Source organism: Ammospiza caudacuta, chromosome 6 (genome assembly GCF_027887145.1).
Source record: "Ammospiza caudacuta isolate bAmmCau1 chromosome 6, bAmmCau1.pri, whole genome shotgun sequence".
Taxonomy (NCBI): Eukaryota; Metazoa; Chordata; class Aves; order Passeriformes; family Passerellidae; genus Ammospiza; species Ammospiza caudacuta.
In genome coordinates this window covers 51,775,892-51,900,953 of record NC_080598.1, presented here as the reverse complement: position 1 = coordinate 51,900,953, position 125,062 = coordinate 51,775,892, and the positions used below count along the sequence as shown (strand labels likewise).

Below are 125,062 nucleotides of genomic sequence, written 5' to 3'. Positions count from 1 at the left end.
GGTGCTTTGGATGGCTGTCCACACTGAAAATCAGCATGTGAAACAGCCAGCAGCAAGATTAAAGAGTTAATCATTCTTCAGTATGCTGCAATATATACCATCTACTGCATAATTCCAAACAATGAGCATTTGAAACACATAAAGCACGTTCGTTCTCTAGATATTTGGTAAGGAAAAAAGTGGCTGTATTTTTCAAACAAAAATGCTTGTCTAGAAATGGTTCACCACTTCTAATCAAACCCATCTATCTTCATATAACTCAGTGTCAGACAGTAATTACAGTCAGTTATGTTAGCAGACACTAAAAACAAATTTGCTGAAAGGGAAATTTAGAGTATTTATTGTAGTGCATATGTGGAGGGAGGAAGAGCTAATGCCCTAGAATATTGCAAATGGTAAATTGATTGGTTTTAGACATGATGAATTAGAAAATATTTGTCTTACAGAGCACTGTAGCTTCTCCCCATTTTCCTGTAGAAGTAGAAATGGATTATTGAATACTAAAAGGTATTTTAGTCCTAGTTTCATATGTATACAAAAATAAATAAATTATTCATAGCAAAATAATGCAAATAACACTGACAAGACAAATGGCAGAAAGTAAACAAATACAAGAGCCTCCACTGTCTGCCCTACCTTTATTTACCTTCTCGTTCTGTGAGACAATCTCTGTTCACATGACTAAATAATTTTATTTATTTTTTATTTATACACATCTATTTCCTGCTGTCACTCTCAGGGCCTAGGCTGACAAGAAGAGGCAAGTCCTCAAGTTTTCTGCCTCTTGCTGTTCATCCTTTAGCTTCTTTCAACAAGGAAACACAGGTGTAAACCCAGGATCAGATGCATTGTAGCCCATTTGCCTTCCCCCACACTCCTGCTCTCACAGTCAGGTTATGAGACATTTAACTTTCCCTTCCATGACACACACATTTTTTTTCCAAACATTGAACTGTCTTGCTGTCCTTGCAATGAGTTTAGCACTAATATTCATTACTCTAATTTGGGCTAATAGCATCACAGCTGTTCAGTCTTTCTCCTCATACCTTGGGAGAATGTTCACAGAACTGTATGTGTCTCAATTCAGAGAACTGAGTGATTCTTGCTGTCTTGTCTACTCCTGAAAGGTGTACAGAAAACATCACTTCATACAGCAACAGCCTTGGACAAACAAAGGAATTTCCCTATTAGCATGTGTGAAAAAAAATATTTTGGATATCTAGTAAGATACTGCTGCTGATTCCTAAAAGGAGGATGGCTTGGCTAGTCCATCACATGTGTCTCATGCTGTTGGCTCCTGTCTCCCAGTTCTCTGCCCTCAGAGTAGTCCCTTACTCTGTCTCTGAGTTGCAGGGGCTTCCCTGCTCTGGGCCAGCCTGTTCTGGATACAATTAGTTCATGGAGAGAGGCTGTGGGGCCCTGCTGGAGGACATCATCTGCCATTATCTACTGCCATTATCTACTGCCATTATTATCTACCATTATCTACTGATTTCCACTGGTAACCAGGGACTCCAGACAAGCCTCCCACAACACAAGTGGATATGATACTGCCCAGCGCATCAGAAAACATATTGAACTGAAAAGGGAAGTGTTTCACTAAAATCAGAACACAGGATAATTCCACTAATATTAGTCTGAGTAGTTAGAATTTGACAAAAAAGCAGTCAAATAATCCCGTGCCTGAAGGAGTTGTATCAGTATTCCAAAAGTCTGGGATTGTATCCCAAAATAACTCTTCCAGACCCTTCACACCTCCTCTGGATAAACAGGATGGGTTGTGTAGAATGCCTGGAAGTGAAGCAGAGCAGGGGCAGGAAGAACAATGCATATCTAACATCACACATCTAATTTTATTCTGTTGAAGCTGTGCCCTTACTTTACATGTTTTCTCCATGGACTACTCCTTTTGATGTGATCCACCAGTGGTGTTTTGTGCAGTTTCTCAGGGACACCACATGCTATTTAGAGGACTTCTTTTGCTTTGGACAACATGCTTTGTATTTGTAGTATGTTTGATTTTTGGCAGAGGATGAAATATGGAATATGAAAAATGCTAACAAAGTTAATTTTATTCCTGCTGGTCCAAGTAAATTATCTCATAGTAAAACATATGAATATTTCTTTTATAGATAATATTTTATTAGCAAATACAAACCTATACCTTTACCTAGAACACAGGTAGGAACACAACAGTGATGCAGCCACCTCTGAGGATGCAACAACCAGCAAGACAGGTATTGTGGGACAATTCTGGGCAAATGTTCTGCATTTGAAGTAAGTGCCATATACTCACAGACAATTGGTGGAATACCTTTTATTGTCTTGATGAAGCACTTGGTAATCTCTGCTGTTACAGTATCTGATATCTGACAATGCCCTCAGGCACATGGTGTCATTCTTGGGCTGTCCTGCACAAGTCAGGGCTGGACTCCATGGTCCTGATGGGTCCCTTCCAACTCAGCCCATTGTATGGTTCTATGATCATATACCTATTTTATTTGGACGTGCCACAAGAGATCAAGACATCTGTGAACTTTGGAAGCCTCATTATATTGGTGGTTACCTGACACATGTTGGTGGCAGTGATCCTGCTATGTGTAGGGCAGATCACAGCAGCCTCAAACAGAAGAGCCCTTTCGGCTACACTGTTTGGTCTAAGGCTCATCTCTGGGGTGATTACTGGCACATTTAGGAGCAAACCAGGTGTGCACACAGAGCTTAAAGCAGCCTGCAAGGTGGTAATTAGAGCCCCATGTGGTGATTTAAAAAATGGCTACAGAACAGGGGAGAGCTGAAACTCTCTCTCAGAAGCCACTCTTGTGCCTTAGCCACTGGAATACTTTTGACCACAATCCTGCTACTGAAAGCCAACCCTCAAGGGCAGGGTTGGCTTTCAGTAATTATTTTGGTAATACAGCTGCTGCAGAAAGCCAAAGGGCTGAGTAGGTATAGCTGGCACCAGAGCTGGTGCACTGTGGTTTCAGGGAACTTAGATACTGGATGTACAATTGGAAGTTAGACCACGTCTTTCCTCCTTGGGCTACCAAGTGCGTGTATTGGCCTAAGATAGATAACAAGTCTTGGTTTGAACAGGGCAACAGGGCCATGTGTGAAGGAAAATGTCTTTAATGCATCACTGAGCACGTGAATGTTGCTCTTGATCCGCAGTGACAATTTACCAAGGAATTGCCTTGAAGTTCAGGATGTGTGAAGTCTCAGTAGTCTGCACACCTGGGAGTTCTTTTTGAAAAGTAACACTTTTTCTTTTCTGGAACTGGCTTCTGTTAAGTATTTTCCCATTAGCTTGAATTTGTTTCCCTTCCTCCTTCATGATCATGAAGACAACACCAGGGCTGGCTGTAGGGATTCTAATACCATTGAGAAATGGAATGTTCCTCATGTTCCATATACCTGCAAGTCAGTTTGCTGCATTCATGTTCTGCTATCATTAGCTCCCTGTTCTCTTAAATGGGCAATGACAACATTTCCATGATATCCTGACAGTGATGGTTTATCAGAGCATTTCTTTTCTCCCACACCATGGGAAGAAGAAAGTTTGCTGACAATTTTTGAACAGCTTTAAACTGTATTTAGCTGACTCAATGGTGCTTTGCAGCCCTTCACATCCAAAAGTCTGAGGCAAGGGAGGAGACAAACTGCCTCCTTTTGTAAGAAGGTGCCATAACACCTTCTTACAAAAATTTTTGGTTATTTTAGTAGATTACTATTTATCTGCAATAAATGTCTGCCTTAGAAGGATATCTAGAGTGTTAGAGTGTTAAGCCCCATCAGATGTACCATCATCCATTCTCTGACAACCACTTGCCACGTCAGAGACAGTCAATGTTCTGGCTGTGGGTGATTTGCCTTCTGAATTACTGGCATCCATGCTGGGGAGCTGGCATGCAACCAGCAGATAAGAGTTGAGCAATGCTGGCAGGAGGCCTTGCTCAGGAGCTCAGTGCTTCCTCTGATTCATGAGAGGCTGACTAAAGTTTTGCAGAACAGGCAGCCTCACCTTTACATTTTCTTGCATTTCTCATTTCTTGAAAATGTCTTAGCTGCTTTTTAATTTGTTAAATATAGTCTCTTACCTTTTTTAGTCTCTTACCTTTTTTATTTTTAAATTTGCTTATCTTTTCCAAATCTAAGCTTACCAAGTGTCTGACTTTATCATTGGAGGCTGAATTTTCTCATCATGAGATTCTCCTCATCACCCCCAATACCTTCTACAGTGTAGTCCAGCAATTTTATCACATGAAAAATATTTTTATTAGAAGCTTAATAGCTAAAGAGCATAGCAGAAAAAAATAGACAGACTATTGTTTATTATGCTAACTATAAGATGATGTAATTTCTTTGTCTCACAAAATTATGGTAACTTCATTATGATATAATGATCAACACTCAGGGTCACTATCTCAAGTTAAGAATAGCCCTTTGTCTGCTACAAATATGTACAGCTTTCTTCTACTGTGATGCACATTAAGTGAGGTTTTGGCCTCTAACCTGTTATTCACAGCACAGTTCAGTCACTCAGGTAAGGAATGCTTGGAGCATTAATTATTTCTACTTATCCTCCTTCCAGTGATGAAGAGCATTTCTTACTCCATGATACTTCAGAGCATACATACATTTATCCATACACCAAAAATGGGACAATTTAAAACGTTTTTTCAGGATTTGGACCTTGCAGTTTGTCTGTTGAGTTAGTCTTGTGTGATGGATGTGAGATTTATTCCAGCTCTTCCTGTGGGAAATGGTGGTGGCTGGTTTCATTTCTAGTGCGTGCCTGGAGATTTTCTCTGCAGGAGCTGAAAGCCAAATGTGAACTTTTCTATGTGTGAATTACTTCCCAGAGGAGAACATCTTTTCCAGCTGTAGCTGTATATTGGAGCAATAATGGAAAATAAGCCTCATTCCTGAAAGAAAATATCATTATCAGAGAGTGATGATTTCGTTGGAACAAACCTGAAGTGCACAATATTAAGATTGCAGCAGAGAGTTTTCTAGAGCAGTTGCTTCGTGTTTTCTTCCTAATGTTTGTCCTGTAGAATGCACTGCAACCAGCCACACATATGCATAAAACTAGGAAGTTTTGAAATCATGGGTTCCTCATTCTGTGTCATGTAATTTAATAACTCTCCAAGAACAGTGCTGGATATCATAAGGGACTCATTGAGTTGGTGGTAACAGCATGGCCAAAGTAGTTTGTGTGGACAAAGTTCTTCTGCCAGAAGTTGAGGAGCACTGCTAAAGCAGGCTTCCTCCTTCTTACTATTCACACAAGGTAGTGTGTTGTAGTTTTGGTTCCAGCAGACAGCTAGACACTCTACTGACAGTGTGAGGGGGAGGAGAATCAGAAAAGATAAAATTCATGGGTTGAGATAATAGCGGTGATAATTGAAGCAAAGTAAAATATAATAATACAAATGATAATAGTAAAAAACAATAATAACAGTATTGAAAAGGTGAGAGAGAGAGAGAAATAAACCCCAAGAAAAACAAGTTATGCACAATAAGTTGCTCACAAGTCATTCACCAGTCTGTCCCCTGGCTGCAGTCAATTTGACCTCAATACTATTTTTAAAGCTAAACACAATGCTGTGCCTGCTGCTAAGAAGAAAACTAACTCTATCCCAGCCAAAGTCAGGACAGATGCATTGCTGCCCATGGATTGAGCCTGAGAGGGAGATGGATTTGTTCAAGCCATGCTTACTAACCAAGCTGAAACTCAAGAATGGGCCTTGCTAACATTTTCTCTCACTCACCGTGATGGGTATTTGTGGTCCATTGCCCTCTGGAAAATTCAGATAGGACATGGCAATAGTGACCAAATGGGTCCATGGCCATTCTCCACCAGGGATAAACATACTATTTGCATAGCTTCCTGTGGTTTGGGGCTGAGAAAAGAGGGGGCAGGTTCTTCATCTAGCTCAGTAGGCTGGGAAAGATACCCAGGATTTTACTCTGAGTCATGTGTGAGATAGAAGTCTTGGCAATAAACAGCAGCTACTGAAAACTTGAAGGAAAAAACAGCTAGAACACTTAAATAAACTGTCTAAATCAGACGGATTTCTTTTGCATGAGAGTTTCAAATTCCCTTCTGAAAAAGAAAAAACAAACCCAAGCCAAACTGCTCTTGCATGGTTCAGTCCCAGGATGTGTATTCCCATCTGTTCTTTTTCTTTTCATTTGTCTTCCTGACAGACCCAAAGTCCCACCCTGCTCTTCTGTGATGAAGATGTTTTGACAAATCCTTTCCAGTGACCAAAAAGAGTGTCTACTCTTTGTCAGGGGTCCTACTGTGCTACCTGGAAAGGGGATGTTTCTTCCTGCATTTTCGCTGATGACAATATTCTTCCTATCTTCTCTTATTTCACAATGTCTTCTAATCTTTTCAGTTGTGATCAAACATGATTATTAGACTAATTTCCTTCTAGGAAACCTTACTGAAATAAATTTTTCAGTTTAATTATATGTTGTCTCAAAGGTTTCTCAGTGTAAAATTCAAGGCAGCATGTGTGTTATCAATACCATTGATTTTATTTAATATGCAGGATGGATGATTTAATTTCTTGAGGATATTGTTTGATTTATGTAAGTGTCTTCCTCTCCTACATAAGGCAGGGTGACACAAGGCTAAATCAGAAGTGGATAAGTTGCAATGTTGGAAATTCAAAGCTTAGTCATAAGACCATAAGACCATATTATAACTCATACCCTGAAGGAGACCACACTGAAATTCCAGGGACAGTCTAAGGTCAAATATTTCCTGGCCCTTGGATGTTCAATTTGCTAAACTCAAATTTCTTTAACTTCTTTTAGTGTTTCCAATCCTGACAGGGTTTTTTAAAGGGAATACAATATTCCAAGTCCCATCCTGAGATATCTACTTCTTCTTCCCTTTTTTCACAATTTGCTCTGACCTCCTCAGCACCAGGTCCCAACTCTGTGCCAGTTCATTGTCAAAGTCATTTCCCTTTCACATGCACATTGCTGTCCCCTGGTCCAGCCAGTCCCTGTCTCCTGCTCCCTCAATGTTCTCTTTGGTCACTGTGACCTCCCTGCTCGTCCCCACACTCTGGCATTGGGAAGATGCTGAGAGAGGTTTCTTGACTCCCAGTCTCCAATCAGATATTTCTCTGTTCTCCATTAAACTCCACCCATTTCCCCAGTATGATTTTGGTCCTGCCACGTTGGTGCAGCTTTTGTCCCTTGTTCCTGTGCACCAGAGCTCACTGGGACAATGAACAGTTTCTCTGGCACCCTCCACCCTTGACCCATGGGCGGTGAAGGGGGTCCTGTTGCTCTGTGACCAGGTCTCCTGTGAAACCCTGTCACAGGCAGCTGCAGAGGGGTAAGCATCTCTGAGGATTTCACTGCTGAAAGCTGCAGTACATCTGACCTGTGAGCAAAGTGCTTTTTTCCATCCAAGATTCAACATTTTTACTTGATGTGGTATGATTTGACAGGGGTGACAAACAGCTTTCTTCCCAGGAAGATGATTCCTGGCAGGTTAGAAATCCATGTGCCTGTAGATCTCTGAAAATGCTAATGTCTTCACTTTAAGTGATCAATGTATTTTCTTCAATTTTCAGTTTTATAAATCAATCAGCTGGGTTTCATGGTATTTTTGTTATTGTTGTTAAAGGTGAAGGTTCTCTGATATGAGAACTATCTGTATTTACAGGTAGAGCTTTTGATATTGAAATGGCTTATCCAAATGTTTTGATGTTACATTTGTAAGCCCAGGCTGTATTATTCCTTGAAATGTGTTTCACTGAATCTTAAATGCCACTTCATTACACTAGTGCTAGGAGCCCTGTATGATAAACTAAGACTGGGCATTAAGCAAAGCTTGAACAGATAATGCAAAGATAGTGCTTGTCCTAGAGAAATTAATAGTAAAACATAAATTCAATAGAGACAGATGAGAACAAGTTAAATTATACTTGCAAGCTCTTAAGGTGCAGCAGAGAAGCTTTTTAGTGATTCATATTTGACAATGTTTATCAGGAGTGTGAGAAGTTACATGAGAGAAGGTAAAAATGATGCTTATTCCAAAGCACAAGCCATGGGCAGTGGAGTCTGGCAGTATTAGTGCTACAGAGCTGACATTTCAGTACTGGCTGAGAGGTGATCAGTGAAGAACCCTGAAAGGGCAAACAAGGAAATTTTATTTATTCACCACAAGAGAAGGAATCATTGGAGGGATACACACTCCCTTGTGCTGGGGCAGAACCAATTATGTTGACATTTTCCCCAAAAATTGCTGTCTAAACTGGGCTCCAAGGGTCCTGTTGCTGCTGGGCTGGGTTCTCTCCTGGGCAGCCTGTCACTGGCTTCACCAGGAGCTTTTTATTAATGCTTATCCTGAGATTTCCTTGCTGCAATTCAAGTTCATTCTCTATTTTCATGTACACCTGCAAGGCAGAAACAACCCAGCACTCCTGGGACAGGTTTGTTCAGATTTAACCCCAGCCAGCTGCCAAGCCCAATGCAGCCACTTGCCCATTCCCCCACCAAGGGATCTGGGAAAGAATCAAAAGGGTCAAAGCTGGAAAACTGATGTGTTGAGAGAAAGACAGTTTAACAGGGAAAACAAAAGCCACACAAATTAACAAAGCAAAATCAGCAATAAATTCACTGCTTCCCATGGGCAGGCAGGTGTTCAGCCACCTCCAGGAGAGCAGAGCCCCATCACAAATAACAGATACTTGGAAAGACAAATGGCATCACTACAGATGTCCCCTCCTTCCTCCTCCTTTTGTTTCCTTCTTCCTCCCATTTTATATACTGACCATAATGTCATGTGGTCTGGAATATCCCTTTGGTCGGTTTGGGTCACCTATCCTGGCTGTGTCTCCTTCCAGTTTCCAGCCTTCTCTCCAGTGTGGCAGCCTGGAATGAAGAAAAGACCTTGTCTCTGTGTAAACCCTGCTCAGCAATAACAAAAACATCTCTATATTATTAACCCTGTGTTCAGCACAAATCCAAAACACAGCTCCATACTGGCCACCATGAAGAAAATTAATTCTACCCCAGCCCAAACCAGCACATTCCATCACTTATTCCATACCACTTTCATCATGCCCAGGTCCCACTATTTGAAGCAACTTTATTAACCAGCACCACCCTTCTTCCCATCCTTGGACAAAATACACAGATGTAATTTCTTTAGTCAATGGACCACCCCTAGAAAATACTCATAAAATGTGCACAAATGTTTACAAAACATTCTTTGAGTTCATTTGGTCCATGACTTCAGGCTCCATCTGCTCTGGTGGTGACTCAGTATAGGAATGGTGTTGTGTTTCTTGGAGTTACCGAGCACCCAAGCCAGCTCAGGTCTGGTCACTGATGCACTTAAACTTCTTCTTGTAAGGCCTCTCCTCCACTGATATGGGTTTCTGCTGTACTAATTCCTGCAACATGCATCTCAAATCATGGCTTACAGCAATATCAAGGCACATCCATTACAATCTCCACCCTAGGCCCTTTTTGGGCCAAGTTATCTAGTTTAACATTGCAAGAAACTCCTCCTCTTGTCCCTAGCCTGGCTGCAACAAGGGTTGCATCATTAATATAGTCTGGGTGGATGAGACACCCTGGTCAGAGAGTGAGAAAACCAGATAAGTTTCCCCAGAACTGGCCTGAGAGACTTTAGGGAGTTGAAGATAAACAATGATAGCTTATTATTATAAACAACTTGCAGGTGTTTTCCTACTCTCTGCTTTCTTGTTTTTCTCAGAGATTGTTCACAAGAAGGCTGTGTTGTTAATTAGCCAACCAGGTGAAATGTATTAACTAAATGACCAATCAAGTCCCCCTGGATTGGAACAACTTATTAAAAGGACCAGTCCAAAATAAATGGTGCATTATGCCAATCTGATTTCTGGTGAGTCTGTGCCATTTCTTACTCAATAGTGACAAGTTTACATCATCATCCTCCTCCATGGGCTGCAGGACACACTGCTTCACCATGGGCTGGAAGAGAATCTCTGCTTTCCCTGCTCCAGCAGAGGTTCCCACCCACATGAGACAGTTCTCTTTGAACCTCTCCATGGTGGGCCCTACTCAAGGGCTGCAGTTTTTCATGAGCTGCTGCAGTGTGGGTCCCCCATGAGGTCTCAGGTCCTGCCACAAAACCTACTCCAGCAGAGGAGCCCAAGGGTCACGCCAAATTATCCTTCAGGCGTCCAGCCCTGAGTCCTCCAAGGGCTGCAGGTCAATCTCTGCTCCCTGAAGGGCTCATCCACATCCCTCCAACTCAAGGTCACAGTGCTCCCAGCCTGTCCAGTACAGCAGCACAGGAACAGCAGCAGTGCCCTGGCCACTGCCAGCCCAGAGCATCACTGGGGCTGTCACCAGAGCCCTCCTGGGCACAGCTCAGCGAGGTGAGTGCAGCACAGCACCTCAGCAAAAAGTGGCCACTAACAAACACCAGACCCTAACACTCAGGCAGAAATGCACACGTTTACAGGCATTCATGCTGGAGAGCAAATCCATTGATTGGCAAGACTCTGTTAAGTGGTTTAAGGCAGTGTTTAAACTACAGATGTTTTTCCTGACAGTTGCGCATGTGTAAAAGAAGCTTTCATGAAAGCCCTTGTCACTTGCTCATGGATGGAAACAGGAGGTTTTCCATTAAATTCAGATTTCATACTCATTTTCAATCTATTGTGTCATAGCCCAAATATGCCACCACACTCAAGAAGTGTTTTTCCCTTTATTTGTACATTGACTAACATGGACAAGTGTTAGTCAGATGAGACAAGATACTTTCCCTTTAAAGGTCCTCATCTGTAGTGAGAAAATGGAGCTTCTTTTTCTGCATCTTTTTCATTATTTCAGCCTTCCCCTCCTTTCCCTTCCCTTTCCCCAGAAAATATCTCTGCTTGGAAGTTTTTTGAATTAAAGATTCAGCTGGGGATGTATTAAATAGATGCAGCATTCAACAGTTTACAATAGATGGGAATTAGGAATTTGACTTCAGATGAGTCAGGGGACTTCGCATGCTGTTGTTATTACTGGTGTTTAAGCCTGATATTTATTTTAAAAACATCTGTCACAGAAGCAGTGGAAGTAGTAAACCTATGACAGATTCTTCCTCCCTGATCCCTTAATCCACCCTTAATTCTTAAACCATCATTGCAGGAAGACAGACTTGCAAGTCCTCAAAAAGCTTCCACTGTTCAGATTCAAAAAGTTTGAAAGAACAATTAAAAATTAACACTAACATATTGCAATGATGTTGAATAGACAGATTTCTATAATCAAATAAGAGGTTAATTACATATTCAAAATGGAATTACACATTAAAAATTACATATTCAAAATGGAAACACTAAAAAGAACGCTAGGAAATGAGGTGCTGTTGCACTGAGTACAGGACTGAATAGGCTTTACAGTGAGGAGTTAAATGAATTATTATACAAATTATGTGTCTGGATGCTCCCTTCTGCACCAAGATCCTCTGGCTGAACAGGCTGCATGTCTTTTTCCATGTCTGTACTCATAATTTGATCTCAGTTGCTTTACATCTACTCTGCCACTGTGGCTGTGATGGAAAAAAATTTTTCTTTTACTACAAGAGTTTGTGTTCTGGTAGCAACAAGGATTTTTAATCACAGAACTATATATTTGCTCTTCCCCAAAGGAATAGGGGGAAAGAGACAAAACATAAAAATAAATATAAGATAGAACAAGACTGTGAAGCAAAAAAGATGTTATGTAGTTTATTAATTCTGATTCATAAAACCATAAATATGTATTTAAGGATTTGCCTCAAAATAACACAGTATCAATGGTCATCATAGATACATTCACATATAAAAAATAAAAATAATCTTTACAGTACTTTATGAGCAATTTTGTAACACTTTACTGGATCACCAAAAATCAGGCTTTGAGGAGGCTACTGCGTTACCTTGCTTTTTTTACAATTTATGTACACTTTCTTTGTGTTACTTCCTCTTGTACAATAGTCATGCATTGCACATAATTAAAGTGCAAAAAAATTATTAAAATTCTCTATATCTTACTGTAAAAATGCAAATTAGTGAATTTTTTTTTCAAAATAACCAAAGTTATCCCATACCTGCTTAAATGCATTCATCAGCCAAAGATTAAGCTCATATTTGCTCTGTAATAGCTGTTGTAATTTATGAATAGTGTTATAGGTGGTATAGCAGCTGTCATCACAGATACAATGCAGCAAAAAATTCAGCTGGCTTATGGCTTTCTGCAAAGAAACCAGGTTTCTGGTATTTTGTCAAAGAGTTTTTCTTTTAAGCCACTGTTAATAGGTAAGACAGGTTAGACAATTTGGTAAAAAATTCTGGCTTCACACATTTTGCATTTGGATGGATGACACAGAACTAGAAAAGCAAGCCTGAGGAAAAAATAAGCAATCAATCAAGTGATTTACTTTAATAGGTGATTAGCTTGGTCTGTGAAGGCCAGATCAGAATGTTTCATATTAATTTTTAATGCCATTTGCAGTGGCATAAAATAAGTTATAATATTAAAATGAAGAGGAACTGAGAACCATTATGTTAAACTACTCTTGATTGGAAACATGTTGAAATTTGAAGACATTTCTTTGAAAGATACCCATCTCGAAGGAAATCCACAGGGAATAAACTGTGAAAAAACTTCTAAAGCCTTTTGCCTGAAGTATTTCCCAACAAAGACATAAATCACAGGGTTAATGCAGCTGTTGGTGATAGCCAGCATATAAGAAAACTGCTCCCCAAAGTTGATCAGTTCCTCCCAGAAGCAGCCTTTGATCACTTCTGTATGGTATAATATATCAAGGAATACAAAAAAATGGTGAGGAGTCCAGCAGAAAAGAAACATCAGTACCACAGTGAGGATCAGCCTGGTTGCCTTCGTGCCTCTGTGCCTCTTGCAACCCTTTGCTCTGATTGCTTTTCGCTCTTTTGCTGTTTTTTGTAGGGACCTAATGGTGGAGAAATTGAGGAAGATGATTGCTGTGGATGGCAGCAGAAACCCCACCACATTGCCCACCAGGCTTTCAGCCAATTGCCACGGCGGGCTGGGGAAGTCCAAGGTGCAGGCTGAAATATTCCACTGGGGAAAGTCTTTCACCGTCCGGAACATGAAAGCTGGGATGCTGAGAAGGATGCAAAAGAACCAGATGAGCAAGCAGATCCCTTTGGTCATGGATTTGCTCCATATCTCCCTGTGGTTCAAGGTGTGGACAAAGGTCAGGTAGCGATCCACGCTGACGGCCACGAGCAGGTAGATGCTGGTGTACATGTTCAGGGTGATGGAGGCGCTGATGCTGCGGCACAGGAAGCTGCCAAAGGGCCAGTTGAACTCATTTTTGATGTTCTCTGCCCAGAAAGGGAGGCACATGAGGAAGACAAGGTCAGCAACAGCAAGGTTCATCAGGTAGATTTCAGCTATCTTCAGGGGGCCCTTGTGCAGTGAATAGGTGAAGAGAACAAACACATTTCCAAGCATCCCAACGACGCAGACAGTGTTGATGTACTTGGGCCCTACATAGTACACAATGTCCCACCACTCATCCAAGTCTGGGCAAACAGTTGAGTTGCTCTGATGTTCACTCTGGTTTGAGGAGGTAATATTCACTAGAGGAGTTTCAGTCATTTTTAAAAAAATTCCAAAGTGAACAGGAGACGTCTTCGAAATGAGAGAAAATAACTGCAAAAAAGAAGAATAAAAGAGCAAAAGTTGCCTCTCATGAGTGATGTAACAAACATTCAACTGCTGCAAATTCTTTGTTAGTCCTTACTGATTATTACAGGCTAGATCAATTCATATTTGATAAGTGCAGCTGTGGGAATGTTCTCAGTGTTAGCAAGGATAGAACTTCCTCTACATCCCATGAAGTTTCCTCTCCTTGCTCCCATTGTTTGAAGTGGCACAGAGGAAGGAAAGTGACAAATTAGTGTAAATATTTCTGTACATCTCCTCCAGACTGATGACAGACACAGATATGGGAGAATTCCATCTCCCTGAGAGTAGTGGAGTCATGCTGGTGACACAAAACCAGATTTCCATCCTTCCCTGCCCTTTCTCTTACTCTTATTTACCATGTTACTGTTATTGTTACTGTATTATATACTATATTATAGACATATGAATATATTATTATATTCTGCTATCCTGCTGAAGAAGGATCATGCCTGTTTCCCTGAATTGGGAAAGCTGCTCACTCTCTGTATGTGCCACTTGCTGCCTGAACTTTGCATTCCTTTGGTCCTTCTTAGTTCCTCCCACCCTGAAGTTTGGGTTCAAAACTGCTGTTAGACTAGGCATCTTATTGCCTTCAAATGTCAGTGGTTGGAATAATAAAACAGAGACTTCTCCAAAATATTACACTGAAAATTATGCCTGGAGGAAAGACTTCTGCAGCTCTGAATTTACAGCCCTCTTCTCCAGGCAAAAATTTCATTTTAGTTTGGCTGTGCCAGGCTCCAAAGTATTTAGCTCATCATAGCATTGGCAACACCTTTTTTTTTTCTGGTAGCTGCATGTGAGATTGTGCAGGAGTAAGAACACGGGTAAAACCTTATCCTCCCATGAAAATCCACTGGACTTTCTGTCAGAGATCCACTGTCAGAGCTGCTCCCTGCTCCATTCTTCTGGTGCTGCCATGCTTGATGCCTGGATCCTGGTTTTTACAGGCATTTGGTCTCAGAACATTATGGTAGGCAAGTTATTGTTGAGCCTTTTCTGCCATCTGACATTTCAGTATTTCGTATGCAAGTGGAGCATATCAATCACAGAAAAGAATGTATTTGAAAAAATTAATATTTTGCAATCAGTCATTCTAAATGTTGACTTTCTGCTGTAGCTGTTTAACTCTGCCCTTTCAGCTTCTGTATTTTACACCTAGTAAACACCTAATGATGGCATTCCTGAAGACAGAATTTAGGACCATCTTTCATCTCTTTCACATACATGTACAGCCTCAGTGATTTCTGAATACGAGCACCTTGCCGTGCTTATTTTGGGATGCCTCTAGGAATAAGTATTAATATTCCACATCAGGCTACCTGGTAGTAATGCACAGAACATTTTTCTTTGCTGCAGAATTCGGTGAGCAGCAAACTTGTGTCTGAGTTCATAAACTCACTCAAGCTGGCAGCCTTGATGGGGAACTGAGGTACAACTCAAGTGAGCACAGCTCCCTGGATTTCCCTCACAACAGTCTGAATGTTACCTAGTTCACAGACCTCTCACACAAACATAGATAACTTGAGAGGATCTAAAACTACAGGTAAAACACATATAGCAAATAAATGGCTGATTAGCATCAGAGAGGCTCTTTGTGAGACAGCAGAAATTGAATGTTGTTATAGCAGGAGGCTGGCTAAGGCATGAGAGAGCAATGGCAGAAAGTCTGCAAACTTTATATTTCAAAAATAATGTAGATGAAAGATAACAGTCAAATCTAAACAGAATTATTTATTATACTAAATATAGAATAAAAAGAAATGCTTATTGTCCTTGTTTGCCCTTTTTCTGAGGACTTCTTTCTATCAGCTTATGCCAGCTACTCTGCACGCTTCAGACACAATCTCTTGGCTGGAGCCACAGATTCGTTCATGATGGGCTCAGCTAAAAACACCTGGAAGTTTTATCTTTCATTTCACAGCTAAATCCAAATTCTTGTTCAGCTAGCAATAATACCTGAGAATTCTGTTGAGATTTTCATTGCAAAAATTTCTTCAGAGTCTACTAATCAGTGTCTGAGCACTACCACAAGCCACAAGCCTTTTATAAATTTAGAGTTCCTAATGTTCTCTTGACAGAAAATGTGCTTAATTTTCCGTAATTTCTGTAAGTATTTAGAAGTAGTTAGCACTAATGGAAAATTAACCACATGAATGGTTTTCAGTTTCTGTCCTTAACCTATTCCAGTCATCTTTTATACAAATAATGACATATTTTTCTTACTTTGAACTGATTTCTGATGAATTTCCATGCACAGCTCATCTATCACCCTTTTTACAATTAGTACTCATTAGCCAGTTAGAGCAATTAGGTAAAGTGGATCATGGCTTTACACATAAACTAATACTGACCTTCAGAATTACTTTTGTGGTGAAAAAGAAAGGGAGAGCCTTACTAGACTGCACAGACCAGAAGCGAGAGCACAAAAGATCATTTTTTAATATAAAATATAGAAATTATTTAAATAAAGATAATACATTTAAAAAGATAGGCATACATACTCTTTGTCCTTCCTGACAATCCAGGCAAAGTTTCAAATTCGGACACAGTTGATAAACAGCAGTACAGAGGTTACTGAGAGAATACAAAGATGCATCCTGAAGCACAACTGAGTGACTGAGGGCTGTCCTGAGTGTTTTGCTGGCCATACACCATGTGTATGATGTTACATTTTGGAAGAAAGCCCCAGGATTTTTTTTTTATCTTTCCCAAACGTCAGCTGAAGAAATTTTCAAGACATGTGAAATATTTCATTCTCATTGTGAAATAATACAAGCCCTGCGTCGTGGCTCTTGTCATCCTTTGACCGCTAATTAAAGCTCTCAAATTGTCCTTGGCAGTTAAAAGTTCCATTGTGTGAATATCTGTAAAAATAAGAACTTAATTAACATCTCTGAATTACAGCCTTCTCTGTACCAATGCACACAGGGAGAAATCAGGATCAGGATTTTGTTGTGTTGGGAGCTCCTTTCCCTGCTAGACATGAGGGCAGCCATGCCAAGGAGCTGGGGGTGAAGCAGCACAGAGAGGTGGGAATGAAACATGAACCTTGCTAAACCCCACTTCCACTCTTTTTGAAAAGCACTGGTTTTTGCACCCCACTATAGGTGTCCAGGGCATGAATCTCTGTGAGTGTTACTTCTCAGTAATATTCATGATGACTGCTGCATTTTCTCAGGCTTGTACCCAAATAAGCTTCTTATTTTCCTGATTACTTTCTGGGACCAAGTAGCCTGAGAGTGGTGGTTTATAAATTATTCTTATCTTTTTCATTCTGATTGTCCACTGATTAGAGCAATATTTTAAAAAGATAATATCTTGCATTTCAGATTTTACATGCAAATCAGTCTTAAGCATAGACATGTAAACAATGTAGGTTTTCAATTAAAAACAACCTAAACAACAAAAAATGAGAAATTATCAAGGGACTGGAATGCTATTTACTTATAGGAAAATATTCTTCTCATTGGCTACTTAACCAACACATGCACCATATATCTCAATTCTTATTCAATTGTGTCCATTTTTGTTTGATAAGTAAGTTAAAATGAAAAGGCAGGGGAGGCTGAATGGTGATACCTTATTATGAACTTCCCTATAATGAAAAATGCTTTTATTCCAAATTTTTATTCACTAAAGCATAGTAAGATAGTTATGCAAGCAGTGCTAAAATTGATAAACAAAACATGCTCCAGTTAACACCATCACAATGGAGAAAACTCTAAGTGGCTCAAGATTTAATGTTGGTCTGTTTTTTACCATCTTGTAAAATTTTAATTTTGGCAAAGACTTGAAAACAACATGTAATTTGTGAATTACACATTATGTAAGGAATCCTAACAAATAACAGGAGGAAAATCTTGAAACAGCCCATCTCACACTGACTCATAAAGGTAAGTGCAATATGACAAGAGATCTTCGTCACAGACTTTCCAAAGTCTCCACTTTGCTTACACTACTGCATTTCCGTATTTAAGTTATTTTTTCCATAATGAAGAACATTTGAGCAATAACAAGAAGTTTGTAATTTTTCATTGCTTGGACATGAATCTCTAGGATCTGCCAAGTTCCACATTTACTCACAGACTGAATAAAAAACTGCATCTGCGTCTAAAATTTATATGAGAAATAACAAGTCTTACAAAACTTGTCACATCAAAATGAGATCAAAATACTGGTTTTGCAAATCCAACTCCTCTTTGCAAATCAAGTTTCTTGTTTTCTGTTGTTTTTCATTGCCATATTTGGAACATTTTTCAGTAATGGAGAGAGATTCAAAATTAGAAGTCTATGCATTTACTAGAAAAAGTGAATAGGCAATGCAGTAGCTCCAGCATTTAAAGATCTTAGAACAAGTCTACAGAAGAAGCTGTAACTTCAACTAGAAAGGGGATTTAATTTATTATGTCTTTACAACTTCATTCCTCATTTCAAGCTATAGAAAGTATATAAAGATCTGGTAACATTTCACAGTTTGCACAGATGTAATGGACCATGAATTGAAGGAATTTGAAGGGTTAGTTTAAAAATATCTATAAGAGTCAGTAGTTAAGGTTTTTTTTTACTGTAAAAAGTATATCTGTTTATTGGCACCTTCAGCTCAGGATGCTCACAGCAGTTTGGTTTATGTTTTAAGTTAGAATGATCTTCAGTCACACCATCTAGGCAGACTTTCCTGTAGAAAGTAAACATTTTTGGAGCTGTGTAAGAGTTTACAAATGCTAACTGAGCCTCTCTGAGCAGAATGACTAAACAAACATGTTGAATTTAGAGGTAAGACTCTCTGCTTAATTACCTCACACATTACAAGGCAGACAAATGTCTAAAATCCCAAAGGCGTCCAGAGTTCTGGTTCTTGGTCCAACAGTTCAGCCATTAAAAATCTTCATTTTAAGAGGGATGGAGCCTTTAATGATTGGGACAAAATATATATTTGGATCAGTATGTTTTAATGATTTCATTTTCTTTATTGAAATGTTTGGCAAATCAGCCTAATTATCTGCTATAACTGTTCATCTGTTCTGTAACAACAGAGAAAGTTTTTGACATGACCTTTTGAGGTAAAATTCTTTGTTCAGCTTTGTTGGATTTCTTCACATATACTATAAAGATGGCTTAGGAGAGCTTAAACTCTGGTGCAGCTATTTACAGAATATGCTATTTACAGAAAAGAATGATGCTGGACCACCACAGTGTGGTAATAACCAAGCCCTACTAACTGCAGTTCACAGAGCTTGAAACAGCCAAATATGAAGGAGCCAATATAGGTTGAATGGAATGGAAAGATGATTCAATGGCTAAAGACTGCTTAGGGATTTGGGAGATCTGAACCAGGATCCCAACTCCTCCACAGAAACCCTGTCTAAAAAAGAGCAACTTCCTCCTGTCTGCAGCGAGCACCTGCGGTTTCTGTAACAGCTCTTAAACTCTTAATTTTTCAAGTGAAGACAATAATCCACGTGAAAAATGAGACAGTGGAGAAATTAGAATAATTCCTGCCTGCAAATGCTGAAGGCCAGAAATATCATCTGGCTGTTGATATCCTTGCCATTTCTCTGGCCATGGTCCCCACCTCTGTCAGACTGAAAGGGAGTCAGCTCTCTGCATGCCAAAGTCTTGATAACAGCTGTGGCAGCCTCAGTAAAGAGAAGATAGGAGCAGAGGTAAGAGTGGGACAGGATAAAGAAGGATTAAAAGATATGACTACTGTTTGCCATCTTCAGCTCTGAAATTCTCTGGACAGAGTCTGACCTCATATTACAAAAATCCTTCTCATATTTTGTCATGTTTCTGTAAGAACAGAACCGGGCCAAGTGTGACTGGAAAATATCAGTAGGTCAGATGCAGCTTGGATGTTACACTTATTTCTTGGGTTTTTTCTTGCGTGTATAAATGGTGCATGTGAATACCACAAACGTGTCATCACACTGAAGAGTCAGGAAAATGGGAATGGAACAGTTGGTGAGCTGACACTGCCTGTGCTGTGATGTGCAGAAGCTGCTGCAGGGGCTTTCCATTGTTGCTCGTGGACCTTGAGCTATCAATAGGCAGAGAAAAGCTACCAGAAATATTTCACGACCCTTAGATGCCTTAATTCTGATTTAAACTTCCAAAGGGACTGAGGGTGGTCAACAGCACTCAGAAATGGGCCCTGAAAAGAAAGATCTCCAAGCAGCTAAAATTCTGTTGTTTCAGCTCACTTTCCTTTGGTGTACTGGGAAGCCAAGTAAGCATCTGGAACATTTGAACTTCTGACAAATCATTCCTTAGTGACAGGATACAGGCTATAGAAGAGAATGCCAGGAAATCTCATTTCTCAAAGTATTTTATTTTCTTTTGTACATGCTTACTGCATAGCAAAAAAAATGGTGTTTATATATTTACATTATTTAAATTAATGTGATATTAACATAATAACATTTTTATATTTTTATGTTATTATTAACATAATAGTATTTTATATTTTACTTCTCAGTACCAAATACTCAAAAATAACTTCTGTTGTCTCAATAACCTCTGTGTAGAGTTCATTTTGTCTAAGGGTTGCATGAACAGCATGCTCATGGATGAGACAGTATGATAACACTGGATATAACAGAAAGCCTTGTAGTGTTTCATCATAGTTGTCCCCATTGCTTCAGACAAAGAAAGGATGAGCAATAGAAGTATTTATGACATAGGATTATACTGGTTTATCAAAGAAAAACCATGGAAATTGCCTATAAATCATATACAGTGATCTAAATCCCTTAGTCTTTAAATCACATTTGCACACACATTTTGTGGTTTAGTTATTTGAAGGTTTAATACAAATTTTCCATTTTAAATGAACTTTTTTACTCCATTCAAGCTCACACAGATAAAGACCATGTAGCTGCCATCTGAGTTTACTCATGTCACCAAACTCCATTTCCCTTGGTAGCTTTAGAAGCTGTAACCTTAAGTGCTTTGAAAAGAATGAAGACTGTTAGTTTCAGCATATCTTAGATCATCTTCCACTCAGTTTTGATCAAGGTTCCTAGAGGTTAAAGTGCATACAGACAATTCAGTACACTGTGAGTCCCTTTATATGTATAATCAACTTAGCTCAAAAATACAGTCCAACTGGGGAAAAGCCATCTTGTATTAAAATCTCACAGATTAACTCTACAAAAAAAAATGTAGGTATTAATAGAATCTGAATACTTGAATACTCTGAGCTTTCAAGACCACTGTTATCTTCAGTTAGATTTCTAATGTAGTTAGATTATGCTCTTCTTCATATTCTCAGTTTCTTCTGTTTGTGAGATTATACCAGTTGTGCTGAGATTTTATAGATCCATTGAATTACATTAATTATGCTTTGTGAATACTAAGAACCCGAGTCTCTGAGCTGAAGTGTAAGCATGAATATAAATAGCATTCACTCACTCAAAATGAGTAGATGAATGCTTTCACTCCAAGGTAGAAAGGGTAAAGAATCTTCTTCTACGAAGAAAACTCAGCTAACTTCATGCAGGTGGACGCAGGTTCCCTTCCAATGCTGCTTTACCTTTTTTCAGCTACTTTTCATGCTTATTTGCTTGTGTAAATCTGTAACTAACTGAAGCAGCTGCAAAAAGGTACTTCTTGTCAATGAAAAAATCAGATTGTTTCAGATGACTGAAGAGAGAAGTTAAAAGCCCAAAAGATGGACACATCTAAAAATGCATCCTACAGGATTCACTTAACAGAACTTACTCAAATGCAAGCCTCTCCCAGACCAAAACCCTTATCTAACACACTATTATGGGTACCATACATAGCTGGAGAATCCTGACAATTGCTTCTGTACTGGGGCTCTGTTTGGAGAATTGTATGTACACCTTAGAAAACATTCCAAGTGATGTATGTGCCAAGTATCATTCAGCCATGAAAATGTAAGAAAGCTACAAAATAGGATTCAATAATGAAAAACATCCAGTAGCATTAGAAGCAGGTCTCTTTATGGAATTTCCACTAAGATCAAACAACCCTTTTCTCTCATGTAATGAACACTACCACATGTTTATTCTGTGAGCCCATAGCAGATGGATATTAGTGGAGACTGACATGCTAGAAGGCTTTCTTCCTTTAAGGATTTCCTAAAATTATGCTATTGGGGTAATGACAAAACAGACTTTTTCCTTGGGTATTCGCTTGAGATGGAAGTTCTTAAAGTGTCCAGGGAGTTTTCCATCTGCACAGACTGTGATTTTCTGCACCTCTTTGTGAACAAGTCCTTGTAGAATTCCGCAGCCTTCTTCTGGAAGTTTTTCCCAACAATCACATACAAGACTGGGTTCAGGCAGCTGTTGCTGTAGGAGCAGTATGTGGCTATCTGGGTCAGAATGTCATTGATGTCCTCCAGGCACTTGAGGGTGGGTGAGAAGTAACGGATTGTGTCGATGAATGTGCTGATCTGGAACGGAAGCCAGCAAATGATGAACAGCAGGAGCACAGCAAAGACCAGCATGGTGGCTCTCCTCTCTGTCTGGACTACCTTCATTTTTTGTAGCTCACTGCTTCGTAAGGCCTTGATGATTTGCGCAGTGCAATAGGTAATTACACAGAATGGGATCACAAACCCCACAATATTCAGCAAGCTGTTGTTTGTGGGCTCCCAGAAGCTAGCTGGGTAGAGAAGAACACAGGCTGTGATGTTGTACTCTTTAAAATAATGCAAATTTCGAAACGCCATTGTAGGTGAACACATGAGCAGTGCACATGTCCAAATTACAAAACAATTCCATTTGGCACAGACGGTTCGTCTCATCCGTCCAAGGGACATGGTTTTCACCAGGGCCAGGTAGCGGTCAATGCTCACTAGTGTCAGGAAATAGATGCTAGAATATAGGTTCATGTAACTCATAATGTTGATGGCTTTACAGAAAAACTGGCCAAAAGGCCAATGAAAATTATTAGAAATATTAATGGCCCAGAAAGGTAAAGTACAGACCAACATGAGGTCAGCAAATGCCATGTTTGCTAGGTAAATTTCAGCCACTGTGCAGCTACTCTTGTGGAAACACAGGACGGTGAGCACAAAGGAATTTTCTATTGATCCCAGAATAAATATAAACCAGAGAAATCCAGGCTGAAAATCCTGTAGCCATTTCCACACATCTGCACTAACACATTCATATTGATCTATCTGATGCACTCCTGAATTATTGTGGGAATACTCTGGACTGACTGTGAGCTCCTGGGTAGTCATGTTGTACAGCTGCTTAACATTTTCAGCTGTGATGGAAACCATTTCTGTGAAGAGAAAAATAGATGACATTAGATTGCTGGATCTAGCTCATTGCTGCAAAAAGACACAATAAGAAAAGCTGTCTTTTGCTTTTCCTAATGTCCTCAAGCACAGCTTTTGAACAGGCTTGCAGTTCCCTGGGCTGCTTCTCATAGACACTGGGTGTGTCTGTAGAATGCTTTACAGACTGCAGTGCTATGGACTGCCTGGACCAATGTTCGGGAAGTAAAACAGAGGGGATATAGCAACAATAGGTATTGTTATGAATGGGTTAACTGAAGAGAATATTTAGAAGATTTTATTCACTAGAACGGAGCTGCAGCAAGTCTTTGTTAATTCTTTGAGGATGTTCATCATTATTTTGTCTTCTTATATTTTTATTGCACTAGCCATGGTCTCCTGAAGGACAGGTGTGCCTTGTGTCTCAGGTTGCTATTTCTGTGTCACATCCTGCAACATTTGACACCCTCCCCTGCAAAGCAAGAATTGACTGGAATTCAGTGGTGTTTCCTCCCCAAAGAACACCATCTATTTTCCCAAATGTCATGACTGTACAATAAAGAGACATTTAGTTTGCAGCTCTAGCTTGCATTGAGAACACTGAGGGATCAGTGTTTGCCAGCAGTGTGCCTTTCTCAGCTTCTCACTGAAATTGTCTGTGTATTTCTGTCTCTGTGTTGCAGACTCTTTCTGCAGCCAAGTCTCTGTAGAGATAAATGGTACAGCCTTCCTGGGGGAGCTGTTTTAAGAGGTGTGCAGTGGGTGGGCTGGCAGTCTGGTAGAGACAGTGGCAATCCTGTCAGCCAGGACCTGTCTGCAGTCAGCCAGCTTGGGTGCAAGAGTACAGTCTGAAAGCAGAATACTGTAAACATTCTACAGATCAGAACAGGGAGCTATTGGCAGGCAGAAATGTCAGATGTGTACCTTAATGTTACTAGAACCAAACAGAATTTGAGTGTGCAGCATCACTCACTACTGATAAAATGCTAACTGTGTTTTCCTGTTGTTGTGTTCTTGGATAACAAATGCTGAGATATTATTCAAATGCAAGATTGGCTTCCCAGATTTGTACATACAATTCTCTGGACTGAGTCACAGAAATACTGTTTGTCTTTTTAAGGTCTTTATAATAACCACTTTATATTATCATTTGACTGGAAGCTTTTAAAATGTACTTTTAATTAAGACATTTGTCCTATTCAACCAGTAACTTGGCAGTGAAAAGGGATGGATTTGCAATTCCTGAAAGGATGAGGATTCTCACTTGTTTTCTGGTTGTTGGAATTGTTGGCTGGTATTAGTGCTTAATATGCACACAGAAGTTTGGCTATTGGTTACAGAATTGATGAAAAATTATGGTCATATTTAGTGTACTTTGTGTTAAAAAAACACTGTAGCACTTAAACATCTCAAAGCCCAGCTTGTGTGATGTGAGGGCTGTCACCAACAAATTGCAAACAGAAGTTTCAAGTCTCCCTTTCTTTCTGCGCTGGCACTTCTCACTGTAAAAACACATAGGAAGTGAAATACTAATGGATGGGCAACAAGAGGTCATCTGTGAATAGAGAAGTTCTGTTGCCTGATGCAATTTTAACAGAAACTGTTTCTTCTGCTGGTAATAGGCTGTGAACCAGCAGAAAAAAATTCAAGTGCATTGTTTTACACTTTGAGGTTAGACGTATGCACAATAAGATGAACATTAGTAATTCAGAGAGTGGTCATAAAGGTCATGTTGGCTTTTTCTGGGATTTTCCCTCATTACATTAATTTACAGAATTTAATTTACAGCAGATAGCAGCTCCAAAACTGCACATTGATTTATCTGTAGTTTCTCTGCAATTAATCTCTTTAAGAATTTGATTTAAAAGGGGAAGACCTAGAATACTTTAAAATAAGTTACTTATACCATATTACTGTGGTCTAGGAACAGTGTGCAGGGACTAGTTAGGATGTCACCAAGTCCATGACATGGGGCTTCTGGCAGCCTGCCTCCTTGGTCCTTAGCTCAAGTCCTTCCATAATGCATTGCTAGAAATAGGGGAGTGAACAAGGTAAAATGTGCTCATTATCAGTTTACAAACCTTAATGTTTAGGGTCAAAATTATGTGCTTGATACTATTCTCTATTGCACAGGAGGATCATTTAAAGTATGTGATTGATGAATAAATTATGTTTGACAAAGTCACAACTTACAGAAGGCAGTGATTTGCTGTTTTCTGGTCATATTTTGGTGAAAATAAATGTGATCCTTTCACACATTCTCTACAAATACATTTTGTGCAATGCAAGACAAACCTAATACCTCAGCAGGGGCTTTCAATAAGATTTCATGTGGCAGTCTTGGCTGAAATACTGCCCAGCCGAACTAAGCTATCATTACTGATTCTGAGGGACCCCTGCGGGGGCTAAATTTGAACCTGATGGAGTTCCCATCCTGTTGTGAGTTACCTCCTCCTTGGCAGTCTATAAAACCCACTGTCAGTCATGTTGTTCTGGAGTATCTTTTTTAATAGCATTGGGAACAAATGACAAGGTTTTGATGGAGGGTGGGAGGCAGTCATGGCCTGGAAGTGGTGACCAGCTCTGTGCCTCTGGCAGACACTGTCCCCACCAAGGCAGGAGGGCTTTGGAGTTGGCTTTGGGGCTTTGGGGTTGGCTCATGGGTGTTCTTTGGGTGTTCTTGGCAAGATCCTGCCAATGCTGCAAACCAGGAACCCTTGCAGAGGGACGGGGAAGGAGGGGTTGATCAGCTGTTGGATTGTCATTACAGGCAGGTGGAGAAGGACTCCGAAAAGGTGGTGGTGACCAGTGCCACAGCCTGAAACTGTGAGGGCTGGGCAGTGACCAGGGCACCTTGGTGTCTCCTGCCAAACTCCTGGGATGTCCTGCTGTTCAAGGACTGACCCACACATGCAGCACTGGAGGGAGACACCAGAAGACAGGCATGAGTTAATCAGCAAGCCAAGGAGAACAGCAGAGTGGTTAATCCTAGAATGTGGAGGGAAAATGTTACAGCAATACATGTTGGGGCTATGGGAGTTCCTGAAAGAAAAGGAGGGGAATATGTTGAATTGGAACAAAAAGTCCTCTAAAGATCAAGAGATATGAGCTAAGGAATGGAAGGATAGGGGAAAAAAGGTCAGAGCTCAGTTAATGCTGCTGCTGGGTTAATGCAAGCTCTGGCACAGCTTTACTCCCCAAATGGGATATGCTGCTTCAGGTGAATGTTTTTCACCAGCTCTTTTGGGTCTGGATGAAGCCCTACAGCTCCTGAACTCATGACTCTGTTAGTATTGCCACTGGTGCTAATCTTTCCTTGTGTTATGCTAAACATTTCCATACAGTGAATGACTAATGTCTCATGATGGTCTTAGTCGTGTCTTATACAAGGACAAGTTCTGAAATGTGTAATGAGTTCAGGTTATTCCAATGTCACCTGCACTAATTACTCTGGGGGAGTAACAGAGAGACTTTGTAACATATTTTACAGCTGTTGTGGCTTTGCTGATTCCATGTTTTGTAGAAACAAGGTGTGAAATTTGTAATTAGTATATTCTGAGATTGTCATAATATTAACCTTGCTAATTTAGTTCTCAAAGAGAAGAGGTGGAGCCTGAAACAGATAAATGTTGTTATGATGTTAACTGCTATAATGTTGTTTGCTGGAACAAAAGAGAGAATATTAAAAAGCATAGGTACACAGTCCTGATGTTTTCCTACACAATCTAATTTGCAAGGACAAAGGATAAAGTGAGCTCAAGGCCTCATTAGTCTTTTCTGAATGAGGAATTTCTGTGATGGATGATCATCCATGACGAAAGTTGCCTAGAAAGCAGCCTTATTTTCATTTTATTTCAGGGATTTCTTAGCAAGGCCATGTGAAGGTTAGTATGACACCCAGACTGTAGCATCCCTAGCACACTTTTACAATTACCTGGCTTGCTTTCAGTGCTGTCAGTGGCCAGAAGTGTTTTCAGAGACATTCAGCTGGCTTGCCACACATATAGCTCCATGTACAGCTGAGGGCCAATGGCACAGAGGAGAGGAAAAGCTGGGAGCAAAAATACGGGTTTGAGTGGATGCAAACTGCAAACTGAGAGGCACTGGCTGACTTCTGACATGGTGATATTTTAGAAGATATATTAGCTGCGGAAAGAAGTAGCAAGGGCTGCCCCAACCTCTCCTCTGACTCTGTTTCTCTGCAGAGCCCAGCCTGCTTTGACATTTTCTATTTTTTGTGTGAGTTTGTCCTCCTGAACATCTCTGAGCCCAGCTTGGGCAGCCAAGTGTCCCTGGTGGTGCCTATTTGCCAGGCTGCCTTGCTTATTCATGGTAATATAAAAGCTACAGTCAATGTTAACACAGAAGCTGCTGGAGCCATGAGAGGAAAAAGGGCCTAACAGATCTGCTGCCACTGAAATGGGAAATAGCAGGAGCTCAAAAGCTGCTGTAGGTAAGGGAGGTTTTCTGCAAGGAAGCCTGGTAATTGTAAAATTGGTACCAGCACTGGTACCCGCACTGGTACCCCATGCAGGTACCAGTGCTGCCCTCAGGAGCCTGGATGTAAACCTGACAGACTCAGCACCTTGTTACAGGCTGGAGTGATGTCCCCAACCTGCCTCATTTGGGACCAGCAGACAGGAATTTGCTGGCCAAGGAGAGAGAAGTTTAGTTTTAACAGCTTTGGAGGATTTGGTTCCTGGACAATGTCTATTTGTGAGGAAAAGGAGGTTTTTGTTTAGTAATGGATTATAACAAAACAATCTCTGTGCATAATTTCCCCTCCAGCCATACTGACAGGTCTGGCAGGCCTGGAGCATGTGTGATGGGATGGCATAAGCACAGGCAGTGCTCAGCAAGAACCCAAAGGTGTGCTGGGAAATTGAGCTTCAGTAGTGGATTCTTACATTCAGAATTTAGTATCAACAAAAATACAGGAAACCCACCCTGTTTATAAATTCTATGCCTTCTCCATAAGGTTTATTTTGAAAGCTTCTATTTCAACCTGATCTTCTTGCAACCTTTACTCCTGGAAAAAATCTCCTTTGTCATCTATTCCCAGTTCACAGAGACTCTTGTTTCCACTTAATCCAAGCCCAGTGGGACTGCTCGTACCCCTCTTTGCCCTCAGAATGGGTTGGGTTTGTATCTTTACCTGGAAGGTAAAATTAAATCACTCTTGTAGCATCTCTGAAACATGTTCTGAAATATTCCCTGAATATCCTTTTAATTCTGTCTTTCTGTGGAGGCATTAGTTATTTTGGAGAGGTAGAGGAAGTGTGGGAAACATTCCTAAAATGCTCTGCTTTTACAGATCCCGCAATATTAATTTTTAATTTCCAATCTTTGTATAATGAATCTCTAATGGGCTTTACTACATTTGGGGTTGTAGATCAGGGGACACTTTCTGTGGTAGTGTTAACTTAAGGTTTACTGCTTTTCATTTACTCTTCACTGGCTCTTTTACCTTATGGCTGCCCTTGCAGATCATGAAGCTTCATGTTGAACCAGATTCAGGAACTTGCCTGGGACAAAAATAACCTTGTAAAAGCAAAAATTCTTTTTAACACAAATCAGCTCCATAGTTTGCCAGAAAAAGGCAGTAAAGAAAATATGCAGAGGACATACCTCTCACAAGTGTAATTTTTAGATATTTGTTGTGTAAGCCTGAAGCACACCATGGAAAGAAACTATTGCTCTGCAGTTACCATTAAAGGTATCTACAACAGCTATGTTGGGAAAAATGGGGGGAAAAAGTTGTTCTGTAAAAGTAGTTATTTCAATAATAATGAAACTAAGGTGAGAAGAGGCTACTAATTTTCCTCCCTGTGTGGGAGATGAAGTCACTCAATTCCAACAAAAGAAAGGTGTGGAAAGATCAGAAGTCTAATCAAGTGCAATGCATAAGATATTTTTTATATATAACTTTTATGCAAAGCACTTTGCTTAATATATTTTTTCCCAGTGGAAATCTTGAATATTCTTACTTTAAATTTTCCAGAGTTACAATTCCCTAAAAAAAGAATCCTGTACTTTTTAGCTTTAGAAATCTGGTATGTTATTTTTCGATGCTCTTTATACAACCCGGTCAATAACTCTGATTACTCTGACAAAAGATATTATCTCTGTGCAAAGTAGCTATAACTGAAATGGAGAAGAACAGCATGGCTGGACTGTGGTGAGAATTGGAAGGAGAAGAAAAATATGAACCAGTTCAGAGAGAAGTAGTGTCCTGATCTCAGGACCTTTGTATAAGGGAAAGGGCCCATCTCATTATAAAGTTTTGATTTAGTTCAGATTTGGTGATGATGTTTGAGTTAGTCCATGTTTGACCTCTGACTTGCTGCCATTAATATTTTAGAAATGTTTCAATTACTATGACCTCCAAAACATTGCAAATATCCCCAATGCTGGATTTTGCTGTTATTCTGAAAGAGCAGATTTATTACAAGAATTCTATTTAATCTGAAGTTAGGAATAATGCTTTCATCATTAGAGGCTGTTTCAGGTCAAAACACAGAATCTGCAAGTATCTCCAGCCACTAAATCATTAAATTTCACCCTTGTAATCCTCAGAAGTTTCAAAGACCCAACTGGAAAAGCCCAGAGTAGCATAGTTTGATTTTGTAACTGAGCCAGATTTGAGGAAGAGGTTGACCTTCCGACCCACATTATCCTAAATTCCTTGTGCTAATAAATGAAAATTCCAGTTGGATTAAGGTCAACAACAACAAAAAAATCATAGAATCGTAGAATGTCTTGGGTTGTAAGGGACCTTAAAGATCATCCAATTCCAAACCCCCTGCCATGGGCAGCTCTGATAACCTGTCATTCCCATTGCAATATTTATAAACGCCACGTGTTATTGTAATAAGTTAGCAGCAATTTTACTAAGATTACTTTATAAAAGTGAGTGGATTCAGTGTCTCCTGTGAAAATTTCTCAGCTGGCTTGTTACAAGGCTACATGAGCACACCAGTCAGTGGTGAGCCTAAGGACTACATGGAGCACTCTTGCCATAAAGGTTTAGTTGCACTTTTGTTGCAGGTGTTAACTCACTGGGCTGTTCCTTGGAGCTATGTAACTCCTCTGGTTTGGAAATCTTTCATGGATCCCAGCCTGTAGAAATACCCAGGAAAACATTGCTGTTGGTGATACACTGAGTGAGGACATTGCTTTTGCAGAGAAAGGCATCATTAAATTTAAAAGGGAAGGTTATAAGCAAATAAGTAATAGGAAATGCCAAATCCACCAAGCAGTGCTCTAGAGTTGTTGTGAAACGTATCATAGCAAGGCACAGCTTGGATGAAGGAATCAGATGTGAAGATAGACAATAAACCTGCTGCTAATATTAGAGAGAGTTTATCAATAAAATAAAGGAGCTCTGCAACTGTGGGGCCATCAGGAACTGAAAATGTGACACATACAAAACATGTTCATGGTGATGTGCTCACATTAATTCCATTAAGTTAAAGTTAGACCTGAATATCTGGTTTAGCATTTAGTTTTCCCTTTTGTACATGATGGATTAGTAAACACAATAGAACTGCTCTGAAATAGAACTTCTTATGCTTCTCAGCCACTTTTATAATTGTAGCTCATCAGCAGAGAAAGAAGTATAATTCCAAAACTGTCTTTCACATCCTCCCAGTGCACATTTCAATTCTGCTGTTCAAACAGCTTAGAAAGTTTAAGCTGTTCTGATTTACAGAGTTATTTTCTCCTCATCTCTAGCTTTCTCAAGACTGCATATGTCTATGAAGAAATGAAGAATATGAAGGTCTTAAATCTGAGTGTTAAACAAATATAAGCCAGTTTGTTCCTCTCTTTGTAGTCTTTGGGCAGATGAAAGATCTACTTCGAAATCTCTATTCTGTTTAGCTTGGAATGAAAGCTGGAAATTGGGTGATTTACATGCCTGTGTACCAGGAGGCCACAAGCCTACTGAATAATGTTGGTTAAGATGTTTATCTTCATTAACCTATTTTCAGTTAGTATAGATACTTAAATAAATATTGAATCAGAATCTTCCATCTTTGGAAATATCATCAGTTTTGAGGTTTACAGTATCAATCTCACAACTCCTTCTCCCCCTCCTTGTGAATACTTGCTGCTCTTCTCTTTAGTTCTTTGGGATTTGATCTTGGACCTGCCTTAGACTTACTGCAGCTCCACAGCCTGGTGTCCCTGAACCAAGAAAACTTTCTGACTCTAACAGCAAAGCACATAAATCTTACACAGCACAAGTCACAGCTGGATCTACACCTTTTCTGTGTGTATTGCAGTGTGTTTGCTCAAAATGTTTTGACAACTGATAAGGAAAATATTCAAGCAGGAAAAAACTGACCACAGGCTCACTCTGCAAGGTGGAAGGTTATTTTGGTTTGTTTCTTTTGGCACTTCCCATATGAGAACAGGTAAGGTTAACCATGAGTGCTCATTGTCCAGAACTCAGCCAACAACTAGCATTTAGGTTAGCTTCAGGAGAGTGAGAAATCTAGGAGCTGCAGGAGGAGTGGGACTGCAAAAGCACTGCAGGAATGAAGAACAGTCATCCACATGAATTCATCCTTGAGAACATTTTCAAGGCAACCAGCATGGGGTAAGGTTCAGCCCATGTTCAGCTTAGGGCTAGGGGAGTGACAGGCTTTGTCTGCTCTTTCAGAGATAGGGTGAGCCCTGTCAGGCCCGTGCATGTGTTTATCACCCTTCTGACACTGAGTCTTATCAGTTCTCTGTATTTTCCCATGTATGTGATATTGGGTCAGCCTACTTTTGCATACTGCTGCCTTGAAATTTGTAGTTAGCATTTGCTTTCAGAAAGCTCTGAGCATAACACTGAGCTTAAGGTCTTCAGCCATGTCTGACTTGTGATCTTTTGGTTCTTGTTTACTTGATTTTCATATTTGGTCAAAATGATGTTTTGTATTTTCCATTGTTAGCTGGAAGGCCTCCTGCAAACAGGAGCTGTGATCAGATTGTGGTTTGCTTACATTTTTGAGATTTGCCGAGTTTATGTTTGACATTGGTTCTGTTGCTGAGAAGATGATGTGTGTATTAACATAATTTATTCTTGTTCCTTGCTGGTTCACTGCCTAGCTTGATAATATCTCCCCCAGCTGAACTTGTAAGCCAAACTGTGCATTTGTACAGTGAGAGAAGCAGCCAAAGCAGTGCTTGGAGTGAAAGCAACATGCCTTGGCCCTAGGAACCTCACAGGGCTCCCTGCAGGGTGTCAGAAACTGCTGGGAAACCCTGTCTTGTCCTAACACCCCTGCACTCATGGTGTCTGACAAAGCTTGCACAAATTAGGTACAGTACGAAGAAAAATGAAGGACTATAAACTTCCTGAGTTTTATATGTCATGTAGATTTAGCAAGTCGGAAAATGCCAAAGGGGATGTATCTACTCTCCTGAGCTCTGCAGGCACCCCTGCTGCAGACAACGGATTGCTGTGCCCCATCACCACTACAAAATTAAGTGCTTAACACACTGGCATTGTGAGACCAAGTTAATATCCATTGCAGGACTCTGATACCATGTGAAAGGGCAGGTCTGACAGTATCAAACAGTACAATGTGCCTCTCAAATGGCAGACAATGCCCTGAGCCCAGTGAATAGCTAAGGTATCCAGGAATAAAGAAATGAAATGCTAGAGATCATATCAAGAGTAGGTTGTGCACTTAGATTATATTTCTTTCTTAAAGTGAAAATTTCCTGCTTTAGAAAGCAGTCTTTCCTGAAAACCAGATAGCTCAAACCTATTGCAAGAACCAGGCTAAAACCAGCTAAACTGGAAAAGAAAAAGGAGAATTTTCACCTGACTGACAGCTCCTGGGACATGGGCTGGAGGAGCTGAGCTGTTCCTAGTGTGGGGTCTCAAAACTGGTCTTGGGGTTCATCTAGTGTAGTTACAGTCTTGATCTCAGTTTGAAAGACAGGAGAGCACTGATGAACCATGCCAGTGACATAAACTTCTTGATATATTCACTACAGACAACAATAGGAATATCCTACAGAGAGAAGTGGACGATATTAATAAAGTCTCAGAGGTGGAATGGTAAGAGGAAAAGGCTGTAAGTCCTGAAGCATATCAGTTCCCCAAGAATATTAGTTAGTGATGCTCTTCTATTTGCCTTGCTGTAGTGGAGGCACAGAAGAGCTGTTCAGCAGTGCACAAACCTCCACCCAAGGCTCCCCCCATGATGTGCACGTGGATGTCCTTTAAGGCTTTTGCTCTTTGATGTATTACTCCCACCAGACCTCTTCAGCTCAGTTTAGCCACACCTTTTCCTTAGCAGTTGAAATACTGCTCTTTTCCCTGGGTGACAGCATTAGGTTCTCATGACCATGTAAAATGTGAGGGTCTAATGGCCTAATAGTATTTTTCAGTATTGGTTCCTCTGAGCATTAAATATTTAATGGAGAGATTTGCCTTTAATATAAACTGGCTCTGTGCCCTGAAAGCACTTTACTTCGAGCACCTTGAGGACATTTTGGCAGCCATTTAGGAAAAAAGAAGAGATTTGCTATCTTGAGTGCCTCCAGCCACTATAATATTTACACTGTTGTCATGTATTTGCGATAATGCAGCATTTCCTGCCTATTTTCACCTTTCTGTCACAGGTGTGGCCTTTGAGGAAAGCCCAAGTGGCTCCAACAGCAAAGAGCTCCCAAAGAAGCCTACAGCATGTGTGGCTGACTGGCTGCTGTCACAAAGTCTAATAATGATTTCTTTGACAACTACTGCTTTCCTCATTTCTTATCATACAGGTAACCGATGATTTCAGTCTGCTGTAATTAGCAAAAACATAAAAGACATTTTAACCTGTCACATTGTATCTGAGAACCACATCTGCAGTGACACAGCCATCCCTTCCAGCAGCTGGACACGTCTCAGTCACAGCTGCTGTCTCCATGGCTGAGCCACAAGCTGGTGGCTCTGTGCAAGCAGTGCAGTCCTCAGCACAGGAGGCACCACAGGCAGAACCTGCCCTCCCAGTGAATCAGGAATAATGCCTTGTGTTTCCTTAATGCCTTTCACCACAGGGCTGTATGGATGGCTTCACTGAGTAATGGTGCAGCTTCCAAACAGCACTTCAGGCTCTGACAACAACAGAACAGGGTAGAAAATATCTAACTACAACTATGTAATGCTTAGGTGAAATTACAGCTTTAATTTTGAACAGGTAAAATTCAGAAGAGATGATATTTACCCAGTTTGTTCAGGTTAGCACCTCTAATTTATGGATTTCTGAAGGTGGTCTCAGTTTAATTTAGAACTTCTGAAAACTGCTACACTAAACTATAAGCTCAGATTTCAGTCTCCTAAACGGGTTTTCTTGTGGATCATCACAGGGAATGGTCCCTAGCATCACTGATTTGTGTCATGGAAGCAATATAAATGTGACATGATACTCATTGTCTAAATGACAGGTTGTCATTATAAAATAATTTTAGGGTTTTGTTTATTTATTTTAATTTTAATATTCTTTTAAAAATTAAAATCAGAGTATGGCAGTGCAAGCAATGGTGAGTTCCCTTCTCAAGGAGAAGCCTAGTCTGTAATGTGCTTCACTTCCTAAATGATAAACTTCAGAAAGCCATTTTGCCTTGTCCTTCCTAGGTCAAACACATCCTCCTACGCTGTTGTTTCTTGAGCAGCTGGGACAGTCATTTCATATTATTTTCGTGTATCTGCTCCTCACTTTGCCAGTACATTAAGTATTTGCAAAGGAAAAGAGGTCAGTTTTCAGATAGCCTATTTAGAAATCCCCATACTCTATGTATTGTAGAGAAAAGCTCAAAACCACATGTACCTGTTAGAAATGGAGTGCAATTCACACTGTAGTGAACTTCAAACTGTGTTGCAATTATTTTGAAAGTAACAGCAGATAAAAATTAGATATAATACAAATGGAGCCTATTTTTCTACTGAAAACCCAGGGGAACTCTAATGACAACAGTTCTTTAATGGGAATACACCCTATCTCTATTAGAACTTAAGAGCTCAAATACATGCTGAGAGGGGGATTTGGTGATTGAACTGTGCAAACATGAATATGGCTTTCAACATTGAGAGATCTAGAAGGTTCAGGACACTTCTCCAGCTAAGAAGTAGTATAATTTACAGTGCTGATTTACAAAAATCAGTGTCTGGATTACCATTTTAATTTTGCTTTTTTATGCTTTGCCAGTATTGAAATTAAATTGTATATTAATTTATTGTTATCCCTTTGTTAGCAACAGGAGATGACAGAGCCCTGCTGGAACCTGGTGCAGACAGTTTGTTTTACGCTCTGCATATGCAGGTTCTGAGCACTGGTGTTTACAAAGAAGATATGTCCTATCTGCTCTTTCCAGAATGTCAGACCCAACAAAAAAACACAGGGTAACAATTTAGTTAGAGAGACAGATTCCCTTAGTATATGCCACAGCTCCTTCAAAGAACTATCGTACCCAAAGCTAACAAAAAGATAAAAGTTTAATGTCTTTGTCTTTGACACAGACAGTGGGATCAAGTGTACCCTGTTTGCCAGTGACCCAAGCTGTGTGATGCAGGTGACTGACACACTGGAGGGAAGGGATGCATCCAGAGGGAAGGAATTCCGCCCAGAGGGAAGGGATGCTTGAGAGGTGAGCCTACACAAAGTTCAGGAGGTTCAACAAGCCAAGTTGGGGCATCCCCTGATATCAACACGAGCTGGGATGGAGAGCAGCCCTGCCAAGGAGGACTTCTGCTGGATGAGAGGTTGGACATGAGCCAGCAATGTTCACCTGCAGCCCAGAAAGCCAATTGTGCTCCAGCCTGCATCCAAAGCAGAGTGGCCAGCAGGGTCAGGGAGGGGGTTCTGCCCCTCTGCTCTGCTACAGTTGCTGGATCATGTTCTCTGGTACGTTAAACTCACATATTACTACTCTGAGCTATGTAGGAGATGCTTTTTAAGTTGTCAGAGTGATTTTTTGACTATCAAAACAGAAAATTTCTGAAGAAACTGATTCTTAAAGAAAGATTTTTCACAAAATATTCGGGTAATATAACAGAAAATGTTTTAAAGATGTCATTTTTGTCTTGAACAAAGGACAAGATGTACTGAGTGCTCACAGTTTAGCAGGTGACCCAGATCCACTCTTGCTCTCTATGGCTAACTATGAGTTTAATATCTTTACAAAGTGGAGTAGTTCCAAAAAAAGAAAAAAACCCCACAGACTGCAAGAGCACAATTCACTACAGTTTATCCTTCAGGCACTTGCTTAAGAAGGAAGACGCTTCTTTCAAAATCCCTTATCAGTGCTCCCCATTGCCAGGCAGATTTACCCTCTGTGTGCGCATTTCTTCTGTGGTTTGTTTTCTTGCTTTTGTTAAAAATGTCAAGACCCTTCACCGATTTTTCTCTGGAAAGGAATGTTGTCTTCTGACCAGCTTTGTTAATTTTCAAAAATAGCCTGATTTAAGTAAACCACATCACCATTGCCCTTGTGACCCATGCACTGCAGAGAGAGCTCTGTGGAATTGTCACAGCAGTTTTGGGCAGCAGGTGGTGAAGGCTCAGGGCAGGATGTCAGGGCAGGAACAATCGAGGGGAAATGAGGGAATGTGAGCTCTGGAAGGGAGCACAACCCTGCTAAAGGGAGCAAAGGAGAAGCGCTGTGTGGAAGGAAGGAAGGAAGGAAGGAAGGAAGGAAGGAAGGAAGGAAGGAAGGAAGGAAGGAAGGAAGGAAGGAAGGAAGGAAGGAAGGAAGGAAGGAAGGAAGGAAGGAAGGAAGGAAGGAAGGAAGGAAGGAAGGAAGGAAGGAAGGAAGGAAGGAAGGAAGTGTCGGAAGGAAGTGTCGGAAGGAAGGAAGGAAGGAAGGAAGGAAGGAAGGAAGGAAGGAAGGAAGGAAGGAAGGAAGGAAGGAAGGAAGGAAGGAAGGAAGGAAGGAAGGAAGGAAGGAAGGAAGGAAGGTGAGAAATATAATTTTTATATAAACTTTATATAATATAAAGTTTAATTTCCCAAGAGGGCAAAGGGCTCCAAACCAAACAGTGAATAAGGATTCTTGCCTAAGTTGGGTATATGCCAGGCTTATGGGAGCTTCTTCTGGGATTTTAATTTAAAATGTTAGAAAACTTAGTTAGTTTATTCAGTTTGGATCCATATTTTACCCAGCTTCAGAATAGTGCAAAATCTGAAATTGTTTGATTCTTGTATTTAAACTTTTCTTTGATTTTTAAAAGTTATTTGACCAGAGTACATTTATTCTAAGGCAAACTTTATTATATTGAACCCTTTTTGAAACCAGAAACAAGTGTGCTGTGGAAACTATTTAACCTGTCTGTAGAAATACATGAGGCAAAGAGTAGAAGACTGGAACTCCAGATGTCTCATACTGAACAGTTATGAGCTGTAGCATGATTTAAATGTCAATTTGTAGACTACATCTATTGTAGAAGAAAATTAATTGTTGTTTTCTTACATTTCCAAAAAAGAGTCTTCCCAAAGCATTGCAGGAAACACTTATACAAAACTGACTGCACTTTGTAAATTCTACTTCCTTCTATTTCTGGGAAATGTCCCTTTTGCTGACCCAGCTGACTGGAATTTATGAGCTATAAGGTGACTATTCTGAAAAAACAAAAGCTTTCCAGAGGAAAGAAATAATCAGAAGGTGAGGGCACACAGTTGTCTTATGGGACTTGCCTCCACATGTTTTTTTTTTTTTTTTTAATGTGCATGTTATAAATTAAAACCGCTGATGCCAATATCCCAGCCATTAATGAACTACATTCATGTCTGATTCATTATGACTGCTTTGGTCAGATGGCACTAGTATTATTTTGAAAATTTACTTGCAACTTGCAGAGGAGAAAAAAAAAATACATGTGTGGACGAGATTCTTAAGTTTTAAACTGGTTCCCTTGTTCTGGTAAATAGCTATTCCAAATTCTTTGTCTTATTTGAATTTCCTATTTACTGTAATTGCCTACACAGATTGCAGGCTTGGAAGCAGATAACTGCTTTTTCTTATTTATCTGCCCATGAGGGATAGTCCCAGTTCCTCATGACTTGGAAATTCTGGCATTAACTGAGAAAAGCCAAAAGATCCTCACGCAGGCAAAGGAAAATAAATTTAAAAATGCAACTGATCCTAATAGATGCACACATCAGAAATGTCTGATGAAAATATTTGACGGCTCTTTTGTGCAATGTAAAAAATCTGGGAGGAAAGTTATGGAGGTTCCATCCACGTAGGATCATCCCCTAGCAATGGGTAGGACAGGACAGGGCTGCATGGATATGCAAAGGAACATGATGTATTTTATTTCCCTGGCAAGATTCTCATAATTTTAAATATGTTTTTGTGAGTGTACATACATATATATGTCTGTGTGTGTACACAGAGAGAAGGGAGAGAATTTCTACAAAGTTGACACTTCCTGGTCCCCTTCAGTGCCTCACACCTTTTGCCTGGTCTTTTGCTGTTTACTCAGGGACAAAGTGGCTTGTGTGCTCCCCCAGCACTATCAGGACCAGGCACAGGAAACTTTTCTAGGTGATGCCAAGGTGAACAGCCATCTGCAAGCTGGTCTTGAACAGGTAAAACAGGATTCTGCATGAGGAGCATGTGGAGGGCTCCACAGAGTACAAACAGTGTCAGGTGGGTTTGTGTTAGATGACTCAGTGTGAGGAAATAAAGAAAGAAAAGTTCATCCTTGAGCTCAGGTATCAGACAGAGATGAGACTGTTATGATAAACTGCCTGATGAGATTGGGCTGATTGCAAAGTCCATTGTCTGAATTCAGTGTTGAACTGAAGCTGTACAGTTACAAAGGCTAGAATTTGACTTGGAGCATATCATGTGTCCCAGAGCTGGGTTTATCTGCTGTGCTAAGTAAAGGAACATGTATGGCATACATTTCTTTGTAATCTCCTAATATCACAGCTAGGACAATCAGCCTTTCACAGACCTTTCCCTCTGAAGACTGAGGTCAGAACAAGAGGATGTGACAATGACACGTTTGTTAAGCAGGCTCCAGTGAGCAAGTCACTCAGATCTGCTGATATATTCATAACACCTTATCTTCTATAATCTGTCATTACTCAGCTGATGCAGATTTGGAGGGTGCTGCAAGCATTCAGTCCAGCTGAGGATCTAGCCTGTGTAGTTACTTGTGTCTCTTTTTCCTCTGCCTCCATCTGCTTGTTTTCCTGGGGAGCTGTTTGTGCTGTCATAGCAGTAGGACCAGGAGCACAGCTCTGGAGATGCTGCCATTCTGTCTGTGTTGCACTGATGGCCAGAGGCTTTGGGCATCATCAGTGTGCAAAAGTCTTGGGACAGGCTGTGCCTCAAGGAGCTTCTGCTCTAAGCAGAATCCAAACATAATGCAAAATGTAGAATATGACTTATTCTAGGGAAAGACTGCTGCAGAATGAGGTGAGAGGTGCATGCAGAGCTGAGCCAAAATCTGTGGAGGGATAGAATGTAAGAAAAGATAATGCAGAAGGTAGTCTCACACCTGAGGAGTTGCAGCAGTTGTACTGATCACCAAAGATTAGGAGCAGGCCTGCCCTTAATAGGCCACAGCTGGGTCCAATAGGAAGATGAGTGCTACAAAAGAGTGGGTTAGCCAGCTGAGAAGAGAATTGGAGTTTGTTAGTTGTGCTGTGAGGAGAGATGGAGTTTGTTTGCTTTACTGTGAAGAGGAGGGAGTCAGTGCTGTAAAGAGCTGCCCATGAGACATCACTAAGAAGGTATGGGAACTTTTGCAATAAGATGGCAACAAAAATCTATCAACAAGTATTGCAATATTTCTAATTTCCCTACTTACTTGTTTAAGGATTGGGTCCCAATTTGAATTATGAAGGCTTAACAGTTGCTTTTTGTAAAAATGCTCAGGATACCTTATGAAACACTTCCAGTTTATTGGCCTGCCCACTACCTGTAGGGAGTTTGTCCTTCACATCAGGAAAGGGGCACATTGCTGTGCTCCATATGTGTGGTGGAGGGACCTGCTGTCCTTCTTTGGTAGCCCAGGAGACTTCAGAGCAGCAGCCCTTCAGTCAGACAGACAGCTCATAGGAAATCTCACAACCATGGCAGAGGGACAGAACACCTCCACACTGGGGTGTGGTCCCAAAGGGCTTATTCCTTCCTGCCAAAGCAGGAACACTGCAGGAGGAAAAGCATCTATGAGCAGTTCTGCCTCTGGGCATGCATGCATGAATCTTGTTTAAAAGACCTGGCTCTCTACCATGGATCACTCACTTTTTGGTGGCATTTAACTGCAATCTCAGATAAAATGAATGGGAAAATGGATTTCTGTATTTTGACAGCTCCCTTCTCTGCAAATTAACCATAGTCTGAACTGTGTCTTTGCAATACTATCACCATTCTGGGATACCTTTATGTGCAAAGCTACTGAATCTGCAAACCTGGATGATCAGATTTGTTTGCAGGGGTCACACAAACCAACCCAACCTTACTGAATCAAGTTGAGGAGTTAAGATGTAGGGGACTTAAATATAGCACAGCAGCAAAAGTAAGTCAAATCCATCCTTTCAGAGACCGTCAGAAATCCTGAAATATTTTGGTGAAGTTTTATATAGCAGCTTTACAGCATCTGCATGCTTTGGACTTGCCTATCATCAGACTGAAGCTAAGTGCTTTCAGCTGGCAACTTTGCTCCTTGTGTTTCTCTGGTCTGTACCCCAATTTGTGCCTGTTCTCCAACATTTAACTCCTACATGGGGTGTTGGGCCACGACCAGAGTCCCTCAGTCCCAGCTCACTACTTCTAAGCAAATGAGGTGTCACCACTGTGGTGATCACAAGCAGTTACAGCTGGATCTGTGTGAAGCCAATCTGTGGGGCACAAGTTTCAAGTGCTGCTCTCCCCCTGCCTCGGGGCTGGCCCAGGACCAGGATGCCCTCTCCTCCCTCTGTCCCTGCCCTGGGCACCCACCGAGGGCAGAAGCTGCTCCAGCCTGTGCCTGCCGCCCTTCACGAGTCAGCACCCAGAGGCTGCTCCAGGGCTGATTGCAGAGCAGCTGCACATCACTAAAGCCAGAAAGGGCTGGCAAAGAACAGCTCTTGTCTCCACTGTGAAGTGCCCAGCTCCTTTACAGCTGGGTATCAGCCAGGCAGAGGTAGAACTTTCCATCTCCATGTATGTAGTGCGCTAAATGCAAGAAGGGAGGAAGATAAGCCTTTTGATAAGGGAGGGGGAACTCATCTGTATGGAGCACTTAAGAGGGAGCTTTAAAAAGCTATGAGTGACAAGAGAAGAAGGCTTATGAATGATTTTAAAGAAAAGTGGATGTTTTAGCTAAACAACATTTTTCTTTGTGTTTTTTTTTCATTAAGTTTACATTGATTAGCATTGCTAATGAGTTCAGGTGTACTTCTGCAGTTGATTTAGTTACTGAGAGGGACTCTGTTTTGAAAGCAAAGCTCCATTCTCTGGTAAGTGTTCCTAGACTTGTAATATTAATTTTTTTCCTACTGTGAGTTTAAAAACAGTGGAATTTGACTGCCTAAGAGAGTTTTACACCCTTCTTTTAATAAAAAACAGATTATCAAACACTGGCCATTCTTAAATGATAATTTTTAGGGTATTCATAAAGAACATCCCCAAATTCCTATTGTTTTCTGCCTGAGAAAATGCTTGAAATATTAAATAGCTACAAGAATTTTTAAAGCTGTTTTCCTGTGCAAGGATGGGATGCTTATTTCAGGAAGCTCTAACTCAGTAGGAAAGGCGATTCTTTTGTTAGATTGTCGGTACACAATGTTCAGGTAACTCTGAGTAACTCAATCTTGTTCTTGCATGTACTCAGGGGCCCAATGGAAAACCTGGCAAAGATTTTCTCGAGGTGTCTCTGGTCAGCTATTCCAAAGTCTTTATTAACTTGGGTGTATTTATCCCTTCTGTTTGTGTTTTCACTATTCACACTGAAAAAAAAAAACCCAAGTATATTTGGAAGTCTATAAATGAACCTGGAGTGCTAAGATGCTTCTCTTTATTTTTTTTCTTAATGATTGCACATTACCAGATAAAAGTTATATTCTATCTATATCTATGACTGATATTACTCAACTTCAATCTTAGAGACTCATATGTGAAAATAGATATTTCTTTTACCTAGATAACTGTCTTCTAGTTTCTAAGAAAATATGTACAGATGTTTAAGATAAGTGTACCCCTTTCTTAGGAGATGGCATCTCTAAGGTTACAAACAAAATATTAAAACAAGAATTCTAATAGTTAATTATTTGAACACTTTTGGCTTTATGGTTATTTGCTATTATTACACTAAGAAGGCAGCTTAGGATACTGAGTAATGGAAAACAAGTAGCTAAAAGTATATATATTTAATATATTTCAACCTTTCTTTTTTGGGTTTTTCTTTTGTTATTCTAATTACAATACCACTACTAAGTTCTCTGTTTTCATCGACACCTTAAAAGTTAAGCTCTTACTGAATATTTTTATTTGCATACATATTTTAAAAATAAACTAATAATGTAGCTTAAATGTCATCCAAAAGCTTTCTCCTTTGTAAAAGTTTCAAAGTTTTATCCTTTGCCATTCAATCAGTGCAGATGAGACAGATTAGCAGTGTAAGGTACACACATGCACTTCTACATCTTGCCCAACAAAGTTTACAATCAAAATAATAAACAGAGAAAAAATTATCAGTATGTACAGAAAAGAATTGACTCTGCTTTTTCTCTACAGTTTTGTAGGTAATCTCAGCCAAAACCAAAGTTAGATGCTTGTACTTTCTGATTATTTTTGTGAGAAGAAAGAAGGAGTGCCCAGGGTATGATTACAGACATGAAGTGTCATCTGGATAGGAGAAACCCTTATCCTCCAGTGCATGGGACAGTATTTGTGGCAAGTGAAGTACCCTGTGGCTTTGATACACTGGGTACTTTGAAATAAAGCATTTTTCTGCAAATATTATAGCTCTGCAAAACCCAACATATTACAAAATCACATTAGCAAAAATTATTTTTCTGCTCCAATTTTCTGGAACAGTAATATCAGCTCATTTGTCACTGAACCAGAAACATTAAGAATTAAATAAGTGGTTTCCAAGAAGAAACAAACCACACTGAATATGAAAGAGAAGTGAAAAAACATACCTTGACTGAAAATTCACCACTGAGCAGACACAAATGAGTGAAGTGCAACACGTCTCTGGGCACAGCTCCTCCTCTAGTATGAATGAGTCTAACTTAGGTTTTGCTGCCCCTCCCTGAGCACAGCAGACTCATCACTCTGTTGATGACATCATATTCCTGGATTTTCTCCCATACTATATTTTAAAAACAGTGTTCATCTACTGTATCCATTATGAGACCAGTGATATTTTAATATGGGTGGCAAACAACTCAAACAGAGCTCAGGCGCTGATGTTCCCCAGTATGTGTATAAAACAGTCATGTGTTTGTACAGCAGCCTCCAGAATGGTGCATGAGCATGCATGCACAAACACACGGCTCTTATCCTGATTTGGGTAATGCTGAGAACATTTTTTGTTTTACTGGTGTTAGAGCTAAACAAGCAGCTTTCTGGAGGACTTGGATCTTTAAAACAGAAAAGATAAAATATCTCATTTAAAGTCTAAGAGATCTTTTTTCCATGGGAAAAAATTTACTGTTTGTATTCTGGAAGACACTACTCTTCCCCTCTGACTACTCAGTCTGTTGAGAACAAGTACAGAATCCAAATACCACTTAAAGATTTATTGGACAAAAATTTCTTCAAGGCTGTGGATGAAATCTCTATATTAATCAGAATTATAGCCAACACCAGAGTATACTCTTTTACTTACTACACTGACTTATATTCTGGATGTCAAATAATTAATGGAGAACTCATTTTAGACTGCTTATTGCAGGCATAGTTGGTTTTCCTGTAATATTTACACAATTGCACAGAAATCTGAAATGGCAACCATGGTAGCAGAATTCCACACAAAGGGCATATCTTCATTCAAAGGAGAACTGATCAAAGAAAAGAACAATCCATTCCCCTAGTTTGCCACAAAATTCTAATTCTGCAGTGAACAACTCAGGAAAAATGCTGGTCTATATTGTGACTGGTATCTACCAGTGAACATCTCTGCCTCCCACCCTCCACTGGTTTGACATTTACAGCTCTACTGCAATACGCTTCATTGGTGTGCATTCTGACAGGATAGAGGATCACTGCTTGGCTTTTCAGTACTTCTCCTTTCTTTCTCAGAATCTGTCATAATGGATGCTAGGTACATTTTCTGTCTTTATTGGAACTAGTTGAGTCATGCTCTATCAGCAATACCTCCCCCTGGTCTGTCCCTGATTTCCCTGCACCAGTTCCAGTTTGGTTGAGCATTCTTGAGACTCACAATCTCCAAGATCTTCATTCCACATAGTTTTCTTCAGGGTTTTTTTTTTTTTTTTAACTCCTTATGCACTTGAATAAAAAATTTACAACTACCTCTAGTTTTGGTTTTTTGGCTGTTCATATATTTATTATTAAATATTAACATTATTTTGCAAATACAGTGCCTCAAAATTCTGCTTTGATTTTAAGACAAATGTTATGTGTTTATAGGAGGGACTCTACTGGCTCAGTTGTAATGATGTAATAAAACCCAGCTCTGGCCAGATCTACTCAGCTGCACCTGAGGAATGTGGATAACTTCTGGAAGAGCAGGTGAGGAGGACCCTACAGCTTTCTCAGGAGGCTGAGGCTAGTGTTGCCAGCAGCCAGTCTGCTATGGAGGCTTGCTCCATGGTGAATGGTGAGATGAATGTATGCAGTCATCTCAAAAGCTTTAGGAAGGCAAAGCTCTGCAAGGCAGGAGCTATTAGTCTATACATGCAACCAGGGTTGCCCCATCCCAGATGCAGAATCCGGCACTTTCCTTTGTTGAGCTTCATAAAATTGGTGATTCCCCATCTCTAATATGTCAAGGTCTCTCTGCAGGGCCTCTCTACCCTTGAGGGAGTCAGCAGCTCATCCCAATTTAGTGTTGTTGGCGAACTTATCTCCTCCAGTCATGCGTTCAAGTCATTTATGAAGATGTTGAAGAGCACAGGGCTGAGGATGGAGCCCTCTGGAACCCCACCAGTGACAGGTCACCAGTCTGATGTCACCCCATTCACTGTAACCCTTTGTGTCTGACCTGCGAGCCAGTTGCTCCCCCAGTGTGCAACATGATTATCCAGGTGTGGGATGGACAGTTTGTTCAGAAGGATGTTGTGACAGCAGCAAAAGCTTTGCTGAAGTCTGAAAAGATCATGCCTACTGCCTTTTCTACACCAAGCAGGTGGGTTAACCTGTTGTAAAAGGAAATCAATTTTGATAAGTAGGACTTTCATGCTGCCTGTGACCAGGGACTGCATTGTCTTTCAGGTGTTTTTCAATGCCTCCTGAATAATTTTCACCATAACTGTACCAGACACTGAAATGAGACTGCAGGCCTGTGGTTTCTGCAATCCTCCTCCTTGCCCTTCACGAAAATCGGGACAATGTTCACTGACTTCCAGTCAACTCCAAACTCCCAAGATCACTTGAAAATGATTGAGAGAGGCTTTGCAATTACATCAGCTAACTCTTTGAGGACTCTCAGATTAATACCATGAGGCCCCATAGACTTATAGGGATCCATCTGGAGCAGCAGATACCATGAAATTTCAGAGTATACTGATCATTCTCACAGGCCTTGTCCTCCAGCTCAAGGCTCTAACAACCTCTTGGTTCATCACAGGTGCTGAGGACAGAGGTAAAGAATGCATTAAACACCTCTGCCTCATTTCTGTCCCTGTTTGTGAAGTGACCATCCTCTTCCTGGAATGAGTTGTTGTTTTTACACTGACTATTGTCATAAATATATTTGGAAAAACTTTTTGTTGTCCCCCATATTTCTGGAAGCTGCAACTCCAGCTGAGCTTTGGCCACAGGAATTTTCTCCCTACAGTGGTGAGCAGCATCTCTGTGTTCCTCTATGTAACCTGACCTTGCTGCCACCAGGCACACACTCTGAACTGGGTTATGTGGGAGCATTGCTGCTCAGTTAGCATTTATTTAAGGAACTGAGAGGGAATGTATGCAAATATTTGACTCTGTTAACTCAAGACAACAAGCAGTGAATAAAGAGTAAATATAAGGAGGGAATTGGTTGCCTAGGTAGTTGTTCAGGACTGTTGCAAGGTCTAGGGGACAAAAATCTTACCATGTAATTTTACTTACTGGTTTCTGACTTTTTCCAGGTATTTTTTGCTCTTTTTGGCCTACCAATTCTGCCGGTTTGGAAGAAGGAGGCAGTCCTTGGCTTTTTAACAGGGACTTGGAACTTTGATTTGAGCAGGAGTCCCCAGACACCTTGTGGACAGTGACTTGCACAATTGGCCATGAAAGTGATAGAAGCCACATTCAGTTAAGTGCAGCTCTTGGAATCTCTGTGTGTGTCTGTACACATTGATCAGTCTCCTCGAAGAAGCTATTTTTGCAGCTAAGTCTATGCATTACTTCTCCTAAAGACGGCGATTTTCCAAGACTCACTAATTAAAATTAGCAACTGAAGATTGCTAATCTAAAGAGGATACTGATTAATTTCCTTTTCCTTGTCCTGAAATGATTTGATTCTCTTAAATAAATTGTATCAGGACAGTTTTATAGCATTTAGAAAGGTTTTGTGTCATCACTGAGTCTTGGTTTCTTGGGATGTCTTCTGGCCATTCATTTTGGCCAGTTACATTTTTCTAGAATAGGAACAGTTCTTTTGTCTCCTGTGTGTTTCTGGTCCTTCAATGTGCTGCATTCATTTAAAACCTCTTTTCAGTAATGTGTAAATGCACATTGTTTTTCCTTTCTACAATTAAGAATTATGGTACATTTTTATTGTAAGGGAGATTGAATTAATCAGGATCTAGAATGAGTCTGAGCTACTGAAGGACTGTACAATCAGTCCAGTTCTAAAAGACCTCTAAGGAGATAAAATTTGACTACAGATGTACAGAATATCAACAGAGAAGCAAAGACAATTCTGATGGAAATACTTGCAGCTTACTTACCAGGAGAAAACCCCTTTGCTCCAAAACTGGATCTTCTAACCTTGTATTGTAGAGTCACACAGCCAGAATTAAACTTCTTCAGCTCTGTGCAAGTTCTGTGCACTCGTCTTTGGGAGCAGCCAAGCGGATCTCATGCTATCCCTTTGCAAGCACATACAGAAAACCACAAGGAGCAATTAATTTTGTGGTGGTCTTTTAGCAGTAAAAGTCAGATGAGCAGCCAGAAGCTGAATCTGTGCTGGATGAGATGAAGGAAATGACACTGGAAGGAGCAGAGGAGGCTTTTCTGTACCTTTTGTAGGTCTGCACAGGCTGCAGCAGGAAATGCTGCTGGAATGAGAATGATTTTTATCAGTACATCCAGAAGCATTGGAAGGAATAGAATTGTTACCACAACATTTGGCCCAGTTTCTTCGCTAGCATTAATCACAGGTTGCCTGCACCTCCAGGGAGAGGGGTGATCCAGCTCCACAAGGAGCTGGCAGTCCAGTGTTATGTGCCCTCACTCTCACAGCAATGTCAGAATCAGAATTGCTTCTCTTTCTTCCTTCCTGAACAGCTTTATCTCACCAAGCTTCTCCCAAGGGTGCCACTGCATGCTAGTGTATGGGATTAGCCCTGACATACAGTGCCACAGGGCATTAGAGTTTAGGTTATTCCTTTTCTGCTGTTTTGCATCAAGTGTTTTTCCTTTTTCCTTTGTAAACATGGGGTGGGACTAATTACAACCACTAAGTACCAGGAAAAAGCTTCAACATCCCCCCCTAGGAATAAACAACAAAACCACCCCTAACTCATGTCCTGGATTGTGCACCTATCCTCACAATCACTGAATTCCTGTAAACAACTTTACAAATTAAGTTACCTCATTCAGGAAGGAAATTTGCTGATTCTTCTTGTTAAAATCAGACTCCTTTTCACTCTTATTGGAAAATTGCTAAGTTCCTCTGTGCCCTGAAAGAATGCTGCAAAGGAAGCATGCTGCTGTCTGTACCCAACCCTGCAAGCATAGCAGTTAAGATATTTTGAATGAGCGAAGCAAACATCCTATTTCTTAAATATCTCTTGGACTGAGCATGCCCGAATTAACTGTTGTAGCTTGACACTACACTGTACAACTTTCAGCTAGAGATTGAGACTTATTTTTTGTGTGCCTCCTCAGTTGCACCAGCCTTTGTTAAAATTTCCAGTGCACACTGTTCCCCTCCTGATTTCCTCAGGCAAAATTTTACCAGTTGTTTCATTTCTTAGCTCTTTTGTGCCAGTCCATTAAGTTCCACTAAGAGAGACATAATGCAAACACAGGAACCAAGGCCTGCTTGGTGCATGAGTATGAGGTACAGCAATAACCATTTCAGTTAGCTGATGAAAATTTTATCTGTGACAATGGCTGTGGTGATAGCAGTGATTATGAGTGTCCAAATATGAGGGTAGCTGTATGAGCTGCCTTTTACTTGCACAAGGGGTAGCAGTGAAGCAGTGTGGCACAGAAGGAACTGTCAGAATTTGGCAATTTGGTAGGGCAAAAATCAGAGAGCCACGTGCCCTGGTTCTTTGTAGCCTCCCTTCCCTGCAGGTGGTGATGGGTGGATGAAAAAGTCTTGTTCTTTTATGCTTAAATGGCAGTGTGGAGCATTTCTGCACAAACTGAAATAACCTGTGTTTTCTGTGAAAATCTGCCTGAGCAAAGACTGCTGGGATTGCAGTTGGGATGCTGTGATGATTGGACTGTTATATTTTATTTATTATTTTTATTTTGAAAAGCTAATGGGTTTTCAGTCAAAAGCAGCCCTACACCTCAGGGAACAATATATTCTGTTTATGTCTGAGTCTTGTACTGTTTGTATGAAAACTCTCCTGACTTCCCAGATTTGGTGTGCTGCAGCCTGGTAGGAAAATGCAGATGTCCAAGGCAGTCTTTATAGACATTTAGATCTATAAAGGCTGAACCTAAGGGAAATTAACGTTAAGGTACAAATATTCTAATGCAACTTTATCTGCACTTTGAAGGTAGTTGATGTTTTTGCAGTATACACCTTAAAATAGCTTATTTTATTTGCAACTTACTTTTGTGACTTTCCACAGGTAATTTTATTCTGATGTAGGTACTGTTGCCTCCTTATGGCATTGTTTTGCTGACAGGGGACACTGCAATGTTGATTGAAGCAACCTATTGAATTTGAAGTGTCGCACACTGATCCTCCAGGTGCTGAAAGGACACAGCTCCTCTTGTTGTCTCTTCTTTATGATCTGCATTTAAATGGTAAAGTCTCAAGCTGAAATTCTAATACTGCAGTTCCAGACAAACTGACCATACTCAGGAGCAGTTAGCATTGGATTTATCCACACATCTACCAAGAATTAATACAAATCACTTATTATGGGGAAAGGGATGAGTCTGACTTTTTTAACACTTTCAAAGCAGTTTAGTATGGAATTTTGAAATTGATCCAAAGGTGTTTTCCTGGAAGTATGTAACTGATTAGTTCTAAAATGAAGTATGGATAATGGAAGCTTCAATTGGGCACTTTGTTGAGCCAGGGGATTTGGCTCTTGGCAGCAGAGTGGTCATGAGCTGCTCAAGGGCTTGAATCACACGCTGGCCCAGGCAATGTACACAGGGAACAGAGGAATGAGTGGTTTAAACATTTTCTGTGTTAGTATGCAATAAAAATTAAACAGATGTAGCCATCATAATTCAGCAATATCCAAATTCCCTTTCTAAAGATATAGAAGGCAAGGATTTGATGATCATAGTAATGAAATCCTAAAGGAGTAGCTCTAAGTAGTCCTGGAGCTTCTATATGAAAATTGTAGTCTTTGTGAACTTCTTACAGTGACAATTACCTGTCAGGGACTAATTCCTGCCACAAATTGTGACATGTATGAATAATTTTCAGCTTTTTCTAAGTTTCCTGTAATAGCCTCGGCAATAGCATGATTGATTTCATTCTAAGAATTTATTTTCTTCTGGAGGAGAGTGAGGAAAGGGACACAAGACCATTGGATTGCAAGAAAACTGTGAGACTGGAGAAGGGAGAAGGTATTTTTGTTTCTGGATAAAGTGATTATTTGGTTTCATATTCACAAGCTCCTAGATACCTGTGTCCAAGTAGTCTGATGGGGATGACTTGTGTGTGACACTGAGGATGATGAATGCTGTGTTGTTTTCTTGGTTTGGGCATCCTCTGGCTACAGAGTATATTCTTGTTTGAGTAACAGGAAGAGAAATGGCACTGGGCTACAAACTCATTAAACCCCCCTCCTCTGGCAGAGCACAGGCCTACAGCTAGTGAGTCATCCCTGCCATGATCTTGGTATGAGAAGAGCATTCTTCAGCGTTTACCAGTTTTACCGTTAATTTAATTTTTACAGTTAATTTTGCCCTGTCTATTTTTGCATGTCGTGCTTAATCCCTGCTCTGTTCCTTTTTCTCAGTTTACAAACACATCTTTGCATTTATATTTATTTCATCCCAACCTTAAGAGTGCTGTTGCAACCCTCTCCAGGGCTAAATTGACATAAGAGTAAGACTGAACCAATAGAGTGGAGCCATATCCTTCACATTTGACTGAAATGAGGTAAGATAGTCCTCTGTCCTGAAGGTGCGTGCCCTAACTCTAGAAGAAAAGTGATTTACTAAATATTCTTTGTAAGTAATTGTAGAAAAAAATGTTTCCACTCCTTACTATAATACTATGGGGCTTGCTTGTTTATTTATTTATGAGAATTAATTGATACAGAAACCAAATCGTTGCTTGTGTGTATTTTTCCACACCAAGTGGTTGGTAGTAATAACAGATAGGTAAGCAAAGAAGAGTACTGGAAGAAACAGTGAAATACTGAGATTAAAGGGATTGTAGAACCAAGAGAAAATAAGCAAATTCACCTTCATACCATCATGTTGCACTTCCCCAGTATAACCACAGTCTGGATTTCACAGCAGCAAAGATAAAATTTGCCCAAAATCATGTATTGTCTATTTCCTTTTTCACTGCTACCCAGCATGAGTAGACAAGGAAAATTAAGGATAGAATTTGTTCTTATCCTCCTTGATTTTAATTGAGGTCACAAGAATAGATTTAAATTGTTTATTGATTGAACATTCTTTTTTAATGTTTGTAGCTAAATGCTTATTGGGTGGACAATCCATATTCAGCATGGCAGAAGAAGCAAAGGGAAAGACAGGATCAGATAAATTGCATGCTGCTTATCTTCACCTTGGTCCTGAGAGTACTGTGGAGAAAATTCAGTTGTTTCCAAGCACACTGATAAGAAAGGGGTTGGGAACTCAACACAGGCATACCAAGGGCAAATGATGCCTGTTGATCTGGTTTGCCTTCTCTGGCAAAATGGCAGCTGGCTGGGTGTGAAAGGAAGAGTAGTGGATGTTGCTTATTTTGACTTTATTAGATTATTTGATCCTAATTCCATGAACTATATTCTTATAGATGAACTGGGTGGATATAGATATCTTGAGGGACCTACAGAGTACATGAAAAGCTGGAAGTACTGAAGTACTGCCCATTATCTTCTGGGCCACTGGGCTCAGCAGGTAATGGACAGTACTTCACCATCAGTGTTCTGCCACTGTTTAATGTGTTCATCAACATCCTGAATGATGGAAAAGAGCTCCTGCCAAGCATGAGGATTGACACCAAGCTGGGGGAGGGCAGGGCTCTGATAAAGGACAGAGAGACTTCAAAAAGCTAGAGGAGCTGGCTGATGGGAAATTTGTCCAGCTCAGCAAAGACATGAGCATCTGGGGTGAGCAGCCCCATGCTCAGTAGGTGAGCTGAGCAGGTAACAGCCCTGCAGGAGATCTGGAGAGTCCTAGTGAACAGCAGGTCCTTGAACATGAATCAGCAGTGTCTCCTTTAAGGAAGCCTTGCAGTACACTGCTCAGTTAGTAAGAGCACAAGCAGCAGGTTGATGCAATTATTCTCCTCTGCCCTGCAATTTTGAGGCTGCCTCTAGAGTCATGTCTCCATTTCCACCCACTCCTACCCACAAGAGAGATTTACCAAGTGGAAGCTAGAAGGAGTCCAAGGAAGGACCGCTGGGATGACACAGGAATAGAAATATGTGACATTCTAAGAGGAAGCTGACGGAAGTGGTTTTCTTAATCCAAAGAAGAGGAGTTTGAAAGGGAATACTTGATACATTAAACAGTGTAGTGGGTGGTTGCTAGAAAATAGAAATCCAGACTCTTCTCACATGTTAATGCTGAAGGACAAGAACAAAGGGATGAGAAATGCATTACAGAAAGTTCCTATTTCCTATTGGGACAAGAAATTCTCTTTACAGATTGTCGAGCAGTGGATTGTGTCACACAGAGAGATTGTGAAATTTCTGTCCTTGAAGATATTCAAAACGCATCTAGATAGAGCTTTGAGCCATCTGATATGACTTTGAAGTTATCCTGCTTTGAGCAGAGGGTTGGGCTAGCTGACCTTCAGACTATTTTTAACAAAATTCTGTCATTCTGTGAAATTCTGGCACCTCCAGGGATGAGGATTCTATGAAAATGTGAAAAGATTTTTAGGTCTGCTTCCTTTGCAGACCTGGTGTCTATGTGCATGTCTTCCAGGCATTGGAACCTCTTACACCTTTGTCTGCCCTGCAGTAGAAACCTTCACTGAAGTTCAGTTCTCCATGTAGATGGCTGTATTCTGTGATGCAGCTATTTCTGCACTTTTTCTTTGAGAAGTTATAAAGACAGAGCTATGAAGCAGATTTCCCACTATTTAATAACTCTTTTCTAGACCTTTTCTGATGAGCTATTACATTATTTTCGGACAGGCTCTTCTGTTATTAAAAGCAGTAATTTTCTTTCAGAGGCTAACTTTAGAGGAATAGGTCACTCTGCACTTTTTGAGAATGTTGACACAAGTCAGGGAGAAGTTTCTAAAGGTCAGCAGAAAAATTACCCACAGCTTCTTTTTGTGTCCTGTCCTAACACTTCTCCTTTTTCCCAGCTTAGCTCTAGGAGAAGCTTGATTTAGAATCAAGGAGCAGTTTTAGAGAGCTGCTGCAAGAATTCTGATTTGACTATTGAATACTGCATCTCTGCAGGAAATTCAGTATTCAACAATAAAATCAATATTCAGCAGCATTGATTTATTATAAACTGAAATGATACAAACTTTCTGCCAAAATAAATTTCTAAGTGGAAATGCACTTGAAGAAGAAATACAAACCCAGCTTTGGAAGACATGGAATCAGAGTCATAGAATGGTTTGGAAAGGACCTTAAAGACCATCTAGTTCTAACCCCCTTCCATGAGAAGGGACACCTGTGACTAGATCATGTTGCTCAAAGTGCCATCTAGCCTGGCCTTTAACACTTCCAGGGATGGAACATCTCAAACTTCTATGGGCAACCTGTTCCAGTGCATTTCCACCTTTACAATAAAGAATTTCTTCCTCATATCTGATATAAAGCTCCACTTTTTCAATTTAATGCCACTGCCCCTTATTGTATCGCTACATGTACTTGTGTTAAGAATAAACCTCTCCTTTTTTCATGATTTAATCTGTATGAGTAGCAAACTTGGGCATTTTTAAAAATAAAAAAAAAATCACTTTTTTCACTTTTTAAAAGCTGATTTTCCAGCACTTTCACCAGTTTCTTTCTGCTCACTCCTCTCTTACTTAGTGAAACATGAATGATTTATCATCTTTGCAATCAGTTGTAATGACAAAAATATGTGCAACCATAATAAACATGCAAGACAAATTACAGCTGAACTGTAGAAAGGATACTGAAGGATAAAGATGAGAAGTTCATCCCTTTATATGTTCCCTTTACCACTCTCATTGCAACAAAAGCTGCTTGAATTGTTTTATTGTTGCTTCTTAGATTTTTACAGAGCTCAGAGTGTGCAGGCACGTTCTGACTGGGGTATGAGATGTACCCTTAGAAGGAATAAATATGCTGGCTGCAGTCTGGTCAGTCCTGCTGATGTTATAAACACTTTCCCTCTTTTCCTTCTGGCTGTGCAACGGCAGGAGAAGGGACCATCCCTTTCCATTCTCTGGGAGTGAGGGGACTTCAGCTCTGACAGAATGTGCTGGCAAGCAGGTACAGGAATACTACGCATAATGTTACTACAGCAGTATGTGGTACCTCAGAGGAAGATGGGATTTTCCTTAAAAAAGCATAAATAAAAAACCCTCATGTTTCTGCCCTTTAGCCTTCATCCAAAGGCAGCAGCATCATCCCAATTCTGTGATATTTGAGAGCTTTAATTACCCACTCCACAAATCTCTAGAAGATCCAGGGAAATGTCTCAGATATTCTCACTCCAAGTGTGAAGCCTCTAAAAAACTTTTAGCTATGGGGAAGTGTTTGTAATGTTCCCCTTGAGCTTTTTGCTTTTTACGAGTAACTTGAGTGCCTCATGCCAAATACTAGAATATCTAGCGTGCCTCTGTCTGTGTGTCTGTCTTTGCATGTCTAAAGAACCTTTAGCTGGTTCTTCACAACATAAAGGTGTTATAAATTGCTGGCATATCATATCTCCCTTGATTTTTCATCACTAAATATTGCAGTTTCTCTGTATTATTCTGGTTTTACCAGAGTTGCAGTTCTTCTCCAACCTCCTCTCTAAAGTTTTATTTCTCTTCAGGTCTCCAGTTCAGCCATTGCTTGGTGTATTTAGTATTTCCCTGATGATTTCCATTAACTTCTTTAGATTACCATCTGTTCACTGTATCCATGTTTTAGCATTTGAATAATTCTGTCAAATAAAAGTTTCTTAATGATTTCCACAGTAGCCTTCTCTGACCCAGTCTAACAACTTTTACTGAAAACAGTGAGAATATTGGGTCTGTTGATGACTGTGGGGTGCTCTTGTGCATTAATTTTGTGTGGATGTGCAATTTAGCAAAAGAGTGGGGAGGAAATGAAAATCTTTTATACTGTATCTGGGAAATATTGGCTGAGTTGCATCTTTTTCTTAATGAGTTTAAGTCAGGATAATTCCAACGATCCAATCTTAGCCCCAGACTTAGTCAGCAGTTTATGTCTAAAGAACTTGATAGGTGTAATTGAGCCTTTACTTGACTTTGTCACATAGGATTAAGGATGACAAATCATATATATTCATGTGAATAAAATTAATTATTTATTTAAATGGATGATGATAATGATTAGACTAGAATATATTAATCAGTATGATTTACTACACAGTATAGATAGCTATAGCTACTAGTATAACGATATTGAACAATATCCAAGCCATGATATCAAAGTCAGCAAAGTAATTAAGTAGAGATTTATGTTGGACACCTATACCAAGGACCATGAACAAATCTCTTTTGCCCAATCTCAAGGACAAACGTGGAGAGGGGTCCCCACTCAAGGGAGGAATCTCCACACACACTCCAAGAGGAGACATGTTTAAAAAGTGGGACAGGGGTTTCACAATAGGGACTGGTTGGCAGTCCTGTGTTTCTAGGCCAGCTGTGTCAGCTCAGCAGCTTTAGACAAATTATCAGCATTACAACTTGTTGGTGGCTTTATCAGGAATTTTCTCTGCCACGTGCTCACTGATGCCAGTTTCTGTCAGGGAGTGTTGCTCTTCCTCAGAGCATTTAACTTTGGGGTTGATGAGTCAGACTGGTTTCAGCACTTTTCAGAGCTAAAGCAGCATGGCCTCCCTTCACCCAGCAGTGGTAACTTCTGCAAATATTGTATAGTTCCAGCTCTTTTACCTCCAGTTAGGCAGGGCATCCTGCTACAAAGGCACTGTGCATGTGTGCACACATGTAAAAAAGGAAAAAGAGGCAAGGCAGAAACTCCTCAGCACAATGGGAGAAAGGCACCTTATCATAACTGAATTGCAGACCACCTTCTCACTTCAGCTGAGTAAAGAAAAGGAATCTACAGCTGCTCAGCCAACCTTTCCCATCTAACCAGCAGTTTCTTGAGATAAAATAGGAGGCAGACCCTATATGGGTTTACACAAGAAACATAAGAATCAGATTGTTTGAAAATATGTGATTATACTGAGGTTTATTAAGGAAACCATCTCTAGCAAGACAAGTACAAAAGAATCATTCACTGTTCAGGCAGTGGTAAAGCTTGAAGCAGAGTAGGGTCAAGTTTGGGAGGATCTGATCAAAAGCCAAAAGTCAGAGATCTGAAAAAAACCAGCCTGTACAGACAAACTGAAGGAATTTGGGTTCTTCAGTTTTAGGAAGAGAAGTCTGACATCTCAGGTGAGTAAATGGTGTTGCAAAAAGGCACAGGAGATTGTCCCAGTTTTAGGCTATCAGGAAATCATGGATGGATATTGTAGCAGCAAACATCCAGGCTGAATGTCAGAAAAGTTCTTCTGGTAGTAAAGACAGTGAAACACTGACATGTTTTTCCTAGGAAGCTTTCATGCTTTCAGGAATGGCTATGTCTGACTGGCTGGGAGGAAAGAGGATTTTCTAGGTGGTCTCTGGAGGTCCCCTCCAGTCCCCTGACACAGAAATTCAGACACTTGATTCATTTCCTGTTTTATAGCAACAAAGAGAACATAGACTACTTGACGTAAAATCAGAACCATCTTTTAAAGACTTTCAGCTGATTCTAAAGTGCTATGCCTCTGCTAGCTTATAAATCTGAAATTAAGAGCAGTGGTAAGAAAACTTGTTTTATTTATTTTTTAATCCTTAAAAATAGTTTTAAAAATTAAAAAATCCACTAGTTGTATTAAAATATAGGGACTAAATGACATTGTAAGTGAATTCTTCAGCACCATCTTTCAAGTAGAAAATAAGTTTATTCTGAGACACTGCATTTCCCTCTTTAGCTCCTGTCTGTTCTAGCAGGGCTGGAGCTCTGACTGAGAGATGTGGTCTGACAATTGCTAGGGCTGCAATACACTCTTTTTCAAGTATCTTTCAGTATTGCTAAAATATGAGCATATCCTCTAACTAGACAAATATTGTCATCTTGCACAATGACTTCTCTGTAAGGCAAAAATAAAATACACACAGTTGTACCAGCTACTGAGGGAAACAAACATTTAGATGACAGTGCACATGGGGGCATCTGGAAGCCCTTCTGTAAGGCATGGAAAGGACCTGGATGAGAGTGGTGGGTGTTAACCAGATTGTCACCATTTTAGCAGGGGTAAGGAAAGCCTGTAGAAGTAATGTTTTTAAGTGTTGCCATTCTTTCTGACACTGATGTAATTTTTGTCACTTATTTAAAAGATAAGAGATCCTTTCTATTAAAATTGGAGAACTTACTTAATTTTTCCATCAGTCATTCATGTTCTCTGAGGATGTAGTAGTCCCTGTGGAGAAATAAACTACCAAATCAAGTAGAAGTCAGTTTTGGGAGGTAATATTGCTGCTGGGAGAGTACTGCTAAAGGAAAGCAATTTTATCATTGGGGATAGTAGAATTTTCTCAAGTTGCACCCACTGCTGTGATATCTGTGATATTTTGTGGTTTAATTCCCCACAATGATTATAATCATGCACCTATTTTTTAATACAGGATTTGTCACTGATAGCTTCCGTAGCTTTTGCTGTGGAAGCAGGTGGAACTAAGCAGCAGGGGAGATGTTCTGAAAACACAGTGCAGAGGAGCTTGTTTCCTAGGTGAAGTTATATTTGAACACTATTATTACCCTCTCTCTGCATTCACCTGAGCTCCAGGACAGCCAGGTCACTTAAGCAACCATGACAAACTATAGTGATCCTCTCTGAGCTTGTCTCTTCCTGCCAGCCATGAAAGAGCTGTGTCATTGATGATCCCTAGGCCAGACTGAGCTGAGGATGCCCAGCATGGCTAACTCATGTTTCAGCAGGTTTTCAAGTGCATGGACATCCCACAAATGTGGGGGGAATGGCCTTACTCCTCCCTTGTTTCCCATGACCACAGTACTGCTCTTCAAGCAAAAATGACAATACCCCACCAAAGAAAGCCTTTTTGTAGTTAAAGCACTGCACTGTGTGAATGTACTCTAGGTCCTACAGGACAGTCATTAATTCTCTTACTCTTTGTATTTTTCTCCCTGTTGTAACATTCTGGATGATGCTGGATTTTGTAGAAAGACTGAATTTAACACTGACAAAAGGTTGTGAAGTAGTTTAGAGGTGTCTCCTAACCATGTAAAGACTTATGACAGAGAAGCTGCAGGCTTGGCCTTGCACCATTTGGCAATGGCAAAGAAAATTCTGAAGTATCTGCCAATTGCCTGCTCAATTACCATTGGAGGCATGATTAATAATGGGCAGAAAGCAAGTTCACAGGGATGCACTGGCTGTAGGCTACAGCCAACGGGTTTGAAACATATTTCAGATAGACATCTACTATGACTGAGATGTTCCAAAAAGTGGCTGCATTTCAAATAAAGATGTTTGATGTAGTAGTAACATCAGTTCTGGCATAGTTAACTTACCCTCCTACTGTTGGATGTTAATTAGTGGGAGACAAATAATGCCTGAAAAAATAACATCTGTTTAAGATAAAATACAGATCAGTGTAGGAGTGCTTCAGAAGGATGTTTGCATCCTTCCTCCACCACCCCAGCAATGTGAGGTATGAAAACAGTCTCTGCTAGAACACACTTTTAACTGCACACGCACACAGGGCTGAACAGATTTGTGTTTCCATTCAGCACATGGTGCTCATGCTGCCTTGCTCTGCCTGTGCCATCCTCAGGAGACTGGAAAGTGTGCCTTTCTCATTGTTGCACAGATGTTTTTCAGTCTTGGAGGAAGAAGTTATTTTAGGACATGGTAGTTCACCAGTTGAGACTGAATGAATTTACACACTGGTCATCTTGGCTTCTTCCTTCCCCTAGATGATTTTGACTAAATAATTTGTTTTTCCACATCTTCACAATAGTTTTTAGACTCTTCATCATGCAAGGCTGTGATGAATTTGAAAGTGATAAGCAGTCAGTTCTTGTTACAAATAAGAGCAGCTTGAATTTAGGACAAATGAGAGCAGTTACTTGAATCTGGGGCAGCAAACCACTCAACACAATTGCAGAGTATGTGTGGGATACTTGAAACCTAGCAATTCCCTCCTAAAAAAAAAGAAAAAAAAAGAAGTTCTCTTGGCTTCTGTTGATGTCAGTATTAAACTGGTTCATATTTCTGAAGCTGAATGATTTATAATGACTGTAATAGTGCTGAAGGCAGAGATAGAGCAATAGAACAATCTCCATCTAAGCTGAAGGCAGAACCTGGTAGAACAGATTTCGTCCTCTAATACAAGAAGGGTTTAAACAAACCCAGAAAAATTATATGACATTAAGGTAAAACAAGAACAAATTTATTTTTCTTCTAGCTGTGTATGCAAATCTGTCCTTCCCACTTAATGGGCATGTGCTCAGGAAAAGGGTATTAGGTAAAATAAGGACAGACAAATAACAGTGGTAGAGTGAATGGTATTTGGAGTTGTATTTTATTATCCAGTGTATAATGACTTCCTTTAAATGCTATCAGTTTTGTTGGCTTAGTAAAGAATATGTGAGATTTAAAGTGCCCTGTCCTATATTATCATAATTTTAGCCATGTGTTAAGGAAGGTAATGAAATTTTGGATCTTTGAGGCTAATGTTTTATGCCTGAGGCCCCACAGATTTCAGGAACAAAGTCTATTTCAGGGAAAAATCCCTTATCAAGGAAGGAAGCACGGGGATGTGCAGGGGTGAGGATTGGATTGTTGGACTAGATGTCCTTCAAAAATCCCTTCTAACCAAATATATTCTATAACTCTGTGAAACTGAATCCTCATCTAAGCCTCTTGATGACCAGATCCTGGACCTGGCTGGCTGGGACATGTCCGCCCCAAGGCTGAGGTCTGACATTCTGCCACTTACAGCTTATCGACCCCTCCAAACATCCCTGTGCTTATTCCTGCTCTTTGTGCTGCCTTCCATCATTCAGGAAAGCTGTTTGCAGCAAGTTTGACTGAGATATTTTGGAGAACTGGTCTGGTCAAAGGGCTACAAAACCCATACATGGATACAATACTTTAATTCTGTCTCCACACTGCAGCATGAACGATCCAGCAGCATTTGCCATTCCCTTGGGGGTCTCAATGCAAAGAGTGCAGGGCAACATGGAGACTCTGCCCTCTCCTCCAGTTAGCAAGTTAGTTATTGCAAATATCTTGGAGGGATGTAAGATTATTAGGAGTGCAGATCAGGCTTGTAAAAAGCTATATGAATGAGCCTACAAGCATTCACTGAAGTAAACCATTGGCTCACCTGAAACCACTGATGCTACTGACTCCTCTGGTGCAAAGAGCTGTCAGGAGTTTGCCTTAATGCTCTTCTGATGGTTGTGATAACAGCACTAAACAACAACACCATGACAACCTGCAAATACTACTCTGAAGCAAACCCAGGTGGAATTTATTCACTTCACAGAAGTACTGGCTCTCATATTACAATCTCAAATTACAAGGGCTACTTTTCACACAGCAAATATTAGCCTGAAAATTTGACAGCCTAAATCTCCATGTTGCTACTGTATGTGAATTTCTGAATTACCAAATTCATGGTTAACTGGGGTTTTTACTTCTGAATGTTCTTAAAACCAAGAATATATACAGATATATATTCTCATATATACAGATATACCTGCATGTGCATGTATATCTGCATGTGTTTGCATATCTTCATAAGCAAAAATATAACATTAGATATAGGTTGCTATAAAATCTTTCTGATTTTATGGCCAGAAATGTATGCATGCTCTGACTCTTTTGCTCCTATCACTTTGCTTTTACCATTAATCTGATCTTATTCCTGTCCTCTTCTAGTTGGACTTGATGCACAAAATCTAGAAAAACATCCTGAACATCTTTAAGAACTAGATCAAACTTCAGACTCTGAGTCTGCATGGAAAGTGATACTTCTGCCCACACCATGTTCTGGTGACAAGTCTTGGAGCACAACTGCAGAAACTGCAGCTGAATCTGCACTTGCTAGCCCAGCTCTCAGCCAACTAAATTGCTTATATTGGTTAAAAAAGTGCTACTGCTGAATTGCTGAGCCCTGCTAAGGTGGGAACTGCATCTGAGCTCCTGGTTTGCCTGCAGGTGTCTTCATTACCCACTGTGGTTTCAGTAGGTCTGAGCTAATTTAGGTGGGGGCATTTGCCACAGCTATTTTTGAGAGTAGTGTCGTCCACTGGCTTCCTTGTCATTTTCTGGACATGGGGGTCAGAGGTGGGTGAAGATGAATGTTTGAGTGAGAAGGACTAAGAGGGATTTCTTTTGTTTTTGTTTATATTGCTCATGTTTATACAGATGACATAACCTCCTTTTGAAATTCAAAGAGCATTAGTGCAATTTGTGTATGTGTACAAATGTTTTCAGCTACCTCCAAACAGTAATTCAGTACTGATGTTCTGAGATAATGGAAAGTTGAGGTTTGCAGGCAACAGGAGCTGGTGTCCTTGCCCCATCAAGCACTAATAGGTCATTAAAAGTTCAAGTTCTGAATGTGAGGGAGTAGCTTCCTAAGCAGCCTCTGCAGGAGCAAAGATCCACACCGCATTCTTCTCTCAGACACTGAGCTGCAGTCAGAACCTGTCTTTGCCTTTTGTTACTCAAACATCCTTCAGCATGAGTTTGCAAATTTCGAAGTGAAAGCAAGTAAGAATGTTATTGCCATTTTTGGTTTAATTTCTTGTGTTTAATTAATGAGATCTTGTGCTGGGAATATTTTTTTTTTGGCTTGTGTATTGACAAATAGATAATTATTCTTCCTGGCTTCTGTTTTAAAATGGTACCATTGCAAAGGGAAAAAATTCAACAGTGAATCAAAATACGTTTTATTTACCCACAGGTGGGGTTAAGGAAAAGAAAAATCTGGTAATTTTTTCATCTGAAGTGTCTGATTGAGAAGAAGTATATTAGTTTGAGAGATGAGCATGCTGTACACCAGCCTTGTCTTGCCAACCTGTGGAGGTATCAGAGTTCCTCGTGAGTCACAGGTGGAAGGAACTGCTGCAGCTCATATCAACTCCAGAGGTTAAGAAAAAAATTGGGTTAATAATAGGTTGACTAGTGTTTAATTAGTTGTGGTCAGCTGTTATTTTAACCTTTGTTCCTCCAGTTTTAAAGATAGGCAGACAGGAGTTATCTATCCCCACTGATGAGCGTATCTAAGAGAAAACAGGTAATGACTTCTGTAAGAAGCTCTTGGCAGAAATACCAGGGTTTTTCCCAGTTTGAGCAACTGAATATTAGTAAAGCAATGATGTCTCTGCATGGAGAGCTCTGCTAAAGTATAGCTCACCAAGGGTATGAATAGTACTGGTAGGAAAGGGTCCTTCTACTGATTCTCTTGCTTCTCTCCCATCACGAAAGGCAGCTGATTATCAGAACTCCATTAAATTTTTGCATCTCCTTTTGTTTTTTTAAGAGATGTTGTTTAACACCTGGGCCCCATTTAAAATTTCCACCATACACTTCATCAGCTGAGGAGCCAGCTGCACCTGACAGTTTCTCATGAGGTAAAAAACTGGGGTGCTGCACTGAAGAACATGCAAGGGATTAAGAGAAGCCAAAGAGTGATCATGTCCCTGTAACACAGGCTGAAATGTGATGTGTTCTGCATTAAAATCTAATCTCAGTTGAAATCTACAACAGTGCCTGTGCTAGTTGGTTGTGTCCTGTGCTATTCAAACATGTCAGGGACTTGTTTTGGATTGTTTTGTCTCTTCCATTCGACCTCCATGCAAGTAGTCACAAACTGGAACAAGCCAAAGCTGTAAATTCTGTCCCACAGAATTGTTCTCAGGCTAAAACTCCGAAGCACTCAGTTGTACCAAAACATTTATATCAGAAATTTTTACTGGTGTATCACTGGATAAACAAAACGTAGATTTTCCAAGGGGACATAATTTGCTTCTTTGAGGCTGAAACGTTTGTGTGGTTAGCACTAACTCACAGCTGGAAGTGCATATTTGGTCACACACCTGGATATCATTAAAAATACCAATGTAAATATTCCTCAGAGACATATTGTCAATGTAGAGTAATGAATAAATAATAAAATAAATAATAAATAAAATACTAGCCTCTAGGCAGGCTCTAAGGCTCACCTTGGATTTCTAATGCCTAGAATAGTGGTTGCTATAGAAAAGTGTGATTTTAAGACAGAGTTTCACTAAAATTAATGTGCACTGACCACAAGTGAGAAATGTGACAAAGCAGCGGCAGCTGGACATGAGCACCTTCCTGGGACAGTGGCAGCTGTGCTGAGGCCGTTCACAGGCAGTGGCAGTGCCAGCTCAGGGCTCTGTCTGGGGCTCTGAAGAGCTGCTCAGTCTCCTGGCCTTGTCTCTTTACTGACTGATGCCTCCTCTTAGGGCAAGACCTTGAGGAAACTGCTTAGCAAGCCAAGGAGAAGGGAGAACTGCAGCTAAATTCAGGGCTGTAGTTTTCACTGCTCCAGTGTTCTCCCTGTTTACAGTTAGTTCTTAGTACTTTGCAGGGCAGGCAATTTAACTCATCATTGGTCAAACAGAAAAGATCAGTTTCTCAGTAGCCCCTCCTTTTAAACTTTGCAGCTTCTGTGGGGGCTCATGTTTGTTTTGCCTTTCTGGGCAGGGCTCTCCTTGCTGCACTAGCTGAGCTCTGTAGATGTCCATCCACATCTGCTGTAGGTGCTGTCTCTGGGGGAGCTGGAATTGCACACCTGGCAGATGCAAGCCTGGTGCTTGAGGTGCCTCTTTTGTCTGGGTTTGGTGGAAGGTGGGTGGGAAAACAGCTGAGGAGGATTTGCATCAAGAAGTAAGACTGAAAAGTGGGAAAATAGTATATAGTAATAGAAATAGTATAGTATAGTATAGTATAATATAGTATAGTATAGTATAGAAATAGTGGGAAAATACTTTGTGTAAATGGGCATTTGTATTTTATGACATGTCCAGATTACCACTGCTTTCCACAGGTTCTGTTCCAGCCAGGAGAAAGGAGAACAAATGGGTTTTAAACTTCCCCCAAGATATAAAGACACTAAACCAGAACTTTTAGTGGCACTTTCAGATTCTGTCTATTTTCCAATTGAGACAGGAGGCAAGTGTCTTACACAAGCTAAAATTTTATCAACATTTAAAAAGATATTATCCCTTAAAAAAATCTACCTGATGGTATACTTAAAAATAAGAATTTTTTTCTTGTATTAGCATAAAACCTAGGTCTTGCTATTTTCAGTGTTGGGACACACTGCCATCCTGCTCATCAAGTTTTTCATGGCAAGATTCGGTGATCGCTTTAGAAATAAGACACACTCTGAAGTCTCTCTCCAGCTGGGAGCAGGCTTGTGTCCTGTTTAGCAGTTGGCAGTGCTGTCTTCCTTCTTGCAAATTCTTTTCACTGGCCCCTCAGGATGGGGATCAGCGAGCTTCAGTCACTTGGCACTTATCCCTACAGTGGAGCTGTGGCAATGTCCTGCTCCTGCCACAGCACCTGGCACACAGTCTCCCCAGCCCAAAGGGCCTCATGCATTTCTTCATTCTTTTACCATCACAAAAATTCTTTTGCTTACACTTAGTTCAAACACTTGTATAAAAGCAGGTTTAGTGAAGGCAAATTAGCTTTTGTCCATTTTCTTGAAAATTTAGAGTGGAAGAACACAGAGCAGTTTTACAAGGAGGTATGAGGATGTTATTAATCTGGGATAGAAGCAGAAATGTGAAAGTTAAAATTCTTGTGGTGTTGACAACTCTTGCCCTGTTTTCATGGTCACTAGCCTTTGCCTGAAAGCCTAGGGTCCTGGAAATAAGAGGAAAATATATACAAACTTGAAATTTCTTAAGGCAAAAATGTTTCTAACTCCCCTGGAGACAGACCATATCTAGGTCAGATTTTATGATGTAAAGTTCAGAAGTTAAAAACCTGGAGACAAACAGAAAAGATGTCACTTATTGCTTTAATCCAGATCTGCGACAGCTGTGTTTGACAGCACCATTTTTGTGTGAGGACAGGCCACCATAGGTACACGACCTGTGGAGAGGGAGAAGCCCATTTTCCATTGGGATTGGCTCTGCCTTAATTTTGGATGTGCTCCTTCCTCTCACTGCCATCAGCAACAGTCAGAACATAGTTCTGTAAGCTCATGGTTCTAAGTCAAATGAATGAATTCCTTGATATTATGCATTTAGTGCAGTAGCTCTTTCAAATAAATCTTGATAAAGTAAGTGCCACAGCAGCTTTGAAGATCAGGATACCAAGGCAAAGAGAGCTCAGCATGCCAAGGAAGTGCAAAGCCATTCTTATATTCATGCAAAGCAACAGAGAAATTTTTGAACTGGAAAAAAAGTTAACCTAAAATGATATAAAATGTCAGCCTACCTCATGGTAAATTGCTCAGGATGAGTCACACAGAGCCCTTAGGGAGGGGGAAGTGGAATCCCCTACTAAGTTTAGGGCCCATAAACAGGCCCTTTGATTTTTATTACTTTTTTCCCTCTCACATTGGATTTGTTTGCAGTCATATTGGTGAACCACACACGTTTCCTTATTTAGGCTTCTTTTATTTATTAGTTTGCTGAGCTGCCCAGAACCCAAGATGGTTTAGTTGAGACAACAATCTGTGCAAACTAGGGAAAAAAAAGCACAACCAAATGAAAAACAACTCCCCCTCCTCTCACACAAAAAGGAGAAAGAAGTGGCTAAAAAGATAGTTAAAATGAGTGAGAGACAGATTGTGAATTCTTAAATCTGTGTATTGTTTTATAGGCAGTGAAATTGTATAGATGGAATGTTTAAGAGCTAAGAGATGGAATACAAACCAGATTCCTAATGACACCATGATATTGTTTCAAGGCCTCTAGGAGAAGCAGACCTGGGGAATGAGCATATTGCTTTTGAAAGGTTGATATGAACTACATTAGCTGAAGATTTTTAATGGTGTATCCTGTTATTTTTCATTCCCATGGCTACATGAGCTTCAGGCTGGATGCTGTAAAGGGGGCACCCTAAGTGTCAAAAAGAATCTCAAGGGCACGGTTACTAGCAAAAGCAGGAAGAGGAAATGTCCTTTCTCCCACTGTTAGGACAGCAGTTTCAGGACCTGTAGAATGGTGTTTTGTTTTTCCAAGCCAGGGACTTTCCCCACAGAACTAATCCAGAATACTTCAGCAAAAGAAGTAGATGAAAATCTGAACATCTGGGTATCAAAACAGGATACTCCTCTCTTTCAGGGAGATTGTACAAGATTTTACTTGAAAAGCCTGAGCTGGTTGATGCCATGAGCCAGGAAACATGGGGGCTGAAAGCACTCTCTACCTTCTGAAATCAGAGCTGAAAAGTTGCATATTTTACTTCCATTTCAATTCTGATCAGATAATTTAGATGCTTCTCTTCCTCTCTAAATGCTGTTTCAAAGAAATGAGCTGGTTTTCAAGGCAAACTATTTCTGATTATGCATTAGAAAAGCAGGATTTTAGCTCCTAGAAACTTGTGGAAAGTAATCAATTAATTGAGGATACAGAATTGCTCATTAGCAGCTGTAGACTTAGAACAGCAATTTTCATTACCTTTATTTGTCTCACCCCCTCCTTTGTGCTACTGCCTTACTTTTCAAGGCATACATGATGAGGGCAGTGAAAGAAGATGTGAGGTAAAGAAACAAGCCTCAAAATTTGAGTTGTAGATGCCAAATAATAGGGACTAGAATTAAAACAGAAAGGAAAAGGGAAATCAGCTTATCTGTTATTACAATTAATTTACCTCATGTATGACTAGAGCAACTGGTATACATCTCCTTCAGCAGTTTTCATTTGATTTCTCCCTCCATCTGCCAGTATTCCAAGTCAGAGAGGAATGATGGCTCACTGTACTGTGACAGTGTGACAATATACTGTGACAATAAAGTTATAGGGAGTCCTGGCAAAGAGATGTGGGGTCTGGAGAGACTTGTTAGTCTGGAAGAAAAACTAACTGGTTGTTTAGCTATACAGCAGCCAATACAAAACAATTCCAGGCAATTTATTCAAAAGGCAAGAACAGCAAGAAGAAATAGAAATTTAAGATGATCTCAAGCAACTTTGAAGAAATGGAATGACACAGGTATTTTGCACAGACACTGTAGAAGCACCAAACCTGAGATTTGTTGTGTTGGTGAACAGTGTTCTCATGGCAAGAGAATGATGATCCACCTACTTGGTTTCAGCTGGCAAGTATTTGATAGTCAGGAGACTTCACACAGCTGATTTGCTACAGTTGGCTTGACTTCTTTGCTTCCTTCTCCCAGCTGTGCAGAGCAGAGCAAACAGCAAGATTTCAGCTCCATACTCCAGCCTGGCTAAGCTGCCTTTTGTGCCAGCCTGTGCTGACCATCCACAGCTGATCTTGTGCAGCCTGTAACCAAATTACTTTCAGATGGGTTTACTGGGTTTTCAGTGGACCAAGGGACTGAGTTACTTCATTAAAATTGACACTGCCTAAGCAATGATAAGAACAGAAATCTGATTTTGTGTCAAAAGAGGACGCCATCATTGTGGCCACTCAGTGGTTTTGTTCACGACCCTATTGATTTTATCCAGACTAGGGTAACATATTAAATATGGGATCAAGCCAAATATTTAGTATTTACCTTTCTAAGATCTCCTAACTGTGGCTACTAAATACTCATTAACACAACTTCAGTGCTGCTTTAAGATTCTGTACCCACTTAATTGTTTCTAATGCCAAGGCCACAAGGTCCTTAACAGGGCTTCTGGATGGACCCTCAGCAGTCCATGGTAAGGTCACAGGTTTGTTTAAACCTGAAAGGCTGCCCTGATTCTTGGGCTCAGGTCCCTCTGAAGAGAGAAGCCACTGGAGAGTTGCTGTGCCCAGGGAGAGCCTGCTGAAGTGTGAGGGTGAATTCTTGCCTCTCTCTGTTGGCCAATTCTCCTCTGTGTGTGATAACTGGCTGATAAAGAAGGGAGCTTCAGCTGTCTTATCACATTACAAGAGCTGTGCTTGAAAATGCTGCAGCGGGCAAACAATGAGAGGTTAGCATTACTTGGGGATAAGCAAGAAAGATGATTGCAGTTGAATATAGTCAAATTTGAAAGGTCAGTGAATAGTATTAAGCCTAGAGGGGGAAAAGAAAGCTGCTCCTAATGGAAATCAGTGGAGTGAAATTCCCATCGCACTGAGCAGAGATACAGGACGGAAAACAGAGGTTAACAGGGAGCACAAAGCAACTGTGAAATATAATTGCATTTAATCAGACCAAAGTGAGTTTAATTAGACCAGCTAACTGCTCAATTTTACTTCACATTCCTTTGAACATAAGACCTAGTACTGGAAATGAGTGACTAAATTTTTACATAGTGTCTTGGACTTTTGCTATCCTTTTGTTAAGGGGAAGATGAGGAGAGGGAGAAGGAGAGGGAAGTTGAATTTCTCTCCTCAAGTGGAATGAAGCCATGACCATTAAACCAGCAGTTATTGAGAATAACTAGGTGATAGAAGGTAGGGGAATAGGTCCTTACAGAATAAACAGCTTTGCAAGGGGAAAATTTTCTGATGTCTGTGTATCACACTACTTTGTGGGAAAACAACCTCATTAATCACAGGGCTGCCAGAGAGAGGATTATGAGCAGGACACCTATGTGAGTGATCTAATATGAGTGGGGACTATCACAGTTCCTGCTCCACAGAGCTCAAGGACCAGAGATGAGTGAAATACTGGGCAAGAACAGGTGCAGGCTGAAGGAGAAATTGATTTCACTTTTGTTTTCTATACTTTCAGGATTGGGAGTGGATCTGGAGTGTACCCCACTGAATTAATCTGGGAGGTGATGAGTGCAGGATGCAGGGGAAGGTGAAGGACTGCCTTTCTTGAAACTGATGTTAGAAGGCAAAACATGAGAGAAAAGTCTATGGAACTGGGAAATGTGTGTGTTGTGTAAATGTGTTGGGGAATAGGTGGGTTTTTCCTTGTTTGATTTTTTCCTACTTTTTATCAAGATATATTTTTCTGATTTTGAATCTGTCATACTAGATCACTTGATAGAAGCATGAGGTGAAACCAGCTCGTAACAAATTTATCAAATAAATCCAAAATTTCCACTTACCCGGGATTGCTCAAGGATGCTAATATTTGTAACTATGTTTTAAGAGTCTGCATGTGGGAGTTCTGACTCAGACATGTGCTTTCTTGACTTGGGCTTTTATTGCTGTGAGTAATTTAGAAGCTGTTCCTGTGTGTCTCTATTTCTGGACTTGCATTTAAAGTTCCTGTGATTAAGAGCTGACATCACATGTGCATGTAGTAGAAATTCACATTTGTTTACATACAGAGCTGGAGTTACATGGTGTGTGTGTGTGTGTGAAGATTTACCACAAGGCATTTCTCTGCTTTCTCTTTTGAAGAGTATAAGGCAAACAAAACCCAGTGGGAAAACTGATTTCAGACTTTGAACAAAGCATGTTCTTCAATTCTTTTCTGGTGTTAATTGTCTGTTCAGACACAAAACATAGAATATTTTCTTCTAGAAAGATGGAATCAGCTTAAGTCATTGATGCTGAATTCATTGGGAAGGACAGGAAATGAGTTAAAACTATATTTTACCTGAAAGAAAGATACTTGTCTGGCTTTGCAGACATTCTAAATATTGATTAAAAGATGCATTTCAAATTCTTGATTATTTTCTTGGTCTCCTCCCTTATGCAACAATTGAACCCCAGCTAATAAGGACTTTTAAGTAGGGTTCATTTGTCAGTGAAACCTGTTCGTGAGTGTGTTGTCACAATAGACTGTTACAGCATGACTGTGATTCAAAGAAGTAGATAATTGGTGGTTTGGCTTGCAGACAGTCTGATAAATATTGCTTGCTATTCCTTAGTTTAGTCTTGCTGTTTGGCTGCTCTCTGATCCGTTGTATAAAAGAAGGATTTTCTGCTGGAAACCCACAGTAAGACCCATTGGTGTCCTGTTTGCTACAGCACCGTTTGCTCAGCAGTTTGGCCTCCAAGGAATCTGCACCTTGAGCAGCTCACCGAAGAGTGCGTTCACTCCTAAAGTAAAACCAAAACATTTTCACACACTGTCACAGCCATTGCTCCTGTTCCACAGCAGGGCTTATTCACCTGGTGTGTGCACTGCTCTGGTGGTGCATGGTACTGAGCAAAATACTCATAGTGTGGTGTAAATACAAGGAAAAGCCCTGATTTGGAGCCAAGCAGTAAATATATGCCTGTTTAAGTTTATCCTCCACATTTCAGACCAGTACATTTAGTAGAGTGAGCACCTGGATCATAAGTAATTGAGATGAAACAATCTACAGTAGTAGAACTTGGAAATTAAATTTTTATTTAGGCTGCATTAAGGTTGTTATGGTTTGGGCCTGGCAAAGCCAGAGCCCCCATGAGTATACCTCCTCCCTGATGTCTGCTGTGAGATGTGACCAGGAATAAGCAAAGCAGGCTCCAACTTAAACATAAAGAAAAGTTTATTAACTAAACTACACACACAATTACTAAACTATACAAAAAAAAAGAAAACACAGGGAGAATGAAAACTACACAGAAACACTTCCCCCTCCTCCTCCAGATCCCCAGTACAATTCATTTCCCAAAATTATCCACACTCGGTCTGGCACCACCCTTTAGAAAATCAAATCTTCAGCTCATGAAGAGTAGACGGAGTCCTTCCTTGTACCACGGACTTCTTATCACAATTAGCACCGCCCGGAGTCCTGCTATCTCGTGACATCTCCTTTCCATGCCAAGGTGCTCTCACCACCAGGCATGGCATGGGGCAGAGGCCTGCTTTCAGGGTGGACCTTTTTAAGGATGCCTCGTCTTGTTCCAAGCAGAGCACACTCTCATCTCTGGGACCTTTGTCCCCCCCATTTCTTCTATACCCCCTGGGGCCGAGGGGTCTCAACACCAAACTCTCCTGGCTCCGAGCCTCCGCTTCCCCCTGCAATGCAGCCTCTGTATCACCAGGAAACAGTCCATGGATATACAACAAAAGAGTCCAGCAAAGTTGCCACTCCATCTTCCCCCATTCCTTCAACATCTCTCTTTCTCTTTGCCAGACCCCCTTTCTGGCCTGTTTCTTCCTCCATCTTCCACTCTTATCCCTTTCCTAGGAAAGGTAATGTTCCGTGAAGTTCTCACTATCCACAAGGGTTAAAAGCTCTCCCAGGCCGCTGGGCTGCTCACAGCCCCCCCCTCCTCCTCCCAGCCGTGCTGCCGGCACATGATATCAAGTTTCAAGATAACAGTTCCAGCACAGGCTGCATTCTCTCCGGCTCCAAAAAGGGGGGGGGTAAACAGGTCGCTCGATGCTCGCCCACCCTTCCACCGAATCCGGGCCTACCGCAGATGGGCCACGTGGCTTTCCCCTCCCCCAGCCCAGCCAGCAACTGGGCCGGGGCAGGGAGGCCCAACTCCTTCCCGCCGGAAATCCCAAGAGGGCTCTGAAGGGCAAGAGCCCTGCTTTGAACTCCTTGGGTTTGTGGTCTCAAGAGGCGGATGCAATACCCCACTGGTCAAACCAGGTGCTCATCTTAAAATCCGAACACCCATTGGTGACTACAGCAAAAACAGCATATCCCAGATGTCCCATTTCTGGTCAAACCACGACAAGGGTGCAATCAAATCTTTAGATAAGATGATGTCTGTAGGGTGGTGGAAGTAAAAATGTGACAGCTGCATATGGTAGATCATAAGCAGAACTCAGGGCTGCTGAAATTGTCTGAAGTTGAAGGCTGCTGGATGATTGCCATCACTGAGCTTGGCTTTGCCTTTGAGTGAAACAGAAAAGTAATAATGTCCTGTGCTGTGCAGAACCTGACTTTAAGAGATCAGGATGACCTCACGTCCAAATAGCTCATACCCTCAAGAAGCATTTACTTATTTTCTTTTTGAGGTTTTATTTTGGACTGAGAATCGCTTCTAAAGGCTGAAAGGATTGTATTTTGTCTCTTATTATTTGGTATAAACTGCAAGTAAATTGTATATGTCCCAGCACTGCAGTGCAAATGCTTTCAACTTATTGTCTGGTTTGTGGTTCTTTTATTTGGCTGGTTTGTTGGGATTTTCTTGTGTGTGTTCTTTTAGGTTTTTTTTTATTTGTTTTGTTATGTTTTTTCCTTTTCTTTCTTACTCTTCTAAAGTAAATTGAATAGAAGTGGAGGCATTGTTTATTTATGTGTATTTATATGATGGTGCCCTGGTTCGGCTCAGTTTATGCAAAAAAAAAAAGGTAATTTTTTTGTTTAACTATTTAACTTAGAATATATATAAGTTCTTTGTGTAGCACTAGTTCCAAGCAGTATCTGAATAAGGCATCTCTGGATGAAGTGGAAATACCTGACACTTGCAGGCATAGCAAGAAATGGGCGTTATTGTTGCTGACTTGCTGACATGGACTGTTCCCTTTGCTAACATTGCCACAGGCTCTTCATAATCTTCCTGGGCATCCATTACCATCACACACAGGTGGTGCAAAGATGCAGGGCCTGATTAAAATAAAGGGCTATTCTTTTGATTTTAAGTCATTTTTAGCTTTAAGTCATTGCTGATTTAAGTGACCCTATGAGCCAAGAGCACCCCTGGTACATGGACTAGTCACCCTCAGGGGCTGGGGGCTCACATGGGCAGCTCTAGGAGGCAGCTGGGAGGGTCCAGCTCATCCTCTCCAGGTATAAATATCCACTGATATGTTCTGAGGCTCAGAAAACTGATTTGCAATTCAGTCTCTCACTGCCTGCATCTAAACTACTTGGATTGTTTTCCTGGGATAACAAAATCTACTGCAAAACTTCTCTTATTGAGCACAAGGCTTTGAGAAATATGAAAGTTTAGCTCTTGGAGGTGAACTAAAAGAGATTTCAGATTGTCTACCCTAGGCTCAGAAACATGAAACCTGCTACAGATAAAAATAGCAAATGCATTTCACTTCCACTAACTTTTGTCTAAAAAACATAAGTATAATGAGCTCTTTCCAAATTCCAAAATAAAGCCAAATTTTTGCTTGTTTCTATTCGGACAGCAAGTTGTTTGCTGGAAGCAAAATGGAAATCCATTTGCCATATAAATAGGAGAAAAAATCACAAGCTTTTCACTTTTCAGCCAATGTGGAAGAGAACACATTTCCCAATGCTATTGTACATGAATCTTGGCCAAGGGATGTATACAGCAAAAAGACAGAGTGCTCTGAATATGCTCTAGAGAACAGAAAAAAAAGGGATTGGTATAAATGAATTTCCTTAGGATTTTTAATAGTTAATTTCTTTTCTTATTTGTTCAAACCACTGTAATGGGCATATTAGTACTTTGGCACAGAGCATCAGATTTGATATATACCAGAGGAGTAATGGCAAATTAATCCCTAAGGTGTAATGCAACAGTTCCTGTTGGTGAAAGGCAAATCAGCTCTCACCCTGGTTAAGGGAGAATTATAGTTTTACAGGATGCAGCCTGGTTTTTCCTGACTTCTTGCACAGAACAGCAAATGAGGAAACTGCCCTTGGTGGGGTGGTGGTGATGGAGCATATCTTTAATGTGCAGGGAGGAAGTGAAAAAGGTGGAATCATTCCTTCCCATTTGAACCCTGAACAGGGAACGTAGTCCTTATAAAAAAAAATTGAGAGGCCTTGTTGACAGCTCTGTTTAGAAAAGGTCCACTGTGGAGCAGAGGATGTAATTTCAGAAACCTCTGGATCTTGCCAACAAAAATTTCTCCAGCACATGGTTGCATGCTGTAAACTTACCCATAGAAAGCTTTTGACTAAGAAATTATCTTCCCTATTGAAGACTATATTGAACCGGGTAAACAAAAACTGTGCCAAGTCCTTGTGTTTTGGAAAAATCATGCATTTACATTTAGCCTATCTCCTGTATTGGTACCTGGGATGTTAATCCCAGTCAAGTCTCTGCTCACTGTGAAAATGTAAAACTTTCTTTCCCTGGCCCAGGTTGTGAATGTGATCCTACAACCACTACAGAAAGGAAGGTTGGGCAAGGCTCCCTGTGTTCATGTGCTGTCTCTGATTGTACACAGGCACATCCTATTTGGTGTAAAGCAACTTAAGGGTTATGCTAATTTTGGGCATTTCATGAATCCCTGCTTTTAAAAGATTGATGTTATTTTAGTGAGAATGGGTTAACCTCTGCCTCACGGTTCTGTAAGTTTCTAAAAGCTTCTTGTACCCATTTGGACAACCACAGGGCCTAGAAACACTTGTGGTTAGTGAGCAAAACAAATAAGTGCTCTGACTATAACAAATTTCAGAACAAGTGATAAATTAACAGACTGATTTCTCAGCTATTTTAATACTGTCTGAAGAAGGTGCATAAATAAATAACAGCTGAATATACTTACTTTAACAAATTAAAATTGTCTGTGATATTTCCAAGTGCCACTTTATAGAACTCAGGAAATTAATAGCAGTAGTAAAAATAAAACTCTGTTCAGGAAGCATCTGGAAAGTCACTTACTCTTTGTTCATGAGCCCCCTTTCTCTGCTTTTCTGACACAAGGAGTTAATCAGAGTCAAGAGTGTTACTTGTGCACTTAAATCAGGGGCATGGTCACAAATTAGTGCAGACACAACCTTCTCCTCTGCTGTGCAAGTCTGAGGTTGACTGGCTCCATCACTGCATTTCTGATCCTGTTACCACATGTAAATATTAAAATACGGGTAATGGTCCAATCTTCTAGAGTCTATACTGTGCTTTTATGTTGCTGGATGGAAATGTACCTTCTTGGGCAGCTTGTTTTCTGTGTTTCCCTCTCTACCATCCTTGCCTTGGGCTGGATCTAAAAGCCCACAAGAGAAAAAGAAGTGACATGCACAAGGTTTGTGAATGGGGCTTGGAGAATCTTGCTCTGGTTGAAGCAGCTCCTGCTCCTTGCAGTGGGGTTGGATCAGGTGTCCTTTAAAGGTCCCTTCCAACCCAAACTGTCCCATGATTCTGTGAAAAGTTAAGAAATTTTTATCTCCATTACATGCCACTGTGTGTTCCTCAAATGCTGAAGCAAAGCACAGACACACAGGAGAAAATGCTTCAGGTTTCTGTCAAACAAAAGATCCAAACAGAACTGGGCTTTAGCTGACATAATATAAGTGACTGATGGTCCTACCCTAATTTCTTCTCATAATCAGAATTTTTATGAGGAGGGCCATATCTGTCTGCCTGTTGTGTCTGATGAGCTTATTTTGGGAAAACTATTATATGATGGAACGACTAGTGACTGAGCAAAAGGTCTCAGGAGGAATTTAGATTCCTGTTTTCACTTTGTTTTTCTTCTCCTTCCCTCCAACATGTTTATTTATGGAACAGTTGAATCTGGGTAACACATAAAGTGCCATGGAAGGGCTGGAGATGCTTTGTTGTTCTGAAAGAAAAGTTAATTTCTTCAGGCACAGAGTCCCTCTTGAGAGGCCTGAAATTATACTGAATGGCTTTAACATCTTATTCTCTCTGCTTTATGGCTTAGTTTGGTTTTTCTTTTGTTGCCAGCTTTCTTCAAGTAGAATGTGATAAAAAATAATTTCTGTCCTGTTAATAGGAGAGTGATCTCTAGTGCAGAGTTAAATGGAAATATACCCACACTTCTCCATTAATTTAATCTGCTTTCATTAACTGTAGGGTAGGTCTGCTTATTATTTTCTAATTCACAGGGTTTTATTTTCAGCATCCTTCTCTTCCTGTCTCTGGGGCCCAGATCAGATAGATAAAATCAGATTTTTTTTTTCTTATTTAATAAGCATTTCCTGTAAAACAGTAAGTCCTGAGTGATTGTACCAAACAATTGGGAGAGACTGGAAAGAGAGGATGTAGCAAAGCAGGCTCGGGGTGTGTGCAGCACAGTCACCAGATGCAGGGATATTCTCTTTATCCCAGCACTTGGAAGATGCATCTGGAGTGTTGGTTTGTGGTATTACAAAGACATTCACACACTTGAGAGAGCTTAATGGAGGGCCAATAAGATAGTTAGGGGGCTGGAGCACAGAATGATGATAATAAATTAAAATAGTAAGCTGGACAAGGCCCTGAGCAATGTGATAGAGTAAGATGATTCCTAGACATGAGTTTGAAGATGATTTGTTATATAATTCTATGATTGATGCAACCCAGATAAACAGGATATTTTTTTATATATTCTGTTGTTCAAAATGTTTACAATAAATGGTGAGGTAGAAGAAATAGGATTAAGGCTTTAATCATTTTAAGGAAACTGGGAGGGACTAGCTAAAATGACCTCCAAGATAAAAAAATCAGAGGTTTTGGCTTGGTGCCATGTAAAGACAAGACAAAAGCTCTTAGAGAAGAACAGCTGTCCTGAGAACATACTTTTAGGATGTTTCATAGGTGGAGATGAGTGAGTGTCATGGTCTGTCGAAATGGAATCTTAGAAATTGCAAAGAAATTAATTGAAATGTTAAAATGTTTGGGTGTTGTATTATGTCTTCTGATGTCCCAATACAAACATATTACCCAATAAATTAGCTATTCACCCTTTTAATTGTATGTACCTCTATGTCCACATGCATGTAAATCTATGTACAAATATAACTCAAATATATAAATACATATATATATGTATATAACTAGTATTTCTGATCATACTGCTAATGATTTAATGTGATGCAATGTTCAGTGGGCCTTTTCTAGGTGTGTATTTTACTTTATTCCCCAGTTCGGTTTGCATTTATGCAAACTAGGTCATGAAGAAATTGTTGTGATGAACTACCAGGCCACTTTAAATTATCATCAGACATCTTTTTAACTAGCAAGGTAACTAAATGAAGAAAGCAACATCTGGCAGTGGTGCCAATTGCCATAACTCTCAGCATAAATCTGGGAATGCTAACGATCCCATTAGCCTGGTTCAGTAAATCATTGATTGGAAGCAGCCTGAAGTTTGGATTCCAACTTCTATTTCCCATGTCATATCTCCTGAGATGAAGCAACCCCTGGAACAGTCTGTTCCCTTGCATTCTGGAAATGGTAGTTCATCTTCAAATTCCAGTGCCCAGTTCTGATCTAAACAAACACTCCAATTTTCCTTAGAAAAGCCTGATCTCTGCCTTGCTCATCTTCTTGTCAGGATTTTCTTGTCAAATAATGGATCATGACAAAGTTAAGGCTTATTACACATGCTAGACATTGTGTTGTTTTCTTTTTGTCCTTTTTTTGGCACAAGAATTGGGGTATTTCTAAATGCTGGAAATCCCTTCATGTCTCAGTTTTATTATGAGGTCTAAAATTAATGAGTAAGGCTGATCTTGGGGCAGCATCAGCATATGTTTCACCCACAAGCTATCTGCAAGTTCAGAGGGGTGCTTTTTTTTTGTTTATTTTTTCTCACCACATCTTTCTTATACTGAAAACTGTGTAGCTGTTGGAAGGCATCAAATAGCATCAAAAACCCCCAAGCCAAGCCAAAACATAAATAAAAAAAAACGCAATTGGATTTCCAAAATTTCAAGCCACATCCAGGCAGTAGCTCAAGCACAGTTCAGTTCAGTGATGATGACTTGCTGGGGTTCAGGGGGATGGCACTGGGGCACAGGCAGCAGAAATCTGAGCTGGTTTCCAGGACAGCAGCCCCTGCCCCTACACCTGTGCTCCAGAGTGCACACATGTGCTTAACAGGGATTTGTAAGGTGAAACTGGGAGCATTCCCAGCACGGAGGAGCTTGTGTGGAGCTGGCCCAGCTGTGGGAAGACTCTACTTTGTACCAGGGTGAGAGCCCCAGTATCTATAAAGTTTCACCAAATGGCTATACCAAAAGTATAAATTTGTGGTTCAGATGGAAATCTTGATGTGGGATTTCTTCAGGCTGCTTACTGGGGTTTGATGGAATGCTTATGTCTGTTTTTGGAGATGGATTCCCAAGGGAAAGAAAAATTGGAAGATGAAAAATGCTCTTCAGCCCTAGACATCATAGAATTCTGGGAGGTGTTGTGTTCAGTGTTTGGACAAGGAACTTTTATTCAAGAATATTTAAATTTATGGATGTGCTGCTCCCACAGGGAAAAATGCTGATGAGACTGGAGGATTAGAAGACTTGGAGTGCCAGGAAAGGGAAGCTATGAGAAAGTGAAGGCAGTGCACAGAAAGTAGCCAAGTGTCCACTTGTCAGAGCTTTTCTCAATCACACACATCTTGCTAGCATCTGGGAATGACAGCTGCCTACCTGGAGTCCTTTTGCTGCAGTCAAGATAATGTTTAGCCACATGCTTCTGAGGACTGAAACAGCAACATCTGAGAATTTTAACCTCTAGGTTGCACATGGCTGGGCGCTGGAAAAGGACTGCTCCAGGACCTGTGCTCCTCTCACTGGTGACCTGTGCAACCTCAGGGCAGGAGCTGCTTTTGCTGCCTGTGACTGTGCAAGGTTTGAAATACTGAGGGGTCTGCTCTGTGCCAGGTTTCCAGCTCATTACTGGGTCAGCTGTGGACCACATCAGATTATTAAACTTCTGAGAAAAGAATGGACATTTCATAGGAATAAATCAGACACATCTTCTACTGGTCATAATACCTGTCTTTGGTAGTCTTCCAGCTTACTGGGATATTGGAGCTTGAAATGAGACAATCAGAATTCTTCAGGCCAGAAGGTCCTGAAGAGGGTGAAGTGACAAGTGAGGTACAAGACAAAACACTTTTTCCCATTCAAGGTGTGCTCTGCAGGTACCTGTTGAATACAGGGCAATTCACTCCCAGGACTCAGCTTCCCAAGAAATGGGCACCAAGAAATTCCCAAGGCAATGTGCTGTGGTTGCTGAAAAGAAAATCAGAATCCCTGTGGACTTTCATATTCTGTTTGTAATTTCTTCTTTTCTATCTGTGTGGAAAAATGAAACAATGGTTTGTAAATATGCTGAAGGGCTGGGGCTGGGGAAGGAGCTTGTCCCTGCTGGTGGCTGCATGGCAAGATCTTAGACACAGGCATTGGAAACAGTTCCTGGTGTGAGATAGCAGAGAAGGGGCTGAGGATTGCTGCTCAGTGTTTAAGTCAATGAATGTTCAGTCTGTTGGCTATTCCCTGTCTGCATCTGTCATTGCTGATGAGTGGTCTCTTTCCTGCAGAGAGCTTGTCTGCCTTTCCCTGTTTTTATTGCTCCCACTGTCCTTGTAGTAAAATGGGACAGGTTTCTGTACTGCAGGGGAAAATAGTGATTGCAGCAAGCGAGGAATAAGCAGCAGCCATGGCCAAATGCTCCTTGACTTAATGTGAATATCCAAACAAAAACATTCTTAATAAGCAGGAAGGAAAAAAAGCTCCACAGCCACAAAGAGCAGAATCTAGAAACTGTGAGACTGGATGGGGTGGCAATTCTTTTATTGTCTTTGTGGGCTTTGAGGGAGTGCTTTTGAAATATGCATAAAAGGAATTAGTAGAATGCACAAATAATAACAAATTATATCTAAAATTTAATTTGTATGCAGTCTCTCACCTTTCACTCCAGGGAGCTCTGCAAATAAATTTTCATTTAATCTCTTCTTTTATGTGTGAGGTGGTTAAGTGTTGTCTCTGTCTCACACATGAATAAATTATGATGCCTCAGGGTCCTGTTTCCCTGCAAACTCTGGCACCCTTGGATGCCAGCAGCCCAGGTGGCTGTGACTCCAAGGCTGGGAAGGGAGTGCAGCTTCTCTGAATTGCAGAGAAGCTACAAAGAATGGGGTAATTGAGGAAAGTTGAAAGAGATCCAGCAGTAATGTTACAGCTGGGTTCTGGTATTTTTTTATTTAATCCTCCTAGGTTTTGCTGTTTTGTTTTGTTTTAAAGCAGACATTTACATTTTCAGTATGGAAGCTGAATTACCCCTCTTCTTACAGTGTTATTTTTTGCAGCAAGACTAGAAATTATGTCCCAGTTCTGGAACTTTCAGAGACTTGGCTACACTTTTCTAGTAACACCATTCTGCATCTCCACAGCAAGCACAGGATGTGTGTAACAGGCTTTGCTGACCAGGTTCTGCATTGGATGAATAATTCTCCCTCAATTATTATTTGTCCCAGAGCTGTCTCAGCAGGGTAGGCAGGACTGAATGACACTGCACCAAAGACTGTGGTCAGGACAGAGGAGGGTGGCAGCTGCTGATTTTTACAGGAGCAACTGGGTCTACTAGCAGGATCCTTCTTCTTATGCTTCTGGATCATTGCTGAAGGCAACATCCAGCCTTTTTACAATCCAGCTGGAGGCAAATGCACATCAGCAGCATTGCTGCTCCACTGCCTGGGGTAACTGCTTACTTTGCCTGTGTCCAGAGCTGGCCTTGGTCTGATCAGAGGTGAATAAGAAGGGATGGTGCAGACCAGTTGCTCCTTCAATAGCATGTGCTGTGAAGGTGTTTCATCTTCGAGACAGAAATAAGACTGCAAACTTCAGCTGGAGTGTGGCTCTGTATTTGTGATTTCAGATGAGGGCTGGCTGTGTCCCTGTGAGTCACAGTCCCTGTGAGGGATGCACAAGCATTTCATTTTCCTTCTTTTTGTTGTACTTGAGGTTTTCCATAGCAGGAGTGATGCTGAGAAGGAGGTGAGCACTGAGCTAGCAGCACAGCAGACTTACAGTGTGACTGCAGGCCTGGGAGAAACATCACAAACATCAGCAGCACCAGAGAAAAATATAGAGCAATTAGTAAATTCAATTTCCACAATATGTCAGATTCTTCAGCCCTTTCCATACAGGGTAGTGATTCTCCATTACACTGAAGAACAGGTGCTAAAGAGCAAATTGCTAAGGCTTTAGTGTTGTTGCTTGATTATTATTCCCAAAAACTGTCTTGGTACATCATAGTTCAAGATGATAAAGGAACAAACCACAATGGAATTAATTTGGCTTCAATTTACTATTTACAGTAAAGAATATATCCAGCTTCTTTCTCTGCTTTTGCATGGATCTGATGGATGAATGTACTTTGCATGCATGGAACTGATAAGGCTTTCCTCTCTTACTGTGCTAAGACTTTTGGCAGAGACTGACAAGCCTTTTGCCTAATTTCCCTTATTTATTTATTTATTAAGGTTCATTTCTTTGAGGTTTTTTTTTTGTTTTGTTTCAAATTGGGGTTTCCCATTAGAAGGTCTGGCCCCTATTGGCATAGTTCCATACAATTCCCACGCCTGACTGCTATCCTGTACATCACAGCACTGTGGTTTCCAGAGACCATTAACCCTGAAGACTTATAGTCCAGCAAAATCAAATATGTTTCATGCCAGCCTTTAACTGCCTAATTTTCCAGTGTTTCCTCATTATTGGAAAAAATTGGAATGGAATTAGAAAAATTCTTTAGTTTCACCATATGGTAACTTTCAGGAAGATGGGAATGATTTGAAATGGAAATTCAAAGTAGGGAGTAAGTGTAAATGGGATGGAAGAGATTCTGAATAGTCTTAAAAATATTTTTTTATTCACAAATTTTGGTTAAATTTTCATGGAAAATCCCACTGCAGTTTGTCAGCTGCTCTTAGGAAAAGAGAAGGGACCATGTGGGAGCCACATGAAGGATTCACTGATGATTCCACTGATTGTGGTTTGTTGTAAGAGGTTTGCCTGCAGTGTTGGATCTTGCTCAGAAAATAACTCATTTAGCACTAAAGACAGTTAAAACTAATCACCAGATAAGGGAAGGGAGAGTGATGCCATATGCCAGTAACAAACAGATCCATGCTTATGAAATTTAAAGGTTAAGCACAGGTTTTTATTTAATAACAGATGACCATAGCAAATCATCACTGAAAGTGCATCTAGAATGCTCTGACAAAAGGCTTAACATTATCTATTATATTTTCCATGTTTGCAAATACATTTTAAAAGCAGTACACAAAAAATGTCTCAGTGTTAATGGGGAAATAAATTAAGGAAATTAAATTACAATTATGAATTTTGCTGTGAAGCTGTCCTCTGCTTTCCCTCAAGATATTGAAATCAGTAATGCTCTTTCTTTTGGTGCACATCTCCAAATCCCCACTGGCCACAGCATAAAGTTTTGCTGCTGGCTTTTTGCTGTTGCTTTATGGGGAGGACCATGAACTTGATTAAACTTCTAAGTTTCCATGCATACATTTGCACCTCCAGCACAACTGTGCAGACATTTCAACCTGCAGATTTTTAGTAGTGTAGCTTAAGAGTCCAAATATATCACAAGATTTTGTAGCTAAAAAGGGTGAGGGCAAAACTTCCAGCAAAACTCCCATTGTTGTCTGGTGCTATTATGGAAGTGTTCTGACCTCAGAGGAAATAGCATTAGGTGTATTTGTTTCTAAAGCAGAAACAAACCCAGCCTGTTTTCTGTGTGCTCTACAATGCCTGAAGCCCACCACATTGTGAGTGATAAGCAGCTGCAAACATCACTAGTCACTTCAGCAAAGAAATCTCTATTAGTCTGGTAATAGACTTTTATTCTGACCTCTTGCCAAATAAGTATCAACTCTGAGTACTCAAGGGGTTTTACTGAATGTCAGCTGAGTAAAGCAAGATGACACCTTGGGAACTTCAGTCCTCAGCAGTTGGTGATGTGATACTTCTGGAGGGACAGGAAGGCTGAGAGGTAATGAAGCAGAGGGGCTGAAGTGAAGATGGAGCTGGCTTTGACAGGATTGTTTGTCAGCATTTTCTTGCACAGCCCACTGGGAAGGAAAGGGATGGCAAGGAGGATAATAACCGTCATAGCCAGAATTACTACCCAGCTTAACTGTGTCTTCTGTTGTGCTGCTTGATGCTTAGTGCAAGAATCAAGGGGGAAAACTCACACAAAAAAACTCGTAATGCAAAGAGATTGTTTCTCTTCCTTTTCCTGCCAGTCTTGATTTTCTTCTCTGCACTCTACTCCTTTTCTAACCTGTTTACACCCCATGTTCTCTAACTCTATTCTCCCTCCTTCATCCTATCTACTGTGATACCTCTTCTGATGAAACCCCATCTGTCCTCCAGCTTCCACTCTTCTACTTTTTGGTTCTTTTTCCATACCATCCTCTCATACACTGTTCCTCTATAGGCTCTGTCCTGTTTGACAACTGAAATAGCTCAAAGGGGTCTGCAGCTGGGGGGAAAGGGAAGGATGTCTTCCAGCAAGGGCAAAGAGAAGGAAAATTAGGAGTGTTTAATACCCAACATTTCAAAAAATGAAGCCTAGTCACAAGGCCTCTCCAATTCCCTGCCTTCTTCTGCCAGTGTGTGACCATGGGAGCTGGCTATGAAAGCTGCAGCAATGAAGCCCTTCAGAAGCAGTTTAATGTGGGTGGGGGCCTGGCCCTGTGCTTGGGGTCTCTGTGACTGGGATCCCACCCTCTGTGTCCAGGGCATCACTGCTCTGCTGCTGCAGGGGTGAGGAAGGGAGGATGGAATGCATCAGACAGTCTGAGCACTCAAACATCCTCCCTGTGCCTTTGCTCACGTGTGTTGCCATTATAGTGCGAGTTCTATTGTCATTACATTGCAAAGGTTCTATGTTGCCAGGGTTTCACACCTCCTTGATGTTTCTCATGGGCATCTCCTCCAAGCACTGACTCCTCCTTGTCCTCCCTCAGCCAACCAATCCACTCTTTTATAACACTCTTCTTATTGGCTACAGGTGCAGCCTGTTTAAGTCTGTTCCCAATCTCTAATAATTGGCCCAGCTGCAACTCCTTAATGGGGTAAGATTACTTTCTATACTACCTTTATTCTCCTTTTGTATCCCCCTGCAGATGTGTGTGCTGTCCTGAGATGTTTGAGGAGGAGGGAGATCAGCCAAGCACTGGTACAGAACTGGGTACTAATCCTGGACTTCCAGTTCCCTGGTCTGCCCCAGGCTGCCACAAGATTTTGTGTCTGGGATGAGAAAAGTGCTGAAGCCTCCAAACCCACTGGTGTATTAGGACTTGAGGGTATTTTCCATTAAGGTTTTGTGTGTTGGCTTTTAAGTCACTGCTGCTTTCTCAGTGAATAATGGAAGCCTATACCCTTTCCCATACTTTAATGCTACACAGAAAATAAAACCCATGCAAGAACTATAACTTCTAATAAGCAGATCTGTTTGGTGGGGAAGGCTCATAAAAGATAGATTTTGAGAAAATACACAGTTCTAAATCAAGCTTATTTTTCAGAGTGGCATTTAAGTGATGGCTAACAACCCCATGAAAAGATTTTTCTGTAGCACACTGTGAATATTAAATATTTATGGCTAATAGATGTGAAAGGTATGCCCAAGGAAAAAAAGCAAGAGAGAGTATGTGTGTTGATGTGGAGGAGAAAAATAGGCTTATGTTTGTTGTTCATCTGTCAAATAATTTTAACCTTATGTTAAATGCAAAATAGAAAGGAGAGCTCTCTCTTGTGAAGGAGAGTGCTGGGAATGGGACAGGGGAAGAAGAGCTGTCCACAGCTCTACTTGCCCAGTGACATGGAGCAGGTAAGAGATGACTCTGAGCGAAAGAAAGAAAAATTAAGGAAAAATATTTTAGTCCTAAAAGTTTAAAATACCAAAGGGGTTTCCCTCCCTATTGATTTGTTTGTATTTTCTCATGGAACCTGAAGAACAGGGAACTATTGACAGTTTTGGTCACATGTAAAAGTTCTGATTTCCCACCAAGCTGGGATAACTGGTGTCTACCTTGTTATGAAATATGACCTGGATTTCAGGATTCTACTTTTGGATTGCTAAAGAGAGCACTTCAATGTGAAATTTCAGTCCAGGAAAATCAGCTTCCTGCTGTTTTGATGCAGCAGTTCTCCTTGCTGTGTTCAGAGTGGTGCTTGCTGGCTTTTCTGTAATAAGTGGGGGACAGCAAGAGACAAAAACCTCTGTGTGACTTGTGAAGAAGCTAAGGATTACTAGTGGTAGTCTTTAAAATTTTTCTGTTTATCATAAATAAATGTCAGGCTGCATTTTCAAGTGCATGCCTTATTAATTTTGTTTTCAAGTAAAATGAAAGAGTCTTTATGTTGTAATTTTTGTTGCAAAATGGGAATGGTTAAAGGAATAGGTTCCAAATGAATTACATGAGGAATCTGCCCCATCCTCCATTTGTAAATATGTGTGCAAAGTATTTCTGACACTAAAAGTTAAACTAAATGGTCAGCTGATTTTATTGACATGGATTTTTTCTTTTTTTCTGGGTTAATACAAGTGCTTCAGGGTGTACAGGACACCAGGCAGGATATCCAGCTGCATGAAGATGCATCCACATTTAATAATAAACCTTCATTTCCACTTTTGGAATTCAGAACACTGCCAAGTTTCATCTGGAGTAAGGTTTTGTAATATAAAAATGGTTCTTGAAAGTCTTCTCTAAGGGCAAAGTTTTAAAAGGATCAACAAGTTGGAATATCTTTCAGTGAAGAACCTTAGAAGTGAAAATGAATGAGATGTACTTTAAGGTCCAACACAAATCATCCTATGATTCTATCATTCTATCTGATCTGGATCAGGCATTTCAATGCCATAATATTCATACCTTATGTGTAATTTATGGTGCCAGAAATTTGTTGGAGTGGTTACAGCTGGGAAGTCAAAATCATAAAGAGTTGCAATTTGTGTCTCACTGCCTCTCACTGCTTCCTGGAGAAAAAAATATTTTTCCCTTTTTCTCCAAATATTTTGTTTCTTTGCTGGCTTAAATTAAAATGGATCCTGTATTCAGGTTTTGTTTGATTTGTCTTTTTCAAGCTGCCAAAGAATTTTTGCTCAGAAGCTGTACCAGTGCTCCTGATGCGGAAAAAATTATCTCAACTGATAAATGCTTAAGACTATGAAATGGATCATTTATAAAATTTATTTGTTTCTTTAACAGTTGGTGTCAATTTTTTGTATAGCATAAACAAGTGATGAAGAAAAGATGAATATAAGAACCATCTCATCCAAACTGGTGCAGCCCTTGTTACTTATGCTAACTGCAAAGCTAGCTCTGGTTATCCACTGTGCTTTCTGTTAAACTAAACCCTACAGACCACCTCCCCACTGGCTGACTCATTATTTCCCCCACTTCAGTATCAATTTGCAAACATGCACTCTTTATGACCAAGATTTTTCAGGCAACATTTCCCCATGTGAACAAGAAGAATGCTTCTAAAATGATTTATTGTCAGATTGAAATTTAATTGCTAAAGATTATTTTGTGCCTTGCACTTGGGAGTTGGTCTGCAGGGCATAGTTACTGATATCAACAAAAGTTAAATCAGAAATATTCTTTACCCAGTAGGTGCATTTTCAGTGCTTGTAGCTTTGTTAATTTCTAAACCATGAAAATGTACTTGTTTCTGCATTGTGTTTTCCATCTGTTCAGCACTGTAATAATAGAATTTCTATATTCCAAGGCTTGAATTTGTGATAGTTGGCTTAATCTAAGATAATGTAGTCCAAATCTTGGCACCAGCCATGGAGAATTGGTCATACTATCTTGTTTAAGATTAAGACACTAATTTTGGTGAGATTATTTCAGTCTTACTTGTGACTTCTTCTACAAGCATTAATCCATGTATGTACTTTGGGCAAGTATTTTCAAGCAAATATAGTCTAACCATAGGGAATATTTAGATCATCTGGAGGGCTGTCGTGTTCTAAAAGGAATGTGCAAGGCTTGCAAATGTCTTTAGGTTTTCTGCCATTTGACCCTGACAATGTACATCATCTGTTGTTGGTGGCAAATTCTGTTTGGAGCTTTCCTCAATGCTCTCCATATTCCTTCAGTATACTCCATATAGCAAAACATCAGTATATTCCTTCTGTTGTCTTCCATATGGCAAACCAGTGCAAAAGCAGAGAGTGAAGTCTTATGAATTGATATGATAATTTTGGCTCACTCTATTACCTTTTTGTTGTTGTTGTACATTATCACTGAAGTACTTTGTGATGGGTATGGTATTTTATTATCCTGGCTACTTGGTTAAATACATGATTATTGGTTCTTTCAGTTGCTTTTCTATTGAAAGTGATTTCTCCTTCTGAGATGGCTTTTGCATGGTCTGTGTCACTGGGGGCTATAACTGAGCTCTGCTCTTTGCTGTACCCATTTTGCAGAGCAGTCTCAGTAACTATTTTTAAGGAAAGCAACAACAGTGCCTGGAAGGGTAGAGTGGTGTCTTGCTGTGGCTCTGTCTGAGGTAGCACTCAAAGGCTTCTCTGCTTTGTTCTCACAGGATGAGGCACTTGAATTGTGCAGCAGTTTGCTTCAAAAGCAACGCTCAGGATAATCTGCCATAGCACTCCCTTGCATGCTTGTCATGGGAAGGGTGGGTACTGACACTCCTAAAGATCACTTGGACAAATCTTCTCTTCCTTTCCACCCTCATAAGCAATGAGAAGAAAGGGTTTCCACTGCATAATTTAACTTAAAATAAAATCAGTTTGCATGTATCAAAGTGGAAGACTGACACAGGATTCCACTGAAATAATTCATCAGGCTACAAGCAAATAACAGCTAAGAAATCATAAATATTTTAATATTTCCATCAGAAACATGGAAAAGAAATTTAAAGTTGATAATAGTTGATATGCTGGAGCTGAGCCTGAGGATGAGGATATTCTTTCTGCATAGTTGAGCTAATTCTTCTATTTTCAATCCATCCTTTATCTTAAAATACTGATTTTCAGAAATCTCAGTGTGAGAAAAATGTAATGCACTAACAACTAAGGCTGTTACAACTCTCTTTGAAAGAAGTTGTTTCCTATCTGATACCAGTATTAAATCTGGTGCTTTTGGGCTGGACCCATGCATGGCTTTTTGTGCCTGTGGAGTGCAAAGTGAAGGACTTGGACATGCAAATTTCAGACTCCTTTGAGAACTCCTTGTACAGCTTGCAGCACTGAGGTCAACTCCAGTGTAGGACTAGCCAAGGCAATGATTCTCTGTCTTTTGGGATCTGACCAATATGCATTTAATCATCTGAATGGGAAAATGTCTTGAATAGACAGTAAATGATCTTCAAACTAAAAACTTAAAGCAAAGCTTTATTTATCACACTTCCTATAAAACTATTTCTGCTCCCCCAAGCAGCACTTTGTGTGGCTCTGGTCTGTGTCAGTGTCACAGCTGCACTCAGCAGCACAATAAATCATACAGTGTAAATCAAATTACACTTCAAATCTGGAAGTTCAGGAAAGTTCAAATGATTCTTAACTAAGAGATTTGCACCACTGATTTGAGTTCATGAACTTTTGTCTGTTACTTATTTCTTTCTTTGAAGGAAAATGTGATTAAGAGCAAACTGTAGATGCTTTGTTGCTAAAAGGAAATGTGTGTTATAGCTACAACTGTGTGCCTGATACAGAAAAAACCCTGGTTGGTGTGTGTGTGCTTGTAATCCCTCTTACTGTGACATTGCTTCATAGAAGCAAAAGAGCATGTTAGACACATTATTTTTATTGATATCAATTTGGCTGCATAAATTAAGCTCCTATAGAAGAAACACTTTTACCATGATAGCTGCATCTCCTCATGTGCCTTTGCTGATCATGAAAATCACCTTTCTACAGAACTCTTCATGTCTTAGTAAGGATAATCAGAATAGAAATATGTCTTTCATTTTGCCAACTATTCCCCCCAAACTAAGATTTCTGATTTGACTTTCCTGCTTTAAATATATATATATAATTTTGCCTTCCTTTTGTCTTTGTGTGTGTTTGCCCAGTAGGCTGAGGTGTACTTTTATTTGTGTTAAGTACACAGGTAATGCCTATGTACAGGCCATATAAATATTTGCTACCTTCCTTTGAAGTCACAGCTCTTGATGGCAGGGATGAAGGTCTCTGACTGCAGGTCCCTTCATGTTTTCTGTAGGTTCAGAGCATTGTCTCAGTGCTGCTGCTTGCTGAGATGTTCTGCATCAATCTTACCTATCTCCCACCCTGACAAAATGAGAAATCCGAGGAAACGGTGCTCCCAACTTCAGCACCACTTTGCATCAAGCTAGGGAGTGCCCTGCCCAGGAGAGAAGAAATACCCACAAAATACTGAAAAGTGTCTGGGTTTTTTATCATTCCCCTTTCCAAGTGTTATCTTCTCCCTGCTCCCTTACCCAGTTTGTTTTACTGATCCACGCTCCCACACTTAGGGTTTCCATCCAAGCAGAATACTTTTCCCTAGGGCTGTTGGATTAAAACAAAGATTTAGTTGCAGCTTAATCTTGTTTTATTACAGATATGGCTGATCATAAGGGCAGATTTGATATTCTGCAATTGACACTTTTAAACTCTTCTGTCATGGTGCTGAAAAATGGGGATGGTTCTTGGCCAACTCCTGCACACACTTGAGTTTTTCAAAATACTTTGATATTCTCCCATGCAAGCTGCTCTGCTTCTGTGAGAAAGGGATGGAGCTGCTGTATCTCACAAGCACTGGGGAGCAGTCGGAGCAGGAAAAGTGGCGTGCACTTTCAAATCAAAAGTCAATCTAGGCCTTCATTCTGTCCACAACACTAAATGAGGGTCTGAACTTACAGAATAAAATAAGAACAGTCAATATGTGGAAAATTCTTCTGAACTGAAGCAGTTTTAGGATTTCTTAAACTGATCTCTGTATCTCTATAACCTTACTAAATACCTCTAAATAAATCTGTCCCCATGAATGTATATGCTACAGGCACTGGTGGAAAATAACTATACCCAAGTAATGTAATTTTTTTTTACTTCAATCTATTTTTAAGAATTGTTTTGGGGTTGTTTTTTTACTTTTTATGTATAATTCCAGCTATCACTATTTAGAACAGACACTTAAAAATTACTATACATTTTATTGTCTTTGTGGACAAATCTAAAAAAATTCCATCAAGACTTTATTACTTATTTTCGCACAATGTGGATATTTTGTGCTGAGCATTTTGACACTGAGAGATGTGTGCCTGGGCTGGAAAGCAACTGCAGTCATGGTTCTCAAGGTCTGAGATCCCTGCTCAGCTCAATTATCCTGTGCATTTTGGTGCATTTTGGAAAGCAAAAGGCCATTTCTGCAGTGTGCATATTCAGACTGGGAAGAAAAGCCTGTAACAGAGGAGGAGAACAGGAGGGATAAGAACCACAGCCCACACAGGGTTACTGAGGACATTCAGGGGGAGAGAGCTTCAGGACAGCTGTAATGGAAAGCATTCCTGAGTAATTAGAAGCCTCAAATTTGTTTTAAATTATAAAAGGCTTATGTGAAAGTGAGCAGCAAACAAGAAGCTGCTAGAGGAGTGTCTATCTAAACATCTGTTTAAATTCCCATTTCAAATGAGAACAAGAAGCTGTGTCTGTGTTTGTCTGGATCCAAGGCAGTGTTTTGCCCCTCTGTTGTTTGCAGAAGAGTTACCACATCACTGGCTCTAAGGAAGGGACTTTTCATGAAGCCCCATGTTGCTGACCCAGAGCAAACTCCTAACTAGATTGTGTCCAAATGGGCCACCAAATCACCATCTGAGGCTTCTCCTGTTGCCTTAATGGTTATGGAACCAGGGGTGTAAAGCTGTGTGACTCTGACTCCACCAGGCAGGTGTGCTCCCACTGCATGTTGGTGCTCTGGATTGGCCCAGGAAGGGGAGCAGCTTCCATCCCATCCCTTCAGGAAGCAATGTGGCTTCCATCTGGTCCTCTGCAATGGACAGAGGGTGGGAAAGCACACAACCCTACCAGGATCTTTCAGGTTTCTTTGACAATAGTAATCAGATTTAATAAATGTTGTGCTGCTGTACTTGACTGAGGGATATTATAGATAAGTTTCCAAAGGGTGTGTCTGGAATTATGTGGCTTGTGCCTGACACCATCCCTGCAACGTGCAGCACAGATGTGACTGCAGGGTCTGGATGTGTCATGGCAGCCTCTTTTAGAGGGACTGCTGGGATGAATTAGCTTGTGGTACTGGTTGACAGTCCTTTAATATGTATAAACTGTGCTCGGATTAGTTTCTGACATATAAAAATACCCAGTAGTCTGGCCATTCTCACAAAAACTGGACAAAAGTAGGAATTTCCCCCAGGAAATTAAGAGTAACCAGCCCACTCTCCTGCCTCCTCTTGCTTAGAGAACTAAATTTAATTTTTCATAGACTCTAGCCAAGAAAAATACTTCTGAGGGCAGCTTCTCTATACAAGTAAGTAGAGATAGGTGTGCCTCACAAAAACCACTCTCATGTGTGACAGGTTTTTAGCCTAATACAGTGGCTCATGCTCTGATTTCTGCTTCTACTTACAAAGTTCTAAATAAAACTCAGAAGTATCATAATTTTTGTCTTTGCAGCAATTGCTGGCACATGCATTTATAAGTACACAGGTATTCAAACAGGTTTCTTACTAGAAAAGGCCCTTGCATGCTTTTACCAAGTGCTCCAAGACAAGTGCCCAGGTTTTTACAACTGCTTAGCTCACTGGATGCAGAGACCTTTCAAATATTTAGGTGAAAATACTTCTGTTGGATTGGTGAGAGCTTTGAGCACATGGTTGGAAAGGCCCAGATGTGATCCAAGCTCTCTTCAGTATCATACATAGTATTAAATACCATAGGTGCATCTTTCTGCTATATTGGCCTCACTGAATTAAGAGAGGCAGGGTCCTGACTCCTCCTGAGAGCCACTGGCATTTCATTCCTCTTTAGAAAGTTCTGGCAATGCAGGTACATTTTTATCAGCCTCACTGAATTCGGAACAACTACTGTGAATCACCACAGCTCCCTGTTTCTGGGGTTCATACTGGGATCAGTAAACAGGATAGAGTTTATTAACTGCCCTGGAAAAGCAGCAGGGGAAGAAATCCAGATGGACTAGCCAGCCTTCACTGCATCCAAGTGAGTATAAACAACATTCAGAGATGAGAGAGACAAATGCAATGCTGTTGTTTATGGCCAGATTAAAAGCATGGGATAAATTCCAAGCAGGGCTGAGAACACCCTTTGGTAGGAAGGGTGTTTCACTGCATGGAGAACCAGGGGATGTGCATTTGTGAGAAAGGTATTTGCTTCCCCTTGCCTTGCCCAGGGCCTGGGCAGCCTCGAGGTGTTTATAGCAACTACAAGCAAGTGTCCAGAACTTGTTTCCCCCAAAGTGGCTTGGGATTTAAATGAGTTCTAATATTTCACCAGCTGATGTTTTGATGTATTATTTCACCAGCTCATATTTTGAAGTATTCTAAGTGTTATTTATCACTAAATTGAAGAGTCAAGTTTTTTTAATCCTGATGCAGTCCAGACCTCTCTGTGCTGCCAGGAAACAGGGCTGCTTGGTTAGGGAGCAGCACACAGGGAGCAGAGGAAACAACTGACCCCACCTCTGCTTTCCCCAGGCTCTGGCATGGCCCCAGGCCTCTTCCCCTGGGCAAGGGATATTGTAACAGGGGAGGGGTGTTTGTCACTCTCTCTGGGTGTTTGTCACTATCTCTGGCAGAACAGGGCTGCGGCCTGAGGCAGGTGAGGTGATTTGTGTGCGTGTGGCAGGCCAGACACAGGGTGTGACCATCTGCCAGGGACAATGTGCAGCAGCAGGTTGGGCACAGAAGCCAAGCACCAGGGAGGTGATGGCCTCCTCCTCACCCCCACAGGGACGTGAGCTCAAGGTCATCCTTTACATGCGAAATAAAAGCACTGCAAACACAACTTCCTGTCTGCAGTACTTGAAGTGAGTGAATAGCACTGCAAGTTACATTCTTTTTCATAAATTTGTCTAAGTATAATTTGTAAAGGAAGAACCAAACAGCTGGTAACTCATTTCTCATTTTCATGATGTACTTATGTCGTTGAGGGTCAGTGGTGTCTGAAACTTGCACAAAGCAGGCACAAATGTGCCCTGCTGGTGACCACCCTCATGATGCTCACTGATTATTTCAGCTCACACACCAGCAGGGCTGACCAGCCCATTTCTTAGTGCAGCCCAGCACATCTGCTCCTGGTTGTGAGATATGGTGGTGGCTCTGTGGGCAGTCCTGTCCCACTTACCCTCCCCTGACCTCCACTCAGTGAAGAATTTCCCTGCTGGAGGACACCTTTTGGATAATATGCAGTTGTGGTATTCAGCTCCTTTGCTTCTTCCTCATCCAGGTTTAGCATGGAGGATTACACCAGGCTATGCTGCAGTGTCTGACCTGTTGTGAGCAATTTAGTCTGCAGATTTTGTCCCCAGCTGTAAGGTATGTAAGGCTAACTGGTACTCTGGCCAAATCTTTTCTTTTGACAAGCAGTTTATTAAGGAGCGCAAAAATTGCTCAACAAATTTTATTAGCATCAGAATTTGCATTGGTAACAATGAAGAAGCCTCAGTCTGTACTAGAATTTTATAGAAAGATTTTTATCTCTGGGCTCAGACTTTTAGGGACTCATACATGTCTAAACTCTGTTCCTAAGAAAAATATTTTTATCTCAGCTTTCATTCTCAAAATATGTGGGGACCTAAGTAGTCTTTTGGGCAGTTCCATCCATACAATTAGGCACACTCAAAATTCCTTGGGCTGAAGACTTTCCCAGAACAGGCATTTCATCTATGCTAACAAAATGGTTTTTTTCATTTGGAGGGACCCTCATTCAACATGGCCAAAGTTTCACCGTATAAACATGGGGAACTTAAGCAGAGACTTTCTGGGAAATTTGGTGACAAAACAAATCAAAGCCTTTTAACAAAATTATAGAATTCTTTAAAAAGAAGCTAAAAATAAGCATTCATTTAATATATTAATATATTTATATATTTATTAATACATTTATTGACATATTTACACTAATAAATATATGATATGATATGATATGATATGATATGATATGATATGATATGATATATAATATAATATATATTATATATAATATATATGATATATATGATATATATTATATACATTATATATTATATTTTATATATTTTATATATTATATATTATATATTATATATATTATATATTATAATTGTATTATGAATTTTATAAAATTAATAAAATAAATATGTATTAATGAATTTATACATTTATATATTTATTTAATGTATTAATATATTTAATTTCCTGTTCTTCGATAGCTGTGACCTCCACCATCACCACAGAGTGTTCTCTTGGAGCTTTTCATTACATCACTATGCCGGCTTTGAAAAACTGTTTGCCAACTCTCTTGTTGTTTAAAATATGATGAAAACCTTGATCACTTTTTCCTCCCAGGCAGAGGCATGGCTTGTGAAGCAGTGTATAAACAGGGGGATTCAATGTCTGCAAGGCCAAGGGCTCCCAGCACCCAGACTGCCCCTGCCTCTCTGGCAGACCAAACTTCCTCTCAGTCTGCCTTCAGCACAGACCTGAAGAACAATTGTCATTATTGCTCCCCTCCCTCATATTGCTGCACTTCTAAATACTGCATTGCTATTGTGTGATTCTCCAGTTTCCTCCATGCTATTGAATTCTATTTTCTGTTACAAAGTTAGGACAAGACTGAGTGTTTATTTTCAGAAATCCAGCCCCAGAGGAAACAATTCTGATTTTCCTCTTTTTGGCCATCTGTCTTGCTGATAATTTGTTGTGTTGCAGACAAAACTTATTTTTAACTAATTCTGAGCTGCAGCATTTGGCTTTGTTGCCCCGCACTGTTTTGCCTGTTTCATGATAATTTTCCAAGATGTTTCTGCAAAGTCAAGTTCCTACAGTAAATATCTCTCTGAAGAAGCTTGTCTCCCATTTCACTTCAGTTACACTTGACACTAAGCAAAAAGTCTCAGATTTATCATTGAGGGTGGAAATGGCAGTCTTGCTGACTCTGATATTGCAATTTTTTTAATTTCATTTTTTTATGCCCAACATATTTAATCACAGAATCATATGATTGTTTGGGTTTGAAAGGGACATTAAAGAATATTTATTTCCAACCTTCCTGCCATAAGCAGGGGCACCTTCCACTAGATCAGGTTGCTCAAAGCTCCATTCAGCTTGGCCCTGAACTTCCAGAGACTTGGCATCCAAAATTTTGAGCAACCTCTGCCAGTGCCTCACCATCCTCACAGGAAAGAATTTTTTCCTAGCGTCTAATCTAATCTAAACCTACACTCTTTCAGTTTAGAGCCATTACCTCTCATCCCCTATCTGCCCCTGTAAAAAGTCCCTTTCCTGCTTTCTTGTAGGTCCCTCTTTAGGGAGTGGAAAGTGCAGTAAGGTCTCTCTGGAGTCTTCTCCAGGCTGAACAACCCCAACTCTCTCAATCTGTCTTCATAGGAGAGGTGATGGAAATGAAAAGAATGACAATGAAAACAAAAACCAGCCCTGAACCAATGAACAAGAGATCCCAAAGCATAGAGTCTTCTTACTCTTTTTGAGATTTTAGAATAGATTATTTCATTTGGAAGGGACCTAAAATTGAAGGTTTGTTGTGGAATGCTGTAGATTTAAGGAAAAGCAAATAAAAACCCCCAGATGCCTCAAAGTGGCTCTCAACATCTACAATGATCACTATAGATTTAAGATAAGAGCTTCTACTCACTGAGTTAAGATTCTGATGCTTCCTGAATGGTGACTCCCAAACTGTAGAATGAAACCTCACACATAGGGACCAAAATTAAAAGTAAACATCATGTAAGAAGGTGACAAAAACTCCCTTGCAAACAGCAACTCCCCACCCCCTAAAAAAACCCCCAAAACAAAGAAACTGAAAGCAAATGTAAGATTTGTTAACAAACAAAAAACAGAAGATGCACTGAGTATATTTTTAAAAGAAAATTTTAAAAGCAAGGAAAAAGTTTGATCAGAAATATAATGTCCACTAAGGTGCTATTTCTTTTGATGGGAAACACCAGAAAGAGGAAACCTTTTATTTTTATTTCTTGCCCTAGTGAGTCAGGATATCACTCATGGAAAAGTGGGAAAGCAGTGTCAAATAGTGGTGACAGGAAACATAACAGCAGCAAATTTCTTTCAAGGCCCACTGATCTTGGGGTGGGTTGTTTCAAAAATCTGAAGTGACTGAAGGACAATATGCATCTATTTGTGAGCCAAGCAGCAGTTCTCATATCCTTAGGCAGACAATTTTCCTCCCATTACCTTCAGGGATGTAGGTTTCCATACCAAAGGAGAAAAAGTATTAGCAGGATGTGAGATTCACTCTTTTAATATGTTGATTCAAAAGGGGAAAGCTGAGTCACTATTCTGGGAATAGAAACATTTACAGGTATCATGGCAATGCAAAAGGGGAAGATTTCCTAATTTCCCTGGGTTTTGAGCTTGCTAAAGAATAACTTGGGAGAATCCTTTTCCCCTCAGTCATGCACTTAGAAATTTTCTGGGTGGTATGTGAAATAAAGGGTCTGACTTTGAGCTTCCTGTTAGTGGCCCTAATCAAGAAGGACCCTGCTGAAGCCAGCATTGCACTGGGTACAATAATTTGAAATGTGTGTGGAGAAGATGAATAAGATTATCTTTTTCAGCAGATATTATCTGCTGAAAATATTGCTCAATTTGCTCCGATCAGTAGATTATGATGCTGTTTTGAATAATATAAACCAAATTCTCATGTCCTTGCTTTCAATGATTCCCAGCAAACTACAAAGGAAGCCATTGAAAAGAACTTTTCTGTGTTTCTAAACTGCACAAGAGAGGAAAGCTTCAAGGCTGTATTATAGACATTCAATAATATTTCAAAGGAATCCTTAAAAGGATTCCAAAGCTAGAGGACACTGTTATTATTTTACTGGATCTTGTATATAAATAGAGCACAAATTTCCAAACAGTGCCGAATCTTTTCCGTAAGTGAGTGACATTTGTTGAGCAGGAATAGCTTTTCAAAGCAACACTGAGTTGAAAAATGAATCTAGGAGAAGAAAAGCAGTATATTTTTGTTTCAATATCTATTTCAAGTCTGTGATTCATCTCTACACAACTAACATGACTGTATCCTAGGGGACAGGATAAAGCAAGCAGTGAGGGGGGTGGCGAGTGCCTTCTGTGAATTCCTCATGTAGTGGTGAACAGATGGGATATAAATCATGTTTTCATAGCCTATAAAGAAAAAGACTCATCAGTCACTGCAACTGTGATGTGATATAAAGATTAGTTCATGATAGATAATGCAGCATTCCAGCAGAGTGTTCTAATGCTGTCTCAAGGCTAAAATATTACATTGCACACTGTTTGTTACAGATATGACAGAAGGGAAATACTTTGGTTACAATTATCTCAAAGCTACTGGTCTCTCAAACAAGATAGGAAAAATATCACTTTAGATTTAGATTGTGCAGTCTAGATGGTTTTCATTAGGAATAAAACTTCAATCTCATGTCTCAGCTTTGCAGCTGTCCAGGGAAACCCATGTACTTTTCCAGGGTCAAATAATCTTTGAAGAATGGAAGGCGTTTGTGGTGTGTGCAGTAACATAACTTAAAGAAGACAGGAGAGAAAAAAGAAGGTAAGTAAATAGCATTATAGAATGAAAATAATTTTTATAAATTGTAATGTGTTGAGGTAATATTGTAGGTCAAGGGAAAAAAGGAACATGGATAGCCTTGCATCTGGAAAATTCAGCATTAGAGGCTTAGAAGCTGCTCTTTCTTGGAAGCAGTTAAGGATTTGCCTCTGATTTCATAGCAAAGAAGAAATACCATTTCTAACTTCTATCAGTACCTCATAGCCAAGTTAACTTGTTTCTCAGACTAAGGAACTGGAGATAGAGACACTGCAAGGTTTACATGCAATGGAATTTTGCAAATGAAAATCCAACAATCAGAAGAATTACTTCAGTCCTCATTAGAACAAGACATTTTTTACAGTTTCCTTTCAGAAATCTCCCTTAGTTTCTTTAAATTCCACTTACAGAAACCATGATGCCATCCTCTGACAGCCTGACAGATTGCACTAAGCCAATTAAATTAAACAAAACCATTGCACAGACACTAAAATATGTTACCCCAAAACCTTATTGTCTTGAATCTTATTATTAGAAAGATTTCCATCTTGAACAGGCAACATTGTTATAAATGATACAGTTTACTGGAAAAAAAACATACAGCTCAATATCCTAACAGTGATAGAAATCAAACCAGTTGTGAAGATGTACTGATTTTTAATGAATTTCATATATAAGTATAAATCTATATAGTGTAATCTAAAATATATAGTATAAATCTATCAAGAGATAAGACTTAGGCATCCAAGTGGCTTCAAAAAAGTTCCATAATAAAGCTAAGTTTCTGAATTCTGTCATCAGTGTATCCCTCTTAAAAAATCACAATCGACCAACCAAAAAGAACGCCAAAGCTCCAAATTCCCCAAAACTTCAAAATGTAAAACCTTTATATCTCTCCTGGAAGCTAACCTGGGAACTCTCCAAATATTTGTGGGTTCTTGAAGCTGTCTTTGGGATGCCACCCAAGGGAAAGCTCTTCTGATGATCCCAAGTGTGCAGCTTGTGTTCCACGAATGACAGATTTAATCTGTGAGATTCAGTGCACCATAGAACTAATCAACCATGAAAAACTAAGGTACTATATTCTTTCTCCTTCCTTCTCCTCCCCCAGCAATGTCCAGCATCCATTGGTCAGAGTGAGCACTTACCTGACTGTGGAGGAGAAAGCTCAGATTCCCCTTCTGCACATGGGGAGGCAAACACTGATGTTTCTGAGGCCAAGGCTGCACTCACTGAGCTGTAGAATACTGTTTGCTATACTCCCATCTTAGTGCTTAGGCCCTAAAGAGAGATTAATTGGACAAGAGAGCAAATCCAAGTGTTTTAGTGGTTAGGAAACTCAGCTGGGAGTAGGCAAGTCAAACTATTTCTCCAATTGCATATTTTAAGAGGGATTAGACAAAAAGCACTAATATGCAGTTTTACAGACAGAGTTTATTAATGCAGCTGCTGTGATCATTTCAAATTTCCTAGAAAATGATGTGCAGCTGATGAATAGACAACTGAAGTTATTTAAAGGTTTTCATGTCTTCTCCTAGCCAGTTTTTTTCTATAGTGGTGAGTGGGATGGATGCTAACTCTTCAATAGCTCCCCTGAGATGAAGTGAGGATCAAAATCAGAAGGAGGCAGAGAAGGTGAGAGCTATTTTGCATGAAAAATCTTATTGCCTTCAAATATCCCCAGCCAAGTGATTACACTCTTCAAGTTGGTCAGGAGAGAGAAATCTCAAAATGACACTGTGGTAACCAGTAAGACCAGCTAAGAATTTTTCAGCTGACTTGGCCTCAAGTTTCAAGAAATGCTTCAGAAATTATTACATTTTTCATTTAACCTGAGCTGTTAACCATATAGGTCCTATCATTATCTGAACCTATGCTGCCAAAAATTTCAGCTGCAAAAACTTCAAGGTGAACAAGTAATAATCAGTCTTTAAGTTGCATTAGTTTTCACAGTGGAGACTTGAGATATTAATTCTGGCAGTTTTTCAGTGAAATCTTAACGCTGATGTGAGGCAAACACATCAGGATAAACTATCATGGTTGTAGGTATGCTAAATAAAGTGCGAGAAATGTGTGCAATGACATGATACTTAGCTGGTTATGAAAATACAATCTTATTTTACAATCTTTGTTATGAAAAACTTGCAACATGAAGTGGGAGATGCATGAGGAATGGGAAGTGAAGTCCCTTGGAAGGTGCAGTCCATCGGTGGTGTCCAGAGGGTAAGTCAAAGTCATGGCCAAGTCGCTCTTGCCATTGAAGCATCAGTCACAGGATTGCTCCTGGACTTGTCAGAGTTGCCCTTCCAGCAGCCTACAAAAAGTACAGTCTATCCTTCAAGGGGACAGTCAGAATAAAGCCTCCAGGCAAAATCTGCCTTTCTGTGCCCAGAAACTGTCTAGGGTTTTTTAGTGGGTTTTTCCCCCCACCCTGTTTGTATTTCTTTTGTTTTCTTTTGTGTTTTGAGCTGGCTTGTTTGTTTTTTCCTCATTAAATCTTGCTATTATGCTATTATTTTGTAACTGGGATGTGCATGGAATAGGCAATTGACAGCTGCAGTACAGGAAAAAGACTCCTGATATTTGGATTTTTAATTTCCAGTTGTGGAATGGCCCTACATTCTAGTTCTGATTATCTGATGTGATAGCATTTTCCATGGCTTGTATTATAGCACGGAGGAAATAGTCAAGTGGCTTGAGAGACATTATCCTCATTTCTATGTCAAATTCGCTTTGCTGTTTTTGCTTTGATGGGGATTTTTGGTGCTGCTTTATTTTAATATAAAACATTGTTCCACCACTTGATTTAACAGATATTCTTTTCCTGCAGTCATTTCCTGTTAAAATGGATGTGCTACAATGGAAGTCTCTTACCAGGCAGGTTTGAAGGAGGCACTTCCTATTTCCCTGGAGTGAGTCATGGGGTTTTGTCACAGACGTCTTTTGTGAAAAATCCTTTCTTTAGGATTTTTCCCTCTTCTGGGAAGCTGCGGCCCCAGAAAGAGAATGTAAACAATGGTTATCAGCTGCTGTGAAATGCAACATGTGCACCTGTGATTGGCCCATGTTCCATGTGTACAATTAAGGGCCAATCAAAGACTGAGCTCTCTCTGGGAGAATCAGAGAGAGCTCCCTTGTTGATTCATTCCTTTTCTATTCTTAGCTTAGCAGCTTCTGAACTTTTCTCTCTATTCCTTTTAGTATAGTCTTAATGTATTATATATCATAAAATAATAAATGCAGCCTTCTGATCACAGAGTCAAGATTCTCGTCTATCTCTTCACCCCTGAGGAACGCTTGCAAGCCCGGCAACAGGGTTTATGTGGGCAGGGAAGATGGGGTGACCTCCAGGCAAGTCCCAGGCCAGCTGTGAGAGGCTGCCCAGTGTCTGCCCTCGCACAGCCCCAGCCAGGAGCCAGCACTGAGCCCTCACTGCCAGCCCCGGGCTGCACACAAACCCACAGCTCCTCAGCAGAGCAGCCCTGCTGGGCTTTTGTGAGCACTTGTGACAATTTCCTGTGCTGATCAGATAATCAGTCAGTTCAGAAGCAGAACTTTGTAGATCCCTAATTAATTTGTTCATGGTGCATCAGGTTTCTGAGACAGCTCTTCCCTTCTTAGCAAGAATTAAAGCAGAGGAAGTACAGAAGCACTGAGGATTGCTGTCAAGCTATAAAGTACGGATGGTTCTCATCTAACTTAAATCAGCCTCACTGCAGAAAGCATTCTTAACTGGGCACTTGAACACACATTAAAACACATCCCAGGAGCTGTTTTTATCACAGAACAGATAATGGATTATAAAAAATACAGCATAATTTGACACAGTGTGCTGTTCACATACTGATATATTTAAAAATTGCTTCAGTGGCAAGATTATATTGAAAATTTTAGCATGTGAACATCCAAAGCTGTTTGCAGTTATGATGTCCCATTGTACTGCACTAAAAATGCTCTGATTCTTGTCATATCAGAGGTCTCAATGTCTTATAATCAAAGCTAAACAAAGCTATTCTGAAATAGGACAAAATGTTGTTAAGTTTTATGTTTATTTATTTTGTTTTTTCACATTTAGAATATATTTTTTCCCAAAATTGCTTGAAGAACAGAAATTCTCGATTGTGATTGGAAGATGAAAAAATTAAGGATTCATCTAGAATATCCTCAGAAGCGAGGCAAGGGGGACAACAACTTTAAGAATTGAGTCCTACATATCCTTGAACATTAAAGAAATAGGAAGGTGAGGAAAATTCTTACAAGGTCAAAGTTTGAGTTTGATTTTAGGAAAGTCCAGTCAAGATGTACTTCAAAAGATAGGACTTGCCTGAAACAAAATCAAGTAAACAGTAAGCAGAAATTATTAGGGAAGGTTGCACAGAGGACAGAAATGAGTTTAGCTAAGAGCAGCTGGTGTGGTCACAAAAATTATTTTAAAAACAAAGAAGCATGAGACTTTCAAGGGAATGAGTGGGTGCTTAGATTTACCCAAAGGTGAAAGAAATAAGTACTTTGTAAGTATTTTGTTTCCATCAGCTGTTATTGTAGAGGACTTTGAGGTATATTTACTCAGTCTTTTCAAGAAATAAATATTGATAAGGATCAAAAGAGATTGGGTATTCACACTAGGTAAGAAATGAAAGAGTAGAGAGATTTAAAAAAATAAATTAAAAGCACCAGGTGCTTGGAAGAAGAGCTGAGCTGCTAAGAAAATAGAACTCTGTTTAAAATAGTTCGCTACACTGAAGGCCCTGGGAATTATAAATCATTTACCTATCCCTTACCTATCCTTTAAGGAGTCACTAGGGAAATTCAGAGAGCAGTAAACCTTTTTTTCTATACCCAACCAACATCTGTTGGCATCAAAACTTTGTAATTCCCAACAGAAATCACAAAAAAATCTCCATAAAAGGAGTGTCTTTCTTGCCTCTAATGAGCAAGGATTGTCTGAATATATAAGGGAAATACAGGAATTATTTGATCTCATGGATTCAGAATCACAAGGTCTGTCTTTACAAAATGTGCTACAAATTTTGTGGGTGATTTGCTTAGGTCAGAACAATGCCTTTGCAAGCAATAGCAAAAGGCAAGCTCCTGTTTGAATCCAATGTTTCTGTTAAGACAGGAGGCAGGGGAATAGATAGCAGGTTGTTTATAGAAGAGCTTCACCTATACCCAGGTAAGATATGTGCCTGCTGCAGTTAAAGCCATCTGGTCTGATTTGAATTAACTATTTTTATCCTAAAGAAAACTGTAATGTAGCATTAGACACAGCAAAATATGTCAGTTGAAATGCCACAGTGGACAGGCTCTCTTGGGCTAAAAGAATGATGTTCTCTGTTAGTCTCACCACAGAGCAATTTGCATTAGCAGGCAGCTTGTTTATATTGATAATGCTGTGCAAAAACAGTGCTGGCAATTTCAATTGGTTTTATCAGTCTGAACACACATAGCTGGATTTTTAAATTACTGTTGAACAGAACATTCTCTTCCATTTCTAGATTATACTCATTTCTCAATACTTTGCAGAATTCAGAAATGAACAGAAATGTGACTTGCATGATTCCATAGTTGCAATGGAAAAATGAATTATAATTAGATACTGCTGTAGTGTAGCAATTACACTGCCCTACATTCTGATGGGTGAATTCTGGAATATGTAATGTTGCAAAGTTGATAAAGAATGGGACGAGATAAAACATGCCTTTTATTTTTAGTTTTATTTTTAAATGTATTTTTGTGAGACTTCCTATCAGGATTGGTTTATGCATCTTCACAAACCGAGTTTGCTACATTCAAAGGTAAATAATTTTTTTATTTTAAGTTGTGCTTAAGAGGTCCCTTAGCATGTCCTTTTGCCATTCTTTCAGCAGATCTAACTCAACCTGCCTCATTGAATCCCTTTAGGAGAATCATAAGGAAAGGCCCATAATAATCTGTATGCTGCATTGCATTAGCAAAGCCAAATGTTTTCCTTTTTTCCTACTGCCACTATCTGCCTTGGTGAGGCTTGCTGGACATCCTGCAGCAAGGTCTGGTGCCCCCTTTAATTCCCCAGAAGCCTTTGGTCAGGATTTTGGGGCCACAGCCACAAAGGCCCCTGCACAGCTCTGGGGGTCAGGATGGCCAAGCTCAGCTGGGGAGAGAATGGGCAGACAGCAGCTCATGGGGTAAGGCATTCTGAGCTAATGTTTGAAGAAAACAAGACTTTTTTTGGGCTCCCAGATGTGTTGAAGCACTTCTTGGACTTTGAGAGCTGGTAAATACATTTCTATATAAATAGCCACAGTGCTATTCCATGCCATTCAATAGAGATCATTTCCCAAGGGTACCAAATCATGCAGATTTCTAAATTGTAAGAAATAACTAGTGTCAGACTACCACTGGAGGTAATAATCAAATAATGCAATTCCAGACTTCTAACTACTGTCAAGTGAACTGAGAACAAAATGAAAAATCACACACCATTATCAATTTGAAGAACTTTATCCAAAACCACAATTTCCATCTGATATTAACAAAACTTGTCATTTTCACCATAGTAAAGGAATGAACCAGTACTAAGTACACATATAGTGAAAGCAGTCAATAAGTGGAAATGAACATATCAGGAGCTTAAAAGAATACATTTCTCTTAACTAAACTTGCTAATTACAGTAAACTTGGAGAAAGCAGAGGGCATTTTTAAAGTTGTTTTTGTCTTTACAGATAGAGCTCCACGATCCAAGAACAATGATTACAACAGTAAAGGTTTTTCTAGAAACCAACCCATGTATTACAAAAACAATACAGAGAATCCCTGCAAACCTGATAATGTACAAAACAGGATAGCAGAGAGAAAGCACAAGAGAATTAAATTGTTCAGGATTATTAAGAAAAAGTAACAGTGCATACTAAAGGGCTCCTGTAAAGCTGCTTTACATGAACTGAAGAATATAATTTCCATATGACTGTGATTTTGTGTGAAGCACAGATGCTTTCAGAAGTGTCACTATTTAGCTTTTTTTGGGAGAAAAAGCCCCAGATAATTAGGCAGTATTTGAGATAACTGAAAAACAAACGTAATAGGCTACCTCACAAAGCTAACAACCAGATTTATTTACATAAGCTTCACACTTCACTGAGACTTTGTGCTCCACTCCTTCTGAACTTCCAAACTTCAGAACTGGAAGAGGACTTACTTAGAGAAAGAACAAAGATTTCTCAGGTTGGGTGCTCATACTAGGAAAAAATAGTGCAACTGTTTGCTACGTTATGTACCCTTCCAGCATTTTTATCAAAATATTCAGACTTGGTTTTATTACCTTCTCATTTAAAAAAATACAGCATTCTGCTTTCTTTCTTGCTTTTGATTAAGAAATTACAGACATTTTTACATTTAAAATAAAAACCCCAGCAATCCACGGCTAGTCCTGCAAACTGATCCAGTGAAGCAGATGTCAGAAGTACAGCAGAAGTGTTATTAATGGAGTCGACTCCAGGTGGAGGCAAAGGTTCCTCTGGATGGAGCAGCGTGCAGGCTCAGGAACTTCAATCATCCTTATGAAGGCAGCAGCTGAGATGGGTTTTAGGCCTAGACTTGAAAGAGTTCAATGTTATTTGTTCATTGGTGGGAGTGAACTTCTCAGGAAATGCGATATCACTGTAATGGCTGCAGCTCAGGAAGCTCCCAGAACACCAGGCTGCAGAGCTCCCTCAGTTCTGGCAGAAGAATGTGCTTTCCTTTGGGTACAATGGCATTTCTAAATGTTCAATCTGGCTGTAGCAGCTTGGCTGTGTGTCTGAGAACTGCAGGTGTGATTAGATTTGAAATAGCTTAGCACATTGTGCCTGTTTTTCTTTTCTGAATAGGCTGCTCTTTAATGGCCCTGACCCCACAGTAAATCTCATGGAGCTTTTCTGTTCTCCTTAGGACCCACTCCCACTGCCCTCACCTGACCCCAAGAGCATTACCACTGATTCTGATCTGCTAACAAAACAAAGGACTTTGGATTGAGAAAAAGCTCAGGAAGTGCTGGCTGCAGAACAGTGCAGTGGATCCGTACAGTCTGAATTTTTGAAAGGTAACTTTGCATTGTATGGATACTGACAACACAGTTACCAAGCTTCACAGCCACATCTTGCCCTCTGCTTAGGGCAAACACTTTGTGATTTGCTAAGGCAGATAATGATTAAGATTTTCTCCCAGAAGAGGCCTTGTGTCACTGCTCCTTGCCCTCACTGTGGAAGGTCCTTTCTCATCACTAACCTTACTCTCAGAGGTCAGCCAAGGAGCTGGCTACAAAGGGCTGAAGAACACTGCTGGCTTCCAAATGCTCACATGCTCTGACACCAAGGAATGAAAAGAATACAGCAAAGACAAGGGGAGAAATAAAATGAAGGCACAGAGACTATGTAATGGTGGCAATGAGTTCAAAGAGATGGATGTGAGTTCAAGGGTAATATAGGGAGGAATGAGGAAGGATAGAGACTAAAGGATTGGGCAGTGACTTTGGAGACATTCTGTGATTCTCTTGCTTGTTTCTTTTCTCAGCATCTTTAAAGTCTGGATAATAGGAAAACTGAAGATTAAAATGAGTCAATGCTACTGTACGGATGATACTTGACTCATTAATGTTCCATGCTTAAGAAAATAGGGTTGGTTTTGCTTTTGCAGGACTAAGCAGAGCTTTAGGAGGTAACTCCTGTATGTATTCTACTAACACAGGAACATTTTAGAGTATTTTCTGCAACTGAAAATAGCAGCCTGGGAAAGACAGAATGGGTGGCACAAGCTCTTAAGAATTCCAGAAGAAGGGAGACTATTTGTGCTCACACAAAAGGGCCTTGCTACCAACAGCTCAAGTCTGCCTATGTCACTCAGGAAAAACTGCCTTAGGGACATGTCCTTGAGATGATTGTGACATGTTTGTCTTATCAGGGTTTTCTTTTCCAGTTCATGGCTGTGTTGGTGTAATTTCCAAACCAGCAGAAGTAGTTCTGCACGTTTCAGTGTAAATGCTCTAGGACAGGCCAGAATGAGATAAAATTGTCATACATTTTGTTCTGCAAAGGCAAATATTTCCCTGGAACTGCTTATGTAGGTAATAGGACACTTGCTTCTTTTATTTGTGCCTGAAGAACCACAAACTAAAATGGGACATGGCTGGTCCACAGCTGTTAGGAGCTCCCTACATGTCCAGAGAAGAGCATAGTGGTGACTTCATTTTCCCTGTTTTGTGCTGAAAAGAAGAGGTAAAAGGCAAAGATGGGTTATAAGAGGAAACACAAAAGGTGTCAGATTAAGGGCAGTAGAGACTTTAAGGTTCAGGATGCCTTGACTACTTTAGGATGTTCTCAGACAAGAGGTAAAGGGCTAAATGCATGTTAAACCACCCCTCTTTTGACCTTATGGTTACTGAACAATGTTCCAGGAACAATGCAGCTAACAGAATATTGATCTCTGGCTCTTCTGTGACTAGAACAAATGTGCTTGTTTCCCTGAGGATGAGCAGGCTGTGAGGGGAGGAGGGACAGGCTGTACCTGGAGGTTCAGCTCCCACTCAGCCCTGGCTGTGTGTCCAGGGAGCCAGCAGGGCTCAGAGGGACACAGCAGCAGATAATGAAGCACTCAGCCCTGCCCGTCATGGATTGTGGCTGACATTATCACCAGGGACCTCACTGCCCTTTCCTTCCTGCACATTAATCACATGAAATCCAATTCTCCAGAGCTCTGAATGTTCCAAAGGCACAGATGCATTTTGATCCGGGATTCTGATCTTTAGTCCATTTACCTCAAATGGAAATCACGCCTAAAAAGAGCAAATTTCCAGATTCTACTCTGTGATTAGCCACAGGAAACTCAGTCAAATTACTTTGGATAAATGGACAGTGCTACACGAAATTAATAACTCAGTGGCCTACAGAGAAATGTGAAAAGGATATTACCAACTGGAATTGCCTGAGTATAGCAAAATGAAAGCTTTTAATAATAGACAAAATACATAACAACCCAGAGACTAGAGACTCCTGTTTTCACTTGGTCCCAGACACAAAGGTGTATTTTTTTTTATGTTCAAAAGGTGTACAGGGCAAGACAATAATGGCTGGATGCTTCTATTCACTCTTGATTTGGGGCTGATTGTTACAGTCTGCTTAGCAGCTGGGTGGGATGCTGACTGCCTTCAAGTCCTATTGCAAGTGAGGATTTTGGAGCAGGGATCTCATTACTTCTGAGTTATCTATGACCTCATCTGCCCACGGAAAAGGCTAAATGCCGTTTTTGTAGCAGATGAGTCTCCCTGCTACTACTTTTGCATCCATTTCAAAATTGGTTTTTCAGCTTTGCAAGTGTGCTGACACAGAAATACAGGTTGTTAACGCTGTGGGCAAGCACAGACTCCTACTTGCAGATAAAAATATGATAGGAATAGCTCTAGTGGGTTTGCCCACTCAGTTCTCCTTTCTAATGTGCCATTGCACCCACCTGAATAATTGTTCAGCCTTTAGTCTCTTTGCTGTGGTGGCTGCACAGCTGCTGTGTCGAGCAGGTGGCTGCTTTGAGAAAAAAAATCCTTTAGAGGGAGTTTGATTATTTGGTATGTTGCCATAGATCTCTAGATCCATGGCTAAAAGGGAATTATTAGGGCACCCCAGTTTGTCTTCCTTGGCTCATTGATAACTTTGCAGGGCAAAGTTGCTTCTTGTGTTTGTATGATGAGGTTGCACAACAGAGCTGGAGGTGAAACACCCCTAGAGGTAGAGCATATAGAAAGTGGTTTGCTTCACCTCCCAGGGAATGAACTGCAGTAGGGATTTCCTAACTGCTATCTGTGCTAGACATTTTAAACTGAAGCACTTTTCAAGTGGAACCTTTTCTCAGGCTCATACATAAAGTGCTCAGCAAAGCACAGAACCCTGTTCTTTTAAAGAAAAGGCTTCAGAAAACAGCTCTGGGGAATGTGTCTGGGCTTGGCTTCTTCATCACTCCTCAGTGAGTGACATCAATTATCCAGCTCCTGGCTCCAAGGAACAGAGAAACTATAGTGGTCCAAGTCAAGCTGTGTTGAGAGTTCAAGAGGCAACATATTTCACAGGACCATAACTGTGAAACATCCTGCACTCAGCACTGCTCCATTCCCCTCTGCAGCTTCTCTGAACTTATTGATGAATTAGTCCCCTTTTTCAATGGTTTCATTTAAACCTCCACTAACCTCCCAGAAGAGACGAGTGGTTGTAGTGCACAAAGCCAGAACACAACATCCAGAAATGCAGTGTGCATATTGTCACTATCAAAGCAGAGCAGAGCTGGAACCAGCTCTGCAATTTGGGGATCTTCAATACACCTGACAATATTCCACACTCACATGCAGTATCCTTGTACCTGCATGCTAGAAGTAACTCTTCCTCCCAACACAGAAGCCATACAGTTAGTGTGCAGCTTAACTATGAGGCAGGAATTGCCTGCACTTGCTGCTTGTACCCAGCTTGCCATGTCACCCTGTCAAGCCAATTACTTAAATTAAAGTTTTGTCTGGCCCTTCTTGACAACACAGCCTCTAATAATGAAAATACGTATGATGATGATCTGGATGCAGGAGGTGGAACTCATTGTTTTCCAAGGCTCCTGCTATTACTATCAGTTTCACATGAAAGCAGGGCATTTTCTTGGGGAAAAGCAACACAGAAGTGTCACTTGGTTTCACTAGTAGAATAGTGGGTTTTTTTGCTGTTCCCTCTCTAATGCTTTTCTTCATGGTTGAAGAGTTTAGTCCAGTGCTCTGGGAGAGAGTTGCAAACATTGCTAATTGCACTAAGATTAATATTCTAGGAAATTTAAGCAAAGCACTCCACTGGCAAATTCATTAGGCAGCAGAATAATCCCACTGGGCAAGTACCATTGTGTCAAACTGGTTTTAGTCAAGGTGGAAATGTTTTGCTCTTTATGCCAAAATGCTTGCAGGATCTGGCCTAACTAGACAGCCTGCAGGAACAATGAAGACAAGTCCATGAATAACTGATACAATTACAAAGGCAACAGAACATCAGAAAATGGTTGGGGACAGTACATTACACTAAGCAACATTTTCACAGATCCTACATGTTTACACACCCGACCTTGTCCTGCTATATTCTTCATTGGAAACTTCTCTGCAGCTTTCCAACATCTTCCTTTCTGCTCAGCAAGAATATGGAGGGATGCAAAAACAAACAAGGTAGGTAATTTATGCAGCTCCTCTGCTTTTTGTTGTCCTGTGGCTATGAAGGAATCAATAGCTATTTTAGGAAATGAAAATAATAATATTTCTTTCATCCTTAAGACTACAGTTATTTTATTGGACAGAATTTGCTTTCTTTCCCTCTGATCTTCCAGAACTGGAGCTCTTAAACTTTTTCCCAGTATAGGTCTTGTCTGTCCTCAACCATCTTCACAAAATCCTGCCTCCAAATAGGGAAATAACAACACACACAGATGCTCATAATTGTTTTTCTCAGCCTCAAAATAACCTAATTTATTTTCTCCCCACTGCTAGCTCTGTTTGCATCTTTCCTAGCTTTAAAGGACAGTTCACAGAGAGGGAAAAATATACACAGTGACTGCTGAGTGGTTATAAAGACTGATTTGGGGCATGCTGCTTTGATTCAAGTAACTGTCCACCAAGCCCTGCAGGAAAATGGGTTTAAAGAGAAAAGTGGGAAATCCAAACCTCTCTATACATTCAGCAGCTCATAGCCCAGCCTCAAGCTCAGTAGCAGGCAAGTGTCAAAAATAGTCTCTGTTCCTGCAGACAAGGTTTCTGGAATTAGGGTATTAGCTGTATGAGACAGAAAACCTAGACAGTACATGCAGACATAGAAGAAGAATTTGTCTGCAGCTCTCAAAGTGCATACATTTTGTGTATTGTTGCTTAATTTTTATGGGGGTGAAGAAAGATTTCCAACAGTGGTGATTTTTTTTTTTTCTTCTCTCAAGATTTTACAATTTCTCAAGCAAGGAAGGCTACAGCTTGTCTCGAAAAGATACAGCTCTTGAAAATGAACTGCCCATGGAAAAAATGCAGTAAAAATGTTGCCTCTCAGTGGAACAAATCCAAAAGATAATCAGAGTCATTACCTAAAGCCAGTTATAAAAAAAATCTCGTCCAAGATCCTCGCCAGAACCCAGAGATATATTAATACTGAGATACAAGCACTTGCACATCTGACACTTATTACTTTTCTTGTGTTGTTTCTACCCCAGGACATACCTGACTCTTAAATTCACCCCTGCATAAGCACTGAAGTGACCAACCTTTCTTTCAATTCTATCTTTCTCATAGACATATTCACTATAAATTAGGCTATACAATTTTTCCATCATTCTTTCAGTACATCAATAACCTCATGAAAGCACATAGCTGCTGTAAGAAATCTGGATTGCAGTCCAGCGAGATGAGAAGTGTGGTATTAGGCTTTTGTTTCCTGGAAGGAATGCATATACAAACCACTGCAAACCAGTACCTCTAGACAGAAATGGGAACTTGTGCTGCTACTCTGTTTACCATTTTCTTTTCTGAAATTCAGAGCAGAGCAGCAGTAGTTGTGCCTCCTCCTGAAGAGCAGGCAGGTTCAGCATAAATGTATTGATTACCAGCTCCAGTTACTGAAACTGGAAGGCAGGTAACAGACAGCCTGCATCTGCCTGTCATGGCTGTGAGACTGATGATTTTGAGTACAGCCCAGGAGTCTGCAGCCATGCTGAAGACCCACACATGATGAACTTAGATTTCATCAGAACCGAGCCAATGCCAATGACTTGGTCCATCAAGGAAATTAAGATGTTCAGAAAACACAACTCGGAACAATTCCATATAACATTATACCACAGTAAAAAATGCACACACACAAAAAGAAAAGCTGACAAATTGCAGAAGAGCAGCTAGAAAAATCTACAGTAAAAAATAAGCACTTTCTATATAAATATCTCTCTGTATTTACTATACCCAAGTTGATCTCTCTTTTATTACATTTCTATACAAAACTGGTATTGGCTCTGTTCTCAAATAAAGCTCTCACCTCCACACAATTTGCATCCAAACTTTCTGCCATTAAGACTTAAGATGATTAACTTGCATTTCATTTCCATGACTGTGGCAGCACTTAATCAACAAAGTCTCTAGTTATATGTATTTATATAGATATACATGTATATATACACACATACATACATACATACACATGACAAATACTGTTGAAGATTTCCTTTCTTCCAGTGTTTGTAGTGACAGTCATCCTAGAAGGTGAAGGCATACACAACTCCCACAACCACAATATTTCCAATTGTTGCTATTATTGCAATCCATAACAATATGGCATCATTTGAAGAACGGGATGTCTCTTCTGGTGGATTCTGAATGGAAGAAGCTGCATGGACGTTGGCTGATGAGTTAAACAGGGAGTACTCTGTACTAAAGTCCTCGTTGGGTGAGTCCATAAAGGCTCCTCCCATAACAGGAAGCTGTGAAAAAAAACATGGCAGAATCAGACTGAAAGCTAATAGCTACTTTTGCATTGTCTCAAAGTCATTATCAAAGACTAACCATTAGCTAACTTGCAAAATTACTGAGATTTCATGTACATAGTGCTAACCTGTCAGGAACATCACAGACTATAATATTTCTCCCATTTCTGTTGGAATCACTATTATTGAAGAAAACCTGTATATAATACATGCACTATACAGAAGACCTCACATGCAGGCTTCAAGTCACCCTAAGTAACCATATGCATTTAGAAGAGATGTCCATATACACAAAGCACTCACATACCAGAATTTGAGTTGATAGCAAGAGGATTGTTTTGTGACTACAAGCAAAGGTATCATGTCACTGCAAGACATTGCACAAGCACAGAGAGGATCTGATGCAGAGAATTTGTGCTCCTCTTACGCATCACTCAGAAGCAAACTCTTGGTTTATGTGGAGATCATGTAAAAAGTTCTTACTGTAAAAGAGCTGGAGTGTACTCAGAACTTCACTTGCAAAACATAGCACTGCAACAATCCAGGATTTATAAATCAGTACAACTGAAAACTTCAAACTGGATTTTGAAAGGCTCCATCACAATGCAGTAAATAGCAGATTTCTAAAAGTTTTTCCACACCAGAAAATGTTCTGGGTAAGTTACTCAATACACTTTGCAAAAGATAAAGGAAGAAGAAACTGTTTAACCATGTCCTTTTACATGTTCCAGTTGTCTTTCCAACTTCATCCTAGATCACAACAGATATTCTTCAGGGTTCAAGAACTATTTTACTTTTACATAGTGGTATAAAATATGACATCCTTCTGCAAATGAATGGATTCTTCATTCAGGCAAGAGAAGGATACCTACTACAGTACAAAGACCATTTACAACTAAAAAAGGTTCACACAAAAGCTTTTTGCTTCTAGCCTTGTCCCTGGTATGTTTGGGAATGCAGAGCTGTAAGAATCTCCCCTGACTCACTGAGTGCAGGCTCCTAGGTCTAATGTAAGTATAGGATAATGTTTCAGAAAAAGCTGCAGAACATCTATTTCACATATCTATAAATGCTCAGAACACAGGTTTCTGAATACCCTGTAAAAAACCACGAGCAGTGGGGGTATGGAAAAGCCCAAGTTTCTGCAGTACTCTCTAACCAAACTCTGTCAGGACTGTAGCACACAGGTAGACCAAATCCACGGATTTATTGGATAAAAAAACCCAGAGTCATATGTCTAAATCTCTCTGCCAAAATTCCATCATGGCACAGATGATTGGTTTGATCTTGAGCAATGAGTAAAACCTAGACATCAGTGCATCTTACCTACATTTCCATGTGAGTCCAGGGCTTCAGGGAAAGCTGAAAACATCTGTGAATATTGTCCTTAAGAACCACCCTCACTGCAACACCAGCCAACCTTTCCTCCCTCACAGTGGTTTCCATGCTGCTGCTGTCATCCAAACTTTACACACAATCTCCTGTTTTACACGCTATGAGTAAGTGCCTTTGGGGTTTTGGTATTAATTTTCACCTTTCTCAACAGGGCTCTCTTCCACTCTAACTTCAGCACTACTGCTGAAGTCACCACAGCCTGTGAATAACAGAGGAACAAGCCTTGCCTTCACTCAGCCATATCACAGGAGGCTGCTACACCTTCAGCCCTAAACTGCCCTGTCAAATACTCACTGGGCTGAAAAATCATCTCTTTCAGCACCCTGTCCTTCCTCTCCTGCATCACATTTTGATTCCCTCAGCAACCTCTCCCTTTGGAACCAAACTACACCCATTCTGGCTGTGTGCAGCTGTGCTATGGAGGCTGCTGAAATGGACAGCATGTGAGGATAAACCACCTCTGCTCTCTATACTGGATGTAATCTACAGACAGCACCAAAGACTTTGATAGTCTGAGAATGAAGTAATTTTTTTTGCTTGCCATGCGTAACGTTTTAGAGAGACATAAAAGACAGACTCTTTTTCAAAGCTGACTGCTGAACAAATTTCATCTGTACTAGAAAATATCATGTCACATTCAAAATTAAACAGAGAATGATGAAAGACCACAGTGGATATGTCATGCTACCTAATCCACATTAAATAAAATTATCTTTGATATCAGATATGATTAGACAAAAGCAGTTTACAAGAAACCAAGCAGGAAATTGGAAAAGTAAAGTCTGATATGTTCTCCCTGCATCACAGATTTTTGCTGGCAATTTCAACACAGTGTGGTTTAAAAGAGAGCAAAAGCTTCCATTTCAAAATCCCAGCTTGATCTCTTGAATCCAATTCCACCGGCCTTTTTTTATGTCTTGGGATTTGATCAGGAAAGCATTTCTCAGTTTTATCAAAATTTCTTTTTATGTAGAGATTGCCATAAAAGGCAGCTCTGACTTCAAACAGAAGTGTATTTATGCAGCAATGATGCCATGTAACAGCTACAGAGACTCTAAATTAAGATCTCTGCTCCAAATGACAGGAATACATTTACCATACCAAAATGCTCAACCAGAGGTGCTTGCCTCCTTAACAAACCATTTTAAGGCTATCAGCATTTAGGGCAGTAAATTTTGCAAAATCTTTCAACTGAATCATCCCAAGTATAGAGGTACACACACATGTGCATGTACCCAATATGGTGGGAGGTCATAAACACAGTTCTGGTGATTGATACCTGGCTTTTGGGCCAAAAATTCTGTGCTCTCAAGGAGTTATTTGAAATGACAAGTTTCCACCCTGTTAGTTCCCCTGCTGCTGTCACAAAGGCAGGGAGCACCCATGTAGCAGCACAGCTACACAGCACGCTGTAAATTATGTCAAATCTGAATCTCCTTGTACTGTCTAAGGCACAAACAAGCTGTCTGCACCATCTGAGGGGAGCACATGGTGAAACAGCTCATCTGAATCTCTGAAAGGCTTGAGGTGACCTGGTGTAAAGGACTGACATTCAGCACCTGGCACAGGCTCTTTCTGTAAGACTGAATTCCAGTTTTTCTGTTTGTAGGTCAGTAGCACTTCACCACAAATCTGGAAATAAATCTTTCTGCCAATTTCCCATTTGCAAAAATCATCTCTTGCTAAATGTGCATTCCCCCTTCTGACTGCTCCAGCAGCCTCACATAAGAGCAGGAGGAACTGCCATATGGTGTCCGAGAGAAAGTCCATCTCCCTTGGGTGGGAGTGGCTCCAACAGTGGCCATAAATAGATGCTTAGGAGAGTAACAGCACAACAGGAGAAACATGTCTGATGCTACCCCTTCATAACTCACAGCCTCTGACTGTTTTCAGCTTAGGAAGTTCATAAGCCAGACACCATTGCTATGGACTTAATAACTTGCAAAGAATTTTGCTACCATGAACTTGTCCAGACTATATCTGACCTCATCTGAAGCTGAGCGTCCTTCTCAATCTGGCCTCTTGGTGCCACTTAACAGTCGGGGTTGCTCAGTGATTAGAGTCATGTAAATCATCCTTGGGAGATATGCCATCTCTCCACAGGAGAGAGGGATGATTAGTATCAGCGGCAATCTATCTTTTTGGTAGATTAAATTCAGTGAAATGAATCTCATCCTCAGTCTTTATGTCTTCATTCTCCCATAAGGTACAGTATCTTCCCTCTGCAGTCTTATTTGAGATTTTACTTATTTGAGACCTCCAGACCTGATACTAATGGGGGTTGTGAAGTGCTTGTAATTAACAGTAGGCTAAGGACAGAAACCTGCAATGCTCTCTGTGACTGCTCTACTTTTCTGCCTGTGCCTCTGCAAAGCAAATACATGCCAATTTACATCATCCAGAACCTTCACCCATGTCACAGCCATTACAGTGACCTGCAGTTTGTTTAGCCTCAGAGGGTATTTATAGTTCAGGCAAGGCTGCCACCCTCCCCAGGAGCACAGGGCAAAGGGTTAACTGGGAAACAGGACAGTGAGGGATAGGACAGGAGCAGACCAAGGGGTAGCCCTGTAGCACACTGTTTGGAAATAAAACTCCTTTCCTAGAGACTGTGTTGACATTGTTAAGGAGCAGTAATAGTACATTGCTTGCTAAATGGCTTCTGGGACTGGCAAAGAAAGAATTGAAATCATTAAATAGCAACAGGCAGAAAACCAAACAGCAAAATGTCAAGTGGTAATGAGAACACCCACTGTGCTGAATACCTCCCACTGGCATGCTCTGGGGTCACGAGGGGAGCAGCCCTTGAACAGCTCTGTGATGCACTTGTAGTTAGCAGAAAAATCCTATTTTATAACCAAAGTGATCCACAGGAATGAAAAACAGCATGTCAGGTACCAGTCACTGATGCTGTAAGTATGACAGCATTCTTAAGCAGCAGCATATAAAATCCATCCCTTAGTAATAATATTGTTCCATTTCTTTGAGAATCAGGTGTCTGACATTTTTTCATAGTCAGCTAGAGAATTGTGACACTTGGCTGCTGCCACCTTGTTGGGAACCCAGGTTAGGCATAGATACTTGAAAGCACAGCTGAATCTTCTAGTGAGAAACTAAGAAACCACAGCAGCACCTTTAACAGCTCTGCTGTACCTTTGCCCTGGTCTCCCCAAGCATCACTCCAGGAATGGGATGTTAACAGGTGAAGTGTCACCACAGCTCAGGTATTGTTTTGTAAAATCCATGTTGCTACTTCAGAATATCTAACTTTCCAGTGTTTCTTTTTTGTTAAATTTGAGATATCATCTTTTTACAAGATGGCATGATTTGAATACATAAAGCGAAATTATTATTTCCTTCTGCCCTGGTAGCACGTGATCACTGCAGTGCATATTTGTGTCTGAAAACATTCCACCTGCACTCATAAATTAATCTAACACAGTTGCTAAAGGCAGTAGCAATGTATAGGTTCACAAATTCATCATAACAACATCTTAATTCTTAAGCTCTTTTTAAATAAATGTTTTTTTACTAAAGAGACACCCCACATGACCAGTATTCTGCCCACAGTAATTCTGTCTCACAGAAAAATGCATATATAGTCTAATCTAAAGCACACACTGTAAATGAAGATGTGCTATTGGCTATTATTGATTTACAGGTAATATCTGGAGAACCAAGTTCTGTTCACTGTTTACCAGAATATCACCCTGCTGTTTAGAAAGCAGGCTGGGTGCACAGTGACAATCAGTACTTGTTCTATGTTCACTGCAAGTGGATCCTTTTGAACACATTAAACCTACACACAAAATTAACCACTGCCTAAGGCAATCCTCTTTAATTTAATTAAATATGTCTAATTCTGAAGAGGAAGAAAATGCTTTATGCACTTAGCTTCAAATTCTCATTTTAATTGATTCAGATTCCTGCTTCACCCTGAAATCACAGTCTTAGATTGACAAGCTTAGAAAAACCAGCTGCTTATTTTCAAAATACAGTTGTCAAAATGTTCACCCTACCAGTGGCAATGGAAAATTTTCACTCCTACATGGAGGCATCAGGATTTCACCTGTTATTTTAACCTTGTTAAAAACTTTCAATTTTATCAGTCTTGCTTTTCTTCCAATCCATTGTATTCCTAGGACCTGTGCATTACTTCCTTCACTGCTTTCCAATCCATGCTGGGCTAGATACAGGTCTTTCTCCTTGTAGCTTACAGCACTATTCAGAGTTGTTCCATACCAGCAGTATCTCAGATACTGGAGGTCTGAGCCTTGCTGTTCAATCACACACTCTAAGAGCTGCCTTGATCAACAGATGTCTGGATGTTTAGGAAGGAACAACCCAAGATGTTCCAAGATGCTGCAGCAGACACCAACTCTGAGTTTGCTTTTGGCTGTAAAACTGGTTTCCCTTAACTGAGGTATTCCCACAAGGAACTGAGCTCAGCTGGATCAGCTGGCCCTAAGCTACTGCTTTTATGAGCACAGGTCCTGGGCAGGCTGCAGCACCTCTCCGTGGAAAGTTCCCCTGCTGAATCAGCTGCAAAAAGCAGTGTAGACAAATGGCATGAAGACAAGTGAAATTTTCACTCTCATATTTCTGCATAGGTAGCATCCAAGATATCCTAATGATAAACATGCTGTGATTCCACTCCTGCAATTTACATCTGCCTAGGGCCTCGTTGAAATAGCTTTTTCATTTCAAAGAACCCTACTGCTCTTAAACTATTATTCTCGACCAACTGCTGCTGGATTTCATGTTCCAAGTGCATAAGACTGAGAACAAACAAAAGCCTTCTTAATAAAAAAGCTGACAGTAGCTGACAAGTCTCAAAAGAATACAGAGAAGTTTCTCATACCACCCCTGGTCCCAAAAGTTCCTCCTCTCTTTCCAGCCAATGTTAGCAATGATGCATCAAGGAAAAGAGCAAGTTTTGTCAGCATTGAACAAAAATTCAAATTTCTGTGAAGAAGCCACAACTCTAAGTCACACATAATTTATATTGTGAATCTGTATACCTGAAATTGGAGGGAATGGTGAATATAATGAAAGAATACAGAGCAGCCAAGCAGACTGCTTAAACTATCTGAATGTCTGTGGAACAACTAAAAAAGGAGCAGCACCAGCTGACCTTCTATATCTAAAATCCAACTGATGTCAATGTCCTATTGTGGACACCACAGTGGGGGAAAAGATGTCTGGCCCCCATGTACAGTTACAACTTTAATGCTTCCAGGAGAACATGAACATAAAAGAAAAATATATAAACAGAGGGAGCCTGAAAGGCAAGCATTTATCAAAATGGAAAACCTCAGTGGGAGGGTATAAAACTGACCATCAATGTTATCATCAGGAGGAACTATTAAAATCTGTTTACAATTTCCCAAAATGGAAAACCAGAGGACACTTCACATCATGTGTAGTCACACTGGGAAACTCGGGGAGAACAGGAATTCCTTTAGAGATAAGAGCAATTTGCAGAGTTGGAACAGTTGAACACAGAACATCATTCTGGAAGAGCTTCAAACAACAAGCCTCAGAGTTTTAACTCTACTAATACATGAAAAGAAACAGGTACTGATTATCTCACTGCTTCCAAAATTTTGGCATTGGTGACTTCAAAGCCAAACTGCAGGATTTAAGTGGACTTAATTGTCTCCTGTTTTGATCCAGGCTGGCAATTTCTTTCTGGCGTCAAGTTCCTCTGTTACAAAAACCACCTGAATTAAGTAAACAAGCAACCAACCAACCAACCAAAAAATAATCTTGGGAGGAGAAAAGGAACAGTACCTTTGTGTAATGTTTTGATGTCCCAAGGGACAGCTTTTGGGACAGCAGGCTGTATCACTGACAGGATAAGCAAAGCACATGGCTGCACAGTATCAGTGGCAGGTTCAGTTCTTATGCAGAGAGTAAGTGGCATGTGCCAGAGGGTAAAGAGGAAAATAAGAGTAACACAAGCTGATTGTAATGGCACTTCATATCTGCTGAGAAAAAGGCATTCCTACCATAAACAGAAAAGCCACATTATGGGCTGTAAGTAGAAAGCCAAATAGCAGAACTCAAGAAAAAATGTATTGGAAAATAATGGAACAAATCCTAATCATATTTCTCAGAGTGAAAAAGGGCTGCTCAGATCCTTCCTCCACTGTAATCTTTGCAGCCCTGTTCATCTCTAAAGAAATGGTGATGGCTCATTATCAATTTGGTGATGTGGCCAAGATTCTGGGTAGCAAAGAAAGAGACTGACCTTCATATTACTTTGATTTTCCTTCTGCTCCCTCTCCTTTAGCCTAGCAAGATGCTCAGGCTGTTCTCCAGGAGGGTGGGGGGATGTCTGGAGAGATGGGAATTGGCAGCCATTCACAACAAGGGAAGCAGTGACAATTTCAAAAGTAGAACTACTTTGAGATGAAAAATTGTTTAAACCATTAGACTTCAGGCATGGGCAAAAGTAACAGTTTTGTAATTTGCTGTATCCTTCAGTATTTTGTAATCAGGATGCTTTTCATAAACACTAAAAATAATTTTAAGGGGCAGGTGTTAGGAGCTGGAACTAGGAGGACGCAGCGTTTTGGACATCATGTTATTCCTCTAGAGGAAAAAAATAACTGCACAGAAATTCCTCTATGTTGCATACGCTGACCACTGCTCAAACCAAAACCCAAGAGCAATAAAAAAATCTTGCATGTTCCTCCAATCCCTGCTACACGGCCTATGAAAAATTAATTGGCTGAGATTTAACTAAGCCATACTAACAGGCTTAGCTCTATTTCATCAGAGAAATTACTTACTATTCTTTGTAGACTCAAAAGCTTTCAGACCTTCCAAACTATAAATCTCATGTATCTTATGTTACACAGCAATGGCTGTACTGCAAAGACAAGTTGAGATACATTTATCTATTGAGAGAAGTAATTACTACCACTGCAGCTCAGCTGTACCTAATGATGTAACACAAATGCCTCATTTCAGCATCTTTGGGATAGCCACCTTGAACCTGTCTTCAAATATGATAAGAGTTAGGTGACTGTAATAGTGCAAACACACTGGGAAGAATTTTATTCTATGATGACTTCCAGAGATTAATTCTCTCATGGAAAATACTTGCAGGCATCCAATAAAAAGCCTCAGAATGGAAATTAAGACAATTTAAGAGATTCAACTTATTCCATAAAGATTATTTTCCTTAAGCCTATATATTCTATCAGAGTCTCTGAAAAAACAGCAGAGAGAGAAAACTGGTAATGATGTCTGAAATATTATTTTGGCTATGTAGCATTTTTATCCAACATTTTTTCCTATTTATTTTTTCTTTTCCTTTCATTCTCATGTTGCATTACATCTTCACAAACAAAAGAGTGGGGAGGCCTGAGGTATGCTGAGAGAATATTTGAGGTATCTCTCTTATGCCTTACGTAAGGCTATTTTTGTAAATATTTTTGCTTGTGTACTTGGCACCTAGTTCAGGACACACAACAAGCCTGAGAGGCAACAAAAACAAGGTATTCCAATTGAGATGGACAAAAAATGGAGAAAAAACTGACACTATGCTATTCCTCTTTATGTCTGCAGATGCTTAGGGTAGCAAGCCAGCATGAAGAACAAGCAAAATAGAGAGCTGCTTCCAGGAAGAAAGGAGGACTGCCAAGTGCCCCTACTGCATACACTTCATTTGATGGAATACCAACACGTGTCAGGCTGGCATCCGTCGTGATCCCATCAGGCATATTAGCCTCAATATATGGCTTGAGCAGCCTACAGACTACACATTCCTCTCAACTCATTCTGTAAGTAGCAGTTTATAACTAAAGAGACACAATTTGCTTAAAAATTAATCCTATTCCCTTGCATTTTTTTTTCTTGTGAATGAGCCAATCACACATTACACAAGAGAATAAAAACTGGAAGGTGAAACCATGTTGATGATTTCCTAATTTTGAGTATTTGAAGAGTAGTATTCACTGAGATTAGAAAAGTTCCATCCAACATTAACTCTTTGTTGAATGTTATGAAAAAATAAAAGCTAGATCAAATGTCAATCTTGAGTGCTTAAGAGCTCAGTGCCACCATGCAATCAGTTCAATCTTCTTCTAGGATTTACTGTTCCCAAAGCAGAGCCCAAGGAAGAGAAGCAACATGTATTTCTCTTCTCCTTTGGTGCAAGATCAGCAGGCATGACATGAACAGAACTCACAATGACTTAAAATAAGCCTGGCTCACTTTGCTTTGAAGCAAAAGAGAAGAATCCATACAGGACATTTCACTGTCTCTTTGGAGGGGCAGAAACCTTCATCAAAGTGTGAGAACAGCCAGCATCAGAGCCAAATATTCCATATGTTCTCACCAACCCAGATAGTCACAACCCAGGTTTTGCTTGTGTACCAGGACCATCAAGGGATGATTAAGTGTGGCTGAACTAGACAGCAGCTGATGACAGCTTTATCATGCCAAACAAACACAGAACAGCCAGGCCATCTGTGTTTGTGTGCTTATGTTTGAGATTGTTCAAACAGTTCAGAGCACATTACAGAAAAATATAATAAATTATGCATTCATTCTCTCTAGATAAGCCTGTCTATATATGTATAGGCAAAATAGCACTCCTTAGTGCCTGAGATACTTAGGATGGGTACAAAACAATGTTTAATTTATTATACAACTGTTTGTAATTCAATACTTGTGCTTGGAACTCTTGGGGCTGCTCAGGATAATTAAAGCCATAGATATGTAACAGTTTTCCTCAGGAAGTAATGTTTTCCTACCCAAAAGTGATTTCTGTAAAAGCTTGTTCAGTTATTCTTGTGTTATGGAAGGCTGAGCAGGGAACAAAGAAAATAAAGTCAAAATGTATTGTATTTGCATTTTCTTCTCATTTCACTCAGTGGAATATGAATTATGGAATCACTGCTGGTCTGGAGAACTGGAACAGTTGAGAGAGAAGTGATTTGGTATTCTCACATGCCTGATGGAAGATGCAAGTTCACACTCCCCTGGTGTGTTAGGATCTCAGGATGTTTGAAGAAATGTTTTGAAAGTACATAAACAGGAGAGAGATGTTATTGTCCCTGAACTTGACAGCTGTTCCTGAGCTGTCCCCCCACCAGAAGAGTGCACCAGTTGAAAATCTTGCAGGTAAAAGGTTTTGAAAAGTAATCAGGAAATGGGCTGGCTCCAAGATCAGGCCGGCTTCCTCCACAGCCTGAGAGCCAGAGTAAATGCAGAGTCCTCTGCAAGCTGAAGCTCAGAGCCTTCTGAACCTAAGACTGGCAAAGGAGCAAAGCAGCTACAGGATACCTTTAAGGTGCTTTAAGAGACAGGTTCACACTGAAGCAAGACACATATAGCCACGTAACTTCAGACATTTACACACGCAATTTTGTGATGGTATCTTGCACCTACAGATGCAATTTTAAAATAACCCATCTGGCCAAAAGCAGTCTATCGATTATCAGCTATGGGAACACAAAAAGTAAGGTGTAGTACCAAGCAAGTGAATGGCACCAAAATCTGAAACTCTTGCTTTTTTAAACCCTTAGTACAAGCCCTGCAAAAACAGTTGGGGAAAAAAATAAATAAAGCCTGGCAGAAGCACAACACACTCAGCCCCAGGAGATGTGCACATGCATGGCAGTGCAGCTCCCAGCCCTTGGTTGGGTTCTTCAGTCCAATCTTATATATTCAAATAATGAACTCCCTGATCTAGATTATAATACTCTTACCCATGCTGAGGTTTTATTTATGATCCCTCTGAACTCAACTTAATTAAAATATCACCATCTCATTTTATCAAGGCAGCAATGAGTGCACCATAAAAAGATTAAATGATGGAGGCGACAAAAATTGGAGCATCCACACAGATTTTCACCAAGGAGCCACTAGCTCTGAGACAGGTGCAGATCAGTTAACAACAAAGTTTGGTATCCCTGCATCATTCAGGGCAGCCTTAGAGCTTAATGCAGCCCCTGATAAGGGAGAATTTTTAAAGAAAAGTAACAGGCAAAGGGAATGTCTTTGGACATAGCCCTGTAACACTTTGAAGGTTTCTGCATCCTGGGGAGAAAGAGGGCTCTCCCTCACCCTCACCTCATCTGCCATAGAGGGACCTTCCCCGGCCACAGGAAACCTGAATTGCAGCTCAAGCCCTTTTCAAGCTGAGCATTACTCATCAAAAATCCAGCACAGAAATATTAAAAAGCAGCATGGGAGTAGTTCAGTAATACAGTGCAAATATGTAGTACATGCAAAAATGCAAGCATTCCTCTCATCTTTAATCATTTCTATTTTGAAATGCTGGATTGAAGATCTTCATTTCAAAAATATCTCCAAGAGACTTGTGCATCCCACACCACCATTCTATGTCTTGCATGAATAAATCCAAAACACAATGAGGCACTGAGAGCTCAGGAAGAAAATTCACAAAGAAGAATTATTACAGTGGATGCCACAAGAAACAATTAAAGCCATCAGCAAAAAAACCCACAGGGAGGGCTAAATTCCACCTGGTTTGCCCCCTCAGAGATGCCTCTTCAAAAATATTCTCAAACTCACCATCCAGTCAAAAGAAGGTAAATTTAGGGATTTAAATTGGACATGAAGAGATCCCTTGAGAAGACATTTATTGCTCTCCATTGGCAATGTATGGGAAGGTAAGTACCTAATCCTAAGGCAGTGCACACAGTGCTCATTTGAAAATCTGTACAAAACCTCAAAAGTGTATCTCATTACATGCTGGAATGGGAACTTATTCCTATTCCTATTTAAGGATATTTCCTTACTTATTTCCTACTCATTTAAAGTTTCAGAGTTGCAGTAAAATTGAAACATATATCTAAAATTAACTACACAGACCCATTTTAAATGTAACTAAATCAATAAACTAGTAGTAAAAGGAATAGCAGATAAAAATGAAAGGATTTTTCAAAAGTAATTACAATTTCTCCAAATCAGTTTTGCATTTTGGAAGTGCCCTGCAAGTCATGAGTGTAATATGAATGACTGTAGTTGGAAAGCATAGTCAGAGGGGAAAAGACACATTAGGTAACATAGAGGTGACCATAATAAAAAGATTACCATGTTCATTCAAGATAAAATGAAATCAAGTTAGAAAGTTTAAAACATTTGAAAAAACCAAAGTTTTCTATGTATTTGTTGGTAGGGCTGAACTTAAGATTTTACAGAGTTTTTCTAAGGCCTGAGTAAGATCTTTGCAACATGGATGCTGCTTTGAGTGTCTTCCTCCTAGCACAATTCAATACCTGATCAATTGTCCCATGAAAATAAACTGGAAACCATGCTGTGAGACATTTCCTGACTAGGAAGGCTACATCACTGATCCCTGCATTACATCCTACCAAGTACTACTTACCAAATTAAGACATTACATATTTATTGTCATGTGTATAGAATTAATTACAGAATAAAACCACATTTAATCCATCTTGTTGCTCAAAGAGCATCGTGGAAATATAACTGATAAAATGCAATACATCAGTGCAAGATGTCCAGATTCAGAACAACCTGACACCAGAAAGTATTCCCCTTGGAAAGAACTTGAACATATTCAAGAAGGTAGTTTCATTATCCTGAAGGGAATCTCTGAACAAACTTGTTTGATCCAGCCTGTAATACAAAACACACTTCTATGAAACACACATACAATGATAAAATGTAGCAAGTCAAAGCCCTCAGAAGGATCTCAAGAAATGTCCCTGTGATCCCTAAGAAGGACTAGTGCCAGTAAATAAAAGAGCAAATGCAGCATGGTTAAACTTTAATTATATTTGGCTCCCTCAAAACAGATGCTCCCAGACAGATTTCTGTTTCACCCACTAATGACTGTCATGCACAATCATGTCACTGATTTCAGAGGGCTGCAGGGTTTGCACGTTTGCAGGCAAAAC

General features: G+C 40.2%; 3 protein-coding genes and 1 long non-coding RNA gene across 6 annotated transcripts; 1 reads left to right on the top strand and 3 right to left on the bottom strand.

The window, feature by feature from the left end:
• Positions 1–11,918: 11,918 nt before the first annotated feature.
• On the bottom strand, positions 11,919–16,380 carry BDKRB1 (bradykinin receptor B1). The gene is made up of 2 exons (XM_058807702.1): positions 16,239–16,380; positions 11,919–13,698 (listed from the first exon to the last, which is right to left on the bottom strand). Exon 2 carries the CDS (start codon positions 13,642–13,644, stop codon positions 12,559–12,561), a length of 1,086 nt encoding a protein of 361 aa, XP_058663685.1. The 5' UTR covers positions 13,645–13,698; positions 16,239–16,380; the 3' UTR covers positions 11,919–12,558.
• Positions 16,381–20,115: 3,735 nt separating this feature from the next.
• Positions 20,116–47,255, bottom strand: BDKRB2 (bradykinin receptor B2). Of its 3 annotated transcripts, XM_058807335.1 has the most exons (3): positions 47,041–47,092; positions 26,925–27,041; positions 20,116–22,995 (listed from the first exon to the last, which is right to left on the bottom strand). In XM_058807335.1, exons 2-3 carry the CDS (start codon positions 26,971–26,973, stop codon positions 21,851–21,853), a joined length of 1,194 nt encoding a protein of 397 aa, XP_058663318.1. In that variant the 5' UTR covers positions 26,974–27,041; positions 47,041–47,092; the 3' UTR covers positions 20,116–21,850. The 3 variants fall into 3 exon arrangements, with proteins under 3 accessions (XP_058663318.1, XP_058663320.1, XP_058663321.1); XM_058807337.1 differs by lacking the exon at positions 26,925–27,041 and having other exon boundaries at positions 47,041–47,255; XM_058807338.1 differs by lacking the exons at positions 26,925–27,041; positions 47,041–47,092 and adding an exon at positions 43,120–43,168.
• LOC131559094 (uncharacterized) lies at positions 44,604–46,505 on the top strand. Its single transcript, XR_009274843.1, has 3 exons — positions 44,604–44,677; positions 44,951–45,293; positions 46,237–46,505. It is a non-coding gene; the product is annotated as an uncharacterized LOC131559094 (long non-coding RNA).
• Positions 47,256–103,749: 56,494 nt separating the features above from the next.
• On the bottom strand, positions 103,750–111,812 carry C6H14orf132 (chromosome 6 C14orf132 homolog). The gene is given in 1 exon segment (XM_058806866.1): positions 103,750–111,812. A coding segment is annotated over 1 exon segment (279 nt). The 3' UTR covers positions 103,750–111,533.
• Between the last annotated feature and the right edge of the window lie 13,250 nt (positions 111,813–125,062).

What these genes read in the sequence shown, in the direction of transcription:
- BDKRB1 (XM_058807702.1), bottom strand. Translation starts at nt 13,644, where the DNA reads ATGACTGAAACTCCTCTAGTGAATATTACCTCCTCAAACCAGAGTGAA.
- BDKRB2 (XM_058807335.1), bottom strand. Translation starts at nt 26,973, where the DNA reads ATGTCTCTGAAAACACTTCTGGCCACTGACAGCACTGAAAGCAAGCCA. An exon ending in CAGCACTGAAAGCAAGCCAG is followed by an intron (nt 22,996 to 26,924) that starts GTAATTGTAAAA and finishes TTCTCTTCACAG; the next exon opens with AAATGGTTTCCATCACAGCT.